A 140000-nucleotide genomic window follows, 5' to 3' on the forward strand; every position below is an offset into this window, starting at 1 on the left:
AGGACTCGCTGGTGGGCAAGAGGCTCATGCTGAAGGGGGTGCTTAGGGGCGTCGAATACTAAGTCAGTTTTAGGTTTCGATGGTTTAGTAACTAGAGGCAAATATACAGCATAGGATAGCTCCTAGTTTCCAGTGCCGACTGTATATTTTGAATGCAGTGTAGTGAAGTCGATGTTAAGGCTTCTTTATCAAACTGAGTATGGTTGAAATATTAGGGTTGTGAAAGTGCGAGACTGCTACAAGTACTCCAGAATGTAAAGCTTCATCATGTATATGACTTGTCTCCTGGAATATTAAATTGAGCTCCCGATGTGTGTGCAGTAAAACAAAGCTAACCATTGCAAACTGTTTCTCTTGCCCGAAAGTAACATTCACGGCAGTGAAACTTGTACATTGATATGTGCTTATTACTAAGTATCATTATGAATAATTATTTTAAGAAACACTGCGAACGTCAGTTAGGCAACTACAGTGGTTGAATGGAGGGCACACCCACCCACGTGCAAGTAAGCCCCGTCCATGCTGTCACACACATCTGACAGTTCCCTGTCGAGCGGACAGTTTCCTTGCAAAAGCGTCATTCATGATGCTCGTTCATGCCTGGCCACAAACCAGTACTGACTGTCATTTGCTATCATATTCCTGATTTTATTATTCGATCAAAATGTGTTCTATTTCATTAACAATTCTTTGTGATTAACAAGTCTCTTTGTTAAGAGGCACGCGGTGTGTATGCTTCAGTTATCCAGTCTGTACGTATTTCTTATTCAATTTCTTCACATTCTTTCCAGACAGGCATACATGTAGAAATAGCAGAAATCTAAGACAACACGGAATTGACTTACGAGTAAGCGTTATCAAGTAATCCTTCGATTATGAATGGCCCAGATTCTCCGAAAACGCTTTAGAAAGTAAGACTAGTGTATAAGCATATTTAAGAATATACTAGAGTATTATTTATCAGATACCGGCATTGCCTGGGTAAAAATCGGTATTGCTTAGATAAACGTAAAGAAATATGCCTTGTCTGTGACTAGAAGATAATAGAAGTACGTAAATTGCTGGCTGATGTAGCCTCTCATAAACTGAGTACTTTCTCCCAGGCCATGATTGCTTAAAGTTAAAAATATAATAATACAACAATAGAAACTATATATCATATCTGTCTGTCTATCTATCTACAGTGTATATCTATCTAATTAGTAGTATTAGTTTTGTCTGATTTTCAGTACCTCCGTTTTTAGTATTCTTTCTGTAGTAGCTCCGTTGTTCGTATTTTTTCTGCTGTTCCTATAAGGTTCTCTGCCTGCATTTTATTTCTGGAGGCCGTTGCTTCTACCTGTTTTCCTGCACGGCTGCTTGGCGTAGGGTATCTACACATGAATGCAGATGAGTCTTTCTTTCAGTATGAAGGCCACACCTGAAAAACTCACTCAAGTTCTTCAGCAATTTTATTTCTTCATCAGGGAATTTAATTGCTTCCTCTTTCCCCCCCATTACATTTTACATTTGGGTTTTTGTTGTTGTTTCTTCATCTGAAAAAGTTCAACTCTCTCAAAACTCTCGTAGTCTCTTAACTTGAGGGAGGAAACTGTAGCATCAGTCGGACAAGGCGGTACTCCCGGGGGAGATGGAAAGCTAGTGATAAGGAGAGCTGGAACTCCCGATTGACCAACCATCAGGAACTCAATTCCTGGCCAGCTTCCTGTGCTGACCCTTTTCATTGTTTCAGTAAATCTTAGAGTAGTCCAGCATGCTCTCCTTCACATTTCATCTAACTCCCTACACAAAACCACATGCACATTACACATTACACAGCCTTTCTAAATTATTTCATATTGGTGGAACGTGGAGACGTTCACTATCCAGCTGTTTAATTAATTGCCTTGTTGGTGACTTTGCACTGAGTAACAAGCTAAATGTTTTCTTGTCGCTCAGGAAACCATTAACCTTGTTGGGGGATACCCATACTCTATAACCAGATTGACGCCTGGTGGTGTAGCGGGTTTAGGCTCTTCAACTGAATGAAACCCATGATGGACCACGAGATGGTTTAAACTTGTTTACATAATGCCTTTCAGGGAAGAAAGACTGGTCACATACCATACATGTCTGGCCTAAGTATCCCAGTTGGGGTCCGTACGCTGCTGACAGGTGATAAAAGATTGGATTCTGAACTTACATTTTCCAGATAAGTTACGTCGTTCTGTCAGTACTTGTAATAGTGAGTGCTATTGTTCTGTCAGTACTTCCTGTAATAAGATACGGTGCATTATCATTAGACCTACATGTAAATAAAGTGTTATATTGCTTTATCCAGTACTTTAAAAATGTGAGTTATGTTCATGTATCAGTACATCTCATACCTTCTAATAATAAGTTACGTTGCTGTGTCAGTATTTATAATAATGAGTTGCATTGCTGTGTCAGTACTTCTTATAATGAGTTACATCGCTGTGTCAGTAATTCTGATAATGAGTTATGTCGCTGTGTAAGTACTTCTAATAATGAGTTACGTCGCTGTGTAAGTACTTCTAATAATGAGTTACGTCGCTGTGCAATACTTATAAGTGAATTATTTTGCTCTGTCACTAATTTAAATAATGAGCTAAATGGCATCACCAGCAGATTTAGGCAACGAATTAGGTAGCAGTATGAGAACTTCTATAAGTTATGTGACACAATGACCAGTTCTCAGTAATAGGTGACTCTCTCAACACTTCTGATATATCACTAGGTACTATGAGCAATTCTAAGTGATGAGTCATGTATCACTATCATCACTTTAATGCATGAGTTATATGGTACTACCAGATCTTCCGAGTACTTTACTATCCTTATCCTTCAGCATGTAGAATTAGATCTCGTAGTCATTTTCTACCCCGTAACAAGCACCTCGAAAGGATCATAGGGTCTGTTACTGTTTGCCTTCCTTTGTATTCCTTTTATTCCTCTGTCAGTACTAAGTTATGTGGCAATATTAATTCTTGCGACTTATGACACTACCTTCACTGTAAGTTATAAAGTTGTGTGGCACTATCAGTATTTTAAGTAAGAAGTTATATGGCACTATCAGCATTTCTAATAAATGGCACAGTATCATGAAACTCTACCAGTAGCGTACCTCTTTGCACTGTAGAAAATTAGACGAATCAGTTAGTTATAAAACAAAAAATTCGTGGGATATAAAGACACTTCGGTACTTCCATAATGTATTTTATATAAACATCGATAAGAGGAAAGAAATAATCCAGTTTTATACAGTGACTGCAGATCTTGATAACAAGGATTCAGCTTGGAAAGAGACAGCTATGGTTTGAAATGCTGCTTCTCTCCAAACCTGTTTAAGAAAGAGTTCAATCCCTTCAATCCGGTGACACTTATTCCATTTTATTCATCCTGTTTACAGGCGATTTTATTTAACTTAGGAAATGCTTTTAGTTTTCAAGGAATCAGTATAAATCTAACCTTTCCATTTCGAAACATTCCTCCTCCGGCTGAGTAAGATCATCTGTAAATATCAAGAATTAAGTAGAACATACGTCATCAGACTGAAGATAATTAACAGACATCCTACAGATGACATGTAAAGGACGGAACGATGAAACAGGTGGGTTATGGAATATTTTCGATGTCTGGACTACACTGTACACATGAAAGATTACACGTATCACAGTTTTACACGTACATGAACTGAGTATAAATTCTGTGTACATTCATATATGTAGACATACATTCAGGTAAGAGGTAGATACAGCCAACAAAAAGACAAAAAGGACAGTAATTGCTGAGTGCGCTGAGTTTCAGAATGAGTGCCGTATTTTTGGTGGCTTACGGCGCCTCGTACTTCCACTTCCATTGCGTTTCATTTTGCATATTACACCTTTACATTTTCATCTGTGATATTGTATTAATGTCGACGTTGACTATGACATTGAAGAGGATATTGAGTTCTGTTGTGCAGAATAGATATCTAAGAAGGAGATGCTAAGAAATATCCAAAGCCATTTAGAATACAGTCTCGAGTACTATGGGTCAATCCTGTCGGAGTGGATGGTACGCCTGGTTGCAAAGTTAAGCTTATGTTAATTTTACATGATTGATTATGTAGCTAGTTTTTATGTTTCCGTAATCAATGCTGAATATGCATTTTTTTTTTTTTTTTTTTTTATAGGCTCAAAGTGGTGTTTATATTTACCGTTCGCTGTGAGTTACTGAGTGACGCCATGCGATATGGGATCATTTTTTTTTTTTTCTGACGCTACTTGCGTATTTGCATAATGCTGTGTGTAGATACTGACAGAGGACAATATTCGTAGTATATACCGTAGTTTTATATATATATATATATATATATATATATATATATATATATATATATATATATATATATATATATATATATATATATATATATATATATATATATATACACACACCGGTATAAACCCCCCAGACGAATTCCAAAACTGTTGAACTTTATCTTTGTATAACCGAACAATCACCTGAACTGTACATGGGAGATGGTAACACCTGCAAGTGAAGACAGTGAAGATGATACAATATGATAACAGTTATGAAAGTGCAGTAATGAATAGTGAAGAATGAGTGAGAAGCAGAGGTGAAGACACACCACCCACCTTGTGTGTGTGTGTGGGTGGCCTGAGGAGCAGAACATATAACACGTCAAGGAAGGGTTGTGTTTAATTAACAAAACGTCGCCTTCGACAATACATCAAACCCTGTCATGTGAAATTCTTTTTTGACTTACATTTCCAAACAGGCCACATACCTGTATATATTTTGCTGCAGCCCTATCAGTCTGGAAATCAGGCGTCCAGTCGACAGATAAGCTTTAAAATATGTCTACTTGCCATGTTGGACGAGGTAAAAAAAAAAATGTAATTAGTGTTAAACCTTTAGGCTTCTAGTAATTTGAATTATACAGACATAGACAAAGAAATATCTCTACTTCTCACGGTGAACGAGGTAAAAAGACTAATATCAAACACTGCACCACGTTTGCTTAACTAACTGGACATCTTTCGAGAGGCGGAGGGTTGTAAGATCAGGTACACAGCAGTTAAAGCCTGTTTCTTGTGGATCTTCCGTTCAAGCTAAGGAAAGGGTTCATAGCTACAGAACATGTATATGATGTCTATTAATATCCCCGATTTCTTTCTTTGTTCTTCTTTTCTTTCTTTTTTCATATCTACTCCCTGCTTAGTTTCGATCATGTCTACAAGGTGGAGCACAAGCTACTTTTTTTTTTTAGGTAATTTTTTGAATAACCACATCCTTGTGAAGCTCATTATTTTATGGTACTGTTCAGTGGGAGTGGATGTAAATTTCCTATCGTTTCCTCAGAGGTATAGAATATTTTGTCTCTTGCTAAATAGTTTTTCATTTCTATTCGTTCAGTTGGAAAAAAAAATCCCACCTTTCTAAAAGAATGGAAGAGTAACGCCATTACAAGTTCGCAAGTCTCAGGTGGTAGTGGTAGTAGTAGTAATAGTAGGGGAAGTTGTTATTGTCGTTGTTGTAGCCCCAGGTTCATCTGAATGTGAATGAACCCAGTGGACTGATGGCTGAAGTTACCCCTCTCCAGTAGCCCAACATCTTCCTTTTGGGGGATAGGGAGGGAGTCGAGGGACGTTTGTATAACCGAGCAGCTCCACCGCACAGTTACTGCATATCAGTGCCACCACATGAAGGCGTCCCTTTCCAGCAATGAGCTTTCCGTAACCTGAGGAATGAGTGGCGAAGCGACAAATGTCGTTTACTAGATAAATATTACATTTTTTAAAATTAAAATGCGGCTAGATCATAGCTCCATCGTTCGTTTTAAGATATCCTTCACCTGTAGTGAAGGCCGGGCCATACATTAGCCCGGATAGCTCCATCGCATCACGGAGTGTAGGTTGTTTAGGTTGGGTTAGGGTCATTGTTTATTCCAGAGACTAATGATCTTCCCACACATCACACAGCTACTTCAGAACACATCATTTCCACTCGTGGCACACATGTTAACGCACTCAGCTTGCTTCCTGTCAAATACTTATTTAAAAAAAAAAAAAAACTACTGAGATTGCTACAGATAGTTCATTATAAAAATACAAATATATTCGCTCCCAGAAAATTATAATTGCACTAAATATACCGACGATAACTTTTTTCTATGGGTATTTTGAGCATACAATAATAGATTTTTATTGTAATTTACGCCTTCAAAAATATTTTGAACATTCACTTGTACCTAACCATAGCTCTGTAGCGGAATCCTATAATTTACGTGAGTACTGGGGTATTAAAAACAAATGAAGTTTCTAAACAGTGCTGAATGACGTATCATGTAATTTTACTTGCGAGGGCCCAACCCTTCTGCATGAGTGACTTATTCGAGTATTTGTAAAAAAGAACAAGTTAATGGCGAGCAGTGAAATTTGTTAAGGGTTAAGAGGCCATGTCGGGTGGCGTGATGGGGGTAGAGGAGAATTACTGAATCTGTTAATGCACAGCCTGACGTTGCAGTTGCCAGGAGGCCACTGCTTCCTTTTGCACACCGCCGTTCGTTATACACTCTTAATTGGTAACAGTAGTCAACAATGTATGCAACAGATATATATATATATATATATATATATATATATATATATATATATATATATATATATATATATATATTGACGCCAACAATAAACAATTGCTACACTAGAATTTATGTATGTATATAACAAAACTCCAAATTCTGACAAACGTTTTTAACAAAACTGTGCACACACAGCCATCAGGGGTCCAGTAACTGACATGCAGAGTTTGGTCCAGACTGATATCCTCTAGGGAGGTGTTTTGGCCGTCGCTATTGCAACACCCGCGACAGAACAAGCGCCAGCGAGGGAAGGCGCTTGTATATACTATTAGTTTTGTACAAAATCCCATATTAAAACATCACATCAAGACATAGAAGAGACGCGGAAATTTTTACGCAGGAAATAAGCTACATCTACCACACGACACTAAATGTACAGATCATGAAAAAATGTTTTGCCCTAACTGTGGCACGTTTCCTATACTACAGCAAATAGGACTCTCAGGCTCGTATTCTCGTGTGTTCAGGTAGTTGTCTCGTGAGAACTGGTTTTCTAGTGGGGTTACGTTTTTTTTTTGTTTTTTTTCCGTGAGTTTGGTGGCTTTCTCGTGGGGTTAGATGGCTTTTTCGCGAGGTTAGTTTTTTTTTTTTTTCGTGATGTTACCTGGCTTTGTTGTACCTTTTCACAAGCAGTTTATACTCACTTATCATATAATTCAAACACTGGCATAGTTTTCTTAACAGGATAATCGTGCCATATGAAGACATACACTGAGAAGGAAGAGGTGTTACAGAGCTTACTGTGTCTACGTTAATACGGCCCATAGATTTCTTAACCGAACTACTGTATATTACACATCCCACAGAGACAAAGGTTCTGATACCCCGTAACCGATTTATATACACTTATCACAGAGACTAGGACCCATATATTCCTTAACTGCATTACGTTTCATTTGTCATAGAGACTGATGCCCTTATATTCCTTTTCACAGAGACTAAGGTCCTTGTACTGCTTGCCACAGAGACTGAGGCCTTTATAATTCTTACTACGGAGATTAAGGCTTATTTTCCTTCCTGCGGAGACTAAGGCCTTTATATTCCTCCCTACAGAGACTAAGGCCCTTCTATTCCTTCCCACAGAGACTAGGGCCCTTATGTTCCTTACCACGGAGACAAGGGCCTTTATGTTCCTTCCCACGGTGACTGAGGCCCTAATATTCCTTAACCGGATTTCATTACACTTCCCACAGAGACTAAGACCCTCGCTTACGTTACACTTTCCACATTTCCTTCCCCCTTCAGGTGTCATTACGTCCTGTGATCTCTGTGAAAGGATGGGATGTTATAGGTGGCCGGGCCGGAGGAGTTAGCCGGGGGAGGACTAGTCAGACCCTCTCCTAAGTCCACGTTTAGCTGGTCGTCTTCTGGGCTGGTCACTTGACGCACCTTGTTCCTCTCTTCCCGTATCTTGCGCATCTCGTTCTCAAATAGCGTCTCCTTCTCCACCTGAAGGCATAGAGGCAGAATGAGGGACAGAAATTCTCCTGGTAGGCATAATGTATTCTATTTTGTCAACTTCCGACTTTTAGAGTATGCAAAACCAGAGACAAAATAATAATAATAATAATAATAATAATAATAATAATCTAAGTTCTGTTATATGCACTTCAAAATTTCTGGGCATATCACACCATGGACAAAAATTCGCCTACTACTTCACTGTGCCTGCTTGAAAATTTTAGGATATGTGGAGAGAGAGAGAGAGAGAGACAGACAGAGACAGAAAGACAGACAGACAGACAGAGACAGAAAGACAGACAGACAGACAGACAGAAATCTTCGCCACCCAAGGGCATAGAGGTACAGTCACGGATAAAAGTTCGTCTGTTATTTTACTGTGTTTACTTTAGAATTTTAGAGCTATGTCTGTTACTTTTATCAAACAGAGTCTCCTTGCCCATCTGAGGGCAGGGAGTCACGCATAGTGAGGAGAATTGGACTAACTGGTGAAGGCATTCTTGACTAGTCTTAACGCTACGATGCGAGTTTAAGGGGAGTTTGTCTTTCTATCTACCTACCTGTCTATACCCATCTGTCTATCTATCTATCTTTCTGTATATCTATCTGTCTCTGTCTGTCTGCCTATCCATTTACCTGCCTACCTACCTACCTATCTGCTTGTGCATCCATCAGTTCTTCTGTCACAGTAAAGTGAATTTAAATCTACGTTCGCATCCGCACCAGCATAAAGCGTGGGTGAGCTACGTACCTTCTTCTCCCTCTTCATCTGGTTCTGTACTTCAACGGGCACGTCCGGGATGGCCATGGCGACCGCACCCGTCAGCAGGAACACAACATGCTGTCAACGCACAAAAAATCAAGTTTAGTACATAAATATCACAGGCTGCATATAGCACCTATTATCGGTAGTGTGTGGCGAGTGTACTGTACCTCAAAGATGATGATGAAAGCGAGGCGCGCAGTGAAGACGTGCCAGAACTGCTGATTCATGGTGTAGGGCTCGTCCTCGTGGGGCCCCTTGCGGTAGGCACGGTAGCGGCAGGTGGCGGGCCATTCCTCACGGGCACCAGGGCCCATATCGTCTGTGAACTCGGACGTGTTGAAGACTGAGGGAGGTGATGCGAAGAGGCATGCAGTTAGATTATGGACCGTAAACAAAAATTATCGGAATCATTTTGCACAGAGTTCTGTGTGGTTAAAACGACAACTAATTACCTCCGCCAACGATGGAGCGAACAATCAAAACCACGTGAAAATGGGATGAGGGGTAAAGAAATACCAGTGAATGGTGGACTCTGCAAATACTGTAATCGAATTAACAGTCAAGGAAATCCAGCGCCTAATTATTACCGTTTGACAGTTCTCAGTCCATCCCCCCCTCCTCTTTTTTTTCTTATAAGACTGTGTAACTGCATCGTGGTTGTGTGCGAGTGTGCTGTGATGAGGAAACAATAGGTACCTGCGAGGCTGTTGTTGACGTATCCCTCCAGGTTGTGGTTTTTGGAGTAGCCGTACATGTATACCAGACGTGGGATGAAGTCACTTGTGTACGAGATTACCAACGCCTAAAATAATAAAGGCAGGTCGTTAGTATTGGTCTTGTTAGACACACACACACACACACACACACACACACACACACACACACACACACACACACACACAAGTACAATGGTATGACAAGTGCAAGTGCAATACGAGGTTGCATATAGTCTGATAAACAACAATTTTCTTTTATTATAAGTAATCATTGGTCTGCCGAAAACAGGGGAAGCGTACACTACCCACGCTCCCACATCCTCCTTAGCCTTATTCGTGCCTGGGACTGGCTCATCGTCGAAGTATGGGTACCTTGTCCTTGTTGCATATAGTGAACTACTCATTTCACTCTGCGCTTAGTGCGTTGCCGGGTCGCTGTCTCTCCTTAGCACACCAGAGCTACGGACAGATACATGGGAAGGCATTCTCACTGCTGCGTTGTTTGGAGACCTCGTTCAGTAGGTATTTTATAATTGTCGATGTACGGTTGTGGAATGGCTCGTCTGAGTGCATAATTCAATGTGTTTCTTTGGATGGCTTTAAGCGTTGCGTAAATCATATACTTCTGTCTGGCTTTTAGGTTTCATTCTGTTTAGCTTTAGTTTTCTGTCATCCTTTCTCTTCCTCCGTTTCTTTGCTGTCGGATTCACTTGTAATCTGTTGTGCCTTCCATGCACTGTTCTGACGGTGGGGTGCGATGTGCATAATATATAGTAAACAATAAGCTGCACGTAAAGAGTTAGTGGTGGTCCAGTGTGAGATTTGTGTTGATCCGGCATAAGATCTAAAATGTATTTAGATCTTTTGGTCCGGTGTACTTACGTTGGTGAAGACGGAACAGTAAGTAATGGCCTTCAGGATGCTGTACCAGATGCCTATGTCCTGTATTCTCTCAGCCCGCGGCCTCCGTGACTTGCTAAGGTACTTGTAGGCGTCCAGGCGGATTTCCACGATGTTGTTGATGAGCGCGAAAAGCGGCGCCAGAGGGAAGGCAGCCACGAACAGCGTCACAAACCCATACTGGATGACTGTAATGGAAACAGGAAAAAATCTCAGAGTAAAGGCAGACTACCTAGTGTATGCTCAGATTCATAAAATAATGTAATAATAATAATAATAATAATAATAATAACTAGTTACCTATTTACTTATTGTGTTGCGACAATAAGGAAGCTTTGCCTTAACTATTTATAGTACATTAGGTATGAAATGTTGGCATCGTAATTAAGTCTGTGACCTTTAAAAGTAGTCCAGAGTCATCCATATTTGGAACATGTACTTAGATTAACCTAAGGTAGATTCTTGTGTAATATCAACGAGATCTGAAGACAAAGGCGTGGAACAGAGGTGTCAAACTGGTGGCCCGCAGGCCACATCTAGCCCTCGAATAGAAAAAGAGTGGCCCATGATGACTATGAAAAAATTAGAAAGACGGGGAAACGGATTATTAATAAAATTTGTCATATGATGAAGTGAATAAGCATTACAGCACTGTTAGGAAATATTTGTTGATAACTTGATTGATAAATATACCATTTGCATAAGCTATAGGTGAACAAATATGTTACGGAACTTTTATTTGAATGCTACCAATAACTTCATGGAGAAGCCAATGCCACTACAAGGGTGAGAAGCATTAGGCGTACCGAACTTCTACGAACGTTTGAATAGGCTGCGGCTTTGCCGTATTAAATAGTACATCGGCATTTTATTTTTCATTCAACAAGTTTCCAATTTTATATTGCAAATATAAAATTTGCATGCACTTTTAAGTAATAATGTATAGTACAGTGTGCAAATATAGTTCACTAATCTGATGGAAATCTGGAAAGAGTATTTCCTCTTTTGATAAATTCAGACGAAGTGCAAAACGTAAACACACTGGTCTAGGCTCTCAGTTGGAAGGTGAACCTCCCCGCAGTTACCCCAAGAAGAAGAAGGAGAAGAGGGGCACACGCACCACAAATTTGGGTAAGTTGATGTTTACTTAACCGGTATTATCCTATTGTTTCTACGTTTATTTGAGATAAATGGTTATTCAAGCTTATAGTGAATGGGGAAAAAAGTTGATAGTCACCAGCTGAAACTGATGATAAGTGGTGTTGATAGTCTGTCACAAAATTACATGTAAGAAATTAACTGCACTTTTCACTACAAAACCGATATTATCCTATTGTTCCTACGATTATATGAGATAAATGGTTATTCAAGCTTATAGTGAATGAGGAGAAAAGTTGATAGAGAGTAGTCACCAGCGAATAGTCACCAGCTGAAATTGATAAGTGGTTTTGACAGTCTGTCACAAAATTACATGTAACAAATTAACTGCACTTTTTACTACAAAACCTAAGGTATCCTAACCTAACACAGCCTTGCCAAACCTATATAATACTTATTTAACGTAATATTTTTAGAGTAACCTACCTTCATTTTGTTTTCATGAAATTCATTATTTTCCCATGTTCTTTTATGCTAGGCTTTTCTGTGTTAGCATTAATTTCTATCGCATGTTACTTAACTAGCCTAACTTAATCTACTGAACCTAACCTGACTTAACAACACCTATACAACCTGACGGTTCAAACCTAACCTAGCATGGATTGTACAATGTAACAGCCTAATCTACCCTAACTTAACCTTACCTAACCGAACCAAATCTTACCTGACCAGTGCATATCATACTTAGCCTACGATGGTATTCGATAAAGTTAGGTATACTTGGGCCTCAGACGATGGACAGAACTGAAGTGTGGCGCTTGGGAAGGATTGAGTTTGACACCAGTGGTGTGGAACGCATGGGTACAGTTTACATTTGTCTCAATAACTGGGTAACTGTATGCTTAACTGTAACCATATTCCTTTTAGACAATAAGGAAAAGAGGGACCACAGCTAATTTCTGTAAAGTTACATCGTTACAGCTCTTGTGTATTTCTCTAAAACGTGCGACGAAGAAAACACTGAGCAGGTTTGAATTTGGTGCTTTCCACTTGGCTAAATGGCAAAATATTCAGCCAAAATTCTCAGCAAACTTTCTTATCATAGGATTTTCAGCCAAATAGCTGTATCTCAGTCAGTTTGTGAGATATTTCAATTTCATGTATGCAATTTTTGCGCCAACAATGAGTAGATGACCTTCAAAAATAGGTCAAGGTCATTTATATTCGGCCACAAGTACTTGGGTTTCCTTGGGATACTTTCCTGTATAATATCATCAAGATCTAAAAAAAACAAAGTGCAGAGAAAAGTAATAATACTTACGAAAACAAATTTCGCCATTTAAATGACAGCTCAATAATAATATAATAATAATAATGATAATATAATAATAATAATAATAATAATAGTAATAATAATATGCCTGTTTGTTACACGCCGTTGAAATAGATTCAGTCAGGTGACGATTTTTTTTTTTTTTTTTTTTTTTTTTTTTTTGCGACCAACAGTGTAGTTTATTCACATTAGGGTGATTTTTGTATGTGAATTGGTTACTGAAGGTTATATCTATACCCTGTTATTCCAAAAGTATCCTCCAAGCTGAACAAAATCGTATGGAGTTACTTAATAAAAATGCATCCCAAGACTGAGGAGGCTAAAGATGTTTGTGGCCAGATTCACGTATGGGTAGGAGGCACTGGCACGGCATGAGTTTGATAGGCAAAATGAGAGTAATAGAAATGAGACGGTTAACCCTTGGAAGACGAGACGCCACTTTTAAGCTAAGTAGATCGTTTAGTGGCAGAGAATGTAGTTAAGATTTCTACCGTTCTCCGAAGGCTAACGGACACTGCCCGTACTTTTAATTCTTAGAGGCTGAGCGACGAGAGGCTGGTCTTAACCTCAGAAAATAAAAAGTTGAGATTATTGTCATCATGAGAAGGTTCAGGAATCTGACTTACAGTGTGTGGAGTAAATTACACAGGAAAAAGAATACAGAGGTTTGTGATGGATGTGAGAACAGAATATCTGCTGATGGAAGGCTTGAATGTGATCAGATGGTAGGGTCACACTGAACGTACTGAGAATGATTTAAAAAAAAAAAAAAGTGTATGTGAGTGCGTTTTAGGATAAGAGTCGGGAAGGCATGAGGACGTTAGCTTGATATAGTAAGCAGATGTGTGAAAAAAAAAAAAATGGTATGAAAGCTGAAGAAATCGAACATTTGACGAGGGACTGAAGTATGTAGATAAAAGTATGTATGGAGATGCACATGGCAAAGATGGCACTCATCTGTTTATCTAGTAGTCAAAGGAATGTCCTTTATCTTAACAAATATGTGTGTGTGTATTTGTGTGTGTGTGTGTGCAGATAACTCACCCATCTCGAGGTATTCATTGAAGAGCGATAGCCGCGTGAAGGGTTCCAAATCGTAGTCTTGCTCCCAGCGTGTGTATGCCTCGCTCAGCTCGTTGTGGTGACCAGTCCGCTTGTTCCACCACACACGGACGATGCTAGAGGGGAGAAAACTTAAGAAGTGTAGTAGAATTGCGCGGTTTAGTATTTCCATCAGTGTCTAAGGTTAGGTTAGGTTAGGTTAGATTGTTTTTTGTTAGGTTGGGCCACGTTAGGTTAGTCTGAGAGTTAACTTAGGCTAGGTAAGATTAGTGTGTTAGCATTACGTTAGGCTAGACTGGTCAGGTAAGGCTAAGTGTGGTAAGGTTAGGTTTTAGTTTAGCAGGTATGAGTATCATGGGAAGAGAAACTTTGTGCGGGATGCTGATATATACAGCTTAGGAAAGGATCGGGATGGGTGGAGATCATGATGGGTAGTGGGGTGGGGTGGGGGTAAGGCGCAGAGTAAAGATGGCCATTGTAGACTGATCGATTTGCAAGTGGCAAAGGTTCAGTGGAAAGCTTTCTTCAAGAACAAGAGCAAAAAGAAGAAAAAGTAAGAACGCGTTATTCTTAAATATCTGCCATCCCACACCACCGTTAAAAATAATCCTTGCGGCCAATGAAGCGATTAAGAGTATCACACACACACACACACACACACACACACACACACACACACACACACACACACACACACACACACACACACACACACACACACACACACACACACACACACAGGCAGTACTCACGGGTAGATAATCTCAATTGCGTTGTTGAAAATCTGTTTGCCGATCATGATGATGGCCAGCTGGACACAAAGCTCAAAGAGGCATCCAGCGGGGTCACACATGTCGTATCGCAGCTGGAGAAACGCGTTGGAGCGGGCGTCGATGTCCCCGGGATGGTAGAAGAATCGACCCTGTAATGTCACCAATCTTATGATTAATTACGACCTTTTTCTGTGTTGTTATTATTCGCCGTAAATTTTATGTGTTAACATATTATTAGCTTATTTCGTGTTATGCATTTTATATACCTAGAGTCTCAGTTCAGCTTTTTCAATTCTGCCATGTTCGGGAATGAGGTTTGAGTAACAGGAATCCTGAGGAGGACAATGCTTCTACCGGTTCTTCAGCCTGGTCAGGTCAGACACTGCTCTGCTACTGGTACCATGTAATCCAGTACTACCTGTTTCATGGTCGGATCGTCGGCGACTAAACCGGCAACCCCACTGGCCATGCTCTGTGAGGAGAGTGACTAGACACCCAGCAGGACGAAAAACAAGACCTGTCAAAGGGCGGATGAGCTTTTTAAGCCAACGACCATCTAGTAGGATAGGTAGGGCTTGATAACCATGGGAGATATTTCACCTGCAATGTTAGGTCTGGTGCCTGCGGATCCCACGGACCTGTCCAAAGGCAAATGGTGAATCCTTCCCTGATTTGGGAGGTTGGGGAAGGGCTTGCACCTCCTCCCTGTAAAAACTTTTAACTTAATAAAATTTAGAGTCGCATGTTGTTGTAGCAGTTGTTGTTGTTGTTGTCATTCCAACCTCAGGCTCATCCGGGTGTAAACTTGCCATTTAACCGGTCGCTCCCTGAGTTCTTTTGTTGAGGTTGTGGTGAAGGATTGTCTGTGTTGTGATAGAGTAGTGCATGAGGTAAGTGTAAGTATGGGTAAGTGAGGTATATCCCTTCTAAACATCATTGATCCCAACTGTAATAAACCGGAGGCCAGAATCGCTGATCTCACAAACAGGAATCATCGTCGAGATAAGTTTAATTTTTTTTTCAACAGTACTCGTATATGTTAAAAGTATGATATTCCCTGTGCTTGACAAGTGTAAGAATTAATAAGTACAGTATGGACATATGAGTCTAGGCTTCGACAAGCACCCACCTTGAAGAATGCGACGTAAATGAGAGAGGAGTAGAAGTTGATGAACTGGAAGAGGAACATCTTGAGGGTGAAGGAGTCCTCGTATTCAGTCTCGGTCCTGGGCACCTCCAGGTTGGTCAGCCACACCACCATCTTCTCGTAGAACTGCAACGGGTGGGAGGGGTCAGCCGTCAGATACACAATTGCCATACTTCTGTTAGGGTCGTATTTTAAGTGGCTTTGGAGACTTCACAACACAATTTCAGTAGTAACTTATTCTAGATATTACCTTTTAGTATATTCTTGTATGGTGTAGAAGCAAAGTATGTCGATATTGAAGCGATATGAATAGCTTGTACGACAGTGTTAAAGCCGTGTAAGCTTCCTTTGACAGAATGCGGCTTTTTGAACACACTTGAAGCGAGAGTGTGGGTACGGATTTTAGTTGTTAGCCAGCTGATTGCATCAAAGTTGTGTCTTAAGAGCGCACTCATATTGTGACGTCTTCTCTGTCGTAGGAGACAAATATTTAGAAATCTAGCTGTTAAGAGTCTCTTTTGTGTGTGTGTCTATGGGGGGGGAGGTGAAGGGTGTCTTAATGTGGGAGAGGAAAAGACTAGACTGCTATTGGTTGACGGAGCCGGCTTAGGAAAGATTTTTCGCGCTGGCGGGATTAGATATAGTCCTCGTTATATTAGCCATTAATGAAAACTTTGCAATTCCTTCATTTCGATGGGGTAAATTCCTTCATTTCGATGGGACTCCTCCGAACTGAATATAAACGTCCGGTACTAGCCAGATATGCTGCAAAGTACTTCGTCGTGCTGAAAGGATTAGACCTGGGGGGATAACTCATCTATTTTCCTCTTAATGACGCCAGATGGTTTTATTAGCCACTGGAACACCCCCTGAGGTCTGGAATTTCAACCGTTTGCTACGAGAGGCCTTTCCTAAGTTAAATATAATCGTCTGGGGTCATTATGAATAAACTAATACCAGCTAAATTTGCGTGTCATTGCTCACATAGTTGAGTATGAGGATGACGATGAGGTTGAGGGAGGCAGCAGTGATGGCGGTGACCAGCTTAGCGTTACTGCGGATGAGGGACGAATCTGCCTGGTACATGGCCACTATGACGGCCATGCGGTACAGGATCACACCCAGCATTGCAGCGCCCACCAGGAGTAGCTGATGGGGGGCAGAGGGTTAGCAGGACACGGTGGATGTTATGTGAGTTAGTAGTTCACTCTGGTTATCAGTTCATGTGAGTTATCAGTATGTGTGGGTTATTTGTTCCTGAGTTAGCAGCACCTTAATACTTATGGGTTATTAGTATTTATTTATTCGAATATAAACACTGACTCGGTACACACACACACACACACACACACACACACACACACACACACACACACACACACACACACACACACACACACACACACACACACACACACACACACACACACACACACACACACACACACACACACACACACACACACACGGCAATCATAAACATTTACCAGTACATTCCAAACCCCATGGGCTATCAGTACGACTTAGGCCGACAAAAACCTCTTCCCTCACTAAAACAAAGACGATGGAGTCAGGCGCCAAGTACCAGCCTCGTGATCTGTTTCCACAGGGGCGGGTAGAGCTTGGATCTTAAGCTGAATAAAATCCTTTCCTCCCTCACCATAAAAAGATGAAAGGTCTGTCTTAAAGCTGATCCCTTTAGCCCAGGTGCCTCATATTGTAATTGATTCTTGCTGCTACCAAACGATCTCATTCGGCATACAGGCACAGTCTAGTAGCGAAGGGATTTAATGAATGGTATATCAAACCCTTGCGTCTCGAAGTCTCACCTCAGCTGACCAAAATTGTCTGGAGATAGCCAAAATAAAACAAAATGTGCCATGGCTGAAGGGGTTAACAAAGCCTTCCCTCCCCTCACCATAACAAAGACGATGGAGTTGGCAGCCACCAGCCTCGTGATCTGGTTCATTAGGGGCAGGTATGGCTCGGGTTTGTTGGTGACGGGGTTGATGCGGGTCGTGGTCACCTTCTCCTCAAACTCAGGTCGCATCTCCTCCTCCTCCTCGTAGTTCTCCAGGTCCCATTGCCATTGGATCACAGCCTGCTTCCTCTTCCATAGCTCTAGGAACATGGTGGCTAGTGAAGGGATGGAAGAAGGTTAGAAAGTTAGAGACAGTGATAGTGACACACACACACACACACACACACACACACACACACACACACACACACACACACACACACACACACACACACACACACACACACACACACACACACACACACACACACACACACACACACACACACACACACACACACACACTAGCGCACGCATCAGATATTTACCGGTTTTTAAAATCTCATTGGAAGAAATTTGAGATAAGAGTTAGCGATTCAGGGGAGACTTTGAAGATGACACTTTGGATTGTGCTCTAGTATCCGTTACCCTCTGCAGATAGCCACATACTGGGTTGCTCAAAAAAAATTTTTACCGGAGGGATTCACAGCAAAAAGGGATCTCTACGCTCCCCACCTCTACCCGCATAGAGGGCAGCAGACACTGTCAAAGGTGATGACCCCCACAAATACATTGTATTTCGAACACCGATTGCTGCTGAATTTTCTTGTCGACTGCGACCACAGAGTGACATGTTACCGTATTTCTTTGAAAGTTGCCAAGAGAATATCAGCAGGATAGAACAGCCGGAGAAGATTTGCTAGAAAAAAAAAAAATCGTGTGACATCGCTTTTGCTTTAATATCGTATTGTCTAGAGTCGTATTCTGAGTGGCGGAGGCTTCGTCGCACGTCTTGCGTAGCAGTGTACCGGTATACTATATATTACGCCTTGCCATTCTCTTGTATGCTGTTTAGATCGCTTCAGTATCCACATCGTTTGTGTCAGTATCATACAAGATGATATTTGGGGGGTAATGTGCAGAATAAATCACTATGGAAGAGATGTAGCCAAATCTCTAAAATACCGCTCTTGTCTCACCTTGGAAGGATGCTCAACGAAAATAATAGAGGAACCCAGACATGTAAGGTGTGTGCAAACCGACCGATAGAATCCACCCATCCATCCATCCATACATGAATACATACACACACACATACCCCAGAAGGACATAGCGATGGAGAAGAAGACGGTGGATGGGTTGTCGAAGAGGAAGGCTATCTGTGAGTTGAGGCAGGAGTCGTTGAGGGGCCAGAAGTCGCAGTGTTTGTCGCACTGGGGGCACATCGTTAGCATCCCCGTGGCATTGCTCTCACCGCTGCAGATCTCCTCGCTGCATTGGAAAAGAATGATAAGCGGGTTGATGGATGGATAGTTATATAGACTGATAGATAAATAGGTAGGGGTAAGTAGGTGGATGGATGGATGGATAGATAGACCGTTAGATAGATGATAGACAGACAGATAGATAGATAGAAAGATAGATGGATGGATAGATAAATAGATAGATAAACACAGACAGGCAGTGAGAGAGAGAGAGAGGGAGGGAGGACGAAGTACGAGTATAGTGGACTGGCTTCGAAACTAACCTAGGTTTGTTGAAGTCTGAGAACATGATGAAGAGTCCGCAAATGAAGGTAAAAGTACCGAAGGCCGCAGCGGGAATGAGCATCTCGGTGTAGAAACCCAGCCAGGCGAAGTACATGCCCATCTTGTCGCCAAAGTAGCGCCGGATGACGTGTAGAGGCTGTTTCTTGTACCATTTGGAGTAGTGCGCCCACTCCAGGTACAGCAGCTGCAATGTAGGCGAATGGAAGTGGGGGAAGGTATGAGGATATTGATGTGTAATTTTGTATAGGCACGGAGTTATAATTTTGTATAGGCACAGGGAGTTATGATTTTGTATAGGCACAGTGAGTCATGATTTTGTATAGGCAAACTGAGTAATTGTTTTTGTATAGGCAGAGGAAGTTATAATTTTGTATAGGCAGACTAAGTAATGTTTTTGTTTAGGCACAGGGAGTTATAATTTCGTGTAGGAGTTTTAAGTTATAATTATGAATAGGGACAATGAGTGATAAATGAGCTTAGTGACATTTGGTGATAATTTTATATAGATATATTGAGTGATAATTCGTTATGAACGCACTGGGTGCTTGTTCGGTATAGGCATACTGATTTATAATTGTATAAGTACATACAGTGATACTTCGGTTGAGGAACATTGGATAATAATCCGTTGTAGGCGTATTAAGTGATAATTCAATATAGGCACAATGAGTTATAATTTAGTAAAGACACATTGACTAATAATTTAGTAAAGACATATTGAGTCATAATATTTTAGAATCATATCAGTAATAATTCGGTACAGGCACGTACAGTGATAATAAGGTAATGAGAGAGCAGTAATTGGCAGTCAGTATGAATGATAATTTATGAATAACTTGTAACATGTGAAGTGGTTTTGTTTATTTTTTATGGGAATATTTGAGGAACCAAGAATGATGTATATGTGTGTGTGTGTGTGTGTGTGTGTGTGTGTGTGTGTGTGTGTGTGTGTGTGTGTGTGTGTGTGTGTGTGTGTGTGTGCGTGTGTGTGTGTGTGTGTGTGTGTGTGTGTGTGTGTGTGTGTGTGTGTGTGTGTGTGTGTACCCACCCTACGATCACAGTGGGTGTCCTCGGGACCGTCCTTGTCGTAGCGTCCGTCGTGCAGGGGGAAGGCAGCCACATAGGTACCATTGGACAGCAGCCGCGAGATGCCCACGCCTGTGTGGGGGAGCGGGGCAGGGGCGGAACAGGAGCAAGGAGGCAAGAGAAGGAGTAGGGACAGGGGCGGAATGGGATGTAGTGGGCCAGCGAGTGGATAGCAGGAAAAGGGACAGAGACAGAACAGGTGCAGGGGTGGAGTGGGGTGGATTGGATTTGGAGGGGGACAGGGACAGTGACGGGGTGGGTTAAGGAGTGAGGAGCAGGGGCAGGGACAAGGGCAGGGGTTGGATGGGCAAGTAGGGGGTCAGGGGTAGGGTTGGGATGAGCGGGGGTGGTGGAGGCAGAAGCAGGGTAGGGAAGGACAGGTTCGGTGTGGTGTGGGGATTGGCGGTGCAGTGTGGGGTGGGGCAATATGAGGTCAAGGTTGGTGCAGGGCGTGGCAGAGGCAAGGGCGGGGGTAGGGGCAGGAGCCAGGTGGGGTAGGGCACCAGAGAGGGGATGACAACTTTTAGATTATGCAGGGTTGAGATTCACTGAAGAGTATTACACATACAGAAGTTAATGTTATTTTTAATGATAATTTAAGCGTTACCAGTATTTACATAATTTGCATGTACTGGTCAAGATTTATTACATGTTATTAATTTCCTTCATTTATCAACTACCATAGCATTAATTCTTGTAGATACATTTCACAACACATGACTGTAGCGTACTTAACCCCTTCAGTTAGATGACGTATTCTGTATACATTTTTAACCTATCTCCAGATACTACTGTTCAACTTAGGGATCAACTCTCGTTCTGAAGAGGTTGATGAACGTTATAACTAGCCCCTTTAGTTCGAAAACTATCTCCCAAACTGAACGAAATCGTCTGGTGGTAGCACGAATGAAATTAAGAAAAAATACGCCATCGTAGAACGGGTTACAGCCAGCCATACTAGCTCTGAACGTCACAGTAAGCACTAAATCATTACCCAATACATCTGACACACTGCTCCAGTTCTGCCACGACGCCCACTAACACAACGTGGGCTCATAAAAGCACAAAATTCAGAGGCAGATTTTGCGTACATGCAAATCACACGTGTTATGTAACCCCAAACAAGTGTTGGAAAAGTTTTGACTGTGTGCTTCTTCGCCCGCTTTACAAATGAAAAGGATGAATAGAAAGATCCAACAATGCTTGCGTTCATAAAATAATAATTCAAGAGGAATAGAAAGATCCAACAATGCTTGAGTTCATAAAATAATAATTCAAGAGGAAAAGTTTGCTCACATGCTAGTCACACATGTAAGGCAACTCTAAAGAGCTGCAAGAAAGATTTGAATACGCGCTCCTTCATCCCCAAATTTAACAGATGGAAAGGAAGACATGGAAGATCTGAATAAATTTAGAGGGTACTGAGAAGGTGAGGTTCTCCGGGGATCAGTGACTACAGCTGATTTGTTCTGACATGACAAGGATCCCTAACCATTTTCAGCTCAGATGATAGGCCAAGTGTAGTGTAGTTAGATTGGTGGTGGAGGGGGAGGGCGTAGATCCGACGAGAAACAAAGGACACGTAGTTCTGTCTCATTATAAAGGCTCATTTGAACTTCATACAACCACGATTTACATTTGTGGGAATGGTCCAGCTCCGTCAGATTAAACCAGATCAGTTATTGTAATTATTAGTAACTATTACTATGCTTAGTTTGCACCCTCATTTAAGGCAATGACACACATCACGCCAAACAAGACCTTATCTAACAGTGAAAAACACATACTTTCTCTCGGCAAGGTTTAAGACCGAAGTATTTCCTTGTGGAATGGTTGTGGAGAGGTTGCATTAAGACAACTAGACAAAATTCAGAATAAAGCTGTTAGAATCATTAACAACCCTGCCATTACATATAAACTACCTCCCCTGCAAGTAAGAAGGAATGTTGCCTCCCTTGCATTATTTTACAGATATTTTTTTGGCAAATGCTCAGACGAAGTTGCGTCCATGGTGCCATCTCTCCATGCCTTCCCTCGTGCTACACGGGCATCTGGTAGCGCTCATGACTGGAATGTCACTCAGCCATACTGCAGAACTTCTGCCTATCAGAGTTCTTTTATTCCCCGAACTGCATCTCTCTGGAACTCGCTTCCCCAGAGTTGTTTTCCTCCAAATTTCAACCCACAACTGTTCAAGTCTAACTGTCACAGATATTTTATGAACGGAGGACACCAGTAATCTGGTGTATGGATTATTTTTTTTTACTCATTTGTTTTTCCTTCCTCCGTTGTTATTTATAAAAAAAAAAAAAAGTTAGGCTAAGTTAGGTTTGTGTTATATCCATAAAAAACGGACAGTTAAAGCTACAAAATAGGAATGAAGAAATGCGTTGCGAGCCATACAGCTTGATTTGTATATTCCCCGATAAATATATCAGCCAGCTTTTGTCAATATGTAAAGCCTAGTAAGCTGTTACCAAGAGTGTGATAACTCATAACCAAAAAGAATACTCATTATTAATGGCCGAGTGTGAAACTTCTCTGTCAGATTTTTGCTGCCAAGAAAGAGCAGCTGTGGTCAGTAAAGACTTATCGAATTCACGACCTTTACAAGGAAAATATGAGTTTACTCCTAAATGTCACGTTCTTGGAAGTGCAAGTCGATTCAGACACCCACCACTCCGCGACAACAACCGGGAGGCCCCGCACTTCACAACATACAAACTTTAATGGCATAGTTTATGCATTTTTTCGATCATAGACTGCATCTCCAAATGGACCCTGCCATGTTAAGAAAAGACATTGCCAGCTCGATGGCAGTTTTCTGTCAGGAAACATGGGCGATCTCAACAATTTAGAGTGATAAAGGGTTGCATGAAAAAGCGTGGACTGTGAAGACCCGTGTACTCTGTTATTTTGTGACAAGTCCAAGCTAAGAGACTGTCGAAGTGAGGATGAGACGGTTGGTCGTATTCTGAATGGCTTCGGAGGTATTGTAACACCTCCTCCATATAGATTGATTTTGCATATAATACTTCATTATCATCTAATAGTACATGATGTTGTTGTTGCAAACTATGTCGACACTGAAGCTATATAAATAACAAACGAGAGTGTTATTGTATATAATGCAAAACATGTTGCTAAAAAGAGGTGTTCGAAGCCTCCTGTGCCTCTTAGAATACGGTCCGATAACTGATCACCGAATGGGGACACTGCGTGTAAAGGGAGGAGGTTATAAGGGGTTTGAGGAGAGGACTTTGTGGAATATGGCAGGGAAGGAATGGGCCCAAAATGACGTCGGTATCATAAGTAAGACATAGTTACTCAGAGAACAAGAAGAACAGGCATAAAGACAATGCCTCTATACCCACTCAGGCAAAAATCATAACACAGTCCCATGTGCACAACAGGTCTAACAGAAGATGCAAAGGTGCTTCAGAATAAGTATAACTGGAGTTACGTGCAGAATGTTGTATCACTAGCAGTTAACATATTTCAATCTCTGAGCAGCCTTCTCCATACTCTGAAGCTAATCAACCTTAGTGTCCATAATGGGAAGTTAATCTTTGCCTTTAAACTGTATATCTGCGTACTAAAACTGCCAATTGATGGACAGTGCGTAGATTTCGTCAGAGGTTGAAACGTCCACGAGGAAGCATTAGTTAAGCAAAGAATAAAAGCGACCAATACCACAAACACCTTAATTGGACAGTAAAAATCCAGAAAAGTTATGAATGGCCGTAATATGTAATCTGTATAGTACTCTGAAAATTTAGCCCCTTTAATGTGATGACTTCAATCAGTTTATTCCTGTTTCCTCAAGGCTGTCTCATTCAGCTCAGGGGAGACTTTTCCAACTGTAGGGATTAGATACAGCCTTCCTGAACGCCCTCAGTATTAGTCTGTTCTCCTGTGATGAATGAAATCGTCTGGTAGCATCAAGAAAAAAAATTATGTGACGTCCTCGAGATGAAGGAGAGAGAGAGAGAGAGAGAGAGAGAGAGAGAGAGAGAGAGAGAGAGAGAGAGATTCCAGCCGTTCTGTTATCCTGTCCAGTTAAGGTCACCAAAGTTAAGTAATCATATACCAGTACTGTATATACAACCTGCATATACCTACGGAGCAACTTGTTTTCATCTGTGGGAATGAGTGCAGAGAGTGTGAGTTAGTTAATAATCTTATCCTGGAGGTCACTTCTTCCTGTCTGTCGCTTTAAAGAGAAGGACGACATAGAAAAAAGTATGAAATGAATAAATAAATAAATAAGATAAAACAGAGTGTTCAGGGACAAGATGGGCGGAGTTGCAGATGGAATACTGATGATCTAATGAGTATTGACATTTTTTAAAAGAATATATGCCACACAGCGGGGATACTTAAATTGTGTGTATATATATATATATATATATATATATATATATATATATATATATATATATATATATATATATATATATATATATATAGATAGATATATATATATATATATATATATATATATATATATATATATATATATATGTGTGTGTGTGTGTGTGTGTGTGTGTGTGTGTGTGTGTGTGTGTGTATCTTTTTGTAATATAAAACAGAAAGCAAACGAAACTTATGAACTGACTGAAAAGGTGGAGAGAATGAAAACAGGAGAGGAAGAGAGGAAGGACACCAATGATAATAATATTACATTTTGACAGTATTACTTCGTTTTGTAGTATGAAACGTAAAGGACAAAGGAAGTTAATGGAGGGATGGAAAAGTGACGGTGTGTCGGTCGACTAAAAAAAAAAAAAGTATATGGCTTAAATACACCATTGCCTACATGAAGACACTGAAGCGCCCTTTCTAACCCGTCTTTTCCTCGTCCTTCTTCTCCCGTTACGAAGGCTGTTATGGAGCTTAACTAAGTACAACAACATTTTGTGCAATCGCCTTACGTCGATTAGTTATGTACAGGTGCAGTGTTAACACTCTCAGGCTCTTATGACTCACTCTGTAGTTGAATAAATTTGTCTAACTTTCGACGAATTTATTCATCTACAGGAAAAGAAATTACTACTCGTAGAGTTCTCCCGATCTTGAGAGAGTTAGTAGGAAGACAACAGAATCAGGACATCAAGAAACTATAAAACTAAAGAGTGGAGTACGTTAATAACAGGTGTTAACAACAATCGAGAAAAAATAACTGATTATATACTGTGAATAACGGAAGCTTATTATCGAAGTAACATCACATTTGCATCGACCCCTTCAGTCAGATGACGTAGTTATTTATTTATTTACTTATTTATTTCCAGGTGATTTTATTAAGCTAAGGATAGACGCTTTGAACTAGAGGGGTTAGACATAGTAGGCTATTCAATACCCCATTCAGTATAGTGGGTATTCCTAAGCTGAGTAAAATTGCATGGTACTAGGGGAAAAATATATATATATATATATATAAATGCCGTACTCGGACTGAAGGGGTATAATTAATGAGTGGCTTTAGACCATGCGCTCCCAACCCAGGGTAAAATTTTCCTCATGGGATATATTGGACTTTTCTGTGAGGATAATTGATTGTTTTCCTTCAAACATATGAGTCCATAGGGTTAATAATATTTTGCACTGGGAAATCTTTTGTACTGAGGCTTTTTCATCTTTGAAGGAAAATGCCAATTCAATTCTCTTTAGGTTCTGATATATTCGATTATTATATTCGATTTACGGGTCGCAGTTATTGTCTGTAGTAGCCAATGGATTGTCAGTAATTTATTTAGTGTTAGCCCAAAGCCTTTTACAATAAAATTTAAGCTTCAAGGAGCTGATTGTAAAAAATTCAGGCCTTATGAGAGAGATGTCATTTAGAGCTGGGTGAAGACAAGCATGGAGGCTGAGTCTGATGGAGGGAAATGGTTGGTTACTCCTGTCCTAAGCAACGGTACTGTGCTCCTTGGGCTTTTGAAAGTGGCTAGTAATATGAGAGAGAGAGAGAGAGAGAGAGACGTACTCAGTTCTGAAGAGGGAGAGGCGGTGTAGCGCACCCTGAGTAGGATCTCCCACACGATGAGGCTGCGTTGTGCGGGTGTGAAGAACGTCTCCCGGTCCTTGATGATGAACCTGACATATACACACCGGCTTAGTCAGTACCTGCTTTTATAATCAGCATGGGTTTATAAACATGTAAGGAAAGCTTTAGAAATTACATTTACAAATATTTCTTTTACACATGTGGTTATTCACTTGATATAGTATATTTATTCAGCAATCTATGGTATGATTGTTCATGTTCATATTATCTAATAATTCTTGTGAATCGGTGTCAGAGATATACATCTGTACAAATATCTGTTCAGAAAGAATGTGCTCAGATGATTTTAAAGGCCGGGGCACTGATGCATTAAAAAAGGACATCCATTTGTACAAAACAAACAGAAAAGTGAACAGGAGGAAATTATTAGCTATTAAAGCAACTAAGGTCGATGCAGCACTCCTCCCCCAGCGCCTCATCTGCAACTGCCTGGCATTGTACCGCATTATTGGTCAGGCTGCAGTAAAACATGACCATGCATGTACCGTATTTTGTAGCATTGTATGTGCAGAAGCTGATAAGAATCATATCTATGCAGTGATACATATATGGGCTCCTAACACATTAGATTATTAGTTTAGATGTATAGAAGCATGTGCTCTCTGAAAAGAGAGAGAGAAAAAAACATGATGTGGAAAGACAGTCTCTTATAATTCACACACACACACACACACACACACACACACACACACACACACACACACACACACACACACACACACACACACACACACACACACACACACACACACACACACACACACACACACACACACACACACACACACACACACACACACATAAGCGTGCAAGCATTGTATGCCGCCACCACTGATAATTCCTTCCAAAATGGTTACCCATTCACAATATCAGATTTCTTAAGTTATGAATCAGAGAGATGGCTGGCCAGCAGTACTCATTCATCTCGTTACAGCCGTGAAGTTATTCACCCTTGACTCTTGTCATCTTTATTCATTTCATGCCCATATTTTGATAATCCTCCACACAGCTATGTACAAAAACTGTATACTAGCAATTGCCATTGTATAGTTGAAAAGCTTACAGAATAGTTTATACAGTGTGATCCGGTCAGTAGGCTACATATACATATAACATTGAATTCTTGTATGTACATAAATGTGTTTGTTCTAAGTACAAGTTGGATTCTACATTTCATATATAAAGCTAGGTACATTTGATATAAAATGCAAAGGGAAGCGATGTAATACGTAGTGTGAATTGTGTTAGCAAAAAATGACTGTTGCGCCAAAGAAGTCAGTTGTATTGTACACCGAGAAGTATAACAAATGTGGTCACAAGACAGTACCCAGCCTCCCCCGTCAGCTAGGGGTTTATCCTGCCTACACACTACGGGCTGGGGTTGCCTTGTGGCCATCCGGTTATCCTTCGTGCGGTGTGCCACTTTGCCAGGCTGAGGAGTGGCCAGGGCGTCCACATCAGAAATAATGTGTTTGTGTGCGACAGATACTTGCCAGTTGGAGTCTCTCGCGGGAGGATGACTGTTTTGAATAATAAGAGATAGCATACGTTAGAACTAAAAGGAATAGAGATTCTTCAGTCTTGTTTGACATTCAAGGCGGAACTTAAAGAAGAAGAATAAAAAAACTGAATCTGATGTATAAGCACTCAACTCAGAAAGAAGAAAAAGGTTCAGGTAAATGATTATCAGTGTGATCCACACCATCCAGGCCCAGATTTTCACGTTCGTATTGGTTGTGCAAACCATAACACATTTCTTAAGTGATTATTTATACAGCATTTACATACTGGCGCCAAAGTCTCCCTCTGAGTTGTCCAGAGAAACCATTAGTTGATTTATACAACAGTGATGGTCAGAATGGAAAGTAATGCAACCCTAGATCCATCCCCTCCTGCTCAAGACGTAAAGTTACGCCAATTTTGTAATGCAGATTTAGTTTTTATTTATTTATTTATTTTTTTTTTTATAGATGAAATTGTCATAAATGAACTAGAACACCGGTACGGAAGAAAAAGGTAACCGTGGTAGGCCTGATGGATAGACTACAAGAATAACTTAAGGGCAACAAAGAAGAAGCTCCATAACTGTCTCATTATGAAATGGAGAATGCTGATCTCTTACATAATGATACATCTAATTTAATATGCAACTTTGACAACAATGAAATAACAGTCTGAAATATTTGCATTTTAGACAAATCAACTGCTTTTACCTGGGCTAACCCAGAGACGAGGTAAATTCAAATTTTTCAGCATGATGTATTTGAAACAGTGAAATGATACTTCCCATTTATTCTCCATGTTGTCTTATGGGTTATAGGAGCGGGAGAGGAGGTAGAATACTCATCCTCCTTTTTTGACACAAGTATGTTGTGACTTCATCTCCCAACACTGGTGACGCACAGTCTTGCTCTTCCTATAGTACGGAAGGTAGGGAAAAACTGTACAACTTACTTTTCTTCTTATTTATGCCCCAAGGGAAATATAAGACCAGTATTCTGGGCCTCCCCATGTTACGTGAAGAACTACTTGGGAAACACGGATGATGATAATGTTGATTATGATTATTTTATTGATGATGATACGGATTATGATGATGATGAAGTTGATTATAATGATAGTTATAGTGATGATGGCACGAGGTTAAGCTAACAAAATGAAGTAGCACCTGTGTTGTTATCACAGTAGTGAATGTTATTCTGCATGACATGAGATTACTGGTTGTACAGTCAGTTCAAGGAGGCGCAGTCGGGACCTTGATACTTTTCATTTAATGTTTCTTGAGCTTAGCATCATATCACACTCTAGCATTGGTTAATTTTGGTATGATACAGTAAGTTCTTACCTCTGGATTCCCGTAGCCACCTTTTTCCAGATTATGTAGCAGAGATGACATGAGCATGTTTACTGAACTTATTGAAAACTAGCAAATAACTGGAGAGCATCGGATTTTTCTGGACCATGAAACACTGTTTTTTTTTAATGAGCAACATCAAGACTACGATAGGAAATAGTAAGCACGGTATATATTTTTCAACAATACAAACATGTACTGCTTGCCGAGGGTGCCATTTTTTCGTTTTTGGAGGCATATGAACTTAAATACGTGCACTCTGGCATTATATTAGTGTTCCAGGAACTTTCTCTTATTATAGTAAAACACTCAACTACAGAAAATTATGGAGGAAATGCATTGTTTGCACACAGACTCATTTGTCGAGTCAGTTCCATATTTTGCAAGGCTACATAAGTGAACATATTATGTTTTCTTAAGTATTGCTACAGTTATTAGTGAACACTGAATTGTGATAGTTCATCAGCAATTTACTCTAGTACCATCCAGCAGTGATGTACAACGTTAAGCTACGTGCTGGTGTCAGGAAAGATAAATCTCGTACCCATTCTCCGTCAAGGTTGTGTGGAAGCCAGACATGCGGCCCTTGCTGACAAATGCATCATTGCTGAGTACCATCCTAGATGTTGCCGAGCCAGTGACGGGCAAGCGTCGCCTAGTGATTACAGTTGATGAGGGGTTGCTGGTCAGAGGTGCTGGGATGCTTCGTATAATGTCTAGGCTGTTGTTGTTACTAGAACTACCAAGACTGTATATTATGCCTCTAAGGCTATGCTTTAAGACACTGTAGCAAGGTCACTTTTACGCATTCCTGTTGATACATTGATGGACAGTCCTACATTTTGGTGTCTATCTAGCTCGACATCGTTTGCAGTTATAAGTACAGATGGGTCTGGCATGTGGTAACTTAGAGATACATACTGTAGAAAGGTAACTGAAATTATGTGTTGCTGAAAAACAAATTCATTACAGGGTTTCAATGCACGACATCCACACAGGCACACAAGTCATAACTAGAGTGAGCTGACTACATATTACACTCATCACAGTACGTCCACCTTAACTTGGCGGAAACTTTCGTATTTTTCGGCCTATTCCCCGTAGATCAGTGGCAGAGTAAGACACTAGTGCAACTCTGTTATTTTCATTATACTTTTTCGTGACTAGCACCATATTCTTTCGCCAGTATCTTAATACAAATTAGCATTAAAGATGGAGAGATGGCAAATTTCGGCCAAGTTAAAGTGGACAGATTATGGCAAGTCACTCAAGAACAGGTTTTCATTCTTACCGAAACAAGTAAGGAAGTTATAAGGGTCGTATTGTTAAAACTGAGAGCACGGAAGTGTGGACGAGCCCCAAATTTTTTACGATAAAGTTTGCGGCATTTACACATCTAACAGTTACAGGTTTTCCATAAATGACCGCCAGAAATAAGGGGATTGCTCACATCTTGGCCCGGGCAGTTTTATTAATACGACCGTTAAGTGCTACAGGCCTACTTACTGCTCGATGTGGTTCCTGGAGAAGCCTGTGGAGAAGTAGACTGGCTCTGGTGGAATCCTCTCGTGGTCGAATTGAAATGGGTCCTTCATGCCCAGCCAATTGAACAGACCACTCTTTGTCTTTATTGTGTCGTCCTTCTGTTGTTGAGGGTCGTGAGAGGCAGGAGAGAGGGGATGGGTAGAGGGAGAGATGGTTGGTTTGGAGATGATAGATGGATGGGTAGGAGAGGAGAGATGGGTGAGTAGGAGGAGAAGAGGTGGATAGGTAGGAGGAGAAGAGGTGGATAGGTAGGAGGAGGAGAGGTGGATAGGTAGGAGGAGGAGAGGTGGATAGGTAGGAGGAGGAGAGATGGAGGTAGGGGAGGAGAGATGGATGGGTAGGGAGGAGAGATGGATGGGTAGGAGAGGAGAGATGGATGGGTAGGGGAGGAGAGATGGATGGGTAGAGGAGGAGTGATGGATGAAGAGATGGAGAGAACAAGATGGATGGGAGGGAGAAAAGAGGATGGATGAGTTGGGGAGATGGATAAATGGGAAGGCAAGAAGAGGATCAGTGTGTAGAGGAGAGACGGATGGGGCGAAGGAGAAGAAAGAGTGGATAGGAAGAGGAGAAGATTGACGCAGCAGCCACAGGAGGGATGGACCACGAGGCAGCACGAAGGGGGAGGACGAAAAATAGTATTAGTTCTCATATTTAGCATTATGAGAGAGCTGCGTATCTGAAACATCCCCGATAAATAAGTGTTCTCCTAACTTCACTTCGTTATTCGCCAGTGTATATTATGTGGGTATAGTTACTGATTCATTTTATTTAGATAGTTAACGAGAGAGTGAGCAGTTACTTTCAAAACCTATAGATACGACCTTCGAAGCCCAACAAAATTTTCAGAATATTATGCAGATTTCATGACTGTTGAGCTAAACAGTTGGAACGATGTAACTCACGTCAAATTTACATATTTTGACTGGTAAGCCGCACTGCCAGATGTAAACAACCTCGCAAATTACATAGGTAGCAGCTACGTTGGCGTAAACCTTCACGAATTCCGATAATCCATATGCTAACTGGTTACGCCGTGCAAACCTGATTCATGTGTGTGTCCGTGAGTGCGAGTGTTGGTTGGATGTGTGCATGAGTGACGTATTGCTTTCAACACGTCCAAAATAATTCGGAATTCGATGAGATTGGTGTTACAATCAGTGAAGCTGTTGCTGCAGGTCTGTCATTCCTGCTACAACAATTCATAAACACGCATCCTCACCCTCGCTTTCTCTTTCTTATCCTCACCCTCACCCTCCCTTACACTCAACTGCCTCCTCAGCCTGATTATCACGCTCACCCTAAACCTTCACCCTAACCCTCATCCTCTTTCTCCCCTGCATCCTTACCCTTATCGTCCTCACTGTCACTCTTTTCCCTACCTTTACCCTTACCCTCACCCTTTTTTCTTTACCCTCACCCACACCCTGACCCTCACATCCACACTAACCTAAGTCTCGCACTACATACAACACTACATTTTCTCATACCCGTTGACAGCCTGTAACAAAAGACTTTCTACATCTGAAACACACTATTCTAAGGCAAAGTCTGTGTGTTAATTTATAAGAAAAAAAATATGCAACAGCTTATAATTATGCATATGAGAGTTCTGTACATGAATATATATAAATACATATGGTACAGTATATATATAACATATATATAAAGCTTTCAGTATATCAGTATTTAACATTAACTTATGCTTATTGGTAAGATTATCATGCAACATATAACACTAATTAAGCACATAACCACACCATGCAGTGCCCAACGCAGTACTGATATAACACATACCGTACTGAGGCACACTTACCATGTGTGAACGCAGTAACGGGAGGTGTCAGTGTGAGCTGGACAAGGGTAACCAGAGAACACTTAAGTCACTTTCTAGGTTAACGTACATCATGGTTTACCACTCATCTCTTCACGATTTTTTATTGACTTAGTTATCAATGAGACGATTTCTTTATCTTGGTAAAAAAAAATCTGCTGCTTAGCTAACTTGTAACTTCCATTTTTTTAAAGTTAAAACTAATAACACATCTGTGAAATAATTTTAGATCGCTGTTTATTGGTTGATATGTAACGTGGAAATCCATGAATGACCATTAAATCTAACGTGGACATTCATGATTTGCACCTAACGTGGACATCCATGACTATGGTAAAGGTAACGCAGACATCCAAGACTTTTAATGTAATGCGAAAATCCATGTCTTTTTAATGTAATGCGAATAGCCATGTCTCAAACGTGGACATCCAAGACTTTTATATGTAACGTGGACATCAATGACTCTCAGTTGTAACGCAGACATCGATGACTTTTTGATGTAACGCGGACATCTAGGAGTTTTTAATGTGACGAGGACATCCATGACTCTTAAATATAACGCAGACATCCATGACTGTTAAATATAAGACAGATATTCATGCCTTTGGTAAATGTAACAGTCACATCCATGACTTTAATATGAATTGGAGTAATTTATGTGTGAAGGCAACCAGTTCTTTAAGTAGCGTGCAATCCACAGGGCCGTATTCTTTGGCTACTCGTATGGAGATTTCGTAATGTATATCTCTGTTATATATTTTGTTTGTCACACCTTACTGTTTTTTCTTTTTGCGTGTTTCTGATTTAAATTATTTCGATATAAAGAAGATATGAAAATGTTTAGAATATGAGAATAAATAGGAGATAAGAAAATGCTCGGAACTTACGCTGTACCTATGTGTCATCACGTTTTCTGTACGTCTCGCCCAAGTGATTTCTGGTACGGCATTTCTCAGTCGTCTGTTGATATGTGTGTGTGCTGCTGCTCCCTAAGGACTTTATATATACATCGTGAGAGTGAGGGTGATACTGAGATTACAGGTTGATAAAGTGAACATCGAGTGAGCCACATCTATTGGATTTGTGACGACTTTATCTTGGTACATGCGGTGATACGAAAATAATAATAATAATGGACACGTATAAGACTTTGCAAGATGACAGTGAAGGATGGATCTTATTTACAATGATCCCGCACGAATGAGGGATGATCGGTTACGGATGGATCGTTAGAAATGAATCGTCAGTGTGATATGTAGTGAACCATCAGTGTGAAGTGAAGTGAATCGTCAGTGATATATGAAGTGAATCGTCAGTGAGATATGAAGTGAATCGTCAGTGAGATATGAAGTGAATCGTCAGTGATATATGAAGTGAACCGTCAGTGAGATATGAAGTGAATCGTCAGTGATATATGAAGTGAATCGTCAGTGATATATGAAGTGAATCGTCAGTGAGATATGAAGTGAATCGTCAGTGAGATATGAAGTGAATCGTCAGTGATATATGAAGTGAACCGTCAGTGAGATATGAAGTGAATCGTCAGTGAGGAAGGAATCATCATTTGTATGAGATAGAAGTCGGTGAGAGGTGAGCCGTCAGTGAGAGATGAAATGAACCTTCACTGAGAGATAAATCGCCCGCGAGAGATGTCATGAATGGTCAGTGAGAGATGAGATGAATCATCAATGAGAGATGGGGTGGATCGTCACTGAGAGTAGAATCGTCAGTGAGATATGAGTTGTGAGTCAAAGATAAATCTTCGGTGAGAGATGAGTAGTCAGTGAGAGATTAAATGAAGCGTCAGTAAGAGATGAGTCATAAGCTTGGGTAATATTTGGGAGTGATATTAGAGAGAAACGCAGATATTAAACCTCTTCGTTACGATGATATCTTTTGTACTATTACTGCCACCTGACATTTTTATTCATCTTAACTGACACAACTGGTAGTAAAGAGGTAACAAACAATCTTTATTAACTCCTTTATTTCAGTAAGCTTCCCCAGTGCCGAAAGAAACTGTATGGGTGTAGCAAAGTGACAAGTCGCACCACTACCACCACCAGTAGATAGCTAGATACAGTGGATATCACCGTACTAAAGTGGTTAAGATGAGTGAGACGTTGGTAGACCGAAGTGCAGAGGTCAGCACTGCAATGGTCTGAAGTGAGATGAAATGGATGTGATCTACAGTTCTGGTGTATTATGAAATTTACATGGCTTAAAGTTGGTAACTACAATTTTGCGTAGATATGACACAGTGCGTTGCAAGTCCCAGGTAAGGTAACGATAGCACTTTTTATGCGTTTAATTAATTTGGTTACTGGTAATTACAGAGTGTGTGAATATCTGTTAAAAGCACCATTTGCTCATGAGTTACACAAACATTCAAAACAGTAAAGATCATGTAACCTATGAAATTTCTTCGACAAAATCAACATTCAGAAGTAAGTCAACCGTGGGTTCAATTGTCCGTAGAGTTTGTCATTCTTTATCTCTTAAAAATTAATGTAATTAGGAGTCACAAGAGTGATGAGGTAAACAAGTGAAAAATCACAGTCATTGGGAGATTATGAACCCATTCCCTGTAAATGATAAAGCTGAAGGAATGGAAGAGCCGTAACAAGGATTGCTAATGCTAGTTTGGGATCACACTTGGTAGAGAAAAATGTAGGACTTCGTATACTGGAACCAGACAGAGATATATAGTACTTTTTCAGAGGGATGAGCTTATTTACATGAAAACAGCTTACTTATGAATGTGTGCCTCTTAAGCCTGAGTCATTATTAACGTGAAAATATCAGGAAAAAATAGAAAGTACACAACTAGAATAAATCTTTGTTTTAGCCAAAGGAAGAGGAAGGAGATCACTTGATTCATCACAGTCCTACTGCCTTTGTCTTTCTTTACACTCATTATATATATATATATATATATATATATATATATATATATATATATATATATATATATATATATATATATATATATATATATATGTAAAATATTACTACCTACATTTAGCCGAGATTCAAGTTTATGTTTAAAGCAGTTAAAATCGAGTTTAAGTTAAGGACGGACGAGCAACAAGCATTAACGACAAACTTGTTTGTAAAACGGACGAAGAACAAATGCAGACATGACACACTAATGACGTCATGACAACAGTGACGTAGATCCGACGTCACTTACCCAGACTTCACCTCCACGAATGACAATAAATCTCTGAGTCGTGGGAGAAAGATCGTAGATGTGGTTAGTGCCAACAGGGAGTGGTGAATACATCAGTTACCTACCAATACACAAAATAACACTACATCTAAGTTTGATACACACCATACCGGCAACAGTGCATGCGTAAGAATAAACAAAATTGTCATAATGATACTGAAGTGGATCCTGAAAGCAGTGTATCTCGCCGCTTACATCCTGTGGCAGCCACGATTCTTCTCTGCAGGTTCTGGATTCTAAATAGCAGATCTGTTTTGTGTCATTATTCACATAAAAGAAAATATTCCACTCCTGAATAATTCATGCTTGAAATATCACAGTATTGGACTATGTTGTTTGTATCCTTAATCGATTAAAATGAATCGAACATTTTTATTACAGTGTTATCAGCCTTAGTCCACTAGAAATAGCATTGAACATTGTTTCAGTACAGATATTTAAGGTACTGATTTTTAACGGTAAACTAGATGTTTCTCTTCCTGCACCTAATGCACAGATTTGTGTTAATGCTCACACACTCGCTGAAAAAGACGGACAGGCTGACATTCAAGGTGTCATATAGCCTTGAAAAACGTCACAAAAAATGTACAGATTGATAGAAAAAAAAAAAAAGGCGGGAAAATGTGCTGAAAAGTAAAGCAGCCGCCATAAAAAAAAAAAAGTGCCAGCTGTACACCACGACCACATCACTAAAGCCTCATCATAGCACCTTCAAGGCTCATCACAGTTTGTCTACGTGCTCCAAAAATACTCACAAAAACATGCACAGCTTGCCCTGATATTGCCTCACTAAGATACTGTGAAAATGAAGGTTAAATTGAGTTCCCTGACTGTACTGAAGTTCAACACGAGAAATACACAAGTGTTTGCACAGTGGATTAAGATAATACTCGTACATTATGTCAATTGCACTTGTGTGTAAGTTCTGGGTGTTTGACCAGTGCATTATATATAAACTGTATATCTACGAGAATATGCCTTTATACATATATGCAATCTATCAGTTATGTTTGTGAAAAACTTCATCAGGCCAAATATGCAGATAGGAGAATAGAAGGATCTATATGCTGCAACATATTATTCCAAGATTATTCTAAGACTCCAGCACTCTGCAACCGTGCAGTAAGCAATATCCATATCATTATTCATGCCACAGCATATCATGGCACACACACACACACACACACACACACACACACACACACACACACACACACACACACACACACACACACACACACACACACACACACACACACACACACACACACACACACACACACACACACACACACACACACACACACACATTGTCCTCCTGTTCGTTAACCATACCTCATTCATCCAGCGATCCAGCATCACTTGATAAGATCATGTGAGCTCCCTACTTCCTATGACCCACAGTCCTACGGAGTTGCATGGATGAGTATTTACTACACCACACCACACCACACCACACCACACCACACCACATCACAGAACACTACACCATATCACACCATACCACGACGTATCATACCAAGCCACATCATACCATACCTTACCATGCCATACCATAGCATAACATACATAGCATAACATACCATAGCATAACATACCAAGCCATACCATACTGTAGTATACTACATCACATTCCACCACATCATACCACAACTGCCTCATACCGTACCACATCACACCTTATCACACCACCATCACCATAACTTTGATGATATCCTAATCCAAATACATACCTGCCTCTGTCCCATTACATCGTAGACCACATTTCAAATCACACTTGAACACCGTCTCCTAGCCAAGTTACACACTACACAGCATACCACAGCATACCAACGCCACACTGCACACCACTCCATATATCATACCACAGAAAGCACAACACCACAAATCACATCTCAAGAAAAGTTACACCACACAAACACCACTCCTTTACTCACAGCACAACTTAAGTCACAACACATCATGTCACCCTGTGAGGCACAGCACACAGCAGATCACAGCACACAACACATCACACCCCAAACCACAGCACTGCACACCACACCACACACAGAAAGTCACTCTGCACCGTACCACAAGCCATAGCACACAACACACAACACTATAAATCACAGCACGCACCATACAACAAGCCAACAACACACAGCACGCCACGCCACGTCACACTTCGCCGCACCTCACCACACCACACCACACCACACCACACCACACCACACCACACCACACCACACCACACCACACCACACCACACCACACCACACCACACCACACCACAAGCCACAGCACTTAACATCTCATACCATAACTCACGGCACACAGCACTACACATCCTAAGCCACAGCATAGCACGCAGTAAATCCCACGCCACAGCCTTGATCCACACAGCCAAATCAGGCGACGTACCTTGATAGGTTTCTTGAGCTTCATAATCTCAGCGTATCTGGCCAGCAGGTCCCAGGGCGCGTGCACCTTCACGAAGTAGGTCTCGCCGTCCTGGGATTGCTGCAGGAGGGGAGGGAGGGGAGTCAGGAAGGGTCAGCGTGCCTGGCTTTGTGGTGTGTCAGGGTTTATTACACACCCAGCCATGCAAGTTACTCAGTCTACCGGCTGTAATTTCTGTAACGATCATACTTTTGTGGGATTAGGACGCTTCATAGTACTTCTTTCTTAACAGTTTACGATATACATACCAAATATATATATATATAAAGTCATCGCTGTTAAAAAAAATTCTGCATTATTTTGTATGGGTCACTGAAATTGGATGTCTAGTCACGGATTTCCAAAAAAAAATAAACCACCAAACTGTAACCTTGGATGTGGCATATTTTTCACTTTGACCGTAAGTGCGTCACACTTAGCTGAAAATCGTTATGAAATGAGGGTAGAATGGAATGAGGTTAGGCTGCGGCCTGCGTCAAAGCTCACGTCATTAAACAGCAAGACAAGCACATTCCTACCTATCTCAATCCTTTCAACTCAAGGTCATAAGTTTTTTATTCATCTTCTGTGGAGCACCATAGTAGTGAAGAGGTTAATTAAAGCTATGGCCCGTATTCGTGTCAGTTAAGGAGGCTCCCTAGCACCTATTCCTAAGCGTTTTTTTTTCTTTGGATACGGACGGATTAATATAAGTTTGTACGCTATTTATTTTGTACGTTATTTATTTTGTACGTTATTTATGAAGTGTAAGATGATACTAGAATGATTTGATATCACAGAAGAGGATGGCAAAGTGCAATAAACCAAATAAATCGCTTAGGAAGAGATGTTAAGGGGAGTTTCCTTAATCGATGAGAATACGGGCCTGTATCTAACCACCGGCGCTTGACACCTTCCTTAACTAGCATAAAACCGACTGGAAATAACATAAATAAAACAAAAATTACGTCATGACAGGAATAAGGGTCAAGAATATAGAGAAAAGCCGGCTTCTTATGGACAACAGACATCACTCACCCTAAATAAGACACTGTGTTAAAGACTGATTTGTACCGTAGTGCTGGGAGTGATGGTGAAGGGGGCTGTGACTTTGTTTTGGGAATTTGAAATACATTTTATATTCAATTAGTGGAATACATTTTTTTTTTTTTTTTGCGTCAGTAAGTTCTCGTCACAGCTTTAAGTGGGGAAAAAAAGTCATGATGATGATGATGACGACGAAGAGGAGGAGGAGGAGGAGGAGGAGGAGGAGGAAGAGGAGGAGGAGAGTGTGGCATTGAATATTTTACAAGTTTTTCTCAACGTGTATGTATCTACTTGGCATTGAATCCCGGCGGAGCGCTAGTCTCAATAAAAAACGCTTGAATAACACAGTAAGCTTAATTAGACATTATATCAAAGTCTACGGTCTCACACTATCATTTTCACGTAGACAATTTAGGCGTGATAAAACAGTTCTTAAAGTGCTGATTTTTTTTTTTCCTTTTACATGGTACCAGGTAATTTCCATCATCATCAGTGAGCCCTCCATGGTAGAAAGGGGACTATTAAGTAACCCCTCCAGTTCGATAAGTCTCTCACGTCTAAACTTAAAATGACGTAGTGAAGAGGTTAATTCTGTGAGAGAGTAATTTGTAATATATAAAGTCCTCTTCCAAATCAATAGCGTTAACCGAGACCCTTGGATTAGGACTGAGGTAAGAGCCAGTACAACGTTGCACGAAAATTACGACTAGAATTTACACTCCTGAATGAGGGTAAAAAATCAAAATAATGACGTCCACTGGTTGCCGGAGGTATCATAATCTTCTGGATTTAATAATGAATTGGTTTTGATTTAGTAGGCCGAGGAGGGTAGGGTATTAAGCGTACTTTTGATTCAGTATACCAAGAGAACTATAGCTCGTTTTGTTAAAACCTGATAAAAATCCTTAAATAATTTTGGCTCTGTTGATGGCCAGGTGTAGTCAGATTCGAGTATTGATTTGTCTAGTAACCAAGGAGACTCCTTCCTAATGCAACCACGACTTCGTATTCAAGTTGTGAGAATGGCCCAGTTCCGTCACACAAATACAAATCCACTGTATCAAGGGAAAACACACACATTTATATAATTTCTTTGCCTACCTCGTGTACCCAATCCTCCTTCTTTCCCGTACCCCTCTCAAGGTATATGTTTGCTCATGATGCATTTGTGTGATGAGGCCTTGTCCATTAGCTGATGCGTGTGTGTGTGTGTGTGTGTGTGTGTGTGTGTGTGTTTGCGTAAGTGTATGAAGCTGTGTTTGCATAAAGGTACATGCTTGGATCCAAATATGTGTATGTGGTTACGTGTGTATGTGTATATCAGCGTGTCTGTATATGCGCCTGCTTCTGTATGTTGCTTTGTTCTTGAAAGTAATACCCAGAACATTCCTCCTTAACAATGTACGGACGTTATGACTTATGAAGATAAATACGGCCTGCTGGTGGTGGTGGTTTGGTGTGGTGTGGTGTGGTGTGGTGTGGTGTGGTGTGGTGTGGTGTGGTGTGGTGTGGTGTGTGGTGTGGAGGTGTAAAATGGTGGTGATAGTTGTGGTGGTAGTGGTTGAGGTGATAGTGACATGATGGGATGGTGTTGGGGTGGGCAGTGGCGACGGGTCAGTAGGTCTGGCCAGTGACGGATTGTGTGCCCCCTCACGCAATTTCCTGTGATTGTTTTGTGCTTCTCCGCCTTTCCTTGTTCTATTTCTTGACTTCTTTTATATATATTGCAGCAACGTGCATTAATGCGCATATATTCCCACTCGTAAAGTTTTAGTAAGGACAAGATAAGGAATCCTATTTGGTAATTCGTTTTTACGTTGAAATTATTGTATCAGATGAGGCCATAACAGCACATGATAAGTTGCTGATTAAATATTTCGCTAGATATACCTGCGAGTAATATGCACAGTACCATATTATTAGTGCTCTTTCCTTTGCGATTTACATTGAGTATTACTCTTAAGTCTTCACTTATACGTTATTTGTATATTTTTAATATTCACATAAATAACAACATACAAGAGGATAATGAGGTGTAATGTACAGAATAAATCGCAAAGGAAGGGGTGTTACGAATCCTCCAAAGCCGCTTCAGAAAACACAATCAATAGAAAATACAAAACCTTCTCCCAGTCTTCCCCTCCCTGCCATGAGAGCCACCCACCAGTGCCTCTCACTCCCAGGATTATAATCAATGGCAAGTGACGTCATCATCACCTTTAGACGTCATCAAAGAGCAGTGACGTCATATGTCTGATGTGATTATTGGTTTGAAGAAAGTCGCTAAAATAGGTCATTGTTAGTTTTGGTGCGCGCTTTGCTGATAGTTACTAATGTTTCAGAGTTTGCCCGCTCCTGTGTATGGGTTCTGTTATGATGATGATGATGATGCTGATGATGATGATGGTGGTGGTGGTGATGATGATGATGATGATGATGATGATGATGATGATGATGATGATGGTGGTGGTGGTGATGATGGTGGTGGTGGTGGTGGTGATGATGATGATGATGATGGGAAGGATGATGGTGATGGAAAGGATGATGATGATGATGATGATGATGGAAAGGATGATGGTGATGATAATAACTGACCTCTTATCGATCCTATCATTACGAGCATTCTCCCCTACGAAGAACAAAATCATCTTCGGGAACCGATAACAATATACTAACCCAATTGCGCCCTTTGTCCTCAGTATAGGAAGGAACCGGGTATTATCAAAAGTTAATATAGAAGGGAATCCCGGGGCAGGGACCTTTGAGCTTCGCGATTATGAGCCGATAGGCGGAGGGCAGTACGCTTAGTACCCTTCCAGCACAGTCCCTCACACAGGAATTCTGGGAGTTAATGGGTTAAGCAGTAGGAGGAAGAGGAGCAGGAGCAGGTTGATGATGATGATGATGATGATGACGACTGACCTCTTATCAACCCTTTCACTACGAGCAGTCTCTCCTAAAACAAACAAAACTGTCTACTCGAACCAAGAATAATATACTAAACTGTCACTATACTGCAGAAATGAACGGAGCGTGTCTGTAATCCTTCCAATACTAGAGGCCCTCCTAGGCTGAAAGAAACCGTCTGGGGCAGCAACAATAAAGCAGTAAAGGCGTTTGTCGTACTTGAGGGACCATTCTCTCTCTCTCTCTCTCTCTCTCTCTCTCTCTCTCTCTCTCTCTCTCTCTCTCTCTCTCTCTCAGATATGGAGCTCCTTTTAGTTTATTTAGGAGTTTTTGTCAGCTTCGTCACACCTTTTCGTCAACGATTTATTTTGCCACACACAGTTACGCCTTAATAACCTCTAATATCTTCTCGATCCAGATTATATTGACATTTAAAAGATGTAAGTAAAATGGGCTAATAATTTGATATACTGCGCAGAATAAATTCCTTAGGAAGAGGTGTTACGGAATCGCCTTTGACATTGAGCATATGCCGTTATTTCAGTAACTTTCCTTCTTCCCTTCACGTCAGCGAAATAAAAAAAAGAAACCAATAATATACAAATGAAAGATGATGTGTGATGTGAAAAATTATTCGCTGTGGAAGAGAGAGAGAGAGAGAGAGAGAGAGGTAATATGAATAGCTTTCTCCCCTACCGCATTGTCTTCCACGTACAACTCTGTTGCTGGTATAATAGGCAGAATAAACCGCTAAGGGAAAGGTGCAACATATTCTCCTGCCCGAGCTACAAACTGACGTAAAATCAAAACAAAATAGCTGATAGTTAAATAATTAAATAAAATAACCCCTCTCTAGTTCATACCGACTTGTCCTCCACCTCCAGCTCGAGTCCCTCCTCCACCAGGTTCTCCTCAAACACCTTTCGTCGCATGTCCTGCCACTCATCCCCCTCGTCCTTGAACACCAGCACGAAGTCTATCCGGCGCTTGTTGTCGCGAAAGAACAGCGTCTCTACCGTCTTGCGTACCTGCGAAAATTAGAACGATATATGGTGTGTGTGGATTATGTCAGTGTGGAGTTCGTATGACAAGATGGAGTAATACAGTTTGAGAATAATGTCAGTGAAGATGGAAAAGTAGAGGTAGAGGATTTTATCAGTGGTGAACAAGTGTGACAGTACAGAGAAATATAATGTGAAGATTATATCAATGAAGAGCAAAACAGCATGATGGAGAAACGGTGTGAGAATTACGCCAGTGAAGGGCAAGTATGACAAGATCCATGGAGAAATACAGTGTGAGGATTTTATCATGGACGACCAAGTTCTGCAAGATGATAAAATGCACCGTGAAGCATACAGTATGTCAACCAAGAGTAGGTACGGCATGATGAAAGAATACGTAATGTTAATGTGTAAAAATAAAGGCATTTTCAGCGTATCACCTGAAGCAAAGTCAATGAACAAGAGCTTATGTAATCCTAAGTTTCCTTTTCCCCAACACTGGCATTGCAAACATGATGGTCATTCGTTACACTTACCTCTTTGAAGCAAACTCTGATTAGAACACTGGCCAGTAAGGCCAATACGAACGTAAATAAATGGACCAAGTGACCGCCAACCTGTTTCGTATTCCGGTAGGTTCTTCCCTTGTTAATTAATGATTTATCACGCTACTGATCTAGTGCATTGTTTGTTGCTGCAGTGTTAGTATTAGTATCTGTGTCTCAGTAAACCCGTTTCTATGCACAGAATGATCAGATCTTTTTCGTGGAGGGCGAGTCGTTGTTAGAGTTTATCCTTCCCTTCGCAGTGCCAGCCAAGTTCGAGTGAAGAATAGGTTTGTGTTGTGAGAGAAGTGCATGTGAAAGTCAAAGTGTTGTAATGGTTATTTATCGATTTATTTATAGTGGTTTGGTGATAATGTGACCGATCCTTACCATCCCAGTTTACGAGTCGCAAGTGATGGCAGGTGGTAGTGACCATCATCCAATCGCTTGATGTAGAACCTCCTTCGTCTGCCTTCACCTTCATTGTTATTTAGCTGTTTCTTCCACTTTTCCTGTTGTTCGTATTACCTTTCTTTCCACCTCAGGTGACTGCATTGACCGACAAACCTAATGATTTCTTGTAACCAAGGAAACCATTCACGCTGCGTGTTAACCGTAGAACCAATAACGGGGTGATGTGGAGCCGACTATTGTGTCCCTGTTAACTGGGTGGAGAAACACAAATTTGGCGTCCATCCAGAAACCAAACCTCCACACTCTTCCCCACGCCTCGTTGTGACGAGGCGTTGTCTGTCGCAAGAGAACATCGTTTCACTGCATTGAACAGTCCTGCAGGGGTGATTGCTTGACTGCGGTTCATGGGTCTGCTTGGCCAGACAAATGGGGGTTGCTCAACGACAACAACTAGCCGAAAGTCTACCTTTTATTTCAGCAGCAAATCCTTTCAGGACCAGTTTACCACATACAGTAGGTGTCTTATAATAATATCAGACGATTTTGTTCGGTTGAGGGAAGCCATTTTTCCATTGTTTCTATGGCAAGATGATAAATCTTGTCACAGAATCAATGATGATAATATGAACGGCTGGTGTGTTCTCATAAAAAATAAAATAATAAAGTTATTAGCAAGTAAAGAAGGTGTATTATCGTGAATGTCACAAAGAAGAAGAGGAACTTCACAACAGAACTATTTTAACAGGATTAGGTATGAATGGTGTATTAGCACATCGTTTTACTAGATATGTTTTTTAATGTTCGCGTGTCTTCCTTTCTTGTAAGTTTTCCTGATCTTCCACAGAGGAAAGTTGTTGCTCTGTATCTGTTTTGAGGACCACATAAAACAAAGCCTTTAATCCTTAGATTTTACCTTTGTGTATAACATTCACGTCAACGCTGGCGGGTTTTATTGTTGCGTGGATATGTAACAGGAAGCATAAACTAATAATAACAATAATAATAATAATAATAATAATACGCTCGCCGTTGTGGAAGCACTTAGATATTTTTCTGATGGTAACAGCAGACAATTCTGGTCAGATTAGCGAAATCGTCGCCTGTTAGTAGCGTAAATATTGTCTCCTTTATGGTAACAAAAATTTGAAAAAAAGAAAAAAATCCCGCTTATCTGAAAGCAAGTGGACGGCACATGAGGCAATGAGCTGCAGTCTTCTTGACATGGAAGACTGCAACACCTCTTCTGTAGCGACTCATTTTGCCTGTTACACCTTAACATATTCTTGGACGTTACTAATGCAAACTCTGTCAGTATTTAAAAGATGTCTGTAACATAAAAAAAAAGACTTATCCCCATCATTACGGTGACTTGTTTTATTTCAGCTAACTACAGACCATTCTGTTCAGCAGGGAGGGTACAGTTCGAAATGGAGGGGTTACATAATGCCTTCAGTAATCCCGTCACTTCTGGGGAGCTCTCTTCAGCTGATTAAACTCATCTCTAGCCAGAATAATTTTTTTTTTTTTTTTTGAGTAATTTATCTGAAGGGGTTAAGGCGTAACAAGCAAAATATGTAATTAAAGAAGTGGTGTTGCGAAGTCTCTAGTGGCAATAGAAACACGGTGCTGGGTGTTGTGGTGTGCATTGCTGTGTGTTTTGTATACCTGGTACTGAGCAACATGGATTTTGTTGGAGGGCGAGCGGGGCAGGAGAGGGCTGGTCTTGCGCACCGTCCTGAATGTCGGCACGGGGATGTATTCACTCATCGTCACCCACACCTCGGTAATCTCTTCTTAATTAGCTCCTTAATCTCCTTCAACCCGATGACGTGCTCTGTATTTTATTCTGGCTAAGGGAAGACGATTTTATTCAGCTGAGGAGAGACCCCACGGAATGAAGGGATTAGTACGACAGAACTTTTCTCTTTTTCTTTACCTGCAGCTATTTTTATTTTTATTTCTTTTTTCTTTTTATAAAGCTGAGGAATGACGCCCTGGTCTAAAGGAGTTAGTTTATAAACCACGAGGCTGACAATTTATGATTTTCTTGTATCAGTCGCCATACGATTTTATTTAAGTGAAGCACTCCGATCGCATACTGTTGGAGTCTCCGTGTTCAAACACTGTACTGGCTGTGGCGACTATTTTCTCTTCTTATTGATTTATTTTTCATTTGTGACTAGTATTCCAACAGTATACTGGCTCTGACGAGTATTTTCCATGTTTACTGATTTAATTTTCATTTGTATTTTGTTATACTTTATATCACCGAGCTTATTTCATTAACTTTGACAAAGAATTTAAAGGAAGTGATACGTGGACAATTTCTGTCTTTGCATTTGCTGCCATATATTTTATATTTGTTTTTCTTTCTATATACTCAATGCTGTCGAAAACAGTGTATGAACTAGTATCACTGTTGTCTTCCAGGTATATCAACTGATTTTAGATCTTTCTCGTGAGATGACCAAAGAGAAACTTTTCACGTACTGGCACACTTGATACTGTCTCTTCATAGTCTTCAGACATTTTCCCCTTAAATGAAAGTAGGGTTTGGACGCTTCAAAGGAGGATGGTTAGCAGGACGTGAGGACTGCCGCCTGTCCCCTCACACTGCCTGACTCCGAGTAGAACCGGACAGGAAAATCCATCCTCTGCCCTCTGTGGCCACAAGGTCGCCATTACGTGACGTCACACCTTGCAAAGTATATGGCAGTGACCACGACTCAGCCCACCAGGTATTACAAGGCGATTTGCGGAGGATTGCCTCCGAGATTACCTAACGCCTTCTTCCTCGGTGAATTGTTTTGCTTGCTGTATCTCCTTCTTCTGTGTTGTTTCCTTAATACCAGCAATGATTTCATGAATTACAGAAAATACATTATTAAAGATCTGTATGCAGAAATTAACTTCTTTTATGCGTCCGACTCTGGGCATAGACAGAAGAGCCCGTTCCCTTAGCTCAGGCAGTCCTCCTATGTACCATACACCTCTGCATGTCACCACTTCAGCAATAACATCCATCTTCTATACTGAATACATGCTAGGGCTGTCTTATACAGGACTGATGTACAACCAGGGGTGTTTTTACCACATGTCGGCGAGTCTTGTGGTAATTACTAAAGTCAGCTTTACCGTAATTCATATCCTAAAGTTGTTGAACTGCTAGGGGAGAGGTGCTAGGGAGCTTTAACGGACGTGAATATGACCCTAAGCAGCATAACGATTTATTTGGTATTACACCCAAGCATTTTCTTGTACTCTGTTTATATCTTTTTATTGTCGACGTGGTTTAAAACACACATGACGATACTGAGGTGTAATGTGCAGAAAAATTTGCTAAGAATAAACAACGAAATATCACAAGGCCACTTTCTCTTGTCCACTGTTTACATTGTTCTAATGTTATGATTCTCACCACACACAAGAGGGTACTGAGATGGAATGTGCAGAAACATTCGCTAAGGAAGAAGTATAACGTACTGAGATGGAATGTGCAGAAAAATTCGCTAAGGAAGAAGTATCACGAAATCCTACGAAGTCACTTTTTCTTCGTTTTTGTCATGATTTGCGCTACATTCAAGAGGATACCGAGGTGTAATGTGCAGATACATTCACCAAGGAACAGATGCTACGAAATCTTAGAAGGCCACATTGAACACATCCCTGTTGAGCCGGACGTAGGAATTTGAGAATAGATTCTCGATACTGCGAAAGTATTACCAGGGAGGCGGCGGTACTGCAGCACTCTTCTGAATTATGAGTCTGTTGTGCCGAACGCTGGCTTTAAATGGCGCGGCGGGGCTACCCATAAATAACACTTTCCATCCTTCACGATAACAAAGTGTCCTGACTGGAAAGGTTGTTGTGCAGTGTGTATAAATTGCCTAACACATATAAGGCTTCAAAGACATGGAGATGAAAGTATAACGGGTAAATTTAGCGAATTATAGACTTCATCGAAAACATGTAAAGGATAATGGGTAAATTTTACAACGAACATGCAGGCTTTTCCCGACACATGTTGGAGAAAATGCAAACGGGACGGGCAGTCATGGTCATAAGCGATGCGTGTTTAATTCACGCCTAGACATGTCAATCATTTTTCTTCCGGACTCATCATATCAAAGAGAGACGTTTGTAGGTGAGAAAAAATCATACTAAACCTCTTTCAGGTTAGGTGGATTAGTCACGAGCAAGCAGTGAGTGGTAGTGGACTATTATGTGGATTTATTTTCCTGGCCATACGCAAGAGAAGCGAGTTAGTGTGCAGTTACGGTGTGCTCCATAAGGCATGATGATATAACACAGAGTGGCAGGCCGGACTCCTCCACCTCGCTCAATACTCGGGTAATTGTGTGATGGTGACCGTGGTCTTAGCTATCCTGCCTGCCCACTGCCTCACTTTAGGTGGAATGGACCGATATGTCTTACCAGCTGTTGAATTTTTCCCTTGAATTGTTCCTGCTTTTGAAGTATTCAGTGGCGCGCGTTTCCTTGTTGCCGCCGATGCAGACTTTAATATTTTACTGGATTATGTGACACACACACACACACACACACACACACACACACACACACACACACACACACACACACACACACACACACACATACACACAATTCTCTTGCGAAAAACTACTTCCACTATCGGACACGTGCCGTTTTTGTGCCATGGGACCGCTGTTCATAATTTTCTGTACCGTGTTAAATTTGAGCGTTGAAGCACTGTGGCCGCCGTAAATCTCCACACCACAGTAGTTGATTTGGTGTCTTTTTGTGTGTATTTTCCGGGAGGGTGTAATTTAGATTGTATGAGGTACGATCAATTTGTCACAAATAAGGTCTGTTAGGTAATGTTAGTTCATTAGCCAGGTAAGGTGAGTATGCAAGGATTTGGTTAGGTGGGGTTAGCCAGCTAGGATTAAGTTAGGTAATGTTAGTGTTGTTCCTTAGATAAGGGTAGTCTGTTAGGTTAGCTTTTAGAGTTAGATTAGTTGTATTAGGATTAGATTAGGTTAAGTGAGCCTGTTTGGGTTAGATTAGATTAACAAAGTAATATCATGTGGGGGCAGCAAGAATAAAAATATACGTCATTCTATTAAGGAAGCTAACGCCAGTATGAGATTTATTTGTAAATATCCCTCAGTCTTTTGTCGGAGGGGGGGAGGGGGGAGGGGACAGACAATTGGCCTTAGTATTAAAATTGAGCCTGCGATGATGCAAGAAGGTCCGTCATTTTTGCTGGTCATTACTGGAACTAATTTATTGTCCTTGTAATTGGTGGGTGTTATTAGCCTGCATCCCACATATAGAGGCGTAGCCGACAGTGATACAGAAGAGGGTGAGATATACTTTTATCATCGTTATTATTTTTGTTATCATTATCAGCATTGCTATCATCATCATTATCATCATAATATCTGTTATCATCATCATCATCATCATCATCATCATCATTATTTCTGCCATCATCATCAGCAGCATCCTCATTATCATAATCAGCATTGACTCAACTTCTTTTCCTACCTAAGAAAATTACTGTAAAAACCTGATGGCATCCCGACACCTTTGAGCCCTCAATCTTGATAATACGATCCAGTCACATTCACAGACAGTGCGATCCAGTCACATGCAGAACGATCCAGTCGCATTCACCTAATACGGTCAAGTCATATTCACAAACACTTCTCCCTTCTTATCCCCTCTTCGTCGCTAATCATCTGTCTCCATCGACCACTATGCTACAGTACACATCCCCTTCGCTCCTTGGTAAGCTAATAACTCTATGTATAATACACTCCCTTTATCGCTGTTCCCTTTGACGAGTGACGCGTCTCCCCTCCCCCCTCCAAAAAAATAAAAAAATAAAAGGAGGAGGAGGAGGAGTGGGGGGAGGAAATACTCTGCCTTTCTATTCTTCTGTCCGTCAGGCTGCCTTACCTCTTCCCATACAGTACTAAAAGTGGCCGATAATCAATCCACTTTCTTATCTCCCACATGCCCGGGCATTTTACTGAGAGAGAGAGAGAGAGAGAGAGAGAGAGAGAGAGAGAGAGAGGCACTGATACAGACCGCACAGACTGTACGGTCCAGTCGATACCAATACCTTGTTTCTAGTTAAAAAAGAAACATTATAATAATAGGTTCTCGCATCCCTTAAAACCATTCAGGTATAACCCGCATAAAAAGTACCTTACAGAACTGAGTCACCCAAACAAATTATCTGGTGAATGATAAAAATCGATATTGAAATGATACTGCCGATCATACTGTACAGTCATGGAGTGATAATGAAAATATACTGAGCATGCATCTTTTATTATTGTTGTTGTTGTTATTATTATTATTATTATTATTATTATTGGTAATGCGTCAACACTTTTTCTGTTTGTATTAAATTATGCATATGAAGAGTATATATATATATATATATATATATATGTGTGTGTGTGTGTGTGTGTGTGTGTGTGTGTGTGTGTGTGTGTGTGTGAAACTGAGCATTGTATTCCAGTAAGGTCTTAAATTGTTTGCGAAGTTTCTATGTAGAAAACTTACTGTACAGTAACAAAATTTGCATTTCCTCTAAAGCCTCGTTTCATTGCATAAATTTACCGGAGATACTTAAGAATATTGTTGGTAGAATTAATTTTCCGGCTTATCATTGCATCTTCGCTTTTTTTTTCTCTCAGGACAAAATTGATGTGGCATAGGACTTTCTGTTTGTTTGTTTGTTTTTTTCATTGCTTCTGCTCTCTAACGATGTTTGTACATCATACTAATCTTCTGTAAACACCTAACTGAAAAATTCGTTAAGTGTCGGACGAATGCCTTCATCCTTTGTAAATATTTGGCCAGTACTATTTTGTAGGAAGCTTATGTCGCTCCTGTGTTGTTGAGAGAGAGAGAGAGAGAGAGAGAGAGAGAGAGAGAGAGAGAGAGAGAGAGAGAGAGAGAGACTAGGCACAAGGACAGACAAACAAACAAAAAACCCAACGCTTGGATGATTGACGACATAAGGGAGCCTGTTACATGAAGCAGCCATTATCGCTATATAAATGATTCCCAACGCCTCCCATCGCCATTGTTGTCCCTCCACACCTCTCCAACCCTCCCTCCACCCCTCCACTTCCCTCCCTCCATCCCTCCACTTCCACCCTAATTGCTCCACTAGTTTTCCACATCGATTATTCCAAACTATTATGGCAGGACAAACACAGTGGATGAGGGGCGGCTGACACTTCACCCGGATGGACTTCTTTTTGTTTTTTATTTTTGTTTTCTTCAGAGAGGAAGAGATTACATAACAGCCTTCTTTAATCCATTCTGTATATGAGGTCTTTCTTTTTTTTTTTAATATACCGTTTATTCAAGGTCGAGGGCTTCAGTCTTGACCTGGAATTCGTTTATAATAAGTAACAGGTGTCCACACTAAATTGGAAATTGTTCGAGCCTGAGTAACGTTTTCAAGTTAAGTAGCTTTGTTGAAAATGGTGTTAAGCACAGATGTTATTCAAATTCACCACTTTCACTGTAGCTTTACCCTTTGCTTTGCGTAAAGTAATTTTCATGTTGTTTGGTTTCTGCATAATTGAGATAAACACGTCCCGACCTTTTCTTGCACCAAAACTCTAAATGACGCTCGAAATGTTGACATCGGTACCAGACATCACCAAATACAATTAACCACATGTAATATCTCATAAAAACCATTTCTTTTAACCAGTTATCATCATTTAAGTAACAAGTCCTATTTTTAAGGATGCCTAATCAAATGGACCACCGTAAAATATTATAATTTCAGTACATTCAGTGCAATGACAATTTTAAGAATGCCTGTACGTTTGACAAAAAAAAAAAAAGTGAATTTCGAGAAAGTCTGTTTCACGCATTCATAGTGATTTTTGATGAGGATTTCAAAACATCAGAGACTCCCAGTTCACACCCCCACCCACCTTCTGGTCTTGGAGGCATACTTTGTGTGTAAGTCCCTCGGTTTTGCACATTATACTTCCCATTTGACTGCTCTTGTTTGTTCATAATCAGGGGTATTCATCGTATTTTAATTTGCTCTGTAGTGGGCCGTATTCTAGTCTGGCGATGGAGATGGCAAGATGGGTGAGGAGCTTTAGGCACGGGCTTGGGAAGGAGGGTGGATGGAGGAACCTTGGCCAATTTGTGCATGTGTGTGTGTGTGTGTGAAAGAGAGAGAGAGAGAGAAGAGGGGGTACTTCACTCTTATCTGTTTTGTTTCATTTTTTTGTTTCATCCTTTATTGTCCCATCAGGAGCGTAGAGGCCCAGGGCTAGGCTACTCAGTTCATCATTTAAGGCTAATGACTAGTCGCTCTTCCCTGACTGGCATTTTGTGTTCCAACCTTACAATTACTTAACACAATGCACAACTCCTACCCATTATTATTATTTTCTAGGCCACGTGCGTCTAATCTGAATTCTTTTATACAACTTCTGAATGCACTTTGGCCTATACTTCTTGCTTGTGTTCAGTTCACCTCGACCGCTGGTACATGCGTCCTTTATATGTACAGTCACTGAATTAATCATGAGCGGTACATTTTGCCTCTGTTTGCTCAAGGTCTGTTTGTTACTGTTTGATCTGTATTGACTCTTCAACCCTGGTCTGAATTATATAAGGACTGAATCTATTGTACCACTCTCTACTGCGTAATTTTGGGGTTGGTTCCACCCACCTGAGTTCTTTTTATAGTCATTGATTTTATTTTTCGGGGTGGGGTGGGTGAGGGGGAGGGTCTAGTTCATTGCCTAGCCTAAATTTCTGTGTATCAATTTTTATCTAGTCATTTATTATTATTATTTTTTTTTTTCAGGAGAGGGGATGTCAAGATTATGCACAAAACTAGCCGAAATTTCTGTTAATCAGCATTTAGATTCTCGGGCTCCATGACTTACTCTTTGCTGAATGAAATCGTCCGAAATTTCTGTTTATCATCATTTACATTCTCGGTCTCCATGACTTATTCTCAGCTGAATAAAATCGTCCGGCGTTAACTGGAATAAAATACTGTAATAATTCCTGACTATGAGAGGGTTAATGATGAAAGTACAAACACCCTTAGGCTCCGTTGACTCGCTCAGTTGAATAAAATCTACTGACGTTTTCTGGAATAGAATAGTAGAGTTTTACCGACCGTAAGGGGGTTAAATAAATTACACTACTTTCAGTTTACTCTAAGTTGGATACTTCAGCACTTTTTCAAATACACTCACTGAGCAATTCTACGGCATTCTCTTTGTTTCTGAATTACTGACTCCTTCAGCCGAGGATGTAATCTGTATTTCATTATTGCTCTCTCTCTCTCTCTCTCTCTCTCTCTCTCTCTCTCTCTCTCTCTCGATGATTTTATCTTGTACGGTACAGCTTAACATTATCTATATCTAATCTCTCAAGCTCAAAAAGTCTCCACTAAGCTGAATAAAATTGAAGGTAGCAAGCATATAATAAAAGTGGGTCATCAGAGTGAGGTGGCTGAGACTGAAAAACCCCCAAAGAATACGTTTTATACAATTACTGAATGAATAACTAAATAATGATTCACTTTTCATCATTCTTCGCAGTCGTCTCTAACCAGTGACCTTGATCTTTTTCGTAAGGTCAGAGCTCTGCCTTGTCGTGTCTGCCTCACAGGGGTAATATCGTGGGTAATACCAGGGCTGAATTTTAAGTGGCTTGGATTGCGTTAGATTGGCCTTGTTTATAATGCAGTTTGCTTCTCGTATAATCACACTTAACTTGCATGGGCCCAGTTACCTGCAGGATATTTCTCTCTCTCTCTCTCTCTCTCTCTCTCTCTCTCTCTCTCTCTCTCTCTCTCTCTCACACACACACACACACACACACACACACACACACACACACACACACACACACACACACACACACACACACACACACACACACACACACACACACACACACACACACACACTTACACTTTAACGCCCCCGCATTCCCACACGCACAGGCAACACCCACTCACCGAGAAATATTCCGTCCTGCCACCAGCAACCGAGCCACAGGTAATAATAATGCACTTCACACAAAGGCACATCAATCAAGCCTAGGAAGCAGTTATTCAATGCTGGCCACTCCACAAAAATTACTTACCTTACCCTCCTAGCCATCACACACTGGGAATTCGAGGCTTCTGTCCCCAGCGCTATTCTGGCACCAATCACGCAACTCCTCCCCTGTGGGCCAACTCACGCTCATCGAATTATAATCTTTTTCCCACCTCCCCATAGGTCCATCCTACGCCCATCCAGTTATCTAACTAGTTTATGCCCACCTCCTCATAAGGCCATCCTACCCACATCAACTTACTTGGCCAGTTTATGCCCATCTCACAGGTTCATCCTGTGTCCATCCACTTATCAGACCAGTTTATGCTCACCTCCTCACAGGGCCATCCTAATTTGATCCACCTATCGGACCATTTTATGCCCATCCCCTCCAAGGGTAATCATACGCCCATCAGCTCGTGGGCCTACAAAAAGACCTTACTTTTAAGTTTAGCCTACGACTGTGGTAACAACTAAATTAATGGCAGCAGCTCCTCTTTACGTGATTCGAGAACTCTCCCCCCCCCCCTCTTGAAAGAGTGGACATTCCCCTCCAGAAGGTGCGAACATTCCCTTCTTGAAGGTAACTGCAGGTAACTGGGCCCATGCAAGTTAAGTGTGATTATACGAGAAGCAAACTGCATTATAAACAAGGCCAATCTAACGCAGCTGCTCACAGGGGCCACCTAGCTCCCGTCATCCGAGACAAATAAACAAGAAACAAACCTTTACGAGAGGAAACTCTGCACATCCAGGAGGGGGAGACCCATCGTGATATCATACTTAACAACCCCTCCTTACTTGGCCATATCACGGCCACTGTCTTCTCGGCTCGTCTGACATTCATCACTTCAGAAAAAAAAAAAAAAAAAAAAAGCACCTTCAAGAAGGGAATGTTCGCACCTTCTGGAGGGGAATGTCCACTCTTTCAAGAGGGGGGGGGGAGAGTTCTCGAATCACGTAAAGAGGAGCTGCTGCCATTAATTTAGTTGTTACCACAGTCGTAGGCTAAACTTAAAAGTAAGGTCTTTTTGTAGGCCTACATTATATTCATGTTTGTTCTGTTTTCATCATAAACTGTTGCTAACTTACAGCCAGTGTCAGTTGACCCAATAATGCAGAATAATCTTATATCTGTAATTCAGCGTGAGGATACCCTTTTACGAGTTTTTATTATTGTTTTTATCACTCTGTTCATCTTTAAACAGGTAGGTATATTACGGAGAATGAAGGCAGAATATATTCCCATTGATCGAAGTAATTTTTTTCAGTGGCGTCCTCGATGAAAATCAGTATTATAATGATAACGGTGGAGAAACCCTGCGTCCTGCAATGATGATCTGGCATTAGCTGTGTCGTAATTGGTTAGATTGAAAATACGGCACACACACAGACACACAGAACCACACACACACACACACACACACACACACACACACACACACACACACACACACACACTACAAGATTGGGTACGTTATCATATATTTGGGTGTTTTTGTTGCTGGAGTCCGTATTGGTCGAAAGTATAACGCCGAGACATGCATGTAAGACTGTGTGGTTCTTCTTAACACTCAAGGTTCAGATATTTTCCTGGGCCATAAGTTAAGATTAGTGTGTATTTTAATTCCAATTATTATTATTATAGTTATGGAGTCAAGTTACTTTTTTTTCTGAACTCGAACGCATGAATGTTTTACTTTTAATTCAGTTTTGACTTTGATATCCCTTGATTTTTGTTTACTGCATTCGAACGCATGAATGTTTTATTTTTAACTCCACTTTAACTCTGAAATTGAATCCTTTCTTTGTTTCTTCTTTATTCTTTTCTGAATTCAGGCGCATGAAATAGCAGTAGATCGAAGTAAATTCGGATCTCTAGTATAAGTTAGTACGTATATTCCAGGAAAAAGGACTGTCATTTTGAAAGTTACTGAATCAAGTTATTATTATTGCTGAGTTAGAACACAAGGATGTTATTCGAATATTAATGAAGTCAATTCGGATCTCTAGTTTGAAGTTACAACCTACAGTATATTCCAAAACTGTAGTGAGTTTGTTTGGGTGTGACAGGGATCCCTAATCTCTTTGCAGATTGGAGGGTCAGTCTCGCTAGTAACCATGGAGACTCATTCCCACCTCGTAAGTCGGCCTCTTCGAAATTCATGCAACCACGACTTAGTATTTAAATTGTGGGAGTGGCCCAGTTCCGTCACGTGAAGACAGGGCCAGTATAGACACTAGAACCTTTAAACTTCCGTGTGAACTGTAGGGGAGAGGGTACGGCTAAAGGTGACCACAGTCCTATGTAAAGGTCTGCAGTGTACTTCCGGTGTTTTGGTATTCAGTATAATAATGATGATGATGATACTACTATTACTACAACTACTACTACCACTAATACTATTACTACTACTACTACTAATAATAATAATAATAATAATAATAAAATTTCCTATCGTAACTGGGCTGATGATGGTGATGATGATGATGATGATTTGTAGGAAGTAAAAGAAGAACGTACAACCTGCCCATTTCTATTGTTCTAGCAAAAGAATTCTTCCATCCATCTGTTCATTATCTAATTCTGTTTTTTTTCTTCTTCTATGGCCCATCAGTAGCGTAGGGGCCCGGGACGTGGCTCTGTCCTGACATTTAAGGCAAGGATGACCAGTTTCATGTCTCTGAGTTGCACTATATGAACAATTTATCCCAACCATTCCTTGGATTTAAACCATTCCGGGTCCATTCTGGTTTGAGCGCCTTGGCCCAATAGACTACCAGGCGCCAAATGAACTCTCACATGCAAAAAAAAATATCAGTCTCTTTTGGTCTGCTTGAAGGACAATTATGATATTTATTTCCCTTATCTCTGTGAATCCTGCAATAAATAAACAAGTGAGTAAATAAATAAATAAAGATAGATAGATAGATAAATAAATAAATAAATAAATCCTAGGTGATCCAGGGATTTTTTTTTTTTTTTTTTTTGTATTCGGGCCCAAAGCTCTGATCTAAATGTCTTTGCTTTTAATTTCGTTACGTCAATATTCTCACCACCAGCCACCCAGGAAGCCCCGCGCCTCCAGCCAGAATTTAACATTTGTCTGTCCTTCCTCTTCCGGGTACAAAAGGCCATCTTGATCATTCAGTTTTAGTTTACATTTCAATGCAACCTATAAAGGTGTATCCATCCATCCATCAGCCAATCCTACTTTGCCCCACGAGGAGCGTAGGAGCCCAGGGCTAGGCAGTTGGTCCTGACATTTAAGATAATGAAATAAAGGAGCGTAATTTAGAAAGCATTAGGGACTGCGCAACAGTCTTCTCTCAGTGATTTGTTATGATTAATTCAACTTGGTATTCTCGTCTGTGTTATTTGGATTTTTCTGGTATTGATATTGGTTGACGTGACGTGAGAGAGAGAGAGAGAGAGAGAGAGAGAGAGAGAGAGAGAGAGAGAGAGAGAGAGAGAGAGAGAGAGAGGTGTAATATGCAAAATCAATCGTTGAAGAAAAAGTGCTACGAAATCTTCAAAGCCGCTTACAATACAGCCCTAAGCGCATCACCCAGACGATTTATTTATTTATTTGTTTATTTATTTATTTATTGAGTTCGGAGTCTTGCTGTCTCCAGGCGACAAAATTGATCTACGAAGAAAAGACACTTCGAAAGCCTGCGTTAGACATAGCCTTCATGAAATCACTAACTCCTTTCCTCAATGACGTCGTTTTAGATACGAGAATTTCTCAAGGAGTAGCTCTGTCCGTCTCTCTCTCGCTAACCATATTCAAAACCGACGCGAGGGGGAACAATACCGTAGACTTTAGCGAGTTTAATGAAGCTATACCACACACCACACAGAATCACACTTCGACCCTGCGACAAAGACATTGACCGCAGCGTCCTGAAGTTCCCGGATTTCGCACTTTTTAAATCCTTCGGTTTATTCTTTTCGTGTCCCAGCGATTTTAATGAGCTGAAGAGAGAGCTGGAACTTGAGGATTTAGACTTAGCTGTTTCATGAACCCCTTTGCTACTTACGATCTTTGGGAAACTGCATAAAATCATATATAAGCAGCAGAGAAGAAAAAAAAAAAGTCTTGTATCGAGGGGCTAGATTTTCACTAACAGACGAACACGGTGCTGCAGTGGTCGACTTTGATGTATAATTCTGATATGTAATTCTCATGCAATTTTGATTTAGAATTCTCAGTGGTCAGAGTGTACATATATATTTTTGCTGGTGGAAGGATAATTTGTGTGTCGCTCGTGCTAGTCTATGTATGTTTTATTATGCAAGATACTTATTCATAACAGTAATGTTAGTATATAGAACAATATATTTACTTTTGTTATTATAACAATAATAATAATAATAATAATTATTATTATTATTAATTATTATTATTATTGTTGTTGTTATTGTTGTTGTTTGTTGTTTTCCTTCTTGTTGTTGCTGCTGTTTATTATTATTGTTGTTGTTATTATTATTATTCATCCATCCATCCATCCATCATCCAATCCTACGTTGCCCCATGAGGAGCGTAGGAGCCCGGGGCTAGGCAGTTGGTCCCGACATTTAAGATGAGAGTGACCAGCCTCACTCATCCCTGAGTGGCATTACATGAGCAACAAAGCCCAACCATCCCTCGGATGTAAACCTTCACTGGCTCAATCCGATCGGAGCGCAGTAATTACCCACTAAACCACCAGGTGCCAAAATTTGGTTATATGGTTACCACCCAACATAGTAAATGGTTATATTATTATTATTATTATTATTATTATTATTATTATTATTATTATTACACAGTGCCATCAAGGAGGTTAAGCTAGACATCTACCCTTCAGTGTACTTGAATACGCTAACCTCGGCGCGACTACACCTCGAATATGGTAATAAATGATATTCATCATTACTGACATGTGTTATCTGGTGATGTAGCCTACCCAGGATTGTGTAATGCCACCATGGGGAGTAGGATCGTCATATACCCTTAAATATGCCGGAATTACGTATTGTTCGATCACTTTAACTTGGCCCTGATTTTCTTCCTTTAGATGCCTATTTCCCGTAGCCCAGTGGCAGAAGATGACAATGCTAGGCTCTACATCCTTTCCATAGCACTTCTTCGTGACTAGCACCGTATTCTAGCGTTAATCTGTTGCTATAGCTGAGGATTAAAGATGGCGAGATGGCACTATTAAGGCCAAGTTAAAGTGAATAGAGTATGGTGTGCTATTGGTGCTGTCCTAGTGCTGATTAAACACACCTGCGCAGAAGCGGTGGGGGTGCGGCACACAAGAGGTAGTGCCACATTAAGTTTGCAGAGGCATGGCACCAGGGAATATTGACATAGCAACTCCCACACCACCACCACCACCCCTCTCTCTCTCTCTCTCTCTCTCTCTCTCTCTCTGTCCACCGAAACACCACATTGACATAGCAACTCCCACACCACCACCACCTCTCTCTCTCTCTCTCTCTCTCTCTCCCCACCGAAACGCCACACTTTCTTCCATCTCAACCACAGTAACATACTATCTATCTCGTCCACACACACACACACACACACACACACACACACACACACACACACACACACACACACACACACACACACACACACACACACACACACACACACACACACACACACACACACACACACACACACACACACACACACACACACACACACACACACACACACACACACACACACACACACACACCACAATACCAGGAAGGGAACACTGCAAAGTCGGCTTATAATTGAATTATATATGCAGGAGGAGTCGCAAAATGTGTGTGTGTGTGTGTGTGTGTGTGTGTGTGTGTAACTAAATTATGCATGTAGGCTGTGTTACTAGAATTTTGTAGGTAGTTAAAATAGTCATGTAGGTTGTGTTTCTAAAAATGTGTATTGCGAGAATGTACATGTAGGTTGTTAGTAGATGTGTGTTTGTAATGAAAACGTGTATGTTTGGATTTCTAGAACTGTGTTTATATCTAGTAGGCCTAATTATATTTTTAGTGTGTCTGTCCGTCTGCCTGTCTGTCCGTTATAGAAATTAAGGAAATGGGGGGACTATCTAGAGGGTTCCAAAGGGGTCTAGCATGGGTTATTTTTAACGAGGAAGTTAATGGCATGTTTTAAAGTTGGTAAAGTGGCGACCTTTACGGCCAAGAGTAGCCGTACTATAATCAGGTCAACAGAGTGGAGGTTGGTGGCCAGGTGGTGGGCGGATGGGTCGGATGTGTGGGTGTGGTGGGGCAGTTGGGGTGGTTGAGTGAGTGGGCAGAATGAGTGGGTGGCCAGAGTGGATAGGTGAGCAGTGTAGGTGGGTGGAGAGGTGAACAAGGTGCATGGATGAGTAGGTCGGCAAGCTAGGTGGGTGAGTGGGTGCGCTGGGTCGGTAGTTGGGAAATGTGGGTGGGTAGTGAAAAAATAAGCCCATAGGATGAATAGTTTCATAGTAGGAATAGGTTCATGGGAAATATATTCCTGGGGAAATTGGCCCACGGGGGAACATAGGTTCAGTGGATAAAATAAGACCCCGGGGGCCTTCTCCTTCAGGGTGGCCCTTAGAGTTCCAGGCAATGCCAGTATACACGGTCGTAGTTTTTTACCTGGGCAACTCACGGAACCCTACTAGTTTAATATATAGAAATTGGATAGGTTTCTAGAACGGTGCATATAATCAAAATGTATATATAGGTTAGGTATCAAGAACTGAGTCATATATAACTTGCTGACCACACATGCTAGCGATGCCAACACTCATAATTAAGTTAGGAAGCACTGCAACTAGCACACAGCCCCGCCACGCATGGTGTTACCTAGAGTGCATTCCGGGTGTCGAGCCTGTATCAAGCATTACAGGAGGAGGAGGAGGAGGAGGAGATTTTATTGAATGAATACCAATTGCACGAGGGTCATCAACCACTTGTTCCGATGTCATTTAATTTATTCTTGGTACCCTCTGGTCAGTTTGATTTTAAGTTTATGAGAGACTTTTCGAACTGGAGGGTTTAGTTACAGCCTTCATTATCCCGTTCAGTACGAGGGGTCCTTCCTGAGCTGAATAAAATCGTCTGTAGGTAGCAAGCATAACCTGCCTTGAAAGGGCTAAGACAGACTATCAATCTTTTTTAAGTCCCAGTCTTCCCCCAAAGTACGATGGGCATAGGTTAACAGTTTTATCCTGGGCAATGGCGGCACAAACCGAGTCCACTATAGCGCGTTTACTCTAACACGTGTGATGGAGTGGGAACCCTTCAAGTGATGGCACCATTATAACTGGGTGGCTCCACTACCCGCTTATACAAACGTCCCCCAGTTCCCTTCCTGTACCCCGAAAAGAGGATGGTGGACCGTAGGAGAAGGGCAGCTTCAGCCTGCAGTCCACTGGGTTTACCGCTCTGATGAACCTGAGGCAACTCCTCCTCCTCCTCCTCCTCCTCCTACTACTACTACTACTACTACTACTACTTCTACTACTTCTACTACTACTACAACTACTACTACTACTACTACGACGACGACGACGACAAAGATCGTTAACCCCTTTCTGTTCGGTAGATGGCCTAGTGTAGTCAGATGGGGGTGGGGGTGGTTTGATATGAACCTATGAGACTCATTCCTACTTCATAACGAAGGCTCACTGATGTCTATGCAACCATGACACTGTACTGAAGGTAAAAGTGTCCCAGTTCCCTCAGATGAACACAAATTGACTTCTGAATAAGCATTATACTTCATCCACTCTACTTTTAAGGTTGATTAGGTTGATAAATTTATAGGTAATTGATCACTATATTTTGATTTCTGTAATGATGAAGATTTTATTCAAGTTTACAAGTATACGCATATATTGAAGAGTTAGGCGCAATGTCTTACTCTTCCGTGTCGTAAGAGTTACGAACCTGTTTGCAGTATAGGTGCTGGCTGGTAAGTAATTGCAGAGGCTTTTATTTATTTATTTATTTTACATGATATCAGTTTATAACCGATTAAGATAAAACATGAACTAGACAAGCAAGTATCGCTCATAATTGTACTGATTGCCCATCCATAAACCGGGTTTGTGCATTACCTGATCTGAGACTCGTTATGGTGGGTTTGGGTGCTTACCATCAGCTCACTTGATGTGTTGCAGTTTTAAGATAACTACAGTGAGTAACAAGCCAAATGGTGTTATCCGGGAAACAATTGACTACGTTGAGCAGTAACCATTTAACCAGATAACACCTGACGTTCTAGTGGCTTGAGACGCATCAGCTGGATGGGACCTGTCAAAGTTTACATGCGAGGGAAGGTGTGTGTGTATTTCTCACATAATGCCACCCAGGGGAAAGGAAGGCAGGTCACCCTTGTAAGTGTCGGGACTGATTAACCTAACACAGAGTCCTTACGCTCTTGATGGGGCAAAAAGAACAAAAAAATGGATGGAATTATATTTTATAGTTTTCTGGCGTTGTTGTATTAAATGACACTTTATGGCCACATGATACTGAAAATTATTTATTCTCTATAAGAAAAAAGAAAACAGTGAAGAGTTAACCGGGAAGAAAAAGATATAGACAATAGCTTTTAAATGTCAATGTTATGATGAAAGGCCTTGAAGTCTGATCTTTTTACCGCAATAATATTCACATCATTTGTAGACAAACTAAAGCTGCAGTACAAACTTTGTGTTAGCCAGTGAAATGTCTCTAGGTCAGCGTTGTATCGTAAGAAGAAGAGGGAGGGAAGGGAAGTGTGTATTTCAAATTCTTGACTGCACAGGCTGATGCTACTCATGTCTAGTTTGGATGAAGGTCATTAACAGTCTATAAAGAACGTTGTTGATGATAGAGTGAATATACACACCTCGAATAACCTCGTACATTATAGGACGTATCACTGAGTTAGTTCCAGTTTTCACATCGTCTGCCAGGCTGATACATAGACATGGAAGCACCAGGGTGCTGCCAGGTCACTTTCACTGGTTTCAGGGGTAGTGATTGGTTGATTATATTCCAAAGTAAATAGAGATTTATGGAATGCGGTAGTGGAATGTGATAGGTTTTTATTGTTGCACGAAAAGACAGATAACAAATTTGTCAGTAACTGGAAGCTGGCGCGCTACTGTAAACAGCAATAAATATGTGATCCACCGCAGGACCTGACCCTCGCCTGGGAGGGAAAGTTAGAGCCTAAATTAACCCTTCCCATGCTGGCAAATTAGGAGAGGGAAAGAGGTGCCTGTAGGGAGAGTGATGCATGTCACAGGTGATGGGTTGTAATGGCAATGTTTGCATGTCACAGCTTGTGTACTCGTATGCCATTGGCAAGCAGAACAGGCTGCAAACATAATGCATGAATATTAAACAGCACACTACCAGCACCACCCTCAATGTCCGCCACGGATTGGGTTTCGGGTACGAATTCTAGATTTCTGGCGTATGTAACTTATGGGTCCAAACCGGTACCACTAGGCTGCCCGCCGTTATATATATATATATATATATATATATATATATATATATATATATATATATATATATATATATATATATATATATATATATATATATATATATACACTTAGTAGAGAGAGAGAGAGAGAGAGAGAGAGAGAGAGACGGCACATACCTGATGTTCATCAGAGTCCTTTTTCGGCTTGAAGGGTAGGTCATACTTGTCGTAATTTGCTTGCAGTGCGTCTGCTCCCGCCAGGGGTCGTGTGTCGTCCAAGATGCTGCCCGGCAAATGCACACTCTCGTACGACCCGCTGCTTTGCGCATCCTGCCCATGGACATAGGAATGGATGGTTTGGAAGCAAGTTAGGCTATAACTTAGTTCAGTAGCTTATGACTGTACTTAACCGAATCCTGGAAAGCATCACTCACTAGTATCAGAGTCACGTGTGTATGTGTGTGTGTGTGTGTGTGTGTGTGTGTGTGTGAACATAATTATATACACACACATATATATATGTAAATAATATTATTTATGTATGGTACACACACACACACACACACACACACACACACACACACACACACACACACACACACACACACACACACACACACACACACACACACACACTATGTATTATATATAGCAAGATATCCAGGCTCTGAAATTTATATTGGAGGCTGAATATCTACACATTAAGGATTGGATTCTGATTCTGAGTGAAAAAGTTCATCATTAAAGTGATTACAATACTGGTACGGTTACAGTGAGAAATATTTTACGTATTAAGCTTTCAAGTTACGTGGGAGGAATAATATGCTTTTAATGAATGCATTGTTCGTGACTCCAGCGTGACTCACCCTGGCTGGCGGGTTATTCGTTGGGTTGATTCGCTCGGTCAACATGGCGTGCGAGCGAGTGCGTTCAAACAGGTGTTGATGTGAGTCCTGGGCCGTGAGAGGTTTCGGTAGCGGCACAGTGCTTGGACTCACCGCCCCTCCCCCTCCTCCCCCTCCCCCTCCTCCTCCACCTTCAGTGTCTTCTTTATTTTCTTGTTTCTCTTGCTCTGCGCTGTCTTCCTTCTCCGCTAGCTCCTCCTCCACCGCCTTGCTCTCATAAGTGGGGCTCCAGCACCCAGCGACGGGCGACAAATGCTGGGAGGGTCGGATGAAAACAGAGAGAAAAATAAGTACGATATCAGACGTGAAAGTAAAGCGAGTGGAGTAAAAAAAAAATACCACATCAGACAAGAAAGTGGAGATAGAATAGATGGTACTCGAAAAATGCTGTAAAAAAGTAGCTGAATTAATGGGAAAAAAACTGGGAAAAACAGCCGCGGAAAAGTGACAAACGAATGGAAATTGGGAGACAAGGTACAAAAATTGGTTGAAAAATGAGAGGAAAATAAGTAAAACGTAAGCCAGGAGAGTTAAGGTGGGGCAGTAAGTAGACAACAGAGAGAGAGAGAGAGAGAGAGAGATGAAATAATGAAACAGTAGCTGGAGTAGGAGAATGGGTTAAGATGACAAGTAAACTAAAATTGAAATGAAAGGAAGTAAGAATTAAAGGTGCTTGAAACAAAGAGGAAAATATAATACAACATCAAATGCGAACAGTAAGAGTGGAGTAGTGAGAAGGGAAAAAGAAAAAAGCTGAATTAATGAATGAAAAAATACTGTGAGAGAATGGGTAAACATGACAAATGAAAACGAGTAGCGACAAAAGCTATTAGGATGAAATGAAAACAGAGACATACAAAACAGTAGAGGAGGAATGGCGAGTAGGCGAAAAATTAGAGACGAACTAACAAATCAGTAGCTATGGAAGGCGAAAGGAAAAAAGAAAAGAAAAGAAAGACAAGTACATACAAACTGCAGCGAAAGTAAATGAGTAAAAATGGCCTGGGTTGTAATGCTTGTTGAGGTAATGAGGGTTATTGATTCAGCCAGCGTGGGCATTGAGGACTGATTATGACTTATGAGCTGCCAGGATAGAGTAAGGGTGAAGGTTTATGCCCGTATCTCATCGGTTGTGGAAGCTCCCTAACACCATTTCCTTAGCGATTTATTTTAAACTGTGGCTGGTTGATATTATTTTGTATACTACCGGTATGTATGTAAGACGAGACGATGGTAGGATTTACATAGCACAGAGGAGGACAGCAAGGTGCAATAAGCAGAATAAGTCGCTCAGGAAATGGTGTTAGGGAGCTTCCTTAGCCGACGAGAATCTGGGCCTTAGAGTCTTGAGCCAGACTTGAAGCAGAATCGAAGTAGTTTATTAATTGAAAGGGATAATAACTGCATAGTTTAAGTGAGGGTGTAGCTAACTGGAGCACAGGCAGTCGTTTTTATGAGTGATGTTTCCCAAAGTATTATATGGGAGAATCATTTTTTTTTTTTTAAGAGCAAAATATATTGAAGTAATAATTCGTTTATTTATTTATTTTTTTCGTGAGGGGATTTGAAGGACAGTTTATAGGAGGATAATTTCAATCTCTGCATGGCCGAACGGTGTTCAAGTCGTTTTTATTTGAACTCATGCTAACAGTTTTGTGTATAGTTAAGTAAAGTCGATTGAAGCCTGATTTTTAAAATAAGATACTGGAGTCTATTTTATCCTTTCCATTGCATCAGCTGCACACTGCACTAAAACTCGTTTTTACTGGAGATACTCCTTGACAGGTTTAATGTAACAAGACGTTATTCAGCTTCATAGGTAGCCTTAGATTTAAAAGACCCTGGATATTATTTTTAAACTGTCTTTTAAAACAACCCTTGACAAGTACCTGCCCTGAAAGACAGCGCTTATTAGAGGTCCTGTGTTTGTGCTTGTCTTCCCCCTCAGTGTCACTTTGGATGTATGCAAAAGAACCTCTAGTCTTTTTTCTTTTTCCTCTCTTTTTTTGTTACTCATTCTTACACAAGCACCCGGCCTAAAGGACATCGCTCATTACAGGGCCAGTGTTTGTTTGGCCGCTTGTTTGTATTGCATTGCCTGCTTGTTTGTACTGTATTGTCTATGTATTGATGGAATAAGCTGTGTTTGTAGGCGTGGCGCACATGTCTTAGTGGCTGGGTCCGCCCTCTCCCTCACACCACACAACTCCCACTTTCATGTTTCTTCCTGTTTTCTTTTCGCTCGCTCCTTCCCTTTTCTCTTCTCTTTTTTTCCTCCGGTATTCCTTTACTTCTTCCTTCATCCTCTACTTATTCTTTCCTTTTCCTTTTCCTCGCCCTCTTCATTTCTTTTCTTTTCCCCCTTTTCCTCCTCCTCCTCTTTCCATTCTTTTATTCATTCTGGTTCTTCATCTTCTTTATATTCTCCCATTTCATCACTCCTCCTTCTCCTCGTCCTCATCTCTTACTACTGCTGCTGCATTTTAATATACTGTATTTTATATGTATTGTTTGTAGTACAGTTATATGACACTGTAATGTGGTGACCCTGTTTATTAGTATTTCATATTATATATTACACTGTACCTAGAAGATCTAAATAAGAGACTTTTACGCCTAGAATGATAGAAAACTGTAGCTGTTCCTTTGTATAAGAGTGCAAGTGAGTGCAAAATTATCGTGAAATAAATCTACTGAGTATTGCTGGTGATTTGTTTGACTAATAGTAATAGAGATGGTAAGGGAGAAACGTAGTGAGTGGCCAGGATAGTTTCGGGAGTGGTAGGGGATGTGTGGCTCATTTTATTCTAACAAGGCAGATAAGGAAGAAATTATGTTTGAAGGGCTGTAAGATGTTTGTGGCATTTGTGGATTGTAAGCTGTGTATAGCATTAATGGCCGTGATGGAGTAATTGAAGACAGGGAAGAGGACACAGTAAGATGAATGTTTGAAGATTACACGTTCGCCACAGGCACTAGCAGTTCAGTCAGTTCTTGTTATTGTTATTACTGAGAACTTTACATTCTGTGGAGTTCTTATTGATATTGTAGATATTATTTCTATTTTTTTTTTTTTTTGGGGGGGGGGGCCGGGGAAGATATAGCAGGCTGGCATTCCAAGACCGTTTGAGAGACTTGACATTATCAGGGGTGATGTATTTTGGTTGCAGACTTCTTTTGGCACATTTTTTTTTTTTTATCCTAGCGCTAGCGCCGCACTAGCGCTGTCTGTTATTTTCTTTTTTAATTTTGCACTCCAGCGCAGCAAAAACTACTGAATCAATTGCTTTGCAGATGTTACACGATGTAGTCGCCAAATTATACTAGTGCACCTGGGTATTGATACTGAGATCCAACAAGTACTTTTCAAAATATTGGGGAAAGTTAAAATGGCCGCCTCATGCCTGAAAGTGATTAATAGGAAAGTATTTGGCCGATTTTGACCAAATTCGGTGCAAATGTAGTGGGCCATATGTGAACATGATGTACATAGTATGAATGACCTTGACCTTGATCTCAAGATCACAGGCCAAAGTCCGTTAAAAATATTGAGTCTTACCAAAAGTCTCTTAATATTAGGTCCACAATGATAAAAGTTTTTTCATCTGGAATGTGTAGTTCTCCGAATATTTCTTAGGCAGTTTCAGAATTCTAGTTATTCCTATTATTATTAGTAGTAGTAGTAGTAGTAGTAATAGTAGGAGGAGGAGGAGGAGGAGGAGGAGCAGTTGTAGTAGTGGAAGTATCATCATCATCATCACCATCATCATCATTTTTTTATATGTCTTCATCATCATGATCATCATCATCATTAGCAGCAGCATCTTTATTTCTCATTTCATTACCTGTCGGTCAACTTGTGGCTCTGTGTCTTCCGCCAGCTGCCCCTCCTCCAAGTGGTCTAGTGCAGGCGAGGTGACCACTACTTCAGGGTCCTCCCCTCCCTCAGCCGGGCCCTCTGTCCTCACGCCCTCGTCCCCGTCGCCTGCAGAAGGGGAGCATAAGTTGTGGCTCAGTAGGAGCGTACATTGGGTAGGTAGTCATGATTCGTGTGTACTGAAGTAGCATTTGTACTGTAGCATTTTAAGTGCTAAGGTTCTGTATGTGCTTAAGGAGCATTTGTACTAAGTCTGTAAATGTACAAAGCTTGCTTATGTACTGAGGCTGCATATGTATTGAGTTTGCGTATGTACTTAAATAGCAATTGTACTGTCTCCGTGTGCACTGAAATTGCATATGTGCTAGGGCTTGCGTATATACCACGGCGCCATATGTACTAAGGTTGGATATGTACTAACGCAGCATATGTACTAACGCTGCAAATGTACTTAGGTTGCATATGTACTGAGGCTGCGTTACAAGTGGAATGTAAAACGTTTGATGATCATATGTACCAAGACCACATTTACAGCGAGAAATACACCGAGATCATTCAACATAATCATAGACAATATTAAATAACACATGAAAACAATTGTATAGAAGCGAAGGTGATGGGAGTGCAAGACTGATGTAAAAACAATTATGTGAAGGAGTGCGACTTGGGCAGCGTGAAGGTGTGGAGATGGGAGTTGATAGAGGAGAATGGAGATTTTTTTTTTTTCCTTCGTGGGCACTCAAAAAATATTGTCGCCTATGTTGTTGTGTGACAGTGCGAAGAGGATGAGAAATGAGGGGGAAGAGGGAGAGGAGAAGACGGAGGATGAGGTGGAGGGACAAAGTGGAGAGGTATGTTAATGATAGCGGTGAGAGAGAGAGAGAGAGAGAGAAGCTTAGCCTGATGCAGAGGGATAATGTGCTATGGAGGCGATTTCTTCATAGTCACTCGTTCTGGGATTAAGATGTCTGTCTGTAAACAGATAGCTAGACGTAGATAGATAAATAGATAGAGGTAGCTAAAGAGAGAGTGTCTAATCATTATTGGCATGAAAAAAGTGACCTAAAAGATAATTAAGTTGACATCAAATCGAAAATGGTTACCGGTAGTTATCTACCTGAAATCACAGTATTCAATACAATTATTAATGTGAAAATATTGCCACTGTTTCTTTTTGTTCTCAGTAACGTTGTGGTGGATAATAAGAAAGAAAGTAGTGATTTAATGGCGTAAAACCCAGTAATATCAACGTTATTTAAAGTAGTCCGTAAATAGCGCTCCAATAAATCAGACGAAGTTACTCAGCTAGAGAGATTTTTTCTCCGAGCTGGAGAACCATTACTTGCTTGAACACATGGGGTCTTCCCTAAGCTGAATAAATTCGTCTGGACACAACAAGAATAGAGTACAATCTGACGGTAAAGGATTATTGTAATTTCTCATCGTTTATCCACTATTCTGTTTTTCCCCAAATACTTTTGTCCTTTCACAGAGAAGGTGAGGGGGGTGTGGAAGGTGATGGAATGAAGGACAGTGGACAATGATTGTCGAGTGAAGGCTAGAGGATGTGGAATGAATATGGAGTGACGGCTAGTGGATGTGGAGTGAGAGGGCAGTGGAGTGGAGTGGAGTGGAGAGGAAGCAAAGGACAGTGAAAAGGTAGTGAATATGGAGTGGATTTGTGACCTTGAAGAACAGTGGAAGGGTGGTAGTAGAGTGGAAGGGCTGTAGATGTGGAGAAGAGGGAGAGTGGTGGAGGGATGGACAGTGAATATGGAGTGAAGAGTAGTGATGCAGTGAAGGGTAGTGAATGTGGAGTTGATATATGACAGTGAAGGGCAGTGGAAGGACGGTGGTGCAATGGGCATGTAACCGTGAATGACAGTAGATGTGGAGTGAGTCGGTTGTGGTGGAATGAAGGTTAGAAATGTGGAGTGAAAAGCAATGGATATGGAGCTGGTTGTGGAGTGAAGGAGTGAAACCTAGTGAATGTGGGGTTGTGATGGAGTGAATGTGAATTGAAAGCTAGTGAATGTAGAGTTAAGATGGAGTGAATGTGGAGTGGCAGGACAGCGGTGTAGTGGAGCGTACATGTTAGTGGGAGTTACACTATATCGCACTGGTCATTGGTCACCACGGTAACCATGTTGTGTTGTCAAGGCACACACTCCACCTACCATATAGTACCCCCCTTTCTTTCTTTCTCTCTCTCTCTCTCTCTCTCTCTCTCTCTCTCTCCTCCTCCTCCTGCTACTCCACCTCCTCCTCCTCCTCCTCCTCCTATTATAATTATTATTATTATTATTTTTATTTTATTACTTTACCTTTCCTTCTCTTGCTTGTTGTCTTCCTTCCTTCTTTCATTTCGTCCTCTCTCTCTCTCTCTCTCTCTCTCTCTCTCTCTCTCTCTCTCTCTCTCCATCCCACCCTCACTGTCACCTTCATTTTTCCACTTCTTTTTTCACTCTCTCAGTCCCTTCTCTGTCTCCCATTTTGTCTCTCTTCCTCCCTCTTCTTTCCCTCACTCTCCCCTTCCATTCCCTCTCCCCTCCCCCTCATCCCTTGTCCCCTTCCAACAGTACGCACCTATATCGACTTCAGCCTGTCTTATCCTCTCCGTTATGTAACCCCTGATCATTGCGTAAAAATTATCGCCGAAGTCCACGCTACGATAGAGTTTCACGTACTTGGAGCGTTAGATTGGAGAACTGTGTGAGAGAGAATGTAGTGTTTTCCTGGCAGACTCATTAACACACGGGGTTCATCTTATCACACTTCCAGAACACTTGCCCCGCTTCCTCTCTCCATCCTCCCTTTCTCCCGACTCCACCACTCTTCCTCTTTGCTGTTCCTTCTGTACTCCACCACTTTCTAACCCCCCTCCCCTTCCCCCCTTCACTCTCTCTCATTTTCTCCCTCTCCCCCTCCCCCTTTCGCTCTTCCCCTTCTCCTCCGTCACTCATTAACTTCCCTCCCCCTTCCTCGCTCCCCCTTCACTCTCTCCTTTGACTTCCTCCCTTTCCCCCCTCCTAGTTGATACATAATAGAGCGCAAGGCAATATTTCTGTCACGCTTCAGAGTTTTTTCCCGGAATTTCGTGGTTATTGTCATCACAGCTTATCCTCTTAAACCCTATAAAGTCTTTCAGGATTCACTTGCCTATAGCTGCTTCCAGACGATTTTATTCAACGTAGGGAGGGGGAATGTTTGGTAGGTAGTGAAGGAGTTGGAAAAATGATCCATTAACCCCATTGCTTCGATAAGTATACCCTTTGCTGAATAAAATAGCTGGAGGAGAGCAAGAATAACACTTACTGACGTCCTTGACCTGAATGGGTTAAAATTACAGGATAACTCGACAGGTGGGACATCCCATCAATCATGTACCATTGCAAGTATTTTTTTAAATTGTAACTGGGGGCGCCCAACATCCGCTTACTCGAGGTAGAGCTGCCTTTAGATGGTTCAGCAGAGTCTACACTGAGGGAGGAGCCAAATGGTTTCTTGTATACCAGGGAACCATTTACTGTGGTACGTTATATGGTAACCATATAACCAAATGACGACTGGTAGTTTAGTGGGTTAAGGCGCTCCAATCGGATTGAGCCTGTACTGGTTTACATCCGAGAGCGGTTGGAATGAATTGCTCACATAATGCCACACGGGGATGAGTGAGGGTGGTCACCAGTGTCTTAATGTCGGGACTGAGTAGTCTTGCCCCGGACCCTTACGCTTCTGATGGGAGGGGGGGGGAGTTTAAGTGATGGATGGATGGATATGGATGGATTATTTCCTTCTTTCTTTTTTACTATTTTCCAGTCAGCACTACGATGGAATATCTTTCAGTTTAATCTTTATCCAGTCGTAGCTTCACAGGGGCGTATTCATTTTTTTTTCTCTGCCTGGAAATCTCCCTTTTCCTCCTGCGCGTTACATAAAACATTAGAGGTATATACATTTTACCAGATCATCACAGATATTAATACAGCTTTTGATGTCTCCATGGAGTATCATGAGTATCTTTTGATTTTTTTTTTCACTCCTCCCCTCTCCTCTCCTCTCCTCTCCTTTTCTCCCGTCCCCTCCCCCTTCTTCCCCTCCCCTGCCCTCCCCTTCCACCCCTCTCAACATTCTACCATGCATCCTACTCAGTATTCTCGACCGAGAATTTTCACCTGTTGGCCTCCCCCTCCCATCCCGTACAGTGCTGGATACGCCATTGGATTCAGGCTCCAAGATCTAAGATGTGGTTTTCCTCACTTTGGTGCACACTGTAATTTACTCTTCCTTACACTACATATATATATATATATATATATATATATATATAACAAAATTAGCTTACGGTCACCTTCCTGAATATTGGCACACAATTCCCTGGACATCCTATATATTCTGTAGTTACCCAAAATTTAAGCTTATTCCCGTAACAACCGAAACAATTATCCATTGTTAGGTGCTGCTGTTTTACTCGTGATTTGTTTAGAGAACGGAAGTATTAATCGATATAATTTTTTCCCCGTTTTACTGGACCCGTAGAGAACCGAACTAAGTTACCAATATAAGTTTTTGTCATATCACTGAAACCTGCTTAAAGGATCGAAGTAAGTATTCCAGTACTAAATTTTGCCGTATTACCCGAAATTTTAGAGAACCGAATATACAGCCAGTATCAGATTCTGCCGTATTTCGGGAACCAGCCTAGAGAACCAAAGTATTTGAATATTAGATTTTTGTCATTTTACTGGAGCCTTTGAGAACCAAGTAAGTAACCAAGAGAAAGTGTTGCCGTGTTACTGAAGCCTGCATAGAGGATCGAAGTAAGTATTACAGTATCATGTGCGTCTGGTTTACTCAGGCTTTTAGAAAACCGAATGCATGCAACAGCTATGAGATTTTGCCGTGTAAACTAGAGCTATTTGTGGTTCCATTACGGTAATCGAAGACTGGTGATTGTGTGCTGCGTCACGCCACCCATTACACCAACCAGAATATTCAACAACAACAAATGCGTCAGCAGCTGTTATTTGTTTATGTTCTTCTTTTAACCCTTTCAGCGTAACAAATGCGTCAGCAGCTGTTATTTGTTTATGTTCTTATTTTAATCCATTCAGCGTGAGGACTATTTTGTGTTTTATATTTCTTTATATTCAGGCAAACACCTATCGGGTTTAATTAGTTTTGGAGAGATAGTTCATGGCAGAAGAGTGTTATTGTGAGGATTTCTATTGTGTGTGTGTGTGTGTGTGTGTGTGTGTGTGTGTGTGTGTGTGTGTGTGTGTGTTTTGCAATGTCAGTTATTACAGTCTTAAATTACATAGTGTAGACACATAAAATATACTGGATGTGTAGCGAAATATATAAAATGCAGCGACTGAGTCTCTGGGACTTAAAAAAGGTATAGATTTATGGACTAAGATAAATATTTAACATTCTCCTCTTGCCCTGATCCCAAACACGCCACCAGGATGGGTTCAAATTAAAATCCAATCCTTGACCTAAACCCTGCTGCCCTCCCGTATCCAATCTGACCCATCGTCACGCACTCACCCACCCCGTTATATCACTATTTTTTCTAATCTTTGGTCACGGGGATCCAGTGAGCATTAACCCCTTCACCTGCTATATGAAGGGAGACAGAGAGAGGGTTGTCAATATCATCAAAACACCGTAATATATGCAGCAATTTTACCTCTACGACGCATGCACTAATTTTAGCTGCATCTGAAAAAAGAATGACTGCTTCACCCTCAGCATAAACCATTACTTTCACTCCAGACAGACATCAGTTATAGCCCACTCAACCAACGATTTTCTCTAAGCACGTCCTTTTACATTCCGTGACTCGCACTGAACACATGCATGACCTGTACCCAGCACACAGTTAGCAGCCATGTTACGGTCATGCATAAGCTTAATGCTCTGAATCCACGCCCACACACACCAGCCTTGGCTAACAATAATAGTTTAAAAGTACATTCTACATCTGTCATACATGCATATCAAAGAATTATAGGTCACCAGTTTGAACCACCGCTCAGGGTGGCAATAAATGGAAGCACAGCACAAAGCCTACCGAATAACTCCATGCACAGTGACAACTCTCAGAATTCATTATTTGCTGCCTCTAGATGATTTATTTAGCGTGGGGAAGACCTCAGTTGAAGCAGTTAATGAAGGCTATGTATAACTGTCGTAGTTAGAATACTCTCTTCTATGCTGAATATTATTGTTTAGGGATAGCACGAAAAAGATTAAATTATAGGCATCCACACATGATAGTAAGGAACCTGTTCGAGTGAGGAAGCTTGCTAATGTTGTTATTTTATGTTGCCAACGATGTTTGCAAATCCGCTATAGTTTCAGTAATTTTCAAGATAAACCGGTTTTGGTTCTCAGTTTGACGCATCAAATTCCTTTTTTTTTCTTTCTTTCTTTCTTTCTGTACAACGATTGGGCGAATTTTAAGGAAAGACAAAGAAGTAACACCTTTTACTTTTCATTAGTTTTTCCATAATGCGCATAAATCCGCTGTGCCTGTAATATTCACGACTTTGGTGGTGTGATGTAGTTTCTGTTCTTGCTGGCTTCTCGTGCTAACACAATAATAAAGCACTTCATCGGAGTGAAGGGTGTTTTTACGACGCATTAGTGTAAATCAATGAACATCAAGAAAGCAAAACGCTCTCAGTCAAAGCCACTTGCACACGAGAAGCACATCAGTTCAGTGATACGTTAAGCCACAACACTACTCTCCCTGACAAAAACAAGACTATGCAGACTGGTCCATATATAACGCCCCTCTTTCATTTCACCAGGCAGTGTCTCGTGTGGTGCGGGGACGGCTCAATCACAGTTAATGGTGTCAATCCTACGGCATATTTATTCATTTCCTACTCCCGTTGTCACACTTTTACCAGCAGGCCAAGCCGTCCCCGCAACACATAAAATACCGCCAGAGTTTATATTGGAGGGCAGTTCAGAGACACAAGTACCTTCTTAGAGTTTGACGAATATATAGCGGGAAAATCGAGGCATCTAAAACACGCAGTGGTAGAGACAGGTTTTTCACTGTATTTCACCGGTTGTAATTTTTGTTCAGACGGCACTAGGAAGATGGTTATTTCTGTGATTTTACCTTCTTAGGAAGTTCACACACCACCACCAAACGCGACAGTAACTCACACACAAACACAACCACTGAGATTCATTTCCTTTTTTTACATGGGAGACTTCGTTGCGTTCTTTCTTTGGTAATTTATGATACATGGTATATCTGACATGTTTTTATTTTTTCCCCTGGGGGACTAAAGCTATTTTTACAGCTTCAGTACAAAGTTCTGGTTGCATAGAATTCGACGAGCCGTATTAATGAGGTAGGAATGAGTCTCCTTGATTACTAGTCAAATAAAAACTCCAATCTGACTACACTAGGCCGTCAACTGAGCCGAAAGGGGTTAGAAATCTTTGTCATGTTAGAGTAAACGCTCTATATCCATTAATATTATCTTGTACTTTATTTATATCTCTGTAATATCGAGAAATTTTGCATCATTTACTTATAATAAATTCTTTATGTGTAATATGCAGAATAAATTGTTTAGGAAGAGATGTTGCCACATCTCCAAAGCCAGCGAGAATGTAACATTGAGGGTCTTTTATTATTATTATTATTATTTTTTTTTTTTAGATTTCGTAGCACCTCCTTCTTGGCAGTTTATTCCCATTTATGTGATTGAGGCAAACTGTGTCTATATTAGAACAGTATATGTGACGTACAAGCGAAGGATAAGGTGTAATATGCAGTAAATAAATAAATAAATAAATTAATTGGTAATAATAATAATAATAATAATAATAATAAATAAATAAATAAATAAATCGCTAAGAAAGAGGTGCCACGAAGCCTCCTATACCACTTAGAATACAGTCCTAAGTCACAGAAATCACTCAGAATATCCCCCAAAGAAATATCCTCAAATATTCACTTCCAGGTAGGCAAGGGTACACTTCCCCAGGTAACGATGTCCCAATTACGATTTATATATCAATAAATCGGTAGCAGTCATAGCCGTGTTTTAGGTCCTTTTGCGATTTAGTTTTGTTTGCTTGGTACACCTTAGCTTGCTCTCTTGTGTGTTACTTATATCTTGTTTAATGTGTACCTGGTTTGCTTTGATACTGTACAAGAGGTTGCTGAGATGTAATGTGCAGAATAAATCGCTAAGGATGAGGTGCTACGTAATCTCCAGAGTCACTTAGAATGCGACCCTCAGTCCTGTTCTACTCCCTATATTTAACCCTTCAGTATGATCATCTCTTTCTTTTATTTACTTGATTCTAGCAGCTCTCAGACGATTTAATTCAACCTAGAGGAGAGGTCTAGTAATCAGCGGGTCAGTGAAGGCTTTATTTAACCCCTTCAGTTACAAAAATCGGTCATAAATAAAGTGTTGGTAGCAAAAATAGAATGTAAATAAAAAATTGTCGTGATTATAGGTAAGCGACCCACACCCCTGATGGCAATACATGATGGAATTTTCTAGAGCTGTTTTTGGAGATTCGAACCTGCGCGTAACAAGTGGCCGTCACCTCATGCCACAATCATATGCAATGTATTCTATCCTTGCCCTCCCCCCCAGACCCTCCTTCCCTGTATGTCGCTCCACACATTACATCATAACATAACACAACGGTCTGACTTCACGCACCTAACTCACACAGCACAACACGCCCCTTACACACACACACACACACACACACACACACACACACACACACACACACACACACACACAACCTACTCACCTCAGGCACGCCGAGTCACACCCACCCACCCCACTCTTTAATGCCGCGCCCCACACAACACACCACACTCACTCCACTCACCTGACTTACATAACATATCCTCTCCCTCTTTCTCTGTACTGCCGCCCCACACACCACACTGCAACACACTCACTTCATGCACCACCCCACGCACATAGTGCACTCACACTTTCATCATGACGTAGACAGGCTGGGGCTATAACAAGAACAACAAAAACAGCAACAACAACATAGAAAGACAGCAACAGCTTGATTTCTAGGGCTGGCTATTTATTTATATATACACACACACTAATAGTTAACGCCTCTGTTACGAGGGCTTTCCTCTGAGCTGAAGATAATCGCTTGCCTGTAACAAGAACAAAATAATGGACATCATCGCACTGAAGGAGCTAAGCTACGGTACCAAACTAGTTAAAAATCATGCAAATGTTCCGAATGTTGGTTCCATAATAATCCATTCAGACCCGGAGGTTTCCTGTAGTTGAATATAATCACCTGACGGTAATCAGAATAAAATAATAAGCTACATATGGTCCCGAATTAGATATATATATTAAATTAAGATGTTGTTGTGGTGGAAGGCAGCACAGTCTTAAATGCCATAAGTAAATGTCTAAATCTATGAGACTGGAATGCAAGCAAATATGTGGTTCGTTTTCTTTCAAGCGTAGGTTTATATTGAGTGCCTGGCCAGGGGGAGGAGATGGAGAAGGGATGGAGGGGAGGACAGTGAGGAGAAGTGGGAGGGGGAAGGGAGGGAGGGGGAGGGGACAGTGGGGGGAAGGAAGGGAGGGGGAGGAGACAGTGGGGGGAAGAGATGGAGGGAGAGGAGTGAGTGGCCTAATTAGGCATGGTGAGTGAAGACTTACCATGTCCTTGTACTACTTTATGCTATTTGTAGTTGCATCATGCTCTGTATTTTAATCGATATGCCTTCTCTTGAGCATATGCCTCAGATTTTCTTCATGCAGTAACTTGTTTTCTTTAAGGCATGGTTAAAAAATAACCACAGCTTGACTAAATGGGCCATCACAGTGGCATACCTGGCTTGGGCGAGGAGTAGGAGTGGAGGAGGGAGTGGAAGGGGAGGTAGGAGAGTTAGGGGAAGGATGAAAGGTTGGGGAAGGGAGGTGGAGGGTTAGGAGAGGGGGTTGAGGGGGCGAGGCAGGTCATGTTGAGTTGAAATTTACGGTGGTTCTGCATTTTAACTTGCTGTGTTAACTCGATATTCTCTACTCCATAATGTACTCGTATTTTGTTAATATACCATTTCTCGATACTGTGCCTCAGACTTTGCTTATTCAGTATCTCGTTTTTACTCAGATATAGTTTTATAGTGACTGACTCTTTCGGAAGAGGAGGTGGAAAGGGGAGAGAAAGGAAGGAAGGAGGAGAGGGAACAGGAAAGAGTGGAAGGATAATGAGGGGAGTGGTGTGGAAGGAGGGGAGGAATTGGAATTAGAAGAAAGGGGAAGGGGGAGGAAGCGAGAGGGAGGGGAGACAGGCAAAGGATGGGAGAGGAGAAGGAAGGAGCGAGTGGAGGGGAAACAGGGAGGAGAGTAGAGAGGAGGAAGGAGAGGGGAAAAATAAGGGGGGAGGGGGAAGAGGGGGCTGAGGTGGACATGATGTGTGAAGATTTAAGAGTATGGTGTCCCTGCATTATTCTATACTACAGGACCTGCAAATACCCTGAACGATTTATTTCCCTTAAAACATAATTTCTTGCCAATATACCATAAATTTTACATATGCAGTAGTTTAGCCTTGCCACTATCATAACATATTTTTCGTCCTGACTTAAGCTTCCAATAGTCGATTTTAATATGTCTGGGAGAGCCCCTAGTAATGACACACTTTTCCACATACGATATTTTTCTTTAATACTTCCATTTCTTGTGGATATGCTTGAGACTTTGCTTATCCAGTGGATTAAACCTTTCAGCACGATGACTTTTTACATTTTGATCACCGATATCCGATTTTAATTAGCATACAGGAGCCCGCATAAGATGATGGCGTCAGTGAAGGCTGTATCTAACATCCCTAGTTCGAAAATATCTCCTTTTTTTTTTTTTTAATTGCTTGCTCGTTAGAGATTCTCAGAGCAAATATTTGGTCCCACTATAGGTATACCGAAGTTTCTCTTGCCTTTCTTTCTTGTAGTGTTATTTACATTTCTTCGTCTCATGAAAATGGAATTCTTCTGTTTTGTGATGTTCTCTGCTTCGTCTGTTAACTGAGAGTACTTGTTCTAAGCAAGCAACCTAAATCCTGTTTGCCTTTTCTCCTACATTTTCCTTTGGTTCAGCCCGTCCCTGTTTCTCCCTTGATCTAATGATATGTCTCACTATCCTGCCCTCACTTCCTACCCCGCTGTTTTATTTTCATATGTTTCGCCGTCTATGCTTTGCTTGAGAACATGGCCTTTTCCATTCTCTGTTTCACCAGCCATATCCAAGTTCATTCCCCCTTGTTTTCTTTTCGTTGCTTACATTTTTCATGTTTTTATACTTTCTTTTCTTCATTTTTGCATAGAGTTAACACATGGCATTCCAAATACCCATTCAGAATGTCTTCAGTTAAACTCACGTACACATTTCTTTCGCACTTCTGAATTCCAGTTTCTGATTGCAGACGTACATTGGAGTTCGGGCATATTTATATTTTGTTGTACACCTTTATCACTTTTAGCGACGGCTGTCAGCTCTTACACTTACTCTGTGCCTGGAAATTATGACGGTTAACTTATAAGCAACGGTAATCAGCATGTGCACTTTATCTGGCTGATGATTGGGTATGCGGCCGGAACAAGTATCCGGCTTAGGGAAGACGGACGCCCCTGCCCTGCATAGTCCCGGGTCACCCTTGGGGAAGGGGTAGCACCGTTAGCCAGCCAAAAAGGTAGTAGGTGGGTGGCTGCCATCGCCTGAGCAGGTACTACCGTGGAAGTGAAGTGGGATCAAAGCCCATTATCTTGCCTTGCGCAACAATCCTAGGCGGGGAACTCAACCATATTAACCAAGTAAAGTCCGGGTTGACACTACTACTCATACATATCTCCTATACACAGCCTATCCTCTTTAAAGCTAGGCCTACTCCATATTCCATGCACCTCGCCATATGGAAGGACCCTTTTCCGACCCTGGCGCGGCCTTGTCTGCCACAGCAAGGGAGCTGCTTGCTTGTGGTCGATGGGTCTGTTCGGCCAAACAGACTGGGGCAGAGCAACATCAGCAACACACTAACAACTGTCAATCTATTTTACTTGCGGTAGGGAAATCTCTCGTTGTCCAGGAGTTGACAGATTACTCGATTGGGTCTTAACTCGGGTAACTTTTTTTTTTTTTCAGTTTATTTTTTCTGCGGCTTTCTTCAACTTTGGAAAGACCTTTCATAGTGAAGGGGTTAATGAAAGCCATATATAACTTCTCCAGTTCAAAGAGTTTCACCAAAGCCAAACTAAATCGTCCGGTAAAAACAGGAATAAAAATATACAATACGTAGCCGCACTGATGGGGTTAACGCCCAATCGAAGGCTGTCGCTTTATTTAATCAGGGTTACGCCGGAGGATTTTACTCCCCAGAGGATTGCCTTCCCTCTTCCAAAGCGTAAAAATTCTTCCCGAATTAATGTAGGAGCATAAACTTCGATTTTGTATACATTGTTCGTTTTAATTATTATTCCGGCAGCTCTCATGTATACTGAAAAATTCTCTAGCTCTATCACTAGGTATTCCATGAATCAGGTTTTCCTTTTTAATTCCTTGTCACTGAAGCATAATATAGTATGTGGCAGTCAGATAAGTATGATTACTCCACTTACCCTCCTGACCTCACTGAAATTTATATGTATGTCCTGTAGTGACCGGCTTGCACACGCCTGATATGGGAGAGCAGTTCGCGTTCACTCCGTGCATTACTGGTCGTGGAGGGCAACTGATTCCAAGGTCCGAGAAACACCACTTTGTCTCTGGAGAAACAACCCACCCCCACCCAGTACTTCACGCATGGATATAGGTGTGAAAGGCTTTTGATTTGTTGGGTGTGAAGTGCACGTAGGAACTGTGTTGGAGTGGTTGTATTTTCATGCGAGTGTCTACATAACGTCACCGAGAGAATCGAGACACGATGTGAACATAAGATAACACACGAAAGGACACATTGCTCTGTTTCACAACTCCCAGTTTTCATATAGTGTGGCCATGCTTGCTTCATAAGTAACAGTAGAAACAGTGTGCGATCCAGTGTTTAGCTTTCCACATTGTACTTAGAGATTCTTAGCACCACCTAATGTGCTTGCCTATTCAGACTCTTAGCAGGACTTGCCTCAAACCAGGTCTCCTGCCATCTTGATCAGTTGATTTGTCACTCGTGGGCTGTGTGTGTTTGTGTGTGTGTGTGTGTGTGTGTGTGTGTGTGTGTGTGTGTGTGTGTACTGAAAACTCGATCTCTGTGACGATGGAATATACCTTCTTACATCGAATTTTTTGCTGTGTAAGACATAATTGCAAATGTAAGGCCAGGCTCACTGTCGCTAAGGTTCCAAGGATCAACATATGTTAAGCACGAGGTCAAATACCCGGCGAGGATGTTGTGTTAGGAACCTGTTGCTGTGACGCCTGAAGGAGTAAACACAAGTGACTGTCGAAGTGGGGAGGAAAGGGAGGGGAAGGGGGTGGAGACGAAAGGGAGAGGAGGGTAGTGTGGAGGAGAGGTGGTGAGGGAGAGGAAGATGCGAGGGGAATGAGTGAAATGGGAGAATGAAGAGAAAGGGGGGACAGAATTCGGAAGGGGATGAGCTTACCTGTGGTCCAAGGTGTCCCCAGTAGTGTCAAGTAGAGCTGATTATTGGCACTGTAAGTCAAGTGTGCTCCATCCTTATCCCCGCCAACACCCACACCTATCACATACACACGCACACAGTCACCTTTGTCTCTTATATATCTTGCCCACCTTTACTCTCCTTTATTGCTCTTTGATTCAACAGCAGAGGGAAGAAGTATCAACTCCAGATGTGGATCTTGTCTAAAAGTAAAATTCCATTCACAAAGTGCAAAAAAGAAATGTCACTAAAATATTTGGCACTGATACGACGATGGCCTCTCTCTATACGAAAACTATGATGGAAGGGAAGAAAACGTAGAATTAGTGCCCATCCACTGCCCAAGAGTCATTAAGGCAGAGAATAAGTACTAAGTTCTCATTTATCGCCAGGGTTACTCTCCGCAATGATCCTTGTTATATCCGAGTGTCCAGGTGTACCGCTGGGTGGACAGGAACAGGGGAGAAACTAACTATGTCCGAGAGCTTAACTGGCCTAAGACACGATGGAGGGAATATCAGTGGTTCAACGATGGAATAAGGGAGTATTAGTGGTTCAACGATGTAAGGAATATTAGTGGTTCAACGATGGAGAGAGGGAATACTAGTGGTTCAACGATGGAGGGAGGGAATATTAGTGGTTCAACGATGGAGGGGGGGAATAATAGTAGTTCAACGACGAAAGGAATATTAGTGGTTCAACGATGAAGGGAGGGAATATTAGTGGTTCAACGATGGAGGGAGAGCATATTAGTGGTTCAACGATAGAATGAGTGAATATTAGTGGTTCAGCGATGGAGGGAGGGAATATTAGTGGGTTAACGATGGAGGGGGGGGGGAGGAAGGATATTAGTGATTGAACGCTGGAAGGAACAATACGAGTTCAGCGATGGAATTATTCACTGTTCCAGTCTTCCTCTCGATACTACCCACGATACTCGGTGCTCCGTCAAAGTCCCCAGTTGTAATGCTGGCTGAACAAGGAGATAAGGATGGCAACATACTTTATCCTAGAGTCCGACCGGTTCACGCAGCGATGGCAAGGATATTAATGGATAATACTGTTGCTTGTGGCTTGACGTGGCCTCACCGGGTCAGGCAAGGAGTGTGGTGTGTGTGTGGGAACAGGGGCGGCAGACAAACAGACAACCTTTCCCGCCAAAAGCCTCGTACACACTGATCGATTATTTCTTGCATGCTCACCTCTCCTCCTCCTCCTCCTGCTCCTCCACCACCTCCTCCTCCATCACCTCCTCCTCCTCCTCCTCCTCCTCATGTGTCCATATATATCAAGGATCTCACTTCTTTTCCCTCTTGTTCTCCTCCTCATTGGTTTATATTATATATCAAAGATCTTAAACAGAGTGAAGAATAAACGAGCCACCATATCAGTGTATTGTCATTAGAAATATATAGGTTTTTCCTACTGTTTGTTTTTCAGTAATGAGCACTTTATTTGCGTTGTATAATGGCTGTGAAGACAAATATGTAAACAAGTAATCTTACACACAACTTTGGGACGCATTTTAAGTGGCATTGGAGATATCGTGACACCTCTTTCTTAGCGATTTATTCTGAGCATTGCAACACCTCAGTATCCTCTTGCATAGTCCCCTGTATATCATGAATGCAAAGTGTGTCTTATTTAAACTACATTTGCAACAGATAAAATTATGTTAAGATGTTATATGCTAAATAATCGCCAAGGAAGACGTTTAGTGGAGCCTCCCATGGCACTCAGAATACAACCTTTGAGCTGAAGAATGTTTGTAATTAAGGAACCAGCTGTTTGTTAAGAATTTATCGTCTCAAGTAATAAATCATACCCCCCTCGAGTCAGCGAATATTGATAGTACGTTTGGCTTAATGATCCTCGTTTAGTCGATAGGCATAACGACGCCTTTTCGGGTTATATATCACTCCTCCACGACTAAGCATATATTGATTGTATGTCTAACTTAATGATCCTCGTTTGGTCTATAGGCGTAGCTAAGCTTTCTTCTCACGCTGTATGTTACACCCTCACGACTTAGCAAATATTGATAGTACGCCAAATTTAGTGATCCTCGTTTAGTCGATAGGCATAACTAAGACCTTTCCCTTTCGTCACAGTGCCACGACCTAGCAAATACTGATACACTTATCTTACTGAACCTTGTTTTGCCAATAGGTGTAAGTCTTCTCAGGTTACCAGTCACATCGCCACGACTCACCAAATAATTACATGTCTGCTTTAATGACCCCTCGTGTAGTCGCTAGTCGTAAATACTCCTTCTCATCTTATGTCACACTGACACGACTTATCCAGTACTGATTCGTTTAGTTTATGATCCCCGTTTAGTCGATAGGTATAACTAAGTCTATTTATATAAGTCACATCGCCATGGCTTAATGATCTTCGTGTTGTCGATAGGCATAAATCTTAGTCTCCTTATATTACTCTTGTGGCAGGTCAGCAGTCAAGGCGAGTGGCCTCCCTATTGACTAGGCCTCGCTCCCCCTCACTCCCCCTCCCTTTCCCCCATCTTCTCAGTCTTCCTACTTTTCTATCCCTGTCCTTAACCGGTAGAATAGATTTGTTAGTTAAAGCCTTCCCTATACCAAACAGCCACGAAAGGACCAACGGGTATGTTGCTGTTTGCTTTCCTTTGTACTCCTTTGTACGCTCCCTCCCTTTCCCTCACCCTCTCACTCCTCCTCCCCTTCCCCCACCCTCTCACTCCCCTTCCCCTTCCCCCACCCTCTCACTCCTCCTCCCCTTCCCCCACCCTCTCACTCCCCCTCCCCTACCCCCATCCTCTCACTCCCCCTGCCCTACCCCCACCCTCTCACTCCCCCTCCCCTACCCCCATCCTCTCACTCCCCCTGCCCTACCCCCATCCTCTCACTCCCCCTGCCCTACCCCCATCCTCTCACTCCCCCTCTTCTTCCCTTATCCTCTCACTCCCCCTCCCCTTCCCTAGTCCTCTCACTCCCCCTCCCCTTCCCCCATCCTCTCACTTCCGCTCCCTTCCCTAGTCCTCTCATTCCCCCTCCTCTCCCCCCATCCTCTCACTCCCTCTCCCCTTCCGCCACCCTCTCACTCCCCTTCCTCTTCCCCCACCCTCTTACTCCCCTCCCCTTCCCCCATCCCCTCACTCCTTTTCCCTCCTCCCACCCTCTCACTCTCCCTACACTTATCACACCCCGTCACTCCCCCTTCCCCTTCTCCCACCCTCTCACTTCCCTTCCCTTTCTCCCACTCTGTCAGTCCTCCTCCCCTTCTCCCACTCTCTCTCACTCCCCATCCCCTCACTCCCCCTCCGCTTAGCCCATCCTCTCACTCCCCCTCACCTTCCCCTATCTCCTCGCTCCCCCCTCCTTTTCTTCCAGCCTCTTACTTCTCCTTCTCCTCCCCCACCCCTACACTCCCCTTCCCCTTCCCCCATTCTCCATCTCCCTCCTCCAACCCCCTCCCCCCCTCCATTGACACACTCACACCGTTCCTCCCTTCTTAATCCCACACTGTGCTTCTCTGAGATGAAATAGGGACCTAAACTGTATATTCGAGAGTTATATATCACAGTCTAGGGAATAATTGGGACTTGGCAAGAACGGGGTTGAAGCCTCCTTTTTCTTTTTTGATCCTTATTCCCAACCCCTAAGCGCTAAGTCAAATTTTCCGAGGATCGTTGTTCTTCCATTTTCTTTCTTTTTTTCTTTATTTTTACTCTAACCTAGCTTAACCTGTCCTAACCTAACCCACCCTAACAGATTAACCAAACTGACTGAGAAGCTAACCTGGCCTGATACTAAGAAAGCAAACCTAACCAAACCTGAACTTTCGTGGTTAAGAAAAAAGTGCATAAACGGTACACAGAAAGAAAATTAGCCTCCGGGATCACCAGCCTATCACCCCAAGACTTGTTGATTTAGGTTTATTCAGCTAAGGATTTTTTTTTTTTTTTGGCTGTAGGGAGATAGGTACAGCGTTCATAAACCCCTTTGTTATCAGGGCGCTGTCTTAAAAAGAATAAAACCACATAGCAGTAGCAAGAACACAGAATAAACGACTTAGTCTCGTTGAAGAGGTTAGCTTCTATTAAAAAAAAGAAAAAACTATTACTCTTATTTTCTTCTCACAAAGTCCTGCCACTGGGGAAGGGCTACCAACCTACCCAGTGAACTTTTATGCTTCGAGTAACAAGAAGACGAAAATATCTTCCGTATTTTATTTTGCAGGCCACGTATTTTATTTTGCAGGCCACAAGACGAGTTTAATCAGCAAAAGAGGAAGATCTGGCGGTAGCAAGAGGAGAATGATTGTTTCGTATTTTAATTATGGAGGTCACAGGGCGGATTTATTTATTTATTTATGTGCTTATTTTCGTTAAGGAATTAATAAAACAGAAGGGGTAAAAATATGTTACTCTAGGAGACCTGGGATGATGTGGTGAAAATACAGTATGTGCCTGCAGGAAATCCGAGAATAAAGGAATAATAATACGTGCTTGTAGATCTGGGACTGGGAAGTTAAAATTATGTGCCTGTAGGAGATCTAGGACTGAAGTGGTAAAACTATGTGGTTCTGTATTCATTAACAAATATGAGTAGCACCACCACCACCACCACGCAGGTCATTCATTATTCACTGCATCATCTGTTACACACCACCACCACACGCACCTCACCGGTTGTATTCTTGTGATATTGAGAAGATTCATAGCGTCTGCCTGTGTGTGTGTGTGTGTGTGTGTGTGTGTGTGTGTGTGTGTGTGTACAGGGCTTCCCGTGGAACATGTGAGCGGCGTCAGGAGCTTATTCTTGAGCTTATTACCTTCGCTAATGAAGCTGGACTGAGGTTATATATTCACCCCGTGCCTGTCTGTCTGTGTGCAAGATATCTCAAAAAGTTGTTCTCGGGTTTCAGTGAAATCTGGCGGACAGGTGAGCAGAGGGCCAAGGAGAAGCTATTAGATATTGAGGTGGATCCGGATCAGGATGGATGAATAAACAGCGAATTTTATTAGTGTCTCCTGGAGGCATACACACTCTGGGACCATATAACAATGCAGACTAAAACCGTAAAATTATCTGGCTTTGTAAGACCGCAAAAACATTTGTCTTGTAGGAAGGAGAAATTACAGCAGTAAATCAAATTTTATTGCCGTTGGGGGGGGGTCACTTTCTTAAGTGCTTCCTTGTTTGAGTTTGAGTAGTAATCGCTATTATCAATATGGGTTTACGGTCTCGGCCATTATGATGCTACACTTGCCGATTACTTTATGGGTAAATTATGAGACAGACCATTTTCTTCCATTAGGCCATCAGTAATACTGGCTCGATAACAGATGTATATTGGACGTATGTTATAGCATGTATTACTCAAATATGCCCAAGAATAATCCTCCAGGAATTTCTGACACATTTCCGAGGACACCCCATACGTAATGTGAGAGACTATTGACATGTTTGATGCAGTAGCTTACTGGTAAGAATGAAGTTTAGGGAGCCTACTAAGCCTGCAAGATTACGACCCCAACACCCGACGAGGACGATTATAAGGCCGATTCTCTCTCTCTCTCTCTCTCTCTCTCTCTCTCTCTCTCTCTCACACACACACACACACACACACACACACACACACACACACACACACACACACACACACACACACACACACACACACACACACACACACACACACACACACACACACACACACACACACAGGTCTATTTCTTCATTTGTAACGTTAACCCTCTCACTGACAAGATAACTCTAATATTCTCTTTCCGGCAGGGTCATTTCTTTCTAATTAGTTAACAGCGAGCCATAGGAGTGTGAGTCAGCTGAATAATATCATCTGGCGCTAGCATTGTTATCGTAGCGAATGGGTTATATACGGCATAGTAATAGACTGATATTTTTTGACTGATTTTACAAGTACTCGAACGCCTGTGACCCAACTAATATGTCACCCGGAAAAAAAATCCTCCTCTTCCTCCTCCTCCTCCTCCTCATCATCATCATCATCATCATCATCATACAGCTGTTAGTTTCTTGATTAGTTTTCCTCTCAGCCCAATACTGTTCCAAAGACTCTGCAAACGAAAAAGTTAACGTCGATGAAGTAATGATGATGATACAGTAAATGAAATAAATTTTTGTATCACCTCATTACATATCGGTTTTTCATTAGGGATGTATTTTCTCTGATTAATCATATTCCTTACCCACGAATATTCGGACAGTTGTTTATATTACGAACGAAAAAATGAATATCAATAAAGCATAATGTTGGTCTTGATGATGATTGTAGGTAAATTCATCGTGTCACCTCATAATCTCTAATTAGGGTCATATTTCATCTTAATCGTCACACTTCTCCACTACAACTGCTTGAACTATCCTGCTAAAGAAAGAATTGACGATGATGATGATGATGATGATGATGATAGTGGTGGTGGTGGTGGCAAAAGCCTTGTATCACGTCACTGTGTAGCTCATTAGGACCATTTTTTGTCTGATTGGTACACTCCCACCCCCCATTGCGTGTGTGTGTGTGTGTGTGTGTGTGTGTGTGTGTGTGTGTGTGTGTGTGTGTGCTTGGTATTGACTCTGGGGGCCACGTTGTCCAAGAGTAATAAATTATTCAGTGAGCCTCAGACACCTCACTGCCGCCTCACTCCCTCCACCCCACACCACGGGAGTCACACCATCACCTCTCACCTCTCACTCCTCCCTCATCCTTTCACTCCTCCATCCCCTCACCCCTCCCTTCAGCCCTGTCGCTTCCTCACCCCTGCCTCACCCCTCACTGCCGCGTCCCCATCTCCCTCCATCACACAAGTCACACTCTCATCCCCTTCTCACTTCACCCCTCACCCCTCCATCCCTCCCTCATCCCTCTCTCACTGCTTTTTCACTTCCTTCGGCCCACATTACACTATTCACACCCTCCCTCATCCCCTCTCTGTGTCCCTGCTTCCTCTCATACTCTTCCCTTCCCCTTTCCTCCCCTCACCTCTCTCTCTCTCTCTCTCTCTCTCTCTCTCTCTCTCTCTCTCTCTCTCTCTCTCTCCCAGTCCCTCCGCCCTCACCCTTCCCACCCCTCACCCTTCCCTCGTGCCCCCAGCCGTCCATCCCCCCACCCCTCCCTCACTGTCACGTCACTTCCTCAGCCCCACAGTGGAGTAGTCACACCCTTATCCCACACCCTTCCTTCCTCTCCCTCACCCCTCCATCACTGCTGTCTCATTTCCTACGGTCCACAGTTCAGTACTCACACCCTCACCTCTCCCTCCCCTTACTCCTCACCCCTCCCTTCCCTTTCACCCCTCTCTCTTTTAGCTCCCCTCCCCTCACCTCTGCAAACCAGGCCCCTCCTCCTGCTCCCTTTACTTTTCCATCCCGGGTCTTTCTCCCCAACCCCTTCCTCTCTCTCTGCTTCTTCCCGTCACTTCTCCCCTGCCTCTCCGTTCCTCTCTCTACCCTCTCCCTTCCCGTTCCCTTTCTTTCCCTGTTCCCTCTCTTTTCCTGTCCACCTTCCTATATATTCCATTCTCTCTCTCTCTCTCTCTCTCTCTCTCTCTCTCTCTCTCTCTCTCTACCACCTTTCCTTCCCCTCCTTCCCTTATCAGAGGGTGGTGGAGGGGTTAGGGAAGCAGGTAGATCCAGCCCAAAACACATCCTCCCTCAACAAGTTCCAGTTAAGTTGTAATAGGTTAAGTTACATTAAGTTAGATTTAATTACTAGGTTAAGCTAATTTTGGTTGGATTAAATTAGCTTAGGTTAATTTAATCTAATACTCAATCAGCCCTTCTTCCTTCACCCTCCTTTCCCTACCCTCGTCCCTTCCCTTCCCTTCCCTTCCCATCCCCTCCTCTCCCTCTCATTGCCCTCTTCTTGCTTCTCCTTCCCTACCCTCCTCCCATCCCTTCCCTTCCGTATAATTACAGACCAACAGACCAGATAGATGGGTCGGATAACAGGCATAATGGAGACAGGTAACAAGAGGAGATGAAAGGTGATAAGAAGAGATTAACAGGCAAGAGCAAGGAAGAGATAAGTGAGGGTAGAGGCCAGGGACGAGGAAGGGGATAGTGAGAATGGCTATAAATTGTTAGAAGAGATGAAGGATGATGAATATGGATAAATAGGCTAGAGAATATAGATGTATACACTGTTAGACGAGGTTAAAGTGTCAAGGTATAAATGGATGATTGGATAAATGAAGGTAGCAGTCAGGGTAGTGGCAGGGGTAATGGATATATATGGTTAGCAGGTAAGAAGAAGCGATAAATAGGTAAGATAAAAGTGAATAAATAGACAACGGGCAGGAGTCAAGGGTGAGATAGGCAGCAGGGGAAAAGGACGGGGAGGATGGATGCAAAATAACTGTAGAGGCGCGTTGCAAGAGATAAAAATGAGAGATACAGATAAACAAGGGAGGATAGGAGTCAGAGATAAAAGATAAGGGACGGGACAGAAATGGATAGACAGCGAGAAGTGGGATGGAAGATGAGTATAATGAGATATCAGTGTGTATTTCGTCAGATTAAGAGTCTCTCTCTCTCTCTCTCTCTCTCAGATGCATAAGGTTCGTTTGTAGCCAGAGTGAAATGTGAGACGTTAAAGTACTAAAGGGGTTCATTTTCATTTTTATTAATCGCTCTTTCTTCCGTTGTATTTTTTTTTTTTGGGGGGGGGGCAGCGCGTCTCCTTCACGAAAAAATCGATATTCATATGGATCATAATTATTATAAATACTCGTTTAATACTGGTTTGATTGGTGACGATGATGATGATGTTGTTTTTGTTAATGCTGCTGCTGATGATGATGATGACGGTAATGATAAATAACAATAAATTAAATAGGTCACGAAACATTATTTAAATCTTCTTGAGTCTCATGGTTGCGCATTCTCGAGTATTTTATCCAACTGATTTCAAGTTAATTTATTTATTTATTTATTGGCGTAGTGAGAATAAACACCTGAGAGCGTTTATATTTCCATCCTTGACTCATATTCACGTCGGATAAGTAAGCTTCCTAACACCTCTCACTTACCGGTTTATTTCTGCATGTGCCATTTTAATAATTGGCTTTTATCTTATTTATGCAATCCTTGTCGATAATACAAAGGAATATATATGATACAAGAGGCTAGTAATGTGTAACGTGCAAAATAAATCGCTAAGGAAGAGGTGTTAGTAAGCTTCCTCACCCTACGAGAGTACGGGTATGAGTGTGTACGTAAACCACATTGAAAGTAACAAGCTTATTTGTTTACTGCACTCGTGTGTGTGTGTGTGTGTGTGTGTGTGTGTGTGTGTGTGTGTGTGTTACCTTGGATACGCGACATGGCACTAGGTAGGGGGTGTGACACCAGGCATTGAACTAAATAGCAATCACCCTATTGATTGGGGACACACACACACACACACACACACACACACACACACACACACACACACACCAAGATTAACCACAGTTAAGGACACGCCCACTCGCACACACTTATTTTTACACATTTTATTAGATAGACAGATATAGACAGGTAGATACAGTTTGTATGAGGAAAAAAATGCAAATTTCAAGCTCATATCATCTTTGATCTTGCAAATCTATATGTGTTCCCTGTAGTAGACCGACAGAGCAAAATGTTGTTTAGGCTTATCATCATTACAACTTATATAATCCTTTACGTGGAGTATCCGCTTGTATAGCATAAGTCCTGCCAGTTTTCTGTCACGGTGCGCGTAAAAGAAAATGGTGATATTGATAAACAACATGTAACTCCGACTACTCAACACCTAAAAGTTGACTTCTCCTCATGTTGCAGGCTGTGAATTACATTGTCTGTCTTGCCAAACAGTAAACATAGTTATCACGTTCTTTTAGTCTGTTACCCCATTCCATGGGCTGAATGAAACTGACGGTCGTACGCTGGAGAATACGAAGGGCTTTATGCTCTGTCAAAACATTACTTGTAATAGTTTTAAACATATTTGGCGTCATTGGGTTCTCTTGAGCATAGTAAAATCTCCCGACATTAATCGAAATAAAATGCAAAGTAAGTAATTAGCAGGCAAAACAATTGTGTAGTTAGTTTTCCACAAATGGGGGGAGGGGACAAGATGGAATCAAGCCCTCCTCTGAGGAACCCACATCTACACTATATACTGTACTTACATCAGATAACCCGAAATTTTCCACCGACGACTAAGGATAAAAAATCCTATCTTTTCTCACCCTGACCGACCCTGTGGCAGGGATGATGTGATGGGCCTTTGAATTATTTTTATTATTTTAAATTTCATTTTGTACTTACTCCTCTTTATGCATTCCTTTTATTGTGCTTTTTTGTAACCTTTAATTTAAACGAAAGTAGGCATACTTAATAACCTTAACGGTTTTCGTTTTCATTTTCACTTTTCCATTCAGCCATCCCCCGCTTATAATATTTATGATCAAGACTGTTCGTTGCGCACCAAACGAAAACTCCAGAGCCCTGTCACCCAGTCGTAACTGTTGTGATATGTTAACTTTGTAGCGATCGTAACCCCAGGTTCATCTGAACGTGAACCTGGTGGACTGCAGGCTGAAATTGCCGTCCTCCTGCAGTCCACCATCCTCCTCTCAGGCGGACAGGCAGGGAATTCAGAGCTACAGGGCACTAATGTCGACGGGTTATATCCGTGCCACAACGTAAAGGCCTCCCTGATTGTACAGTATCCTACTCTTAATCCTTAATCAGCCCGATAGCATAGTTATTTTTATATTTTTAGCGGACAACTTTTTTTTTTTTTTTTTTCAGCATAGGTGGGACCACTATAATCGGTTCGTTTTCATCTGACAAAAATCCTTAACCCCTTGCAGCTCCTTGGATGGCCAGGTGTAGTCAGTCTGAAGGATAAATTTGACCAGTAACCAAGTAGACTGTTTACTGCTTCATAAAGAGGGTGTTTATCGAATCTCATGCAACCACGACTTAGTATGCAAGGTATAGGAGCGGCGCAGTTCCATTAGACGAAAACAACTCGATTATAGTAGTAGAGGGGTTCATGAGGGCTATAAAAAATGGGAAACCTCTCTTCATTTGATTATACTCGTCTGAAGATGAGGAAAAAATGTCATTATAATCGTATAATGGAAGGTCTGCGCATCTCCATCTTGGCCAGAGGTGTGGAGGTGTTGTGTTCTCAATTTAGTGGCTTCTTCCTCTTCCTCTTCTCCTTCTTCTTCCTTTGTCTTCTTCTTCCTTGTCCTCTTCCCTTTCTCCTTCTCCTTCCTCTTCCCCCTGTCATCCTTATTCCTTTTCCCATTCTCTTCCTTCCACTTCCTGTTCTTCTTTTTCTCCTTCATCTTTACCTTCCATCTTTTCCTCCCTCATCAGCCTCTGCTCTCAAATAATCGTTCACACAGTCCACCCACTTCTTCTTCAGCCTGTCTTGTGAAGAGGTTAACGATCACTATACCTAATCTTTCCAGTTCAAAAAGCCTCTCCTAAGCTGAATAAAATCGTCTGAAGTGGCAGTAATAAAGTTAGAATACGTAATTGAATGAGAGAGTTAATAAAATGAGCTCTGGATTGCTAGGTCCACACACCATGTCCCAGTAAAAGCCAGGAACAGACTGAATTATATTTTTTGGAAGATCCTTAAATGCTCTTCCATGAGGCTAATTGACACGCCATAAAGACACCTCCTTTAATATCATTACTTTACATAATTCCTAAATGAGATATCCCAAGCATATCACAGTACGGATTGGTGATATTTGTGCCCACAGTGGTGCTTGTTGGACCTTTGGATTTCGGGAACAAGCCCCCTAGCCAGTGTTTGAAATCATATACATAACACACACACACACACACACACACACACACACACACACACACACACACACACACACACACACACACACACACACACACACACACACACACAAATAACGCATATTTCCCCCAAGGTTTCGAAGTTCAGTGTCATTCCATGGATTAGTTTTGATTTTGACCTCTTGACAAAAGTTCAAGATCGTACGTGAAGACTAACACGAAATGAAAGGTCTTTCTTTAAGGAACACTTCTTGGCTTCATGTGTCTGTCTAGTGTCATTCGTAAGGCATGTACAGTATAGTGCTTTTTTATGTTTTTCATGGCTGTGACCTTGACCTGAACGTTTTTCGTCCTCGGTCAGTATTCCGATTTTGATATAATTCCGTTTGACAATTTTCCACAATGTTTCTAACAGATAGATAGACAGACAAATAAACAAACCCAGGCACATACGTTCCTTGCCGAAGGTAATAATAAAATGTAAAATAAATATTAAAATGCAGAGCTTGCACACATGGTGGAATACGAGAATTCATCCTTGAGGACTGCGTCGTCCTTCTGATCGCCCAGAAAGCAGTGTGAAGTTTGGATCGGTATAAACTCGTCTGATTCTTACACGCTGGGACTCATCATAGCAACTTTTCCTATCATCTTACCTGAACAGTTAACTGATATTCCGTTTAATCTTCAAAAAATCTTTGGAGTAACAAGTGTCCATAAAGTTTTACTTCTGTGAGGTATACTCGCGTCCCAACACACTACAGACCACGATGCACCCCGATGGCGCCTCGACAAATGTCGGGTACCTAGCAAAACCAGGGATCCTCCCCTATGAAGAAAAGAGGAAAGCGTGCCACTCCAGGGAATAGACATCCATACCCAGGTACTGTTTGAAGGCTCACTGGACGGTCTCCCTCAGTCGGCACCCAAAAGAAGATAACTATGTACACCTTTCATTTATATTTCCTACTTTGACACTTGCCTTCAGTGATTTTCACCAGTAGCTTTTGTGTAGTGAGAAAGCGTAGACTGAATAGAGTGACAAATGAAGGGCAAATAATGTGAAAATATGGAGACCTGTGCCAGCTCTGATGCCACGACCACAGCCCACCTGACATTACCACACAGAACCAAAAGATCAACAAAGCAACACAGCGCAAAAAAGTGACAATCTATCACCACATCGTCACGGCTATCGCCACCTCATCAGGCACCTACAATGACAAAACAGCAATATGATGGATGGAATTAGAAATAGATCCCCACAAGAAAAATGGCGATGACGTACCGTAGATGAAAAGAAGCTCGTCGACTGCTGGACAGCAGTGCCAGTCGGGGTACAAACCACCTCTGACGGAATATAACTAATTCTAAGCAACCTTTTCACCGCGAACCCACACAAGATAAAGGTCACAGAAAATTGATCTTTGCTCCACCGCCGATGCATACGTCACTGATACTGCATTTCTCAGCATTTCTCAGGCTTTAGGGGTGATGATTCTTGTCAGTGATGACGTAGAAGGAAATAGAGGTTGAAGAGTAGCGCGAATACTGACCCACTAAAAGTTAAAGGAAGTTGATCTTCGCTCCTTCAGCGGTACATGTCACTGTTACTATTGTCTCTTGCGCTTAATGAGTATTGGTGGTGTGGGAGGATTAACAAGGTGATGAATAGGGCGAACACTGACCTTCTCAACATAAAGGTCCAAGTAAATTGATTTTCGTTCCTCTGTCCAGACATACGTCACTGTTACTGCTGTTTCTCTCTCACACTTTCGAATCTCATGATGATACGGGAGCATTTACAAGGTGATGAACAGGGTGAATATTGACCGAGGGAATGTGAAAATTGCAGTAAGCTGTTCTTCACTCTGCCGTGGATACAGACTTCATTGTTACTGCTGTCTCATTCTTTAAAGTAAGTTGACTGTCGATGATGTGGGAGGATTAATAAAGCGATAAACAAGAACAATATTTTCTTATAAAGCTGTGAAAAGGTCATCACAGTAAACTGAGCTTCGCTTCATCGTGGGTACAGGTCCACTATATTCGTTCCCAAGTTTGGGTTCAGAATACGATGACTTTTGTTATTGATGGTGTAGAAGGCCTTTACGAGGGGCGCGTTCTAAGTGGCATATTTGCGTGTATATATATATATATATATATATATATATATATATATATATATATATATATATATATATATATATATATATATATATATATATATATATATATATATATATAACACACACACACACTGTCGGTTCTAACCTCCAGGAGGGGGCCCTAAGCAGTTTATACACACACACACACACACACACACATATATATATATATATATATATATATATATATATATATATATATATCTATATATATATATATATATATATATATATGAATTGGCCCCTAATGTGCCACACCTACATTTTAACTAACAGCAAGTAATCCCTGTTGCATTAATATCAGTAATGCGTCTGGCAGTAGATAGGTACATAGATAGATACATCATTATGTATGGCCACTGTACACTATGCAGATAGGTACGAAAATAATTACACTCCCTCAACGCTTTACTGGAATGAATAGCTAGACTGAACACCAGACCTTTCAGAGTGCTTAAGATATCAAGTATATTCCAAGTATTGCTTAAAACTATGAAAACGGGAATTAACTATAACTTTTTTTTTTTTCAATAGACTTTTCTGTCAACATTTCCCCTGCTGTTATTCCCATTGACCGTGGTTCTTAGTTATGCCTATAGCCATACACGAGTTTTTTTTTTTTTTTTTTTTTTGTACTTCGTTTTTATTTTAGTTTTTGATATCGTAAATTTAAAATAATTTTTTAGTTGTAGTTGATGGCCTCTTAGAGATCAATGGGGCCACAAATGATCGCTTGTATTGTTTGTAACCAGAACCGGCCTACTACACACACACACACACACACACACACACACACACACACACACACACACACACACACACACCATAGAAGAGGGTATTAGGATGTAGTATGTCTAAGCTCCAAAGCCACTTGTACTGCGACCTTGAGTGTGGCGGCGGAACTAAGAAGACTGAGTCAGTGGAGCAGTAATCTTCACTTTTGCCAGGTTCTCTCTTAACGCACAAATTCCTCGTTAAATATAACATTTATGATTAGCAGAAGTACGTACAACTCATATATGACTTCATTAAATTCTTGTTTTTTTTTGTTTTTTTTCGTATGATTTGATGTTTTGGTTGATCTTTGCTAGAACTTAGTCAGGCCGTCTCGGAGCTGAGAATTACGACCGCAACACCTCTTCCTTAGTGGCCTGTTATGCACATTACATCTCAGTATCCTCTCGTGTAGTGTTGATGGAAGTTATGTTGATGCTGAAACTATATAAATTGGCATGCAAGAGAATGTTGAGATGTTAAATACAAAATAAATCGTTAAGAAAGAGGTCGTACAAAGTCTTCTATGCCACCGAGAATATGACATTCAGTAGCAAAGGTTTTTCCGATGATTACCGCCATTGTATGCTAATACATGGATCATTGATAATAGGCTAGCACCAGCTAAAGGAACAAATTACCCAATACATTTTCTTAGTGCTTTCTGCATCCTGTATATCGTTATATTAGGTGTTATATATATATATATATATATATATATATATATATATATATATATATATATATATATATATATATATATATATATATATATATATATGTACTGTATATACCTTTTGTTCCTATAACAGAAAACATGGTGATCGTTTCATGTATTTGTACCGGTGTTGGTGAAGGTACGATTATTAATGTGGGTGAGAGAAGAGTGCAAGCTGTGGTATGCCGTGTGATGCTATGCTGTCCAGTGCTACTTTATGCTATGCTGTGCTGTGCTGCGTACAGTGACCCAACCATGGCGTCAGCAGTGCATCAACGACGTACCTACTTGCGGTTTGGGCAACGTCATGATGTTCCTGTAGGCCGAGTACAGATGGAACATGGCGTCCATTATTCCCTGGAGCATTACAAGGAACAGCTGTTGCAGGTACTGCAACACTACCAAGCCACGTTTAATACAGTAAGTTATTTTATGTAATATGGTCGTAGATATCCAGTACCGGGTCTGTAAAATTGTTACACGCTTTCCTGATGCAGGCACGTCGTGTAGGGAGGAAGGTGAGTTAACTACACTGATGAAAGGATGAATATAAAAGTGGCTCTCTCGAGATTACATTACACTGCAGTCAGCGTACACAGTCAAAAGTATGTAATATGGTCGTGGCTCTCCGATAACGGGTCAATGAAATCGTTGCAGGCTCTACCAATGCAGGTTAGTCGTGTAGGGGGGAGGGAGGGGCTGCGTAGATGAGGCAGTCGAATAAAAATACCGTCCCACTCGATAGTAGATTTCACTGTAATCGATAAAGGCACTTCCTGTAGACAAGAGTGGGGGGCGACAGGAGGCTACACAGATGAGGTAGTCGAATAAGAATACTGTCCCACATGACACATTTCACTGCAGTCGATTCAGATGGAGAAGTGTGAGGAGCGAGAGGCAGGTACACTGATGGAAAAGTCGAATAAAAAAAAAATCTTCCATTAGATATTACTTTACACAGCAGTCTCTCTCTCTCTCAAAAAAAAAAAGAAAAAAGAAAAAAAAAAGAAGTAGATGATGGACACTTTTTTGCTTTGGTCAGGGTCCTAGGTCTTTGCAATATCCTGTGTTGTCTACAGTCCTCGGGTTAACAGCATTTCATGGAGAATTATAGTAGTTGCAACAGTATTTAAAAAAAAAAAAAAGAAAAAAGAAAACGAAACTTGACAACGGTCAAATTTTAGTTCAAATTTTCAACATGTCACAGTCTGGGATCTTATCTTTCAACAGTCATTTCCAGATAATAAGGTTTACGTCGCAGCATGCCGACAGTATAGTTCTTTTGCGTCTTCGGTGCAACAGAAGCTCGTATATTAGAACTCTTGGGTCGATGCTGCGGGCCTTTCAGTGTTGCGTGTAGAGCTAGTGAAGAATCTAAGGAACTCGCTAGACAAGTAACCCCCGCCTTTACTGGCCCTGGCGAGAGAGCAGAGATCATTCCTCCAACACCTCTCACTATATTCCTCTCCTCTTCTGTCTCGAAATTAGTCACCACGTCCAGGTTAATATCATTTCGCCATAGAGCTCGACTTGGTGTGTAAATAGCGAGTGTCACTAATGATATGACTGCTGAGTTGGGTAAGAAAAGCGAGAGAAGGAGCAGAGAGCAGGTCAAATTAAAAAGGAAATGTGAACGACTTGGCATCTCGTTCCCTCGCGTTAATGTCATGACGCAGCCGGAAGAGTCACTGGGGGGAGAGGAGTGGTCTCCGTGACTCAAGAAGGATGGAGAGAGTCGGATGGAGGCGGGGATCTAAATTTAAACTCTCGCAAGTTGTCATTTCCAGGAGGTTACTATTCTTATCCCGGTAAAAAAAAAAAAAAATACCGCTTAAAATACCACTAATGACGTCCATTGTGACGCATTAACATGACTATTGCTACCAATTGTCTTTCGGGCATCACTGACAGCAGTAACGGACTAGGTAGTAACGGGATCATCATTAGCAGAAAAATTCCTCTAACCACAGCCGGTTACAAAGTCCTTTAGTTGTTCTACCTTATTGGTCAAATGATTTACAGAAAAAGTCCCGAAAATCCCAAAAGTCTCCAAAATCCGTAACAGAGGTGGGGGTCACTCTGTTTGGGGTGGAGGTGATCCTTCCACTTCTTTTGAGGTGGGGTTAGTCTACCCCAGCCCAGGGGCGTCGCTAGGATATAAAAATATTAGGGGTAGACCTGTTTGTCGAGAGATCGAGTATCCCTGCTTGTCGTACGAGGCGACTAAAAGGGTTGGTGGTGGGTTAGTGCCCCACCCCGTAAAAAGAACTAACTAAAAAAGCGAACAAAGCGCCTCGGACCCGGACGGACCATACGTTGACGACTAAGGAACGGACAAAGGACATTCTTAGGGTGGGAACATGAAATGTGAGAGGAGTGAATGATGAAGTGAAAGAGAGAGAGATTGTTCAGGTGCTTGAGGATGCAAAAGTGGATATATGTGGACTGACTGAAACTAAATGGAAAGGTGAAAGGGTGAGAGAATGGGAATATGGTGTAGGTATATGTGCGGGAGTCAGTGAGAATGAGAGGGCAAGAGAGGGAGTATGTCTGATGATAAGCAAGAAGTGGAGGGAGAATATAAGAGAGTATGGAACAGTGGGTGCAAGGATTGTATGGGTGAGGATGAATGTAGGTATACAAGCATGGGCGATTGTATGTGTGTATGCTCCAACAGCGGATCGAGTGGCAAGAGTGAAAGATGAGTTTTGGGCGAGAGTAGAAGCATGTATGGACAAGTTTGAGAGGAGCGAGAGAGTGCTGTTGATTGGAGACATGAATGGCAAAGTTGTGAATGTACGAGTGGATGGAGTGGTTGGTCAGTGGGGTGTGCCAGCTGAAGTAGATGGGAATGGTAGTGCTTTGGTGGACATCTGTGCTTGTAAGGGGTTGGCAGTAGCCAACACCTACTTTCGTCATAAGATGATCCACCGGTATACATGGAGAGTGATGAGGAGGATGGATGGTGAATTTGTTGAACGAAAGGCAATGATAGACTACGTGTGTGTGGATGAGCGAATGAGAAGACAAGTGTTGGATGCAAGAGTGTGGAGAGGGTGGGGGAATGGAGTCTCGGACCATCACTTAGTGATGGCCAAGGTAAAGATGCAAAGAAAGTGGTTGAGGAGGAGAAGGGGAAGACAGGAGGAAGCAGCTCCTGTGAGAAGAGTGGAGAAATTGCAAGAGAGTGAGAAAATGACAGAGTACAAGAGCATAGTGGAAGAAAGATTGGGAAGGTATGAGCTAGAGCAGATGGAAGGGGTGGAAGACGTATGTAAGATATTCACGGAAGAGATAGGCGCAGCGTGTGAGGCGGTTTGTGGAGTGAGGAGGAGATGCAAGGGTGTGCAAGGGACAGCATGGTGGAATGATGAGGTGAAACGAGCTGTGGAACAAAAGAAGAAGGCATATGGTGAATGGTTGGCGAGTAGAGGTAGGGGAGAAGATGAGAGAGGAAGAGAGAGGTATATGTGAGCGGGAGAAGGGAGGTTAAGAGACTTGTGAAGGAGAGTAAGAAGAAAGTGGATGAAGAGTTTGGGAGGAATCTGAGTGTGAAATGGAGGGAGAGTAAGAAATTGTTTTGGAAGGAAGTAAAGAAAGTAAGGCAGTGTGAAAGGGGAAATAATAGGGGAGTGAAAGATAGGAATAATAGATTGTTGGTGGAGAAGAGAGAGAAATTGAGGAGATGGAAGGAGCACTTTGAGAATTTGTTGAATGTAGAGAGTGAGAGCAGTGTGAGTATAAGTGGTTGGGGAATGGCTGGGAGAAGAAGAGATGAGAGGAGGGAGGAAGAGATCAGTAGGGCGGAAGTAGTGGAAGCGATGAAGAAGATTAAGCTGGGAAAGGCCCCAGGAATTGATGGAGTGTGTGGTGAAATGCTTAGGTATGGGGGTGAGATTGTTGTGGAGTGGATATGGAAGTTGTGTAGATTGGCTTGGGAAGAGGGAAGGGTTCCATAGGACTGGAAATCAGGTATAATTGTTCCTCTGTACAAAGGAAAAGGGGAGAGAGAAGTATGTGGTAACCATAGGGGTATTTGCCTTCTTAGTGTGACTGGTAAAATATATGGTAGAATACTTATTGATAGGGTTAGGCATATGACAGAGGAGCTAGTTGGAGAAGAACAAGGGGGATTTAGGAAGGGAAAAGGGTGTGTAGATCAGATATTTGTTCTAAGATGTTTAGTGGAGAAGTATCTAGAGAAGGGAAGGAAAGTGTATGCTGCCTTCATGGACTTGGAGAAAGCTTATGACAGAATAGATAGGCAAGGTATGTGGAAGGTATTAAGAATATATGGAGTGGAGGGGAAATTGTTGAGTGCTGTGAAGAGTATGTACGAGGGGGCAAGGGCTACGGTGCGAGTGGATGGTGAGCTGAGTGAGTTCTTTGATCTCAATGTGGGACTGAAACAGGGGTGTGTGATGTCTCCATGGCTGTTTAATATATATATGGATGGGGTTGTGAAGGAGGTGCAAGGTAGGGCAGTGGATGTGGGGCTGGCTCTAATGAATGAGAGTGAGATTTGGAAGCTTCCGGTGTTGCTGTTTGCTGATGATACAGTATTGTTGAGTGAAGATGAATGGGAGTTGCAAGGTTTGGTGAATGAATTTGGGACAGTGTGTAGGAGGAGGAAGCTGAAAGTTAATTTAAACAAAAGTAAAGTTATGGTGTTTGAGAGGAATGAAGTCACAGAGTGTGCAGTGAGGTTGGATGGTGAGGATATGGAGAATGTGAGTGCATTCAAGTACTTGGGTAGTGTGATGAGTAAGGATGGAACTTTGGGGGATGAAGTACGTGAAAGGGTACAGCAGGGAAGGAAGGTTGTTGGTACACTGAAAGCAGTGATGAGAAATAGGGAGGTGAGTATGGAAGTTAAGAAGTCACTGCATGATAGTATTGTGATCCCTACCCTGACGTATGGAAGCGAGGCGTGGACCTTGCAAGAGGGGAACAAGTCAAGAGTGAGAGCAGTGGAAATGATTTACTTGAGAGGAGCATGTGGAGTGACATGGAGGGACAGGTTGACGAATGAAGAAGTGAAGGAACGTTGTGGGGTAGATGTGGATGTGGTTGAGAAGATTAGGAGAAATACACTGAGGTGGTTTGGACATGTGGAGAGAATGGAGAATGAAAGACTGACTAAGAGGGTGTATGTAGGTGAGGTGGAGGGAGGGAGAGGGAGGGGTAGACCGAGGATGAGGTGGAGGGATGGAGTTGAGAGGTATATGAGGGAGGGGGGGTGAGTTGGGGGGAGGGTAGTCAAATGGTGGGTGACAGAGTGACTTGGAGGCGTTTTGTCTGCGGCCACCCTTTGCGGGATTAGGGCGTCGGGCTATAGATAGATAGATAGAAGATATCATCATCCCTTGATCCTTATATATATCTGTATCTATACTTATATTTATCTATGTATCTGTCTATCTATCTATATGTACAGTATATTTACATTGTGTGTGTGTGTGAACATAAATTACCTTAGATAATTAATCAGTTGGGCATTATTATGTAAAGACTTAGGGAATTTGAAAGCTGTTTTACTGTCAGAAATTTTGTTACACGTATTGTCATTCTATTTAATATCTTTATATTCTGGATTAGGTTTTTTCTTTTATAATGCCTTAACAAGAGTTATTTTATTCACAATACTGGTTTTGCAAAATTTGCAGCTTTGATAAAAAAAAAATTGATTGGGCTATTACACTGTGTACTGAGTTTGACATCGTACACCACAAATTCTTGCTGTGTTGTATTTTTGCTCTCCCAGGTTCTTTTATTATGCCATCTGTACTAACTTTGAGTTATCTGGTTTCTTTTCTCCATATGTTGTTGTAGGAATATTCTGTTTCATTTTATCACATTTGGCTGAATGTGGTAGACGGAAATTATACAGTTACGGTGTGTGTGTGTGTGTATATATATATATATATATATATATATATATATATACTCAGCTCTGCTGCCTTACCTTTGCATCTTTGTAGATGGGATCATCAGAGAGTACCTTCTTGATTTCAGCTTTGCAACTTTGTCAATCGCTTGATAACAATTAATTCTGTCTAGAGCTTCCCTTTCAGTAGACATAACTGCCAAGTGAATCAGTCTTTCCTGTTTCATGGTGCTCCCTAGCCATGTGTGCAGCCTTCTCAAAGCACAGAAAGATCGCTTACAGCTACACCTGCTGACAGGAATGATATGTGCCACTTGAAATTGTCTCTGCAATGTAGGCAGCATATCACCATCCAGCAGCCATGACATTAATCATGTCAGGTGTGACAGTGACACCTGCGGCGGGAATTTATTTTCCTCCATGTTGAGACCCGGGGCTTTTCAAATGATAATCGGGGCTTAAGACCCCTTAGCCCCCTCTAACGACGCCTCTGTCCCATATTATGTTTGAAGGGCCCGTTATCTCCCCCACCTATATTTGGGGTGGGGTCCCCTACCCCGGTTTTTGGTGTTTAAAATATCTTAAATTCGCTAAAATCGATTTTACTGTTCCACCATAAGCCTAGCACGTGTAAAAGTACCCCCTCTAATACGAATACACCAATCTTGTATGAGACAACCCTAGCATGTTTTCTATATGGATGGCCGGTGTAATCGCCGAAGTGATGACATGTAAAGGTGCGTGGTTCGTAGGAGGCCTGCTGGGCCTCAGGAAGCGGGCTGTTATGCCCACAGTCGGACACAGCAAAATAGAGAGAGAGAGAGAGAGAGGGGTAGGGAGGCAACCCTTACCGCAAACAGAGGTGAAAGACAAAACCCACAAAGGTCTGTAACAACCCCCACCCCAAATAAGTGGAGAGGAACACCCCTACTTCAAGTAAAAGGGAGGAAGGATATAATCCTCACCTCCAGCAGAAGTGGGGGCGACAGCCTTCACCCTGACGTAGGTGGAGGAGCCTCCACCTTTTCCTCACTACATAAAAGGTGAGGAAAGATGAGGTGGTGGGGAGGGCCCAGGGTAATAGGGGTTGTGGGTGAGAATGAACGAGTAGGGTCGAGGATGAGAGGGCTGTGGGTAAAGTTGAAGGTGTTGTGGACGAGGATGAGTAAGGGTGAGGATGAGAGAGCTTTGGGTGAGGATGAGAGGGTGAAGTTGAGGCTGTTGCCGGTGAAGATGAGGGGATTGTGGGTGGGGATGAAGTGATTGTGGTCTAGGGCGTTGTGGGTGAGGTTGAAGGGGTTGTGAGTGAGAGTGTGGGCGTTGTGGGTAATGATGAGGGGGTTGTGGGTGAGGATGGGGTCACTCGCGGTATTCCTGCAGGACCTCGTCAAAATCCCATATCCCCTTGCACCCACATTCGCACCACTGACATTCCCCACTCCCACTGGTCCAACTCCGCCTGGACGCACTGTCGCAGGGGAAGTTACACAACCTCCCACACAGACACCCACAGGCACATCCACAGGCACATCCGCACCCGCACCCACATCCGCACAGACACTCACAATACTCGCACCCACACCCCAGGCATCTGTCACTCTCTTCCTCATTCTCACTCACGCTACTCTCACTCCCAGCCTCATTCTCACTCTCCTTCTCGCTCTCATACATGCTAGTCTCGCTCTCAGTCTCGCTTTCATTCATACGGTTTTCGCTCTGACTCTCATACATGCTACTCTCACTTTCAGTCTCATACATGCTTGTCTCATCCTCACTCTCATAAAAGCTACCGTCACTCTCACTCTCATAAAAACTCCTCTCACTCCAGCTGTCACTCTCGCTAAGATCCGTACTCTTAGTCTTTTTATTTCTTTTCCACTTTGGGAAGAACATTTTGTACTTTTTCAGTCTCTTTTTCCTACGTCAGGAATAAATATCTTACACTGTAGCTTGGTCAGTGAAGACAAATGCGTCAGGGAAACTAGGATGGAGAGAGAGAGAGAGAGAGAGAGAGAGAGAGAGAGAGAGAGAGAGAGAGAGAGACCCAGCATACCGTAGATACAGTCAGGTGGAAAAGTTCACCTAATGTTTCAGACTCACCAATAATAACTGCAGGCAAGCGCAATAAATGCTGATAATCTTTTACGTTGCCCTGTGATCTTGAACTTCAACTGATTGGTTTCTGAACTTCAGATTCTACTACTCATCTTTGTCTGCAGATTGATATTCTTGAGATGAGAGAGACTTGGTATGTTTCTCTGCCAAATATTCCACAAGAGATTAGAGAGACGATATGTTTCTCTGCCAAATATTCCACCTCTTCTGCTTCTTACCTTCGTCTGTAGGCTAGTGTCGCAAAGTTTGGTATGTTTCTCGACCAAATATTCTCACCTTGGTCGGCAGGCTAATATTCCAAGGATGAGAGAGGCTTGGTATGTTTCCGTGCCTAATATTTCACCTCTCCTACTTCTCACTTTCATCTGTGGACTAATATTCCTAACATGGCAGTGGCTTAGTATGTTCTCTGTCAAATATTTCGCTCCTTCTGTTTCTCTCCTTTGTCTGCAGGCTAATATTCGTAAGATGAGAGACGTTTGGTATATTTCTCTGTCCATAGGTGATTCTCTTTGATATGAATCGTCAGGGAAGAGAGTGATGGACATGCCCAAAAGTGCGAAGCCGACGCAGTATTTCTCACGGTCTTCGCAGGATCAGAACACACACACACACACACACACACACACACACACACACACACACACACACACACACACACACACACACACACACACACACACACACACACACACACACACACACACACACACACACACGTCAATGTACTGGAGGAGCTAAAAATAATCAGCCTCTGAAGATGGTTTTCAGGGGCTGATTATTTTTAGCTCCTCCAGTGCATTGACGTGTGTGTGTGGGAGTGTGGGGGTGTGTGTTGAAAATATAATCAGTTCAGAGTGCAAGTACATACGTCACAGGGGTGGTGTGTCACGTCGTGTGGGGGTGGGGGTGAATTGAGGGGGTCGGGGGGACGGGGGAGTTGCAGATACCCCCTCCCAGCTGGTTGTAGTGGGTCGTATATTAGAAGATTGGGGAATAACAGGAATAAACTATATATGAGTGATCGATGTGCAGTTGACAGGTTTTATTCTTAAGTCTTCGTCCTTCCTGCCTTCCTTCTTCTCAGGCCTCTGATGCTGCTTGGACTCTCTCTCTCTCTCTCTCTCTCTCTCTCTCTCTCTCTCTCTCTCCCTCTCTCTCTCTCTCTCTCTCTCTCTCTCTCTCTCTCTTTCCTTACACACACACACACACACACACACACACACACACACACACACACACACACACACACACACACACACACACACACACACACACACACACACACACACACACACACACACACACACACACACACACACTGCCCTGTAGCTTATACGTACAAACCTCCAGTCTATTCCGAATCAATATCCTGACTTGAAAGGAAGCCGGCCTGTGCAGTATTCAACCAGATATCGATGACGTTTCCAGTCTCTCTCTCTCTCTCTCTCTTTTGTTAGTATTGTCTTCGGTCACAAACTGCTGCATTTATCGTTCAAGCATTTGCCTTTTTCTTCTTCTATTATCCTCTGCAGTCTACGGATTTTTCGCGCCATATATTAAAACTTGCAACAACGACAAATGGCTTCAGTATTTCCTTCTTGAATCCACCAGACGACTTTCCTCAGCCTGGGAGTGACCTAGTGTCGTGTAAGGGTTAAAATCAGTGTTCAGTAACTCTGCACTTGGCGGGTTTCTTGCTAACGTTGTTTTTTCATTCATTCATTCATTGCCAGACGCCATGTATCCCAAACGGGGTGGCCAAGGGCTTAGAGTTAATTGTTTTACAGGGAGGGGCACTAATCCTCCACCAACCCCACTTGACACGTAGGGATGCCAACAGCATCTGGTGTTCCCCGGCGGTCACCCATCCAAGTACTAACCAGACCCAACGCTAACGTTGTCTGGGGTCATATATTGTTTCATCGTGCAGTTTTTTTTTTTTTTTATTCTGCTGCCATTCACCCCTGCAGCAAGCGGAAATATATAGCCGTGGTGGTATAGTGGCGTGAACACCCCATTTGGAGTGAGGGTCTTGCACAGGTTCAATCGTCAAGAGGTGAATGGAGGCTATTTGACCATGTGAGGCCACCAAGTAGAGTAAGCTGGTCATTTACCCATAAATGTTCTGGACTTCGCTATTATTATTATTAGTAGTAGTAGTAGTAGTAGTAGTAATAGTAGTAGTGGTGGTGGTGATGGTGGTGGTGGTGGCAGTGATAGTAATAGTAGTAGCAGTAGTAGTAGTAGTGGTGATGGTGGTGGTAGTAGTAGTTTTATTTGTACAGTTGAGGACAATACCATCGCTTCACTTTGGAGTCGAACATTAATGAGACTCATACATAATATTCTGAAAAAAGTGTTATTCTCCGAAGTTCGCATTACTGTTTTTCGAAAGTCATTGCTCATTGTCTCTTTATATACTGTAAAAAAGTGGATCTGTATTTATGTCCGCTGCCGTACGCGCTACCCTGTAGAAACACACAAGATCTTTCAGCATCACCACGAGCCTCTTGGAAGTACGTTTCTCTCTAAATCATCATGGGAGGTCTTATCAATGCGTTGGGAATAAATAAGTAAGTAAAATGAATAAAAATAAAAGAGGTAAATAAAAGCTAAAATATCTTTGTGTAGGGAGAAGGATGTAGATTTAATCAAAGCGTTAAGAAAAGCTAAACGAGTACATGTGTTGCAAGAACAAAGGCAAAATGCAAAAAATTAAGAAACACCAGCTTGGGTATGCAATAATATCTGGCCAACACGAGAAAAATAGAAGAAGAAACAAATTAAAGCAAGAAAAATCCGCATTGCCCTCATTAAAAAGCTGAATTATTTAGTAAGAATGCAACGGGACTGAGTTGATTGCTTTGTTTGCTTTCTCCGTCGCGCCAGCTTACGTTGTACACCTTCGTCTGGTCAATAATTATCGTTTACATAACATTTTTTAACCTTTACACCCCAGCAATAGAACACAGCAAACAAGATCCATGCCATAATTGCTGTCCTTGACCTTGCTATGTGTATTGTCCTTGTTTTAATGAGTTGGTTGTTAGGGGTAACTGTGTGGGTGTTGAGTGTGCTGTTCCTGCGTGTGCCAGTGCTTCACCTGCCACTAGACTCAACACGCACACAGACTCGCGCCTACCTCTTGCTAATATTAGGGCGTCTGCTTGACATACTTATTTATGGATTTCTCTTTTCTTGAGGGCCATACCGGCACTTATTTCTGACGGCCTGTCGTTCATACATCCTTACAGAATGACGTCTTTCTATTTTTACGCCATCATCAAATTATTAGTTATAGCTTGGAAGAGACTTTTTGAGCTGAATGAGGTGGATATATATTTCATGGACCTCTTTCACCACTAGGATGCTCCCCGAAACTGAATGAAAATCACTCAACCCCATTTTACAGCACTGTGCAGTACTCATGTTGGTGTACTGAGCAGCTTCGTACCATCCTGTCTCTACATGGCTGAAATTTTACCCCTTGGTTTTTCGAAAATTATATAAGTGGTTGGAATATTTTGGTCCAATCATCTTCCATCTTAACCCCTTCAGCCATAGGACGTATTTGATTCTTACTACTATCAGACGATTCTGTTCAGCTTATGAGAACGGTCTAGTAGTGAGTGGGTTAATGGTGGCTTTAATTTAACCCCTCCACTTCAAAATGTCTCCCCTAATCCGAGTGAAATTGCTTGTTAGCAGAAAAAAAAAAAAAAAAAACAGTGATGTATTTGGGCAGAAGGGTGGTTAATATCAATGGAGAGAAGAGAAGGGAAAGAAGAAAGTGGAGAGGAGAGGAGGAAAGGGGAAGAAGAGGAGAGAAGGGATAGCAAAGGCGAGAAGGGAAAGAAGAGGAGGTGAGGGGAAGAAAAGGAAAGAAGAGGAGAGAAAGGAAAGAAAATTAGGGTAGGGAAAGAGCAGGAGAAAAGGCAAAGGAAAGGAGAGAGGGGAAACAAGAGGAGCGAAGGGAAAGAGGAGGAGAGAAGGAAAAAAAGGGAGAAATGGGAAAGAAGACAAGAGGAGGGAAAGAAGAGGAGAAAGGGAAAAGATGAGGGAAAGAAGATGAGAGAGGGAAATGAAGAGGAGGGAAGGGAAAGAAGATGAGAGAAAGGACTGAAGAGGAAAGTCACGAAAATGACGGGAATGAGGAGAAATGAAAGAGGAGAATAAGGAAAGAAGAAGAAGAGGGACGGGAAAAAAAGATGAGAGAAATGAAAGAAGAGAAGAGAAGGAGAAGAGGAAAGGAAGGAAATAAAAGGAGAGAAGGAAAAAGAAAAATATAAGTACTCGATATACATTCAGATAGTTCCTCAGAATGGCTTGCCCGAAGAATTACGTCAGCACATCGATATCGGATTGGGCCGAGTTAACACACACACACACACACACACACACTTCAGTACCATAACTCACTCAGCTACACTAGATCCACAAATATTGCTGAAATTCACACACACACACACACACACACACACACACACACACACACACACACACACACACACACACACACACACACACACACACACACACACACACACACACACACACACACACTTCAGTACCATAACTCACTCAGCTACACTAGGTCCACAAATATTGCTGAAATGTCTCCGATACTTTACTTTCGATTGATACTCTGAACCTAAGTTATGGCATGAAAACAGAGCCACATATCTCAAGCAAATATATAAAGGTTTTGTGAAGTGCAACATGCAGGGGCGCTGGGGACACTTTATGTATCTTGATGGAAATTGCTGTTCATTCTTATTTAGTTTTCTCTGTTTATTTATCGAAAGCCAGGCACCTTAATCCCGGAAGGGGTGGCTACAGATTAATTGCCTCCTTGTCATTCTATCCTTTACCATCAAAATGCCCTCTCTCCAACTCACGCCCCCTTCACTCGTATGCCTCTTCACCGCATCGCGCCATCTCATCCTCAGCCTCCATCATCTCCCCCCTCCACATCACTCACATACACTCTCTTAGGCAGTCTCTCATTCTCCATACTTCGCATGCATTTGTTATTTGAGATTCCTAAAAAGTTAGAACTGCATTCGTCATCCGTTTTAGAGCTGTATTATATAAGCAGGTAATATTATAAGTTACTTTTTGTTTCGGTTCAGCCTCCGTCGTCTCCCCCACAACCGGCTCATGCATCGTGTGTCCTGTTCTTTATGCCTCACGACACTCCACCTTCTCAGTGACCAGGGTATTAACTAATAATTTTGTGAAGAAAGTTGCCAGTAATTCAGAAGGTAAGCCCCGTGACTCACAAAGAAAGTGGTGAGCCAGTGATCATGTAGACTCATAGTTCAGGCTCTGGTCGTGGTGATGGTGATTCCAGACCAGGATGAGTGTAATGCTCACACCACGACGACGTCTTACAAATTTCCTCTTGCTTCCTCCAGACGATTTTATTCAGCTTGAGAAATAAAATACCCCTCGTAGTGCAGGTGATAATGAAGCTTGTATCAAATGCCTCCCTCCACTTCGGGGAAAAAAATCTTAAGGTCAGTGAAATCGTCTGGGTTTAGCAAGACTGAGATTAAATGGTGTGATCAAGGTAATGAGGTAAAGTGAGCCAGAGACCCACCCAGTTACTTTTATAATTACTGTATTCCCGTTACTATATTGATAATGGTGTTCTCGTTACTTTTTTATAATTGTGTTCTCGTTAGTTTTTTGTAATTGTGTTCCCGTTACTTTTATACCAGTGGTGTTTTCGTTACTCTTATACTATTGGTGTTCTCGTTACTTTTATACTGTTGGTGTTCTCGTTACTTTTATACTATTGGTGTTCTCGTTACTTTTATACCGTTGGTGTTGCCGTCAATGGTGATCTCGTTACTCATACGCTAATGGTGTTCTCGGTACTGGCCTGGTATCGTATTACTTATGCACCTTATACATGGGTGTCGTAGGGTTCTCTGGCTGACTACTCTTGCATGTACTTCCCTAATGGTATGCATGGTAGAGAGAGGGGAGTAACACACACACACACACACACACACACACACACACACACACACACACACACACACACACACACACACACACACACACACACCGCTCGCTGGTGCAGTGGTAACGTTCCCGCTTGCCAACTGGTGGACGGGAGTTCGCGCCTCGCTCAGGTTGCGAAAAGTTTCACTGACGAAGTGGGTGGTTACTGTCCCCCTCGAGCAAGGGGACGGGTATGTGCGTGTGTGAAGGTCACAGCCTTGCCCCTAGATCGGACTATATGAGCTCTAAGCTCTCTTCCGGGAGAGTAAAAGCTGACGATCACGACCATCAAGTGATCCTGACCGACCCGGTGAATTACACACACTTGCATGTACTTCCCTAATGGTATGCATGGTAGAGAGAGGGGAGTAACACACACACACACACACACACACACACACACACACACACACACGCACACATACACAGAGCTTCCTCCATCGCCTTTCCACCACCACCACTACCTCCCTGACGTCCACCCCCACCCCCACCTCCACCTACACCCCCGTCCCTACCACCACCCTCACCATACCTACTAGTACCATAGGATCAATAACGGAGAATGTCATGGACCCGTTCAAAATACCAACATAGTCACCCTTCCCACGCTACCCTCCCATCTCCCCTACCCTGCCTCGCTCTCCTTCCCCCCCTCCTCATGCTCATCTCTCCCCTTGCTCTCTCCCTCTCTCCTCCCTTCCCCAGCACCAACCTCCCTTGTCCTCTACAACTCACACCCTCTTCCTTCCCGTCCCCTTCCCCCTCTTCCCTATTTCTCACGCCCCCCTCCATCTCCCCCACCTCCCCTCTCTCCGTCTCTCCACCCTTCCCATTTTCTCTTCCCTCTACCCCTCCTCTGTCCACTCCCCTCTTTCCTAACCATAACGCATTCACTCGTTCCCTTCTCCCCTTCTTCCCACGTCCCCCCCCCCATTTCCCCCTCTCCTCTCCCCCGTCACTGGCATTCCACCATTTCACCATAGAAAGGTCAAACTCTGAGACTGAGCAATATTTCTCTCTCTCTCTCTCTCTCTCTCTCTCTCTCTCTCTCTCTCTCTCTCTCTCTCTCTCTCTCTCTCTCTCTCATGTTATTTTTATATTATCAGATTAAGACTAAATAAAACAAACTAAACGGCATATAACGAAGGTAAGTTTGGTCGGGTGTCCATAGTTACTGAGGCGGTAAAACTGATATTGGAGGCACGACTGTAGGCTATGAAAGAAAAACATCAGTGGGATTTAATTTCTCTTGCTGTTAGATACCAAAGGATGTGGAGGAAGACATGGATGAATTAAGCTGAGATGTACTCGCGACTTTTTTCGTGTGTCTTTTTAACTTGTGTTTTCATCCAGCCCCTTCCAACACCTTTCAGAACATCTCTATAGTTGTTAGATTCAGTAGTCTTCAGTAATCCATCCTGCAAGTAGTAAGAACACAATTGTTTTTGCCAATACACCCTACTGTTTGGAATTCCCCCAATCTCAATGAAGGGTCGTATGGAAGCCGTACCTGGACATTGGCATATGAACGAGAAGCAGCGTCCAGTGGGTTCATCAGTTAGAACACAATGAAAATACAGTGACGCTATATGTCCAGGCTTCCTGTGAGGTCTGCTGGGCCTTAGGAAACGGACTGTTTTCTCTGTGCTCGGAGTCGAATCAAGTCATCATGATATCTTCATCATCATCATCATCATCATCGTCATCATTATCATCATCATCATTATCATTATCATCATCATCGTCTTGACACTGTTTGCAACTTAAGGATGATCTTAGATATAGCTTCACATATAAATAATGAATGAATAATTGTTTGTAAATATATATATATATATATATATATATATATATATATATATATATATATATATATATATATATATATTTTATATATATATATATTATAAATAAATAAATATATATATATATATATATATATATATATTTTATATATATGTATATTATAAATATATATATATATATATATATATATATATATATATATATATATATATATATATATATATGAGAATGTATATTGTTGATTCCAAAATTTTGTCGAGAAATATCGAGCCTCTGATGATACCAACTAAGGTTTATGGTATAAATACTGTACATGTAATTACATGCATTCTAGGCAAGTCAGGCTATTATGGAAATAGATGCAGCTCATCAGTACGTGGTGAATAATGCAGGTATGACACAGCAGCCCCTCACAATGTTCTGTACAGCACAACAGCACACCTCGGCCTCACCGTGATCAATGAGAACCTGTGTGTCACGCTTTCATAACACCATTCTTTGCACACCAGTCAATCCCTTCATCGACACTTCACAGTAAGCAGCATATTTTTGTCGTTTTATGTTATCTGGGATACACCGTATTTTCTCTCTCTCTCTCTCTGTCTCTCTCTCTCTCTCTCTCTCTCTCTCTCTCTCTCTCTCTCTCTCTCTCTCTCGCCGCCGCAGTGTTGCATCTTGTCTCACTCTGTAATCGCCGTTTCAATGGTCACTGCTCTTCTAAACTGTCTGCTTGCATTCCATCCCCATTACGGGGGGCATGCAGTATCTTTCTAGCAACGCACTCTCACCCCCTTTCTGCCCAGCAGTCTAATCCAAGGTCCAATTCTCGTCGGCTGGGGAAGCTCCTTAACACCTCTTCCTTACCGATTTTATTTTTTTTAATATGGCTGATTGATATCGTTTTGTACGTTATTTCAGAGTATGGGGACATTGTAAGGATTTGTATAACACATAATATGACGATTAGGTGTATTAAGAAAAATGAATCTCTTAGGAAAAGATGTTAGGGAGCTGATCGATTCTGGAGTGTCTCCCTCTCACTGTATTGCCCTCTGCCTAAGTCTCTTCAGTATTTTAACCTCTCGAATTCGGTAGCATAATTTTGGGGGTTTATTCATGTTACCACGAGCTTATTTTATTTATGAGATGATTTTTGTTGTGAAGGGGTTAATGGAGGCTATGGCTACCCTTCCCCAGCAGTTCGAATAATCTGCCCTAAGCTGAAAATATGCGTCTGGAGACAAGAGAATAAGAACCCGTCCTCGGATTGAAAATGCGAAACTTAATGTGATCAGGCATCTCGATGTGTGTGTGTGTGTGTGTGTGTGTGTGTGTGTGTGTGTGTGTGTGTGTGTGTGTGTGTGTGTGTGTGTGACTCATTTTGCCGGTATGCTGCTGCTCTGACAATAAAGAACTGGATGCCGGAAGGAAGGATTTTCTGACTCATCATGCCATTATGCTCTTCACTGGGCACTAATAGACTGGATGGTGGATGACTGGATTTACTCACCTTACATGAGCTGTGCATCGCCCCGGGTGTAAAAGTGGTTAGCTGTGGGGTGAGGAGTGGGGCGGAGTGGTAAGATGAGCATAGGTTAGGTTAGGTTAGGTTGGGCTGAAATGAAATACTGTCCCGCCCCATCCTGAGAAGGAGAAAGAGGAGAAGAAGTACAAGAGGAAGGAAAAGAAGAGGAAGAGGAAGAAACATTATGTGTCTCACCTTGCATCATGTGTCCGTCATTCCACGCCTCTATACAGGTGGAGGTGAGCTCAATGGCAGGTGATGAGGCGTCAGGATCAGGTGTCCCCGGCAGTGACATCATGTCCTTGCTCCTTGGCTACACCACCTTGGCAGTAGGATACAAAACTGTCACGGTGGACTACACCACACCACCTTCACAGTTGGCTGCACCATCGTCACGCACACACTACACTGGCACAACTATTTAACGCTGTCTGGCTTCCATAACGCAGTCTCAGCTGAATATATCATCAGTTTAGCGTAACTGCAACAAAATACTAGGGTTATCCCGAGCCTAAGAAGATTAATAGTGGTAATATTAACACTCAGGCTCCTATGACTCTCTCTCTCTCAGCTGAATCACGAAATAGCTGTCCACATAGGTGTGGGAAGTGTCAAAGCAGGCAATCTTGTTGGCCTTTTTTGGCTACATTTGGCTCTTTTTGTGGGGGGGGGGAACAAACCTGGTACCAATCGAAGATAGTTTTCATAGCAGTTTAAAGAAGGTACGTCATGCCATGACTGGCCAAATAGATGACAGAAAAAAAAAAAATATTGATGCTTCTCAGGCAGGGAAAGTTTACCCACCATATGAGGCAAGAATTTTACACACCAAACAGCGACGGAAGGCTAGTGTTTTTGTTCGCTTCGCTCACTCGAACAAAGAGATATATATATATATATATATATATATATATATATATATATATATATATATATATATATATATATATATATATATATATATATATATATCTTGCGTTAGCTGGAACAAAATATTTTAAATTGTTATGACCCTGAAACGGATAAAAGGCTTAGGAAAAATAATTTACATGCTTGTCATTAATGCTCTTGTGGCAGAGGTAACATTTACTGTTGTAATGGCTGTTGGAAATTAGTCTTTTCACTGCAAGGGACATTCATGTGCTGAATAAAATCGCCTGGCGATATCCAGAATGAAATATCTATGTTTTGTGTGTGTGTGTTTATGTATAATATATATATATATATATATATATATATATATATATATATATATATATATATATATATATACTGTATATGGGCATTTATTCGCTTGGCTATATCTAGCCTGTTTGCAAGTACTGAAGAACTTAAGTACCATATTTTTACAAATGCCAGACTATTTTATTACGTTATGGACTACCCAATCGTTAACGTAATCCAACAGCTACTAAATTTGGATGTTAGATTTCATATGTGATTTTAAACTTGTTGACGAAAAGTTTATAATAGTGGAACAGAGCACGTGCTGTGTTGCAGGACATGTTATCGTTCAGCGAGTCAGTTTAGACCCAGACCTTACCCCTTTAACAACAGTCCTTGTCCACACACATACACCTGAGTAAGCTGGTGTGCCATATGACGCGCACACCACCACACACACACCGTCAACCCGCACCACCACACTGATCTACCCCTTACACCCTCACCCAGTCTTCCCTCCCCATTCCCCCTCCTTCCCACCCTTTATCCTGCCTCCACTCCCCCCACCCTCGCTCCCTCCACTTCCTCGCCAGCCTCAAACACGCGCTCCTCAAGGTCATTCGATTTTCTAGCTCGAGTATTAGTGAGCACTGGAGATGTATTATAGGCGGGTTGTTTTCTCCTGACGGTACCATTTATTTCTCACTTTTATTTTTCACCTGTCGGAACTGGACCAATACACAACCAGAACATTAAATCACGGTTGTTTGAAATTCGGCGATAGTTACGAAATAGGAATGAGTTTCTTTGGTTACGTCATATCGACCCTCCAGTCTGACTGCACTTTACCACCGACTGGGCTAAAAGGGCTAGGGCTATCCATCAGGCAAAAACAAACGTGTTACAGTGGCCAGCATGGGAGAGAAGATGGTATATTTCTCTCTCTCTCTCTCTCTCTCTCTCTCTCTCTCTCTCCGCTGAATCCTCTTTTTTAAACATAATTTCATTTCTGCCCTTTGACGATTTTACTCAGCTCAGGATAGACTTTTGGAACTGGAAGGGTTACACACAGCCTTAGTTTACCCTTGAAATACAAGGAATCTCTTTCTCTAAGTTGAAAAATAAAATCGTCAGGCAGTAGCAAAAATAAACTAAAATGTTATAGACGTCACTCCGATTCAAGGGGCTGATTAGGCTTGTACGAGACGATTTTATCCCGGAATTTTATTCAGCTGTGTGAGGGAGGAGGTGAGGAACGATTTTTTTTTTTTTTTTCAAGTCACCAGACGAAATATCTTTACTTCTATTATTTTTCTTTTTCTCGTTTTTAAGTTACCTCGGGGTGATTTTCTTCAACGATTTCATCCAGGCGTTGAAACTAAAGCTCTATCTAACCCCTCCCGTTCGAAAAAGCCTCCCCTAAGTTGAGTAACATCGTCTGGTGGCAGCAGGAATGAAATTAAAACGACGGGCTATTTCTTACGCCTCCAGTCTCAAAAGAAAAAAAAAAGCTTTGGAACGCGAACTTAAGAGTAGTTAGAGAGGAATTCAAAGGATTATTAGAGAGAGAGAGAGAGAGAGAGAGAGAAAACAGCTCCCTGGATAATGGGACGGAAGAAAGAAAAGGATGTAAGTACTAGTGTCAAAATGCATGAATGGATTAAGTCTCCCCAAGGCTACACAATAAGCTAAACGATAAAAAAGACCTGCAGAAAATGACCTTAGATTTGTATTTAGAATTGTATTATGCACGTAACCTTAAGTATGTGGATTAATCGTTGGTAGTAATTGATTTAAGTGTATGAAATTGACCCACTGTGTTAAGCCATCAAGTGTAATCAGTAGGAGCGTGTGAAGAGTGAGCTTGAGGTGGAGGGGAGAGAGGAGAGGGAGAGATCGAGGATTAGATGGAGGGGGAGAAAGAGATGAGGTGCAAGGGGAAAGTGGAGGGGAAGATCGAGATGAGGTGGAGGGGGAGAGGGGAGGGGGAGGCAGAGGATGAGATGGAGGGATGGGATGGAGAGATGTATTAATGAAAGTATGGTGAGGTGGAGAAAGGTCAAGGTTGATGGAGGAAAATAGGATGACATGGAGGCGATTTGCTTGTGGCCATATCTTCCGGGATTAGTAGAAAGATAGGTATATAGATGGACAGGTAGATAGATAGATAGACAGATAGATAGACAAATAGATAATCAGTATACAGGAAGTGTATGAAAGTGCTCCACAGTGTGCAGAACCATAAAGTGCAATCAATAGGAGCATGTGGAGTGTGCTGGGAGAGAGCTGAGCACGCTAACCTTAACGCCTTCGCTAATTCCTCTTTTTATTTATTAAACTATACTCTTTTTACTCGAACTTGGGCATACGGAAGAGCTGGTGAGCACGCTTACCTTCACCTCCTTTTGATTTCTCGTTCCATTTACTGGACTGTACTCTTTTCACTCTGACGGCGAAAATTTCAGTACGTCCTTCGCGAATGCTGAGTACTGTCAAGAGATTAGCGGAGATCATAGACATAGTCATGAGGAAGTGATATGGAAAGGATGTAGAGCTGTAGTAGAATTGCTTTGCCATCAATCTACTGGAAATAAGCTACAAAAGACGAAGAACTTCGCCAAGTTAAGGTGAAAGAACCATAACAGTATTTCTGGTCAGAGGGAATTATTGTTGTTCGTCGTAAATGCAAGCAGAGTTATGTAATCAGTTTGACCATCCATCCATCCATCATCTAGTCCTTTATTTACACCTCAAGAGACTGACAGTATTTTCTGGCATAGTAAGTACTTGAAATACTGACACTCTGCTCTTCCCCTGATGGTTAAGAAATTACGGCAACAGTTTTTTGCAGATACTTTATTTTTACTAAAAGTACAAATTTATCAGTATTTAAGTTATTTACACAGTAGCTTCTATATTATGGCGTCTTAGCTAACTAATGCGGTGCCACACGACCTTTTATGTTTGGCAGATTTCCTGACATTTCTATCCTAGTGACTTTATGGTTTAAAGAAATACAGTCACTTTGGCCTTGGCAATCAAAGTCGCCAGGAAAAGTCGCCAGCAACCCAGAAAAAGTCGCCGCCAAAACAGAGATGACTGGGAAAAGTTGCCAGAAAAACTGCTCACGTAAAACCGCTTGGAATCACCACTGTATAGTTGGTTTGTTTTCACCTAACGGAACTGGATAACTACCACAGCTAAAATGGTAAATCGTGGTTGCATCAGATTTTATGACCATTAGTTATGAGGTAGGAATGAGCCTCCTTGCTTCCCAGTCAGATCGACACTCCAGTCTGACTTCTTGCCCCAGGGTCATCTGAACGTGAACCCGGTGGACTGCAGGCAGAAATTGAATTTCAGCTCCAGTGTACCATTTCCCCCTTGGTGCAGGACAGAAAGAGAGGTGAAGGACGTTTTTACATCCAGGCAATGGAACCGCCCGGTTCGGTTATATCAGCGCCACCACGAGAAGGTGTCCCTATCGATCAACTCTAGTTTGACTACACTTGAGCAGATTGAGGTTAGGGATCTTTGTCAGCTTAGAACAAACACGAAGAAAGAAGTTGTAATCTCAGGAAGAACTAAACACAGAGTATCTTGACTTCTTCATTTCTTGGGCTGGGTCGCTTGCTTGATGATGCCCTCCAGCTTTTTCTGAAAGATAAGGAACACTAGTCGTCAGTCATTATCATTGTCCTCACCACCACCACCACCATCAATTTTCGCACCTAGGGACTGAGTGAGAGCAAGAAAAAATCTGATAGGAGAAACTAACCAAGTCTGCATAGTCAAAAGGATCACACTCATTCACTCACCACTCAGGCCTCCGGAATCATAATCATAAAGGATCCTGACCAATTTTCCCAATAAACAAGTCTCCATAGAAGTTAATTAATATAAGAAATAATTTTGTATGAGCGTATCCTTTTATTTTGACCAACTGTTGTTTGGCTTAGGGATTTATTTTGCCTGTTGCATCTAAATATTCTCTAGGATGTTGTTTAGATTTTTTCAGAGTTAACATAGATTGCATTAGTTAGATACAAGAGAATGATAAAAGTTCAAAATTCAAAATATGTAATTAAAGAAGATGTGTTATAAAATCTCCTATACCAACGAAAATACTGCCAAGGGTCATATTCCAGGTGGACTAGGAGGCTTCGTAGCATCTCTTCCCTAGCGGTTTATTTTGTACATTACTCCAATACTTTCTCTTGAATTTTAGCCATATCGGATTTGTATCGACATAATTTGCATCAGTAACACAACATGGTACTACGATGTGTGCAGAACAAATCGCTAAGGAACAGGTGTTACGCTATTTCCAGTACTGTCCAGGTGTACCCTCTCAGTTAGGTTAGTTTAGGCTAGGCTAGGCTAGGTTAAGTTAAGCTTGGTGTACTGTATTAACCTTAGGGATCTCAGTACGGGTCTGTTGTATTCCCTTTGTTAGGTTACATTAGATTAGACTGGATTAGAGTGTACTGTACTAACTTTAAGGATCTCGATGCGTGCCTGGTGGACTCTCTTGGTCTCCTCGTGTTTATCCGCCTCCGCCTGCCTCGCCTCCTGAGCCTCCTTCTCCAGCTGGTCGATGTCCTTGCGCAGTGTGTCGGCCTCCTCCTCCAGCTGTCGCACCTCCGCCCGCAGCTCGTCACACCTCGCACCTACCTTCACTTTGTGCTCCTCTGCCTGTACACACACAAACACGTATGTAGATATTAGTTAGAACACACACACACACACACACACACACACACACACACACAGACACACACACACACACACACACACACACACACACACACACACACACACACACACACACACACACACACACACACACACACACACACACACACACACACACACACACACACACACACACACACACACACACACACACATAACATAATGACTGGGTTGATAAATGAGAAGCCGTTTCATAATCATTCTCATTCTGAACTGCCTGGATTGTACTATATTACTTCAACCATATCCTCTAATGTCAACCGTGCCCATTTAAAACAACTGCAGAAGTTCATTGAAAGGCTTTTTATTGAAAGTTCGTGTAATTCCTCGTGACATGAGCTCTTGTCAGTCACTAAAATTTTAAACTGCTTGCCCTGACATGAACATCTAAGGTCATGAGCTTTCGTTATCATGAGTAATTAATTTCATGACCAGTTAACTCTCATGAGCTTCCATCCAACTATGGTCATTAAGTTCTCCCAGCCATCAGCCACGTGCCGCCACCCTACCATGAGCGCCTTTCTGACCCCGTAGGCGCAAGCAGATGTGTATAGGCGCTGGTATGCATCTAGCGTCTCCCTTATTTCGTCTCGCACCCGGTACAGCAGCAGGCCCCTCTCTGCGCAGTTGATAGTCACTTGTCGGATCAACTCGTCTGTGGGGGGATAGGGGGCTGTCACTATGTTTTCTGAGTAGATGAATGTAGTGAGGAGGTGACGGCTGTTTGTGTGTGCTTAGGGTCAGTAGATATATGTGGGAGTGTTATAGTTCACGGTAGATAGGTGTACAGTAGTGAAGGGGAGAGTTGTTAAGTACGGTATATATTTAAGGAAGATTTAACGAGGAAGGAGGCTGTCAGTAAGAATCTTTTAGTAGAAATAAATAGCGACGAAAATAAGCGTATTCTCCTCGGTTGTAGGGGACTTCATAAATCCCCCTCCTTAGCGATTTGTTTGTCATATCTTCAACGTAGACGTCTCTTTTTCTTTATTCTAGGTATCTCTGCACGACTACATTCCCTTTAAGAAAGATATTTGGAACTGTTGGGGATAGATATAGCCTTCATTAATCCCTTTAGTATAAGAATTTTTCCTACGTATTATAAAGTCATCAGGAGGTAATAAAAATCAGTATAAGAAGTAATCGGCATGAAAGGATTAAATGTTACCTCCATATCTTTTAATAGCGACTCGGTTTTGCATCAGTAACGTATGAGGTGTATTATTAAGATGAATTCCACAGAATAAATCGCTGACGAAGAGTTATTACGATGAACTACAAACTCAGGATAAAATAATTGCAGCAGCGTAAGGAATCTGCAGGAATTAAATGACTGCAAAAACTATACACGTTCAGTATTAAGTTATTGTAGAAATATGAACCCTCAGCATCAAATAGCAGCACACCTCTCTCTCTCTCTCTCTTTCTCTCTCTCTCTATCAGCATGAAGTAGGGCTCACCAAAACACTGGGTATACAGCTCTCTTCTCACAGGGCATATGCCAGTCTCGAAGGCCTCCTGTTCCTGCAGCTTGAGGTCCAGTTCCTCCTGCAGCTGCTGTACGTCTACTGAGGTGGCCGGGGTGGTGGACACAGACTGCACCCACAGCTGTCCTGCCGGGGAGGGGGGGGGGGTGATGGATGTATAGGCACGGAGGAATGGCAAAGATGTTGATATAACTGTCAGTACAGTGTCGGTAGATATTGGAGAGGGACGCCCTCACGCGACAGCACCGATATAACCGGGCAGTGGAGTCCGTTATACTCGTACAAACGTTCCTCAGCTCCTTTCATACCCCCCGAATGGAGAATAGTGGACTGCAAGAGAAGGACATCATGAGCCTGCTGTCCACCGGGCCCACCTTGAGATAAACCAGGGGTGACAACGGTAACACCAATAAAAGCTGTGTTGGTGTGCGTATTGACAATAAGGTTTTATCTAATGAGATATATCTGTCGTAGGCTCATATTCTCGTCAGGCAAGAGGTTCCCCAGCACATTTTTCTTATCAGCTGAGAACAATTTATAACACTGTAATATTATTCACTTCTATGATGTCTGTACCAACAGTGTTGATATTAGTAAAGAACCATTGTCATGCAAGAAACTACGAAGGTGAAATAGGCAGGACAGTGGCAACGAAAGATACGACCCGTAATGTTTACTCCTTTCCTGCTAGTACACAAGTGGGTATCATTAGTAACTGAATTTTTTATCCATAATGTTGTTAAGCATAGTTGCTGAGACACAGGTGACAAAACTGTAGTAAGAAAACTTTTGCTAAATGCCAACCCACACCTCACAAATTCCTTCCTAGGTTCATCATCAGGAACTATTTCATTAATGTATTGCTTTGAGCCAGGGTGAGTCGAGGATGCATCAGCGTATACCCTCAAGAGGTCCTCGATATGATGTAATATAGAATTTATTTGTTATAGTAATTTTTAACACGTTTTATTCTTCTGCATGCAAGGGAAATTACTGGTATAAATTTCGGAAAAGCTAGGATAAGTGGACTGTGTTAACCACACTGATCTGTACTTGCATGTATACATTAATTGTTGTTGGAGACAGGTATTTTCTAGGTAGCATAGGAGGCTTCATAGTACATCATCCATTGCGATATCGTTTAGCATGTTGCACCTCAATATTCTTTTTTATGCTGTTAATACTTTTTTGATAGTGACACAGTTTGAGTCAGTAACGTGCTGGAGGATCCTGAGGTCTTTGGGCAGAATAAATCACCAAGAAAGATTTGTTACAGTCTCTCTCGTGATCTAGAATGTGACCCTCAGTACCTAGACGCATTACACAAAGACCATCGTTACCTCCTCACCAGGTCCTCACCTGCCTCCTCCCACTCCCGAGGTGGCAGTATAAGGTTGAGTATTTCCTGGGTCTCCTTCTTCCTCAGCTCGTGCAGGGGCGGGAGGTGTAGTTTTGGGGCGGGGGCAGTACCGAGGGGGCCTCCACGGGGCAGGGGTCCGCTCAGGCCAGGGGCGCTGGTGCTGCTTACGTCTGGACCGAGGCACAGGCAGAGACACCAAGCACAGGACAGGCAGGGAACATGTGCAACATTAGTAAACATCATATACCAGATAACTGTGAGCAAATATTGAAGATCATGATTCATTAGCATCATCATCATTATATCGTTATCATAACCATTCTCAGAACTGAATAACTTCGCCCTTTCCTAACCCTCAGCTCTTCCATCAAGTTTTGTCAAAATCGGATCAAAACTGTTTAAGTTGGTCTGCCCCTTGACCTATGACCTATGACCTTTTTTGACCTAAATAATCACCTGCTCCTCTGATGATCCTCAGTCATTATCCCAAACTTGGCGTAAATCCATATATTTTTTTTTCATCATGCTGACAGGCAAAATGGTGTACAGAAAGACAAACCAAATCAAGCACATGTCCTTCTCATGTTATTGCATGCTGTTGAAAAAAAAAAAAAACACGAAACAACAGTGCTGCCCTTCTCCATCCTGGACGTGTGTGTGTGTGTGTGTGTGTGTGTGTGTGTGTGTGTGTGTGTGTGTGTGTGTTATATACTGTAGAGAGAGAGAGAGAGAGAGAGAGAGAGAGAGAAAGCTGAACCAGTTTCGGTTTAGAAAGTCTCTCTCTCTCTCTCTCTCTTCCTCTCTGTCTCTCTCTCTCTCTCTCTCTCTCTCTCTCTCTCTCTCTCTCTCTCTCTCTCTCTCTCAAGTCGAATTTTAAGCGAAATTTTTTATTTTAAGAATTTAACAATTTTTATTTATGTTGACTGCCACCCATAACCCCCACCCTGATATTACGATGGCGCCAACGGAAGAGAGGGACAAAAAGTAGCATCCTAGCCCACTGTGTCTACCTGGCACGTAGGTCATATATGTCATTTCCCTTTATCATCCACTACATTATGGTGGTAGCTGGTGGCTACAATTATCATCTCCACTTAAAGTAGTGCTATCTAACATGTCATTCACCTTCATCATTCTCCTTCTGCGCCTATCCCTCGCTCTTCCTATTACTGGCATCTTTCCTGTCACTTTGTATTATTATTTCTTCCACATCAGGTGGCTCGTACTGAGTGACAAGCCTAATAGTTTCCTGTAACCGAGGAAACCATAAACAACGCTAGGTGGTAACCATATAACCAAATAATTTGTTGATTTGGAGCCTGCTATGGCGCCTTTGTTAACTGAGGGGAAACGCAATGGTGGCGCCCATCCGGGAACCAAACCTCCACTCTTTTTCCTGTGTCTCTCTGTAGCGAGGCGTTTTCTATTGTCGATTCACAGCAGGGGACGGCCCTGCAGGGGCAACTGCTTGCTTGTGTTTGATGTGTCTGATCGGCCAGACCGGCCGGGGTTACTCATCAACAACAGCAACAATCCACAAGGTCACAAAAAAATCATCTGTAAGCAAAGAAAATATGACAAACATTTCTTAGTTTGGGATATTTGTCAGCGGCGAAAAGTGAGAAGCAAACTGGTGAAATTATAGGCGAACTTTTGTCCCCGAGTGAACACAACACCTAGAGTCGAATTATTGAACCAGAAATCACTAAACTGGCGAGGAAATGTTCGAGCGGGGGAGAGAACACAGACCCCCTACTTGAGAGAGAGAGAGAGAGAGAGAGAGAGAGAGAGAGAGATGCATAAGAAAATGCACTAAAAATATACCGGTAGGTAAATATGCATCTAGAAGAGGCGTCAATAACATTACCGAAAAGAACAGATGGTTAAAGCACACTATTTCTTAGAAGTATAAATATATATATATATATATATATATATATATATATATATATATATATATATATATATATATATATATATGTGTGTGTGTGTGTGTGTGTGTGTATGTGTGTGTGTGTGTGTGTGTGTGTGTGTGTGTGTGAGAGAGAGAGAGAGAGATGGTTAAAGCACACTATTTCTTAGAAGTATATATATATATATATATATATATATATATATATATATATATATATATATATATATATATATATATATATATACAGCTGTAGACTAATAGATACAGTACACAGTCTAGACTGTAACCATGACTTTTCTGGAGTTAACAGTATGTTGTAACTCACAGTTCAATCACCTGAGGCATCTGTAGGAATACCATCCTTCATAGTCAGGTGTGGTATCTGTGGACAAACATAATGGAGGCATCAGTCCCATTTGTAAAGTTGTGGGTATTGTAGACATAACGTTATTAAGATATTACCTGTTGAACCCCAGCTGATATAATAATAATGTTATTACTATACTGAATTTCAATGTCTTACTTGTTCCCTCTCTTCATTTTTCTTTGTTGTAACAAGTACAGGTGTGTCGTATTTGACAAGAGATGTGATTTTGTTATCAGTCATTGTGATACTGCAGGGAGGCTGAGAGTTGTTTACACCGTTGCTATGGGAACGCCACTAGTATAGGCCTTATGAAAAAAGTTTAATAGTAAGATTGATTATAATTATAATTTATTTCAAGGCAGAAAATTATGTGGATGTAAAAAAAAATAGTATCTTTAAATTTCTATGTTATTATTTTATCAATAAATGTTATACCTAACACATTAGCAGAAGGCAAACTCAACAAAGATGGCTACGCTGGATCTGGAATGGGAAGGTAAAATGTGTGATTCCATTTGTGCTGTGCGACCTTCATTAGGAATTTATGGTCCGTAATGTAGGTCTGTTAATATTACCGAAACATTCTGATGGGTCTGTATGGATTTATATTTTGTAATAGCAGGGATGTGCTACTCCATCTTGCTTGACAGACGTCAGCTGTTGTGTCAGAGTTGTTTTGATTTACTGTTTATGGTAGGTTTTTGCTGTTATGTCTTTCTCAACTTATTTAATATCCAGTACAAGACAAAGAACTGTTATTTTAAAAATTTCTTAGCTTCACGAGCGGAATAGGCGCGGTAATAGTTGTAGGACAATCCAGCGGTAGGCTACCGTACTGCTAGCCGTGCCACACGGGAACGCAGCCTCTCCGGCTTCAAGAACGTGGTACTAGCATAAGCACGGTATATATATATATATTCTGACAGTCGCCAGTCAGACTACTGGTTGTTACATGGTAAATTTTTAGAAGTAACCAACGTTTTCTTTTATTATTTTTTTTATGGTTTCCAATGCAAAATACTGTGCTTTAATTAGTTTTGACCCTCATTTTTGGGGGAAAATCCCCCCTTTGGAATTTTGAGTAAGATTTCCAAAAGTGGGTTTATCCCCCAAAATCAAGATCAAGATTAATTAAAAATACACTATTTTGCATTAAACTAACCCAAACTAACCTAACCTAACCTAACCTAGGCCTGATCTAGAGCCTGACATAGACCGAATGCACACGCCTTCACCAGCCAATATGGCGCAACATTCATCCGTTACTGAGCGACAGCCTAACCTAAGTCACTATATGACTATCCCTACAAAATTTGCTCCCCCAACTGAAACTAGGCTTAAAGGGTAAGTCTTAGTTAGAGTAGTTCAGGGACGTAATATAATGAAAATTGGTAACGTTGGTTACTTCTAAAGTTATACCGTTACATTAGCTTAAGGTGGTTAGGTGAGGTCAGCTTCCTTAGATCAGATCAGTTAGGTTAGCATAGGCTAGGTTATTTAGGTTAGGATATTAATAAAATATAAAAAATAACCTTGACTGCCCATAACTGCAAATTTACTGGACTTCCTTGGGTAAAAGACAATTAAAATACAAAGTCATTCATGTAGTATTTCCATACTTCGTATTGAAATCAATAATTTGTTGGAATTTTTTTCTTTTTTTAGATCTGCTTATAAACTGAGTATTTTTTAAAGTGTTTGTTTTTAAAATGTTTTGTAGATAAGGGTTTCCATAATTGAACTTTATACTATGTATAACTCAAATATTACAGAATGTCAAGTACAGTATTATATATTATTTACTGAGCTCCATTTTACTAAATTGTGATTTCTGTGTAGATGTCTTTTGTCTAATGAACATAAATATTTGCTTTATGATCACACCTACCTTTGCCATCCCATGGTCATGTGATTACTACTGAATGCATCATTATTACCAGTTGCTGTTAATGCTCACTACTGTTTAGGCGCAGTTTTTGTTTAACCCATGGATTGTGAGCCACAGCTCAGGCTGGGTAGTGTCGCATTGCAAGCCACAGCTCAGGCTGGGTAGTGTCGCATTGCAAGCCACAGCTCAGGCTGTGCTGGTCATGCATCACTGTTAAGAACTTGATCCCCATGCAAACTTATGTATGGCGCTATGCATAGACGGAGAGAGAGAGACTTTTTCTATTCATCAGATGATTCCCTGGATGGATTCAAGTTTATAATAAACTTTTTTTTTTTCTGCTACTCCCTTACGTAAACTTACGCATGACCTTACGCAAAGATGGAGAGAGAGAGAAAGAATTTTATTTTCACCAGATGATGTCCTGGATGTTTATCTTCAAGTTTATAATAAAATTTAAAAAAAAAAATCCCTTCATTTTTTGCACACCACTGGATGGGATATATAAAGGTAATTGTGCAATCCAAGGGTTAATTCACAATTATGTAAGCATGCTGTGAGCTTAATTATAATGTTGGGGGGTGTACAGTATGAGGATGAAGCCCCCCCCAAAAAAGGTTTTATTGCCCTTCCAGTTAGGTTTCTTCTGCCGTCTGTGGTTTTCAGATTGTGCTCAGTTGAGTAATGCACTGACATATCTAGTTTGTGGGATCAGCTGTATTTTGTGTATGTGTGTGTGTGTGTGTGTGTGTGTGTGTGTGTGCATAGGCTTCACAGCCTGCTCCCAAGGCCCAGCAGTCCTCCTACATACCATACACCTCTACATGTCACCACTGTGTGTGTGTGTGTGTGTGTGTGTGTGTGTGTGTGTGTGTGTGTGTAATTCACCGGGTCGGTCAGGATCACTTGATGGTTGTGATCGTCAGCTTTTACCCTCCCGGAAGGGAGCTGAGAGCTCATATAGTCCGATCTATGGGCAAGGCTGTGAGCTTCACACACGCACACACCCGTCCCCTTGCTCAAGGGGGACAGTAACCACCCACTTCGTCAGTGAAACTTTTCGCAACCTGAGCGAGGCGCGAACTCCCGTCCACCAGTTGGCAAGCGAGAGCGTTACCACTGCACCAGCGAGCTGTGTGTGTGTGTGTGTGTGTGTGTGTGTGTGTGTGTGTGTGACTCTGGGCATAGGCTTCACAGCCCGCTCCCAAGGCCCAGCAGTCCTCCTACATACCATACACCTCTACATGTCACCACTGTCGTTGGCATTCAGGTAGTTTCATTCATATGGCAAAGTAGGTATAACATAGTTTGCATGTTCTCTCTCTCTCTCTCTCTCTCTCTCTCTCTCTCTCTCCATCCTTTTTTTTACCTTACTGTATTGCTACTGCTGCCAGATGGTTTTACACAACTAAAGGGGAAAGCTTTAGTTACAACGGGAAATTAAAACCAAGGTGCAGAAAATGTATATAGAAGTATATTCCCCATGAAAAAGCTAATGCGACATCTTGTATAGTTACTGTATTTAGTTTTGTACAAGATGCATTTGAATCAGTAGCTCCCCCCCCCACCCCCCAAAAAAAATAATAATAAATAAAAAAAAAAATAAAATAAAAAAAAGTCCACTAGTAGACTGTCCTGCTGCCTACATAAAAAACTGGAATCTATACACATGCAAAAAAGGTCTTCACTGTTTATTACCAAATTCTCACACCTGAACCACTGAAACCTTGACTGGGATAGTAAATCTGAGGGTGGATACTGTGAATGATAAATAGAATGCCAGTTAGATGGGTGTCTGTACAGTACAAATAAGTAATGGTATTGACAGTTTCAGGTTTTAACAAAATTTGTTTTTCCAAAAATATTCCTCTTGATCCCAGCCACTTCAGATTTGGGGAATGGCACTGTATTTTGAAAGTCTTGCCCCACATCTTCCTGCATTCTTTTCAGACTGATTCATGTTGTGTAAAAGTCTTGCACATACCGTAGTGGATGTCATTTATGAATTTAGCAGCCAGGATGACTTCGGTTTGTGTTGAACATACAGTACTGTACTGTATTTTGAAAACATGGGATTCATCCTACTGCAAAGGGTAGTTCACGTATGGAAAATAATATTGTTTAAGGAGAGAGAGGAATATTTTTCACTCGCCAAACATAATATAAAAGGGCATTGTATGCCAGGTGGGTTAATGAAGGTAGTTTCTAAATCATGTGAGTCTGTAAGGTACTATACACAAGCTGATTATGAATCCTTGCATATGAAAGGTACCTATCTATCTATCTATCTATTGCCAGATGCCTCAATCCCATTTGGGGTGGCCACAAATAAATCGCCTCCAAGTTGCCCTGTCCCTCGCCATTTCACTGCCCTGCTCCCAACTCACACACCCCTGTCTCATATACCTCTCCACCCCATCCCTCCACATCATCCTTGGCCTCCACCTCACTCTCATACACTCTCTTCGTCAGTCTTTCACCCTCCATCCTCTCCACATGGCCAAACCACCTCAGTGTGTTCCTCATAACGCTTCCTATCACATCCACATCCACACCACAACGCTGCTTTATATCCTCATTCGTCAGCCTGTCACTCCATGTGACTCCACAGGCTCCTCTTAAATAACTCATTTCCACTGCTCTCACTCTTGACTTGTGTCCTTCCAACAACATCCAAGCTTCACTTCCGTACGTTAGAGTTGGTATCACAATACTGTCATGTAGTAACTTTTTCACTTCCATGCTCACTTCCCTGTTTCTTATCACTGCTTTCAAAGAACCAGCAACCTTTCGTCCTTGCTGTAGCCTTTCAAGCACTTCACCCTCCAAACCTCCATCCTTACTCATCACACTACCCAAGTACTTAAATGTACTCACATTTTCCAATTCACCATCCAACCTCGCTGTCCATTCACTGACTTCACCTCTCTCAAAGACCATCACTTTACTTTTCCCTACATTCACCTTTAGATTCCGTTTCTTACACACTCTCCCAAACTATTCCACCAAGCCTTGCAGCTCCCCTTCGTCTTCACTCAACAACACAGTATCATCTGCAAACAACAGTACAGGGAGTTTCCAAACACTATCCTCTCTCACCTACTTAGCTGAATACCAGTATATTTTTCAAGCAACCAGAAGAAAATAAAATCTCATTTCATGCTTAATGGATGAAAATTATTTGCAGAAATACAGTAATCACTCCAATATCCGACGTAATAGAGCCATAGGTAGGTCCGGATATTGGTTCTGTCCGGATATTGGGCCCCAGCTTATGGACTTGTACTTATGGACCCAAACTTAGAGAAACACCTATACAACTCCCTCTGGACATGCATAGCACCTATTTAAGACCCAAATCACACCAATAAGGCACATAAATGACTGAAATAAATGCAAAAGAAACATAAAATGAGGGTTTAGAAGTAGGTTCATACATTAATAAACATTCTGGTGACTGGCTCCTGGACTGGTACTTATGGACCCTAACCTAGCCTAACTCAGTAAAACACCTTCCTACTGCACATGCCTAGCTCCTAACACCCTATTCACACCAATAAAGGACATTAAAGAGTGAAATGAGGTAAGTATAGTATGGAAAAAAAGTAGTGTATGAAACATTCTTATGTCCGGATAGTGGGGATGTTCGGATATTGGGCGTCCGGATATTAGAGTGATTACTGTACTGACATTTAGAAAAAGAGTATGATTAGGAAATGGTATATTGTGACATAACTTTTATTCCCTCCTCTGGTTCTGTTTAATTGATATATTTGACATACTGTTCCATCTGTTGGTGCAGGTAAGACATTTTTGAATGTGCAATAATTTGGTGGAAATTTACAGTAACTATTGATATTGACAGGTTCTTTGCATGGCAGTGTTTGGGCTGAGGGAGTGGCAACTGTACTTGGTAGTTGAGGTGTTTGGGGAGAGGAAGTGGCAACTGAACTTGGTAGTTGAGGAAGTGCAGTGCAACCTCGTTGTGCGATAAGGTTGAGTCAAGTGAAGACCCATTGCATAATGAGTTATCCCATAACGAGGTCGATATAACGGGTTCTATGGGATTAGGGAAGGTGACCTCAATTGCTAAGTGTAAAATTACCTTAAAATAACCTCTGCCATCCACCGGAAGTTTGTCACATGCCAAGACGAGTCATCACCAAGGGTTCCCTCCACCCCTAGGATGGGGGATAATTGGAGGGCCTGGACAACCACTCCACACAAAAAAATCGGTAACACTTCACTCAATATCATGCACTGCACTCTTTGTTAAGTACTTGCACTGTTATTTGGCGATAGCAATGGTATTTCAGTGACCTTTCATGCACAAAGTAAAACAAAAGGCATCAATCACAGCCAGTGTAAACACTGGGAGGGGATCTTAGCTCAGTCAGCTGTGTAGAGGCCTGTTATGGGATTGATGATTACGTAAGGTTGACATGATTTCCGGGTCATACGTTTCAGTATTTCATATACAGAAAGCATCACTTAATATCACACACTGCACTGCAGTACTGTATTTGTTAAGCACTTGCACTCTTATTTGACAAAAGCAGTGGTGTTCCAGTGGTCTTTCTTGCATATATTAAAATGAAAGGCGATGACCACAGCCAATGTAACCTCTGGGCAGGCATCCTCGCTCAGTCAGCTGTGTAGAGGCTTAGAAAGGGGATGATGGTTATGGAAGGTTGACATGATTTCCAAGCCACAGGTTTCAGTTTTTCACGCAGAAATGTATCACTTCACTTAATATTGCACACTGCACTATTTGTTAAGCACTTGCACTGTTATTTGGTGATAACAATGATGTTTCAGTGGTCTTCCATGCTCAAAATAGTATGAAAGGCAACAATCGCAGCCAATGTAAACACTGGGCAGCCATTTTGGCTTGTGCGCATCACCGCATCCATATGAGATTCACGGAGGTGACCGTGGAATACTGTAAAACCTTGATAAGTCGACCCTGCAGAGGGCGGAATTTCTGGTAAGTCAAAATCAGACCGAGCCTTGCCACTTTGTGGAAATTTCCCACAAATTTGTATGAGAATTGGGATGTCATGGGAACTTTTGTGGGAGGACATTTCAGCTATTAAAACTGTAGGAATTTTTTGTGGGAATTTAATCCCCATGTCGGAGCTTCTGTGGATATTTTATCTTTTGCTGGAAAAGAAGCCTGGCAGCGTTGCCTGTTTTGGCGTCGATAGCCGGCTGAAGGCAGACACACAATCAGTCTGCCTCTGACTGTTGTCGCACCTCTTTTGTGCTGTCGCCTATTTGGATGGTTTAACTTTTGCTGTTTAGTTTATTATATTCCAAGTGGTACATTGTAGTTAATTATATTCCAAGTGTTACATTTAGCATGTTTGATTGTAAAGTGAAGTAAGTGCAGAAGTTCACGTAATTAAGCGATTGTTGCACCCCTCGACCTCCATCCAACACAAGCTGCCTAACCTGTGAAAGTTCTTTGCACAGACATCCACCAGTTTAAGAAATGAAATGCACTGAATTTGTTTATTTCTTTTGCTTTTTACATGCTAAAAACCTAAAATATTGGTTTGTGTTCAAAGATTCACATACAGTACAATACTTCCCCAACTCTGTCTGTCAAGCCTAGTGTGGCCTAACCGAGGCTATGCAACCTCCTATCCTAGCCTGGCCTATGTTATGCACTGATTTGTTTTTATTGTTTATTTTTATTGCTTTGTAAATGGTTCTTTAGTTTAGTGTTACCAAACAAGTAATCACATATAATTTGTGACTATTATGGGGGGTAATATTTATTTTTTTTTTACATTGTAACGAGAGGGTATAACTTTTTAATTATCACTAAAGCGATTTACTGTATCACATAATGAGGTGTCGTATAACGAGGCTGCACTGTGTTTATCTGTGGCTGTTTCCCGAAATACTGTACATTATCTACAGTAAAGTCCATATTGGTAAGATATATTGAGTTAGTATTGTTAGTGGTAGAATACTTCCTTCATTTATCATGTATTGCAGATGTTCGTGAGCAGTTACGTACATGGCGTGAGGACAACACACGGCACAGTGAGGAGGTGGTGGATATGTGGGAATATTGTCTCAAGCACTATAAACACAAACTGGGTGATGAAAGTACGTATGCACCTAAGATTCATTTCCATATTTTAACATCTGAATAATTGATATCATCAAAACAACTTCATGATTCGTTTCCCCTAATAGGGTAGGCTACATGTTCTTAGAGCAAATGATTCCATGCTAATGGAGCATTACAATGAACTGTGTTTTGTATACAGTACTTGTAGTTAATTATTGTAGAAACAGATAGTTGTGGCTTGAGCCCAGTTACTGCTGTGAGAATGGTTTTTTCATACCACTTCCAGACAATTTTTGATGGGCTAGAATCAACCTGCTGAGCCAGAGTGAAGGCTTTGGGAACTGTCTCCTTCAATCCTTTTACTATGATGACATTTCTGTTAGTTTATGCCATCCTCAGGTGATTTTAATATACCATGGGAAATCAGTTTTGTAGTGGAAAAATTGCAGGCACATAAGCTCTGAACGGGTCATTTAATCCTTTCAGTACAGTATGTCGAAGTCAGAATGTTTTTCCTGAAAACCCAAGATGATTTTTTTCAGCTTTGAGGTTATGGTATTTCTCATAGTAAGGGACTACAAACAGTTTCCTATGTAGCTGTGCTGAATTAAGCAGAAGAGGCTTGAGTTTTATATATATATATATATATATATATATATATATATATATCTATCTATCTATCTATCTATTGCCAGATGCCTCAATCCCGTTTGGGGTGGCCACAAACAAATCGCCTCCAAGTCGCCCTGTCCCCCGCCATTTCACTCCCCTGCTCCCAACTCACACCCCCCTCTCTCATATACCTCTCCACCCCATCCCTCCATCTCATCCTCGGCCTCCCCCTTCCTCTTTCCCCCTCCACCTCACTCACATACACTCTCTTCGTCAGTCTTTCACCCTCCATCCTCTCCACATGGCCAAACCACCTCAGTATGTTCCTCATAACGCTTCCTATCACATCCACATCAACACCACAACGCTCCTTTATATCCTCATTCGTCAGCCTGTCTCTCCATGTGACTCCACAGGCTCCTCTTAAATAACTCATTTCCACTGCTCTCACTCTTGACTTGGTGGAGGGTTAGTGCCCCTCCCCGTAATATATATATATATATATATTTGTGGTAGGTGGTGGCGACCATCATCCACTCACTTGATGTAGTGTTGCCTACTCCCTCCTTAGCCTTTATCATTCTTTTTCTGTGCCTGTCCTCCTCTTTTCCTATTTCTCCCATCTTTCCTGTCATTTCTTATTGCTTTTCTTTCCTTTACAGGTGGTTTTACATTGAGTGACAAGCCAAATGGTTTCCTGTAAGCCAAGAAACCATTTACAACGCTGGGTGGTAACCATATAACCCAACCATATGTGCTCCCTATGTGTCAACAAGTGGGTTGGTGGAGGGTTAGTGCCCCTCCCCGTAAAACAACTAACTCAAAGTCAAATGGCCACCCCTTACGGGATTATGGCGTCTGGCAATAGATATATATATATATATATATATATATATATATATATATATATATATATGTATGTGTATGTATAGTATACAGTGTGTGGTAGGTGGGGGCAACCACCATCTGCTTACTCAATATTGTGCTGTTTTGGGTGTCCGCCCTTTCCTCTCTTTCTTCCTTCCACTTCTGTCTTTCTTTCCATCATTTTTTCCTCTTCCTTCTGCCTATGGGTGACTTTACACTCTCTCTTCTGTCTTTCTTTCCTTCATTCTCTCCACTTCGTGTTGCCTGTGGGTGACTCTACACTGAGTGACAAGCCAATTGGTTTCCTGTACGTCAGGAAACCATTTACTACGCTGGGCGATAACCGTATAACCAGATTTTGGCGCCTGGTGGTTTAGTGAGTAATTAAGGTGCTCTAATTGGATTGAGCTGGTGCAGGTGTATATCGAAGTGGTGGTTAGGGTTTATTCCTCACATAATGCCACTCAGGGATGAATGAGGCTGGTCACTCTCATCTTAAATGCCAGGACCAACTTACTTAGCCCCGGGCTCCTACGCTTCTCAGGGGGCAACATAGGTTTGGATAATGGATGGATGGATGGAAGTACATATTGACATCGTTGCTGCTTGCAGGATGGATGGTTGAAGAGCAGGTGGTAGTGGCTGGATTGGATTGCTATCGACTGGATGTGGCTGAGCCCAGTCTGGTAGCTCTTAACGAACAATTTCCTGGATCACTTAGAGTACGAAAACTCAAGGCCATGCGGCTAGAGGCGCTGGAGAGGTGAGAGTGAACATTATAATTGTAGTTCTTCTTTTAGTGATGGGAGTTTATTCATTTTGACAGTGTGAACACTTCTATGTATTGTATGGGCGTATATTCATTTTGACAGTGTGAACACTTCTATGTATTGTATGGGCGTATATTCATTTTGACAGTGTGAACACTTCTATGTATTGTATTTTTTATTAGAAAAGAATTGTATTTGTTATTATAATTGATGAAATACAACACTAGTCAATGTGAACTTCTTATTCTTCAGCGTGTGCTCAGTATAACACATTTCCCACATTAAGTATTTATAAGTTTTTTTTTAAAAACTAAAGTTAATTGTTGATAAAGAGGCATGGAGGATTTGTTTTTTTTTTCAGTGACTTTTTATGTAACAGTACCTGTTGGGCATTAAATATAAATATGCTTCATGATCATGATGTCCCTATACTGTACAATGCCTTGCTGTCTCCTTGGAACCCCTTGATAGAATGGGCATGCCAGAATCATTTTTAAGTTTACTCAGTCCATGTCAGTTTGTCATTGTCACCTTTCCACTTTTGTGCAGTGGTATTAATATGGTATAACCTGTGGGGTAGCCAAGTTTTAACCCTTTCACTCTGAGGTTGCATTTTTTCAGTTTTTTCCACTCTATACAGTTTTAGTTAACTTGAGGGAGACTTCTTGTGGGTTATATCTAAAATCTCAATTTGAAAAGTCCATCCTATATTAAAAGCATGATAATTAAGTTAGTTTGATTCATGCACAGATATGTATTGTGCACTGTCACTATTTTGCTGACAAGGTATATCAGATCAGTGTAAAAAAAAAAAAAAAAAAAAATCCATTTACAAATATTAATCAGTAGTAACTGATAATTGTACAGACAGAGGAGTGCTAAAAAGAAAGCACCATGTTTTCCATTTACAAATATTAATCAGTAGTGACTGATAATTGTACAGACAGAGGAGTACTTTAATTTTTTGTTAGTCCTGTCACTGAAAGGGATTCTGCCTAATGGATTAAGTAATTTCATGTTAGAACAAATAGATAAGTGTGCTGTATTCACTGGAAGGTTCTGGTGTACAGTCTGTTATAATTACAGGTTTGATGAGGCTGTAGATGTATATGACAGCATCATCCGTCAGGATGAGACAAATTCCACGGCAAGAAAACGGAAAGTAGCAGTTCTACGTGGTCAGGGGCGATATGCCGATGCCATCAAGGAGCTCACAGAATACCTGAAGATGTAAGCTGCCTCATAATTATGTATTATAAACCTTATGTTAATCTTTTGGGCATATACAGTAAAAGTCCTATTATTCGGCAGCTGATTGTTCGGTAGATCCGACATTTCGGCAGTTTTGAGAAATAGTCCCATTTACGAAAATTATTGCTTGTTCGGCAGATGTCTGGAATCATCTCGGCAGTCTAGGAAGTGTTATCTATGGCTTGTAGGCCTAATGTTTCATTACACTTCTGTATGTTCACTAATTTCTATATTTTTATTCAGATTCAGGTATAGTACTGTATTGATTACAATATTGCACAGTATCATACACTACAGTAACCACCCCCACCAAATTAGCGAGGGTTACGTTCCAAGCCCCCACGCTAATTCTTGAAATTCTTTCATTCTTGATGCCTTCCTGAAAATGACACCGGTAATTGAGTAGCCCATGAACCACTGACACTGTAATGCATTACCCATAAATAAATGTTGCTTGTTAAATCAGTTTCCCCGTTGTTTTTAGCTGTATGGCTGTGACAGCTCTAGTATTTTTATTCCTCAGCATAATGGTGGAAGGGACTGTCCTGTTTAACTGAACCTAACCTAACCGAGTTTAACTGTACCTTATAATTTAGCCAAACCTAACCTAACCTAAAGTCAGAAAAATACTTAAAAATAAACTGGAGGAATATGAATTGCTAAGGTCTCCCTGATGAAAGTTGAACGTACATTTAGTGCTCATTCTTTTGTTTGTTTTTGTGCTTAACGTGAAAGAGAGAGCATTGATGCAAACAGTAATATATCCCATTAATCCTTTAATAACCTCCGGCACTGAACAACCTTTTACAGTACCGATGTCAGTGATGTTAAGTTAGTGTGAGCTATAAAGAAAACTGAACAATTATGGGGAGGGAACGAAGGTCAGTGGTATGTTTACATGACTACGCTACAATTCCAAGCAGTTAGGCAGTCGGTTAATCTCAGATGTTTTCGCCCATTTGGTAAATACACCGTAACTTTATCAATCTTTCCGTGACTCATAGCGAATCATAGCATGGGTTTAGGAAGCTAAATAACACATTGCTAGGTGAGCCAGACGATTATCTTCCCATCTTTAAGAAAAATAAATTGATTTCAGAAGAATGGAAGAACTTTACGTACTCAGAAAGGGATTTAATTTCTTCCATTTTCTTATAAGATGTGAAGATAATCGTCTGGGGCACCTAGAAATGTGTTATTTAGCTCTCTAAACCCATGCTATGATTCGCTATGATTGAATGGAGAATTGATAAAGTTACGGTGCATTTACCAAATTGGCGAAAACATCTGAGATTAACTGACCCCCTGACTACTTGGAATCGTAGCATAGAGTCGTGTAAACATACCAGTGACCTTTGTTCCATTCCCATAATTGTTCACAGTTTTTCCATAGCTCACCAACTCGACATCAGTACTTTAAAGGGTTGTTCAATGTCGGAGGTTATTAAGGGGTTCATGGAATACATTACTGTTTCCATCAGTACTCTCCTTTCACATGTAAAAAAAAAAACGAACAAAAGAGTGAGTGCTAAATGTAATTTATGACTTTCATCAGAAACACCTTACCAGTTCAGATCCCTTTATTTTATGCAATTTTCCGACTATTTTATTTTGTTTGGAAAAAGTACTGTATACAGTACTCACTCCAGACATATTTGTAATAATATAAGTAGTGATGAGTTCACCAATACAAGTGATGTACTGAGCTGGTAGGTAATATTCCGTATCATTTCGGCCATCCAGGAAGTGTTATCTGACTTGTAGGCCTACTGTGTCATTACCCTTGTATATGTTCACTAATATATATATATATATATATTTCAGATTCAGGAATAGTACTGTATTGATTGCAGTATTGTACAGTATACAGTACTCTCTCCAAACACAGTTGTAATACCGTACCATAAGTGGTGATAAGTGTTCACCAATATATTTAAGGTACTGAGTGGGTAGGTTTTTGATTATTCGGCAAATCTAATTTCTCGGCATCATCCTGGTCCCATAGATGCCGAATAATGGGACTTGTACTGTATATATATATATATATATATATATATATATATATATATATATATATAGATATAGATAGATAGATAGATAGATATACCAGTAAATCCTCGTTTTTCGCTGCTTGGATGTTCCACCAAAATCTCGCGAACCATGAAACGTCGAAGTGTGAAGTTAAGAATCAATGGGAAATATAGAGGAGCGT

The 140000-nt window shown here is 41.6% G+C and overlaps 4 protein-coding genes across 6 annotated transcripts in view; 2 read left to right on the plus strand and 2 right to left on the minus strand.

Moving 5' to 3' along the window:
- LOC145407996 (uncharacterized) overlaps positions 1-215 on the plus strand; it is a 3688-nt gene extending 3473 nt beyond the window's left edge. The window contains exon 5 of the mRNA XM_080278800.1: positions 1-215. This exon is cut by the window's left edge and continues 114 nt beyond it. Coding sequence (XP_080134926.1) covers positions 1-62 — 62 coding nt within the window. The 3' untranslated portion in view covers positions 63-215.
- Positions 216-7659: 7444 nt separating this feature from the next.
- On the minus strand, positions 7660-64962 carry LOC145408069 (anoctamin-5-like). Of its 2 annotated transcripts, XM_080278878.1 has the most exons (20): positions 64868-64962; positions 64179-64331; positions 43335-43499; positions 38500-38598; positions 30992-31128; positions 30030-30140; positions 26551-26660; positions 20524-20633; positions 19454-19659; positions 19025-19197; positions 17824-18041; positions 16890-17054; positions 15888-16031; positions 14738-14907; positions 13968-14101; positions 10475-10680; positions 9573-9678; positions 9044-9219; positions 8862-8951; positions 7660-8098 (listed from the first exon to the last, which is right to left on the minus strand). In XM_080278878.1, the coding sequence occupies exons 1-20, from the start codon at positions 64910-64912 to the stop codon at positions 7901-7903; spliced, it is 2916 nt and encodes a 971-aa protein (XP_080135004.1). In that variant the 5' UTR covers positions 64913-64962; the 3' UTR covers positions 7660-7900. The 2 variants fall into 2 exon arrangements, with proteins under 2 accessions (XP_080135004.1, XP_080135005.1); XM_080278879.1 differs by lacking the exon at positions 30030-30140.
- A 55078-nt stretch (positions 64963-120040) lies between these two features.
- Positions 120041-126555, minus strand: Dnali1 (Putative inner dynein arm light chain, axonemal Dnali1). The gene is made up of 7 exons (XM_080278798.1): positions 126472-126555; positions 126285-126330; positions 124033-124203; positions 122647-122799; positions 121696-121841; positions 120929-121126; positions 120041-120088 (listed from the first exon to the last, which is right to left on the minus strand). The coding sequence occupies exons 1-7, from the start codon at positions 126553-126555 to the stop codon at positions 120041-120043; spliced, it is 846 nt and encodes a 281-aa protein (XP_080134924.1).
- Positions 126556-126778: 223 nt separating this feature from the next.
- LOC145408062 (ER membrane protein complex subunit 2-like) overlaps positions 126779-140000 on the plus strand; it is a 39752-nt gene continuing 26530 nt past the window's right edge. For both annotated transcript variants that reach the window (XM_080278866.1, XM_080278867.1), the window contains exons 1-4: positions 126779-126811; positions 134210-134323; positions 136380-136530; positions 137624-137767. In XM_080278866.1, the coding sequence (XP_080134992.1) occupies positions 126784-126811; positions 134210-134323; positions 136380-136530; positions 137624-137767 (437 nt within the window). In that variant the 5' untranslated portion in view covers positions 126779-126783. The remainder of the gene's footprint in view (positions 126812-134209; positions 134324-136379; positions 136531-137623; positions 137768-140000) is intronic.

Source organism: Coenobita brevimanus, chromosome 75, assembly GCF_032717465.1.
Source record: "Coenobita brevimanus isolate Jiangsu-jjx chromosome 75, ASM3271746v2, whole genome shotgun sequence".
NCBI classification, from domain to species: domain Eukaryota; kingdom Metazoa; phylum Arthropoda; class Malacostraca; order Decapoda; family Coenobitidae; genus Coenobita; species Coenobita brevimanus.

What these genes read in the sequence shown, in the direction of transcription:
- LOC145408069 (XM_080278878.1), bottom strand. Translation starts at nt 64,912, where the DNA reads ATGTTGACCGAGCGAATCAACCCAACGAATAACCCGCCAGCCAGG. An exon ending in TCAGACTTCAACAAACCTAG is followed by an intron (nt 19,198 to 19,453) that starts GTTAGTTTCGAA and finishes TTTCCAATGCAG; the next exon opens with CGAGGAGATCTGCAGCGGTG. An exon ending in CGTCAACAACAGCCTCGCAG is followed by an intron (nt 9,220 to 9,572) that starts GTACCTATTGTT and finishes CACCTCCCTCAG; the next exon opens with TCTTCAACACGTCCGAGTTC.
- Dnali1 (XM_080278798.1), bottom strand. Translation starts at nt 126,555, where the DNA reads ATGACTGATAACAAAATCACATCTCTTGTCAAATACGACACACCTGTA. An exon ending in TATTCCTACAGATGCCTCAG is followed by an intron (nt 124,204 to 126,284) that starts GTGATTGAACTG and finishes GCCTCGGTCCAG; the next exon opens with ACGTAAGCAGCACCAGCGCC. An exon ending in CACGCATCGAGATCCTTAAA is followed by an intron (nt 120,089 to 120,928) that starts GTTAGTACAGTA and finishes CTTATCTTTCAG; the next exon opens with AAAAAGCTGGAGGGCATCAT.